The sequence below is a fragment of the Bos javanicus genome, chromosome 2 (genome assembly GCF_032452875.1).
Source record: "Bos javanicus breed banteng chromosome 2, ARS-OSU_banteng_1.0, whole genome shotgun sequence".
In the NCBI taxonomy this organism is placed as follows: Eukaryota; Metazoa; Chordata; class Mammalia; order Artiodactyla; family Bovidae; genus Bos; species Bos javanicus.
This window is the reverse complement of record NC_083869.1, coordinates 29,879,640-30,001,535: the sequence shown is the minus strand read 5'-3', so window position 1 is coordinate 30,001,535 and position 121,896 is coordinate 29,879,640. Positions and strand designations below refer to the sequence as shown.

The window sequence follows — 121,896 nt, the reverse complement described above, 5'->3', positions numbered from 1 at the left end:
CATCTGGAGGTTGACCAGAAGTAACTAACCTAGACTGACCTAGATTGGCTTCAGCTGGGACACTTTGGACAACTCAGTTTTGCAGAATAGATCTTTCATCATCTGCAGGCTCACTGAGGCAGGTTTCATGTTATCAGGCACATGACACAGAAGCAGAAACATGTAAGATCTCTTGCAGCCTGTGCTCAGAACTGGTGTGCAAAGGCCAAAGCAAATCACATGATAAAGCTCAGATTCAAGGATGGAGAAATGAGCATATCTCACTCTTTTGTGAGATAAACTGTAACACCACATAGTAAAGGGCATAGATATAGGGAAGAGTGAAAAATTGGGACCAGAAATACAATCTACAATATAAGTAATTTTGAAAGTTACCTTAACTCCCATTCTAGAACAGTATGGGTTACAAATCAACATCTATACAAATATAAGTTTTTCCTGATTTAAGAAAACCAAATAGACATTTCACTGTTTTTACTTAGAAGTGGTTAAGTGTAGTAGAGTCTGATTACATAGATTTGAATCATATCTCTAGCATATACCAGCCTAAGAGTCATCTGTAAAATGAGGACAAGAATAATTTCCATCCGCTGAAACTTTGTAAGAAGGTAATATGTATAAAATGCTCAGGATTGAGAGCTTGGCTTATTGTCACCATTCAACAAATGATTGCCACTATTATTAGTATTGTTATTCATCACCTTTGAGGGAAGGAGTGAAATTTATGGCATTATGCATAAAATGGCTTTTATGAATGCTATATTATTGTAAGCACTAAAATGTTCAGTACAAATATAGTTGAAACATTTTTTCTTATAATTTTTCTGTGGCTAATTTGGTTGGTAAAATTACACTAAAAAATCTGCTGTCTCTAGTATATCTCTCTTTTATATTATCTATATATCTATAGACTGAATAAAAGAAAGTCATAATCAGAATTAAGAGTAAGATCAGTATTTAATAAAGTGAGATATCCTGTGATTTATTAAAATTATACAAAAATTTACATTGATTTATAATGTTAATTATAAATGCTAATTTATAATATATAAAGCACTAATATTATGATAATCCCCTGATTGGTACTATTTTACTAAATATTATTTCATCTATTTTACTAGAATTCAATTTGGAATCCATCTCACTATCTGAGAAGAATTATTTCAAAGATATTCCTTCATTAGGATATATCTGATGGCTCAGCCAAAGAATATTGACTACTTATGAGGATAAGGTATTCCTGAAATTATAATGTAAGCCAGAAGTGTGTGAGAAGTCACTAGACAGAACATTGTTTTCCAATATCTTGGCTGAGGCTTCTCTTTCCATTATGGGATTAAGTTACATAAATAAGTAAGAAAGAAAGAAGGGAGGAAGGAAGGAAGAAACAGGGAGAGCAGGAGAAACTGAGGAAGGCTAGAATGTGAAAAATAAAGTGGTGAGGGCAGAAGAACAAGGAGGGAGAAAGGAAAGAAGAAAAGTGTTGCTGTTTTTTATATCTGGAAAGATGATGGCACTACTTATTCATTCTTTTTTTTTTTCATAACTGTCTTCACCATGCTTGGACAACTTCTCTTCCACATTAATTTTGTAATCAGCTTGCCAAATTCCAACAAGAACAGTAATATGAAGAAAAAACATTAATTTGAATTATATTAGCTTTAGGAGAGTTTGCATTTTTTTTTAATATTGAGGCTTTCCATCAACATACTTATTCATTTATTCTTTTTTGAAAAATGACTTAATAGTTCTTAGAAATTTCTCTAATATGTTCTTGTTCATTATTTGTTACCAATTTCAATTTTGTAAATGATCATGTTTTTGAAAAGATTGTATATTTTTTATTTTTTATGTGCAGGTTAGATCAATTCATTAATAGTGATCTTCAAGTCTTCTAAATTATTACTAGTTTTTTTGCATAATATATTTCTCGAAGAAGTGATAAAGTATGTCCTTGTATGAATATATAACTCTTTTTTATAATTCTATTACTTTTTGCACCTCTAATTTGAATCCCACTTTATTAGGTTTATGCTTTTTTATTTTAAATTTATTTATTTTTTAATTGAAGGATAATTGCTTTACAGAATTTTGTTGTTTTCTGTCAAACCTCAACCTGAATCAGTCATAGGTATACATATATCCCCTCCCTTTTGAACCTCCCTCCCATCTCCCTCCCCATTCCACCCCTCTAGGTTGATAGAGAGCCCCTATTTGAGTTTCCTGAGCCATACAGCAAATTCCCATTGGCTATCTATTTTACATACGGTAATGTAAGTTTCCACGTTACTCTTTCCATACATCTCACCTTCTCCTCCCCTCTCCCCATGTCCATAAGTCTATTCTCTGTGTCTGTTTCTCCAATCAGATCAGATCAGATCAGATCAGTCGCTCAGTCGTGTCCAACTCTTTGCGACCCCTTGAACCACACCACGCCAGGCCTCCCTGTCCATCACCAACTCCCGGAGTTCACTCAGACTCACATCCATCGAGTCAGTGATGCCACCCAGGCACCTCATCCTCTGGTGTCCCCTTCTCCCCTTGCCCCCAATCCCTCCCAGCATCAGAGTCTTTTCCAATGAGTCAACTCTTCGCATGAGGTGGCCAAAGTACTGGAGTTTCAGCTTTAGCATCATTCCTTCCAAAGAAATCCCAGGGTTGATCTCCTTCAGAATGTATCTTCAGTCCCTTGGATCTCCTTGCAGTCCAAGGGACTCTCAAGAGTCTTCTCCAACACCACAGTTCAAAAGCATCAATTCTTTGGCGCTCAGCCTTCTTCACAGTCCAACTCTCACATCCATACATGACCACAGGAAAAACCATAGCCTTGACTAGACGAACCTTTGTTGGCAAAGTAATGTCTCTGCTTTTGAATATGCTATCTAGGTTGGTCATAACTTTCCTTCCAAGGAGTAAGTGTCTTTTAATTTCATGGCTGCAGTCACCATCTGCAGTAATTTTGGAACCCAGAAAAATAAAGTCTGACACTGTTTCCACTGTTTCCCCATCTATTTCCCATGAAGTGATGGGACTGGATGCCATGCTCTTCATTTTCTGAATGTTTCTCCTGCAAATAAATTCTTCACTACCATTTTTCTAGATTCTATATATATGCGTTAGTATACAAATTTATCTTTCTCTTTGACTTACTTTACTCAGTATAATAGGCTCTAGGTTCATCTACCTTGTAGAACTGACTCAAATGCTTTCCTTTTTATGGCTGAGTAATATTCCATGGTGTGTATGTACCACAACTTCTTTATCAATTCATTTGTCAGTGAACATCTAGGTTGCTTTCATATTCTAGCTATTGTAAATAGTGCTGCAATGAATATTGGGATACATGTGCCTTTTTCAGTTTTGGTTTCCTCAGGGTATGGGAATCCTAGGAGTGGGATTGCTCAGTCGTATGGTGGTTTTATTCCTAGATTTTTGCATGTCTGTTTTTTTTTTTTTTTTAATCATTTAAGTAGCATCCTTGTTCATCTCTATTAAAGCTTTTTATCATATATTTTTTATTGTCTAATGTTAATATTGCTAACCTTCCTTTTTATTAGCATTTGTTTGTGTGTATGTTTTGCTGTTTCAACCTAGCTCTAATATTTTCTTTATCTGTACATCTCTGAGGATATACATTGGAGAAGGCAATGGCAACCCACTCCAGTACTCTTGCCTTGAAAATCCCATGGACAGAGGAGCCTAGTAGGCTCTAGTCCATGGGGTCCCTACGAGCCAGGCATGACTGAGCGACTTCACTTTCACTTTTCACTTTCATGCATTGGAGAAGGCAATGGCAACCCACTCCAGTACTCTTGCCTGCAGAATCCCAGAGAGAGAGGAGCCTAGTGGGCTGCTGTCTATGGGGTTGTTCAGAGTCGGATACGACTGAAGCAACTTAGCAGCAGCAGAGGATATATATCTAGTATTTGTTTCTTTTTTATATATAGTCTTAAAATTATTTTTAAGAGCAAATTTTATGGAGTTATTTTTGTTTTTATATATGTTTTGTGGTTTTTATTTACTTTAAAATTAGATTTGTTTTTACTCTGTTCTTTTACTTTTATCTTTAGAGCTAAATACTTAATACAGTAATTTGTCTTAGATTCATATATACATAAATTTATAATATATTTTAAATTAAAAAATATATTTTTATATTTTAAAATCTTCTGAACAATTTTAGATTTATAGGAAAAAAATGAGAAGTTTCCATATATCTCACCCTGTCCCTCTAATTACTAGTTTCTTAATTTAACATGCTATTTGTTATAATTATTGAACTAATATTGAGAGATAATCATTAACTAAAGTCCATATTTTATTCAGACTTCCTTAGTTTTTACCTGATGTTCATTTTCAGTTCCAAAATCCCATCCAGGATAACACACTGCATATACCTGTCATGTCTTCTGTGATAGTCTCCCAGACTTCCACTGTTTTTGATGACCTGCACAATTTTGAATAGTACTAGGCAGCAATTCTGCCAGATGCCCCTCAGTTGGAATTTGTTTTTGTTTCTCCAATGATTGAACAAGGATTATAGGATTTGAACAAGGGTTATAGGATTTGAAGAGGAAGATCACAGAGGTAATGTACATTTTTTGCTGCATCATATCAAGTGTATGTGTTTCCCTGGTGGCTCAGTGGTTAAGAATCCACCTGCCAATGTAGGAGATGCTGTTTGATCCCTGGGTTGGGAAGATCCCCTGGAGTAGGAAATGGCAACGTACTCCAGTATTCTTTCCTGGAAAATCCCTATCCGTGGGGTTGCAAAAGAGTCAGACATGACTGGACGACTAAACAGCAGTTATTGATATTTACATCAATCATCTTGCTATCCACTATTTGCTTTCTATTTATTTCATCTGTTATTTTTTGGTTCGTTTTCAAGTGTTCCTTCTTTTAAAAATTATTTTAGTACTTTAAAGTTTCCATTATATTCCTCTCTTTGGCTTATTAACTTTCTGTTTTTTTTTAAAATATTTTTAAATGGCTATTCTACAATTTTGAATGTGTTTCTTGAACTTATTATGGTCTAATTTCAAATAACATACCATTTCATGTATACGGTATAAAACCTATTCCAGTGTACAACTGTGTTGTTATGCTTTTTTATACATGTATTACAAACAAATTATAAACAATATGCATTACCTTTGCTTTATACAGCCAACTTAAAAACTATTAAAGATGAGAAATATGTCTTCCATATTTATCCACGTTTACAATTTCTAGTGCTCTTCACGACATTGTTTAAATCCACGTTTCAATCTAATATTTGCTTTCCACCTGAAGAACTTCCTTTGACCTTGTAGTACAGCACTACTGGTGTTTGTCTTAAGAGGGGGCTTAAATGGTGGGCTTGGACTTGGTGGGCTTCTTGGGCTTCCCTGCTGTCTCAATGGTGATGAGTCAGCCTGCCAATGCAGGGACATGAGTTCTATCCTTGGTCTGGGAAGACCCTGCATGCCATGGGGCAACTAAGCCCATGCACCACAACTATTGAGCCTGTGCTCTAGGGCCTGGGAACTGCAACTACTGAGCCACATGCCACAACTACTGAAGCCCTTGCATCCACAGCTGTGCCCCACACAAGAGAAGCCACCTTAATGAGAATCCTGCACACTCCAGCAAAGAGAGGCCCCTGCTTGCTGCAACTAGAGAAAAGTCTGCACAGTAACGAAGACTCAGCACAGGAAAAAAGTAAAATGATTAAAAAAGTGTTCATCTTTATTTTGGCAAGATTATACACATATAAGATTGCTAGTTATTGGCCCATAGGTCACTAAATCTCTGTAATTTTTTTTCTTTCTGTTAAATTTGCATAGTTTTTATTCCACATTTTCAAGTTCACTGATCTCTTTTGCAATTTCTAATCTGCAGTTGAATCCATCTGGTTTATTTTTCATTTCAGATGATTTTTATTTATCCCTAGGACTTTACTTGTATAATTTTTACACTTTCAATTTCTCTCCTTATTAATTCATGTGTTCCTTTATAACCTTGTCCATAGCTATGATATTCAAAATACCTACTTTAACATCCTGGTCTCTTATTTCATAATTAATATCAAAACTGAACCTGCTTCTCTTTACTTCTGCTTAAGGGCCACATTTTCCTGCTTCTTCCATTATCTGAAAGTTTTGGATATTGGACATTGTGAATTATACATTACTGAGTGCCATATTTTATTGTATTGCTTACGTATGGCAATACTTAAATTCCTTTCGGACTTGTTTAGTCTTTTTTGAGGCTTGCATTGAAGTGTATTTAAGTCAGGTCTAGACCAGCCTTTAATAAAGGTTGGAGATCCTGAAACTTAATTGTCCCAGGACCCATTCTCTCAGATTTCATAATATTGTGCTCACTATGATTGATGTCTACAAATATTTGTTTCACACATTTTCTCATGTTTTCTAGTTATTTACAGTGAGATGGCAATTCCCACATCAATCTTTTGTAAATGTAAACAGAAGATCCTGACTTTAATTTTAAATAATCTTAAATAAATTCCTCTCCCCCACCCCCAATGATTGCATCTCACATTAGTAACAGCTTAGAATTTGATTTTTTTCTCTTCCACATTAGCATATTCAATTTTCATGCATTAAACCAACACAGATAAGTAGAAGTAACTAAGATATGGAGAACATAACCATGACGGAATAATGATATAACCAAAGCTCTACCACAGCCAACAATATAGAATCTCCAGATCACCTAGCTGAATTACTCTATAATTTCAGAGGAAATTAGTCAGATGCAAGTAATATTCTATAGGACTTATTGATAACATAAGAACCACTGAGATAAAGCAATATAAAACAAATAAAAACATACGGAGATTATTTTAGTTCTGTCTTACAAATACCTATAAAGGCTTACTATAATAATCATTTACAGTCTAGTTAGGATAGTGTATCACATTTCCATCTTCTTGTTAAAGAAGATTTGTGTACAGAGTTGAGAGGTTTATGCCTGTAATATATGACTTGGCCTTGAGGGTCGTCCTTCTAGAGCAGCAATCAATTGTGTTAATAATTCTGGCAGATTGAGGTGAATGTACAAAGGCTGTTATATTGTAGGTTTAGCATAAGTCTGTTATCAGGCAAAAATAAAAAGTGCTCACTATTTTTTTTCATCTAAAATAAAAAAAAGGTAATGTGATCGTATTGGAGATTAATGATGGCTGTTCCAGGAAGGTGCTTAGAGCCTCCTGACATTTCTTGTCATTGGTGTTAAGAAAATGGAATAGAGTGGACTCATATCCTACAAGTTGTTCCATTGGCGCTCCATCAGCACTCAACACCGCCTCGTGAGCACTTGTCTAATTATAAGGTGGCCTCGTGATAAGCTGTCTTTGCTTCTGAACATACTCTACAGTGAATGAATTGTTCTGGATTTACATACTCACTGTTTTAAAACATTTTATATTTCTGTTTAGCACTACAATTCTGATTATTGCTATGATTTGTGTGGAGTTTCAGTAGATAATAATGCAGGCCAATTCAAGCTAATGCACATGCAATCGATGTCTTACAAGCTTTTAATCATACTTTCTTCCTGTACAGATCAATCGTGAATGAAGGTATCCAATTACTTTCTTTGGAGTGTGTTTGGGAATAGCATTAAGTGAAGAGATCTTGATATGGCCACCTGTTTATAACTGTGTATTATTCATGAGACCTTTCCTGTGTATATCAAATGCTGCAGCAGCAGAGATCCCCAGCAGACCTTGGCTGGTTTTGCTTGCATTGCACTGCAGTAGAATCTTTGTGCTCACTGGAAGGATGCAGTATTTTCTTCTGCAGAAAGCTATGTGAGGACAGGGAAATATGTTTAATAATTTAAGGTTCAGGAGAACAACAGACATCTTACAGATGATTCTTAGTCACTGTGATGTAAAGAGCAAATAAATCAACACATCTTCTTTAATCAAACTGATGCTACTACTTCAGTCTTACATGTCCTAAATATGTCAGTGCTTCTCCTTGATCTGAAAGCTTCACCCAGTCAAGAAAACAAATACTTTCCTTCACCAAAACTGTGAAGCATGACTGATAAACCATCAGAAAGAAATAATTGTTGTTGTTCAGTCACTCAGTTGTGTCCAACTGTTTGCAACCCCATGGCCAGCAGCATGCCAGGTTTCCCTGTCCTCCATTATCTCCTGGAGCCTGTCCAAGCTCATGTCCATTGAGTCAGTGATGCAGAAATAATTATGCAACAAAAAAACATAGCTCTTTCATGTACTGAAACAGTATGATGCACCCAATGATCAAAAAGGCATTTCTACTTCACATTGCATTATTTTATAGGTTTAGGATAGTTTCCTTCCAGTTCAGTTTTTGGGTTTTTTGAAGAGTGTTAGTCACTCAGTCATGTCCAACTCTTTGCGACTCCATGAGCTGTAGCCCACTAGGCTCCTCTCTCCATGGGATTCTCCAGGCAAGAATACTGGAGTGAGTAGCCATTCCCTTCTCCTAGAATCGCTGAATCATCCCAGGGGATCTTCCCAGCCCAGGGATTGAACCTGGGTCTCCTTACCAGCAGACTCTTTACCATCTGAACCACCAGTGAAGTTCATACTAAGTAAAAAGTAAAAGTCAATATATGGTTGGAAACTACTTTCTGTAACACCCATATGGCTAATGAAGAGCAAATTAAAATAGGATTTTATATTAGAGTGATACGCTCTCTACTGCATAATAATTTTTCTGGTTTGAACTCTAAAGAATATGGTGTGAATTTTTTAAAAAAAGATTTGAACCTTTGCAAATTTTAAAAAGAGATTTGGGTCATACTTCAGGGGTTCTTATTTTTCTTCATATTTAGGAAAAGAAGATACAATGTGATCTGACAGTTGCCTGCTTTAATCATGAAATATGATTATAGTTTTATCATTGAATATGATTACCTAAACCAGGCTCTTCTATCTTATTGCTTATCATTCACTGATTTTTGACCTTCCTTGTTTCATAACAGATGGCCTGCCTCTTCATCCAGGTCCAGTCAGTGGAAAGAAAGTTAAAAAGGACAGAATTTGGTTACATGGCCAGCCTGAACCGAAAAAAAAAAAAAAAAAAAGATTATACAGTATTTATTCCAGAAGGCCATGTATCTAGCTAAGAATCAGGAATGTTATTACCATATAAGAATGGGAGAATATGTTTGAGGAGCTAATAGTCACTTGTAATATACTCAGAGTCTACTTAATGAAGAGATCTAGTTATAAAGTAAACTTTTATCTAAAGCTTTCACTTAGTAAAAGGAATTTGTTGAACAGTATTTACTCTTGTGCCTTGAATTTTCTGCAGTTTTGCTCTTCAGCATAACAGAGTATAGTGCCCATTTGGAAAGGAGTCTGCTATCTCTGTTTCCACTGGAAGGACTGTAAGCTTTGAGAAAGTTAGATTCAGTATGCTTGATGATGGATTTTCAAGTGCTCAGGCTGGGTTTTGGCAGCAAAGTTGAGATTTTCTGAACAGAAGAACTTCAAGTAATTGGGAGTTGAAGCAAGAGAGGAAGAATTGGGCTGAAACATGTGAAAATATTTTTTTTTTCCTAATTGCGTGCATACTGCTAGTGTGTGGTCAAAGGCCAGATCAAGTCCTATGGTGATCATTAATTCAGTAGCTGTGGTACATTTACTTCCATTAATACTCTGAGCTGTCACATATACCAACTTTTAGATATCATTTTATTAATGGTCTGTTCTCCCACCTAAATGACAAGTTCTTGGTCAGAGAGTCTGTATTTTAACTTGGTTTTTGTACCTAAATACACTACTTGGGTCACTCAACTAGAGTCAGACATCTTGGAGTGCAAAGTCAAGTAGGCCTTAGGAAACATCAATATAAAGAGCAGTGTTCTTGCCTGGAGAATCCCAGGGACAAGGGAGGCTGGTGGGCTGCCGTCTATGGGGTCACACAGAGTCAGACACGACTGAAGTGACTTAGCAGCAGCAGTGGAGGTGATAGAATTCCAGCTGAGCTATTTCAAATCCTAAAAGATGATGCTGTTAAAGTGCTGCACTTAATACGCCAGCATATTTGGAAAACTTAGCAGTGGCCACAGGACTGGAAAGGGTCACTTTTCATTCCCATCCCAAAGAAAAGCAATGCCAAAGAATGTTCAACCTACCACATGATTGCACTCATCTCACATGCTAGCAAAGTAATGCTCAAAATTCTCCAAGCTAGGCTTCAACAGTACATGAACAGAGAACTTCCAGATGTTCAAGCTGTATTTAGAAAATGCAGAGAAACCAGAGATCAATTGTCCAACATCCACTGGATTATAGTAAAAGCAAGAGAATTCTAGAAGAACATCTACTTCTGCTTCATTGACTGCACTAAAACCTTTGACTCTGTGGATCACAACAAACTGTGGAAAATTCTGAAAGAGATGGGAATACCAGACTACCTTATCTGCCTCCTGAGAAATCTGTATGCAGGTCAAGAAGCAACAGTTAGAACCAGAAATGGACCAACGAACTGGTTCCAAATTGGGAAAGGAGTACATCAAGGCTGTATATTGTCACCCCGCTTATTTAACTTATATGCAGAGTACATCATGCAAGGTGCCAGGCTGGATGAAACACAAGCTGGAATCAAGACTGCCAAGAGAAATATCAATAACCCCAGATATGCAGATGACATCATCCTTATGGCAGAAAATGAAGAGGAACTAAAAAGCCTCTTGATGAAAGTGAAGGAGGAAAGTGAAAAAGCTGACTTAAAACTCAACATTCAAACAACTAAGATCATGGCATACGGTACCATCACTTCATGGGAAATAGTTGGGGAAACAATGGAAACAGTGACAGACTTTATTTTCTTGGACTCCAAAATCACTGCAATTGGTGACTGCAGCCATGAAATTAAGATGCTTGCTCCTTGGAAGAAAATTATGACCAACTTAGACAGCATATTAAAAAGAAGAGACATTACTTTACTGGCAAAGGGCTGACTAATCAAAGCTATGGTTTTTCCACTAGTCATGTATGGAGGTGAGATTTGGACCATAAAGAAAGCTGAGTACCAAAGAATTAATGCTTTTGAACTATGGTGTTGGAGAAGATTCTTAAGAGTCCCTTGGACTGCAGTGAGATCAAACTAGTCAATCCTAAAGGAAATCAGTCCTGAATATTTATTGGAAGGACTGATGTTGAAGCTGAAGCTCCAATACTTAGGCCATTTGATGTGAAGAACTGACTCACTGAAAAAGACCCTGATGCTGGGAAAGATTGAAGGCAGGAAGAGAAGGGAATGGCAGAGAATGAGATGGTTGGATGGCATCACTGACTCGATAGACATGAGTTTGAGCAAGCTCCAGGAGTTGATGATGGATAGGGAAGCCTGGCATGCTTCAGTCCATGGGATTGCAAAGAGTCAGACATGACTTAGCAACGGAACTGAACTGAATGCTACTTGGAAGGGTTTCCCAGGTAGAGCTAATGATAAAACACCCATGTGCCAATGTAGGAGACATAAAAGACATGGGTAAGATCCCTGGGTTGGGAAGATCCCCTGGAGAAGGGCATGGCAACCCACTCCAGTACTCTTGCCTGGAGAATCCCAAGGACAGAGGAACCTGGCACAGGGTTGCACAGAGTATGACACGACTTAGCATGTATGAATGCACATTATTGGAAACGTGAACAGACTGGTTTGATGGTATATATGAGACAGTCTATGCTATCAGAATTTTAGCACAAAAAGAAAATGAGATCCTATTTTCCATATTTTCAGGTAAAGTCTAAGTGAATAAGATTTAATTTACAGCTCATCTTAAACAGTTCTTATTGTACAAAGTGCCAAACTAATTTACCAAAGAAAAAGAACCAAAGCTTACATAGTTAACAAGTAGTATTTACTGTTTCTTTAATATCTAAAAAGTACAATATTGTAAGATTTGCTAAAAATAATTCTTTACATAGTTTTTGGAAGGTTGGTGGCAAACATGATTTATAATTAAAAGACATAACTTTCAAACCAAAATCAGTTCATAGTCTTTATGGATTTTACAGAAGCAAGTTAAGATTCAGTTTAAGTACCTGAAGCAGTTTCCACAATAAAGCTTTTCCAAGAAATAGAAAACTGAAAAGCTTAAACAAAGCACCATCTGTTACCATGTCACCAAATTAACACTGACTCCTCACTGGTCCCCATCACATGATGGAGAATGGGAGGAGAGAGGAAAGGAACACTTATAGTAAGAAACAGAACCCTGAAATTACATTTGCTTAGGGAATCCCCCAAAGGCATCTTGGTCAGGTTAATACATTTCTGAGGAGCAGAAATAGATTATAATAGTTAAGGCTCAATCAAGATCATGCACTCATAGTAAAATATAATTACCGATATTTAAGTAATATTGAATGCCATACAACATATTTAAAACTTGTCATTAAGCCAACAGTGTACATATTTTCTTTTTGAATCCTTTAGCACTTTGTAGGCACAAAGAAATCAGTCTTAAGACAATGGAGTAAACAACAGAATCCCAAACTATAGAGATGCCTGTGACTAAATTTTATTACATGAAAACAACTATTTGTGCCTATCTTTAAAATTAATTTTACTAGTGAAAATTAATGCTTAGTATTTTAAAGTTTTTCAAACAGAAAGTATTTTACAGAGTATTATGTATGTGATGAAATAAAAGTAAGACAAAAAATTTGGAAAAATAAATGAGAAAGGAAAACTTAACTTGCATACACTAATGTTATAAAACACTACCACTAACAAACTCACATTTTGATCTCCTAGTTCAGAGTCCACACGGTTTTAGTGATTCATTTCTTTCTTAAAGTTATATATAAAGAAAATGAAGTGCCGTGAAAAGTAGTTAAAGTGATTACTATTTTCTAAGGAGAAATGAGAAAAATTTGAAAATGTAAGCCATAAATTTAGTTCCCTTTATGTTCTAGGAACCTGTTCTCTTAAAAGAGCTGGTCCTTAACTGAAACTGGCCAAAGAGATGAGAAACTGGGAACCCAAGAGCAATGAAATAACTAACTCCCAGACCAAATGTAAAATAAAAACAAAACAATCAAAAACAAAATCTGGGCTCTAATCAATATTTTTCCAAAATGGTTTGGATCAGCAGCCCAAGAGTCTCTCTGATTGATCTCAAAGGCACTTCTAAGAACTGCAATTTCCTTTCCCCTGACTGGTATCTGTCTAGGCTAGTTTATGATTCAGTGGCCTGTAGCACTGTATTATTTTTTAAAACACCACTTTAAGAAAGTACTTGTTTATTTGTAATTAAGTCCTATTAGTGGTGACTTTAATCTCATCAAGTTAAAGTAGACATAAAACATATAAAGAAGTTCCTTTTCCTACTAATTTCTGCCATTATTTCCTTCTTGTTCAAGAAGAAGTACATACCATATAAGCCATATAGAGAAACCAAGTATTGGAATATTAAACAACAATTTTAACCTAATTAACTCTGCAGTAATATTAAGGGGTTGTCTTGGTTAGATTGAATATTTAGGGGTAAATGTAAGTTGGACATGGGATCTTGTGAGCACAAGCTAATCTTTCATGGGTTATAAACCAGTTGATTATTAAGTGAAATCTTTACTTTCTTAAACTTTTAACATTTGGGGGACATGTAAAAAAGGTGAAAAGGAAGTAGGAGGGATTATATCTGGCTTTGAAGTATTGACACTCCCTCAGCTTTATCAATATAGGAATCTTCTTTGATAGCTTGAACTTCCCTGTCACCATCTATCATATGAGTATCTGAAGTATTTTTGTCATTCTGCCTCAAACGGTAGCTTTTGTAAGCACGCTGAATGATGGTTGCTGAGACTACCTCTTGTTTTCGTTTCAGAGTAGTTGTAATTGGCTCATATGTGATCTTAAAAGTGTTAGCTAATGTCAATCCTGATTCCATCTCTGAAAGAACTTTCTCCATGCTCAGATCTTTACCCAAAACTCTCTTTGTTAAAGCAAGTAAGACGTCAAGGCAATGAATTCTGTCTCCAACAGCCATGGGAAGGTCCATGGCAACAAGCTGGCCCTTGTTGGGTTTTGCCATGAAAAGAGGAGGATCAAGAGCAGCTGCAAAGTCTGAAAGCTTGCTAGAGTCTATGTACTGGGTTCTCTCAGGATCGAACCTCTTCCATACCTGAAAGAATTTCCTAAAATCTTCCTCACTCAATGTCTTGGCTTTTTTTTTAGAAGCAATATTTAAAAACTCCATGACAACAACAATGTACATGTTTACAATGATCAGCCTAGTTAAGAGGATGTAACTGACAAAATAAATAATCCCAAGAAAGGGATTGCCACAATCTCCTCTAACCTGAGTCCCAGGGTTAATTTTATTAGGATCACAGTCAGACCATTTACTATTGAAAACTGCATTGAGCATCCCATCCCAACCAGCAAATATTGTAACTCGGAAAAGACAGAGCATACTGCTGCTAAAGGTTTCAAAGTTGGACATATCGTCAATTCCAGCTTCCTTTTTAACATAGGCAAAATTGTACATTCCGAAGATGGCGTAGATAAACATAATCAGGAAGATGAGAAGACTGATGTTCAATAAGGCAGGGAGGGACAGCATCAAAGGAAGCAGCAGATTATGGAACAACTTTAGTCCTTTCTCAGGATGCAGAATGTGGATGATCCGTGAGAGAAGTATCAGTTGCACAAGGGAAGGAGATACAAGGTAATATCCTACCATCAGAGGCAGAAATAGTCCTTGGTGTAGGAAAAAATAAAGCAGGCAATACAATTATTTAGAGGAATATAAATTATTTTACATTTGTTTTTTTCTACATGTTCAGATAATTAATCCTTCCTCTATAACATTTGGCACACATTGAAAGTTTGGCTAAGCCAAATACTAATAGTGGCAATATTCAGCATCTAACAAATTTGGATGAGGATTTGGATGAGAATTATTTCTACCATAATTTCCAGGGTATTAGGGATCAGACACTTCTGGAGTCACAGATGGCATATATCCATAATGTAGGACAGTAGTCATATTTTTTTTTTCTGATTGCAGTTAGACCCAGCAATTTAGTTCAAATCAACTTTTACTGGATACCTAATAAAGGTACCATGAAAATATGCAAAGATAAATGACATGACTTCTATCCTCAAAGACCATATGATATACACAGTAGAGGTAGACATTTAAACTAATTATCATGCAAAGCAGAAAGACCAAGTTGATAAATATAATTGAAAAAATACTTTGCATTCAGATTCATAGATTATAATTTGGTTTATTAACTTGATAAATACCATATGGACCCTTAGGAACTTTAAATGTGAATAAACAAGTTTCGGTCTAGAATTTTTCTTTCCTGCTGTGGTGAAAAGAGAACTATGAGAGTGAGACATATAACTATAAAACAAGGTGAAATTATAATTACCATAAAAAAAAAACATAAGGAAAGTTCTCTGGAAGTACGGAGACAGTGTGGTTCATTTTGAGTTGAAAAGATGGAGAAGGGGAAAATCCTATGGAGCTTCTAAATGAGATGGTATATTTGCTGAATCTGGAAGGATTGTGTCTCACATTTCTGTTGATATGGTTATATCTTACATATATCCCCCTCTCCATTGTGCTTTAGTGAACCTTCTGCTGCTGCTGCTGCTAAGTCGCGTCAGTCGTGTCCAACTCTGTGCTACCCCATAGACGGCAGCCGAACAGGCTCCTCTGTCCCTGGGATTCTCCAGGCAAGAATACTGGAGTGGGTTGCCATTGACTTCTCCGAGTGAACCTTCTACTCTGACTCAAATGTTCATTTCTCTTCAATCTTCCAAACTCTTACATTATGCAGGAGGTTTCCCTCTTTAATTGTAAACACATCTTTACTCCTTGTTCACTAAGATTTTAGATAAGAAAGGAAGTGAAGAAAATTGTCTGTCTTGAGGACACTACTTCCCCTCAAGCACAGACAGCTCATTCTTTCCCACTCAACATTTCTCAGTGTAGAAAGATGGAACGAGCAAGCATCTTTCCTTCTTTCCAGTGTGATTTCCAGATACTTCTCTTTCACATTAATTTTATAAAGAAAAAAATTTTGACAGTTTGTGGATCATGCCATTCAACTATACCATCTCCTACCATTCCTTAGCTCTATGATCTGTTCATTCCCCCTCATTCATATTCATTACAGACTTTAGTACACGGCTCAGTGTTGTCCATTCCACCAGCACCCATCTTTCAGTCTTTGGCTTTGTTAACTTTAAGACTCTCCATCATTTTACTTTAGTTATACCTATCTATCAGTATGTTCTGAACCCAGGATAGCTGACCTTCTGAGATCTCAAATTTAAACATTTTGTCTCAGACTGCAATTTCCTCTCCTTCTATATGTCTGATTCAATTACTCACTCTCATTTCAAACCACATGGCTCCTTACTTTCATTTTCCTCTGTTTTCCTCCTTTCAGCTCTCTCCTGACTTCATGTACTTTTCTAGGAAGCTTCTTGCTACTGTCTATCAGTGTTGCCTGCACTGCCTCTATTACCTGCTGAACGAGTTAATTTTCTGGAGGTACAACTGGGCAGAAAGTTTATCCACATTTTCACTACTGACTGCACAGAATAGTACTTGACAGTAACACTGAGGTATTGTCCATACTCTTATGGAGATAACATTCTAGTATGTGTTTATGGGAGGCAGACAGTAAGCCTTTTCTGCCTAGAACACTTTTATCCTAGATTCTTGGCTACCTCCTTAACCAGTGGGTCTCCATTAGTTTTCTGCCTCTTCTGTGAAGCTTTCTCTGACCTCTACTTACTGATTATGTGCATCTCACTTTGTTGTGCTGCCGTGGCACCCTGTGCTTCTTCCCTTACCAATACCTTAATAGCACATTAAAATGTCCTATCTGTATCCTTTGATAGATTATAAACTATGTATATACAGGAATTATGCCTACCTCATTTGCTACTGAATTCTTTGCATATAGCATAATACCTATTCACAAAGAGGATAATCAAATATATCTGTTAAATAAAGGACTGAGATCTCCAGAGTAAGAGAAAACTTGTGACCATTTCATAAAAGCCTAAAACTCTAGTATTGTGAAAGTAGTAAATGATTTTAGAGATTAGAGGAAAGAAAACAATGAGTTCGAAAGGTTCTATCACACTAAAACATAAAGGTCCTGCTGGTGTCATCTTAAATAATGTATGTGATATACTGAAGGGATAATTAAGCATTTATCGGGTGGTCTGTGTAATAAAGTCTATATATTAACTCAGAAAGTATTTTTCAGTATGTTATATATCTTTCAGGCATGTGTACATATGTAAATGTAAAAATGTAAGGCGTTCCCTGGTGACTTAGACGGTAAAGAATCTGTCCGCAATGTGGGAGACCTGAGTTTGATCCCTGGGTCAGGAAGATTCCTTGGAGAAAGGAACGGCTACCCACTCCAGTATTCCTTGGGGGAAGTTGGGGCTCTCCTGGTGTCCCAGATGGACTAACACTTTCACTTTTTTCAAGGCATTCCTGCTGGAAATAAAGAGTCCTCCACCTCCTGTGTTTATTAAGAGACTATACCTCAGAAGATGATTACTATAAGAGGTTGACTGAATTAATATTATTACAAGTGAAAATCTGAGTAAACAAAATCTTACCTGTAATAGAGAAAACAACCACCATGAAGTCAAAAATGTTCCATCCACTGGTGAAATAGTTACAATGGAAAACGATGAGCTTTAGTACACATTCTCCAATATATAGCATAACATAAACCGAGTTAATCCAAAACAGAGCAGTGTCGATTTTTGGGCTCTGTTCTTCACTTTGTATCATAATGGTTATTGCTTGGAAACATATGAGAGTCATAATGATGATATTAAAAACTCGACTTGTTACCAAGTCAAAGATGAATCGTTGGAACTTGTTCTGTGTATAAAGGAAAAAGGTGTAATATTCTTATTAATAAGATATTTATACACATTGTCTTTAGATTTACAACTTCCCTCCCAGCATAAATAGTAGAATTCATGAAGACGAAGATGTTACCAAACTATAATTACAGCATATAGTCAAAGCAAATAAACAAAAAGACCACGAAAAGCTGCGTCAATGAACACTTTTAAAAAATTATGTCAAAGCATTTATTGTTAAGAATTTTAAAAACACATCTTCATTTGTAATACAGAACATATAAAGGAAACTTTTTCAGAAAGCTAAAAAAATCTAGATGTTTCCTTACTTCTGGGAGAGGTACTGGTTGTTGAGAGTCTTCATACATCAGCTTCTTCAGTGCACGATACTGTTTCTTCTGTTTCACTGTTATAAAGATATTTGAGCCTCCCTGGTAAAGCAATGAAAGAAAAAGATACTAAAATCATATTTAATCCACACTTCACCTTATATTAATATGCATTTTCTAAAGCTTGGCAATTATTGATTTAATCCTCTAAAGAATGCTTAACTGCAATGAACTATCTAATGTTTAAACATGTCTGACTTTCTGCACAAAAATCCATACAAAATACAGAGTATACACTGGAAAAGATGGATATTCAATTATATTTTGATGCATTTTGCTGTGGTAGTCAACCCTATTTTAACTTTTTAGTTACTGGGACCTACCTCTTGTTAGAGACAAAAGAGAAACAGCAGAGGATATCTGGAAAGGTTACTAAGAATAGTTAACCTCAAAAGCTGAACTTGATTTGTACCTTTCAGTAATCAAGAAAAAATAGAACTGGTCATATACTTGTTTTTATATGTTCACAGTTTACTTAATTTTCAAAATACTATCAGAAGATATCTTTTCATTATTATTCCAAAAGCACCTAGTACTTACAACCCTTGATAATACCTTCTAGGAATTATTCATTTTGTGTTTCTAGTGTTAATTTCAGTATCTTATATAGAAAAAGCAAAGTGAATAAGAGGTGAACATTTAATCTAGGAGTTAGGAATTGTTACTGCCCACGTCAGGACTGCTGCTGCTGCTGCTTCTAAGTCGCTTCAGTCGTGTCCAACTCTGTGCGACCCCATAGACGGCAGCCCTCCAGGCTCCCCTGTCCCTGGGATTCTCCAGGCAAGAACACTGGAGTGGGTTGCCATTTCCTTCTCCAATGCATTAAAGTGAAAAGTGAAAGTGAAGTCGGTCAATCATGTCCGACTCCTAGCGACCCCATGGACTGCAGCCCACCAGGCCCCTCCGTCCATGCGATTTGCCAGGCAAGAGTACTGGAGTGGGTTGCCATTGCCTTCTCCGATGTCAGGACTGGGTCACTTAAGTTGACGTGGTTCACCAATTTGAAGCCCCTGGGCAAATCCTAGAATGTTATTCCATTGGGCTGAAATCCTTAAGAAGCTGAAGTATACAGTCCAATGACCACTGATCCTTCTGCATGCATGCATGCTAACTAGCTTCAGTCCCTCTAAGCCCATCTAAGTACTCTAATCCCATCTAATTAGTGCAGACTCAGAATGGTTTGTTCACCAGATTCTACACCAGATTGATGACTTTGCTAAATACAAAAGTTCAAGATTAAACTATTCTTTTCTTTGATTCACTAGAAGGCATTTCTACACTTAATAGAAAGTAGATCCCTGAGGTTAAAATAAGTGGATTTATATGACATTTGAGGCATTTGTATTAACAGAAGCCCTGAAGGGAGTCTTCATGTGGAGATGATACTGAATATGGGTTTTTGAATTCTGCCTCTGAATTTTCTTATTTGTTTCAAGGAACTCCTATTTAGGTCACCTAATTAGGATTTATGACCCTCTACTTCTAGCAGAAAAAGCCATTTCAACTGACAAAGATGTCTCTGCTGGGTACAATTTTGAACCACTTTGAGTACATCAAAGAATAAAAAAGTGTGGTTTATTTTTCTTGAACATCTTCACATATTTGTGCAGATGCAAAACAATGCTATTTTTCAGCATGTCATGATTTACAAACACATACATGGAAACAGTTGTAATGTTTAATGTTTAAACTTGTCTGTGCTTATTTGAATATAGAAAATAATGTAAAGATAAACATTTTAGCAATATTCAATCTGCAGGAACATAAATAATTTTTAAAGATAAGTACCAGATAAAAATGCTATTAAGCTGAATCTAAAACCAATTATTTGAAGCAGGACATTTTTCCCCCCATGGGCACTGATTGAGAAAGAATATTTATACTTATCTTTATTTTATGCTTGTGGAAATTGGCAACAATATCACCAATCAACATACTCAGAGGAAGAAATAATCCAATGATAATAAAGTCAATAAAGTAACAATACATATAGATGTTGTTTTCAAAATTAGGTTGCATATCTACCTAAAAATTAAAAAAAAAAATAAGCAAAATAAGGCAGAGCACAGAGGATTTTTAGGTCAGTGAAATATTCTATGTGATACCCTTATAACTAAGGGTATATGTTATTACACATTTGTCCAAACCCATAGAATGCACAACACTGAGTGAATTTTGGGGATCATGGTGTGTTAGTGTAGGTTTATCTTTGGTAAAAAATATAGCATTGTGGTGAGTGATATCAATAGTGAGGAGGCTATGCATTTGTGAGAGTAAGGGTATATGGGAAATCTCTGTAACTCCCTCCCAATGTTGTAGATCTAAAACTGCTCTGAAAAAAAAAATACGTGAAAAAGTGAGAAAATAGCAAAATATTGACACTGACTTCTTAAAACGTAAGATTTAGAAAACATTTTAGGACAAGAAAATCCAACAGTGAGGCAGTATTTCCTCTTTGTTCTTTGGTAAAGAGTTATCACTGCTTTTATTTGAATTTTAAAGTTTACTGCATTGGTTTAATCATTGTTATGATAATCTTCAAATGTGCCTACTGGGCCTCAACCATTGTATATAATTCTGGAAGGAGTTCATTGTTCATGAAATAGTCAATCTGAATGAACTTTCTGTCTAGCACAAGCATTTGCTATTATCATGTTAATTACTCAATTATTGCTTGTGTCCTGTCCTTGAATTGCAAAAATGACTTTAGCCAACCTTAAGGATGGTTCTAGGATTGTACTGTACTTACATCAGTAGAATCAACTGCTGAATTCATAATAGTGATCCATCCATTAAATGTTGCCTGTAAAAATGGCATGTATTTAATTCTTATGGAAATCTTATGCTTTGAGGCAAATAAAAATTAAAAGCCAATGTTATTAATACAATAAAACATTTGATTAGTAAGGTTAATCACACTTCAAAATACTGTGTAACTGAGATCTTTACCACTTTCATTATTACATTTATATTGTCTATTAAAAACTATTTAAAGCTATGAAGTTTATTTGTAGTAACTTAAAATATTTTAAAACAGTATAAATAAAAAGACAGAGCTGGTTAGATAGATGGATAAATGGTAAATAATTACATGCTGCCTAAGTGTCATGCTGCTGCTGCTGCTAAGTCACTTCAGTCGTATCCAACTCTGTGCGACCCCATAGACGGCAGCCCACCAGGCTCCCCTGTCCCTGGGATTCTCCAGGCAAGAACACTGGAGTGGGTTGCCATTTCCTTCTCCAATGCATGAAAGTGAAAAGTGAAAGTGAAGTCGCTCAGTTGTGTCCGACTCTTCGAGACCCCATGGACTGTAGCCTACCAGGCTCCTCTGTCCATGGGATTTTCCAGGCAAGAGTACTGGAGTGGGGTGCCATTGCCTTCTCCGCCTAAGGTAATTGCTACATGTGTGCTTTACTATGAGGGAGGTAAGACAGGAAGGATGCTAGATGTTGGGGGACTGAAGAGTCATTCCTCAAATCACTGAGTTAGAAACACAACAGCAGTAACCTGAGCCGGATCTGAAATTGTGTACATATTGTCTGATCAGTGGTGGAGGTAATAGGTTTGGTCAATATTTGTCATTTCTTCTGTTCACCTACTTCTATCTTTATCTCCACTTCCTTTTTCCAACAGAGCAAGGACTATATTTCACTTTTGTCTTTCTAAATGAGCTTAGTATACTATGTCCCATAACCTGTATCTACTAACAATTGCTAAGATAATTTAAAACTAACTTTATTAAGCATCCACATTTTGTCCTTTATGTTCACCTACAATTTGAATAAACATATTTCAAAAATTCAAACAGGTACTTACTACTTGAAGCAGTGAAAGAAAACTGATTCCAACATTATCAAAATTTAGTTTTGCATTCTCCCATGGCATGGATTCATTAAATACAAGGCTTTCACATTGACTTCTGTTCATGACTTCAGATAGAGGAAACCTTTCTCCACTTGTTGGGTCAATGCACTCATAGAATTTGCCAGCAAATAAGTGTACTCCTATGATGCCAAAAGCCAGCCAGATCATAAGGCAGACCAGAAACACATTCAATGTGGGTAAAGTTGTTTTAATCAAAGCTCTCACTACCACCTGGCATATAAAAGACAAACATATAAACTTTCAGTAAGAAATGTGAAAGTATTTTAATCAAATTGGGAATATTTATTAATGTAATGTCATATTGAAATAACAACAAAAAGGCCATCTTTGAAGATGTAATAGGTCACTTGCTGGTATTTGAATAACCTAAATAACAATTTATATTTAAAATATATATTAAAAATTCATATATTCTCAAAAATTTTGCACTAAAATTATTAAAATACAATGGAGCTGATTAGTATAAATACTCAAATAAATAATTATTTCACTGATTTAACATGTTTATCCATCTCCTATATTGTACCAGAAATAAGCAAAACAAGTGAACCCGTATAAATGTATGAGATTATTTAGAAAGCACATAAAATGAGAGTGAAAAGAACCCAGGCCTAAGTCTTGGGGATTCTAACTTCAGGGATGATTAACCTACACAGTGGAGGGAAATTAAGAGGAAGACCAGAAGACTCTAGATCAGTGAAGCCAAGGCAAGTGACTATTTAAAGAAACACTGAGCGGGCACTGTGCTTCTCAAAAATCACTGACCTCTCTGAACCAGTGTCTCTGGAGAACCACTTCAGAGTAGGAAGTCTAGGAAATGAATCTACTGCCTACACTTAAAAAAGCAGCAATCTCCATTTTCTCAGGTTCCTTTATTCTTTATTCAGAATTTTATTCCTATCATTCCACTAAAGCTCTTATGAAAATGTAAACCAGCAGCTATACTCAATGCAGTATTATCCGTCTTTGCCTTCTCTGTATCTTTATCATTTACACTTGACTCCCTTTCCACAGCCTCTCTTCCTTCTCTCTTTTCCCCCCACCCTGAGGCACCATTCTCTTTCCTATCATTCTAATCTTTCCTTCTATCAGCCATTACTGAAAATGTAGCCATTTGTCTGTAGTTTCTTGTTTATATTCCTTAGATTTCTGTCCTTGAATTAATATTTTTACATTTAATTGTACTTCTAATTACATTTAGTTACATTTCTAAAACTAAGTCACAGATCCTTTGCTGACACTAGATATTTTGAAAGATCCGCTGATGCCTCTGATGAAAACAAGTCTATGTCTATTAGAAAGTATACACAAATGTTAAGAATAAAAGAAAGAGATATGGTTGAAACAAATATTTAAATAATAAGAAGACCTGAAGCTTATTAAATACATAAAACTTTAATTTTGTAATCATGTACCTTCTGATATATCTTCAGAATTAATTCAACTACAGAACTTCCAGAGGATGAGATGAAGATTAAGATCTGGATCTGACTTTGACCTAAACATAATTATCTGATCTCAAATTATCCATGGCTACTATTTCATTGCCATTCTAATTAATGTATGGCATCACATAGTACAGGACTTGATTTCTGACAGAGGCGCTTTCCCTAGCAAATCATTTCCTAAAATTGCTTGTGTTTCTATAAATTGAGGGAAGACAATTTGCTGACTTTGAAACTCTCTTTTCCTCTCTGTGTATCTAAATTGATCAGGAAAAAAATCCACAGTATGTCGGAATGTTTTTAAAATTAAAAATGTTACTTTAGTTACATTTATTATCTAATTTGTGTGTGTTAGTATATATACGTATATGTATTTCACTTTCAGTTCAGTTCAGTCACTCAGTCGTGTCCCACTCTTTGCGACCCCATGGACTGCAGCATGCCAGGCGTCCCTGTCCATGACCAACTCCTGGAGTTCACTCAAACTCATGTCCATTGAGTTGGTGATGCCATCCAGCCGTCTCATCCTCTGTTGTCCCCTCATCCTCTTGCCTTCAATCTTTCTCAGCATCAGGGTCTTTTCAAACAAGTCAGCTCTTCCTGTCTGGTGGCCAAAGTATTGGAGTTTCAGCTTCAGCATCAGTTCTTCCAGTGAATATTCAGGACTGATTTCCTTTAGGATTGAGTGGTTTGATCTCCTTGCAGTCCAAGGGACTCTCGAGAGTCTTCTCCAACACCACAGTTCAAAAGCATCAATTCTTCGGTGCTCAGCTTTCTTTATAGTCCAACTCTCACATCCATACATGACTACCGGAAAAACCATAGCCTTGACTAGACAGACTGTCGTTGGCAAAGTAAAGTCTCTGCTTTTGAATATGCTATCTAGGTGGTCATAACTTTCCTTCCAAGGAGTAAGCATCTTTTAATTTCATGGCTATAATCACCATCTGCAGTGATTCCGGAGCCCTAAAAAATAAAGTCTGTTACTGTTTCCACTGTTTCCCGTCTATTTGCCATGAAGTGTTAGGACCGGATGCCATGATCTTAGTTTTCTGAATGTTGAGTTTTAAGCCAACCTTTTCACTCTCCTCTTTCACTTTCATCAAGAGGCTCTTTAGTTCTTCTTCACTTTCTGCCTAAGGGTGGTGTCATTTGCATATCTGAGGTTATCGATATTTCTCCTGGCAATCTTGATTCCAGCTTGTGCTTCATCTAGGCCAGCATTTCTCATGATGTACTCTGCATATAAGTTAAATAAGCAGGGTGACAATATACAGCATTTACATACTCCTTTTCTTATTTGGAACCAGTCTGTTGTTCCATGTCCAGTTCTAACTGTTGCTTCCTGACCGCATACAGGTTTCTCTAGAGGCAGGTCAGGTGGTCTAAACTAAAATAAAAAATGTTATTTTAGTTACATTTATTATCTAATTTGTGTGTGTTAGTATATATGTGTATATGTATTTCACTTTATTTAGGCATAATTGAGAAAAATTGTGTATGTTAAGGTGTACAAGATGATGTCCAAATATATGTATAAAATGTGAAATGATTCCCATAGTCACACTAATTAACACATCTATCACCTCACATAGTTACCTTTCGGGATAAATGGTGAAAAACATTTAAGTTGTACTCCCTTAGAACACTTCAAGTATATAATGTAGTATTACTAACTGTAGTCATGATACTATATACTAAATTCCCCAGACCTTATTCATTTTATATGTGAAAGTTTTGGATCCTTTGATCAACATCTCCCCATTTCCTTCACCCACAGCCCATGTTTTAATAGGCTATGTGTAGTTTATAGCCCTAGAATATTGTATGAAATCTTTCTATCACTAAACTGAATGTGCATTGGAAATTTGGCTTTTGTATTAATAAAGACACAAATGAGAAGACAACAAAGATTATGAGTTTATGGACATTTATTAATCTCAAATAAAAACCTGTAGTTTATATTAGAAACTTTTCTCTTACCTTCATTTTTTCAAATTGAGATAGAACTCTGAGTGCCCGAAGGAATTTAATGGAAACAAGCGGTTTTAGTTCTTCCCGAGATTTGCCTATTAAACTAAGACAGAACACCTGGATATATATAAATAAAAAATTGAATAGAATTTAATTTTAAATTTAATCAAAACAATCTGTAAATGAACATTTCTTACAGAAAATTACAGTTAAAGCCTATTAAAATTTTTACAAGTATTCTAAAGCTATTTAAAAAAGTGTTTTAAAAAATTCAAAAGTATTTTTTGGTATGAATAATAAACGTTATTGAGATTTAAAAAATTGTGTATTTGAGATTCTTTATGGTCAAAGATTAATATTTACATAATTTTTATTTTAAAATTAGACTAAGAATCAGTTTCATGATTATGTGCAATATAGTAATAGTACACAGTATATTCTTTAAAACAGAATTTAGAATATGTTTTCATATGAATCCAAATATATATATATATATATAATTAAGACAATATGCAAAATAGGGTTTCAGAGAAGAGGCATCAAGAAGGAAATGAATATTGTTAAGTTCAAATACTAATTACAAAAAAATAAGGATTCTAAGATGATTTTTTTAAAGTAAACATACATGCATAAATGATTCAATATTAATAAAAATGGTGGTATAGTTATGTTTAATTTTGTTGTACCTTCATTTTTCTATATTTTCAAGGTAATATAAATGAAAAAAATTATTCTCTTTTACCCTGTACTGAAGAGGCTCAAAGTGGGCTTCAAAGTAAGGATATCATTTATATACACATGGAAGAATGCAGATAAAACAGAACGATAACCAAGAAACAGGAAGGTGGGTTGCAGGTATAGTGTGGTATCATTGAAATAGAAGGTTTTTTCAAGAATTAATTTAGAAGACAAAGGTCAGATATTGTAAGTCATTATTTATTGACTGAGAAGCTTCGATCATTATTGATAGAATGGGGAGACATTTGTTCATCCAACAAAAATTAATGAGCACCTACTATGTGACATGAATGGTTCTAGGCATATAGGGTAAGGAGAGAACAAAATCGAGAAAATATTTTGGCTTAATGGAGCTTATTTTTCTTGTTATGTGGAGAACAGAATACATGTGTGCAGTGGTGGAACTACTGTAGCGATTCACATGTTCTGGTACCTTGGATCAGTGTGCTACTGGTGAAGTTTATGATGGAAAAGTGTTCAGATGCTCAGTTGTATCCAACTCTTTGCAATTCCATGGACTGTAGCCCGCCAGGCTCCTCTGTCCATGGGATTCTCCTGGCAAGAATACTGGAGTGCGTAGCCATTGCCTCCTCCAGGGGATAGTCTCAACCCAGGAATCAAACTCGTGTCTCTTAAGTTTCCTACATTCAGCAGGTGGATTCTTTACCACTAGGGCCATATGGGAAGCTTGAAGTTTATGTTAAGCAGTCTAATTTTAAATGTATGATTTAAAGGTAGAGCCAATAGAATTTGAATATTTTATAATGATGATATTTTCAAAATATTGTTTAATAAGCCTGTTCTCTTAGCAGCAGGTTTATAGGTAATGATTAGAAAAAACCAGGAGTTAAGTGCTGAACTGTTAAAATTTTAATATGGAAAAGATGGATGTTAAACATTACATATAAAGAAATATGGGATATTGGTGACTGAGAATGTATAGAGAAAGGTAAAAGAAAGATACACATAAATCAAAAAGAAAGTCAGAGTAAGAGTAAAGAAGGAAAAGTAAACAAATAGCCTTTAAAATTTTTCTTTAAAATACGTACAATAACAACCATGAAGTCTAGTTTGTACCAGCCATTAGTGAAATAGGCTTTAAAACCATATGCCATCCACTTTAGAAGCATTTCCAGAATAAAGATGTAGGTGAAGATCATGTCAGCATATTCTAATAAGATTTTAATAGTCTTTCTCTGATCAATATATATATCTTCAAAAGCCTGTGGATAAAATATTTAAAGATCAGTGTACATGTAATTTCTAAAATCTCTTCTGGCAAAGTGGGGAATGAGATCCCATCTCCAGATGGTGACCACTGTCATAGACTGCAGTCTCAAGGGCTTCTACACTTGATGTGAGTTTATTCACATAATCCATATCCATTTTCTGATCCATGCCTGTAGCAGACATCATTAATTGATTCCAGAACCTCTACTTATAGAGTCTGAACTTGACCTCATAATTGTTCTAAACAGTGAACTGAAAAGTCTCTCTCAAATCAGTTATTCAAACTTAGATGGAATCTTTAGTCATATCTGACCTGGTTCTTATCTCTTATAGCCATCTCATGCTATTGTGAATAAAGGAGTGAAAGTGAAAGTGAAGTCGCTCAGTTGTGTCTGACTCTTTGCGACCCCATGGACTGTAGCCTACCAGGTTCCTTTGTCCATGGGATTTTCTAGGCAAGAATACTGGAGTGGGTTGCCATTTCCTTCTCCAGGAGATCTTCCCAACCCAGGGACTGAACCCGGGTCTCCCGTATTGTAGTCAGATGCTTTACCGTCTGAGCCACTAGGGAAGTCTTGAATAAAGGAGTAGAGACAAGCAAACAAATAAAACCCCTAAACCTGTGTTTTCAGAAATCCATACAGCTATTACAAGAAAAGTCACAAAGCGTGTCAGATAAACCAGTGGAAATAAATGAATATGAAATAAGACTATAATGTTTTCCCAACATTTCTCAGTTTTAATAGATCAACCTCAGTTTTACTGTGGAGGAAGCAAAGTCTGATAATGTAATTCAAATTAATTTCATAGTAATTTTTTAGCATTGAAAAAAGGCAGTAAAGTATCAATAACCTCAGGCAGACTTGTTGCAAAGTGCAATGGAGGTCAAAGATTAAACATGAATGAAAATAATCATATGTAAACAAAGGTGTGATTCTTGAAAACCTATTGTTAAATAAAAGTATATATAAAATAATAGAATTAACTGGCTCAATTGAACCAATTATGGACTAAAGTATCCTTTAAAACAGATTATAAATACCATCCAAAGTTATTCTAAAGTACTATTTATTAAATGGATTTACCTACTGAAAAGGTACATAATGCAAACTAATATAAAAAGATATGCAGAAGCCTCTGTTTCAATTAAAACATTGAAAGAATAGGCAATCTCAGGACTTTGCAGGTGGCTCAGTGGTAGAGAATCTGCCTACCAATACAGGGACACAAGTTTGATCCCTGGTCCAGGAAGATCCCACATGCCACAGGAAAGCTAAGCCCATGTGCCACAACTACTGAGCCTGAGCTCTAGAGCCCAGGCTCCACAGCAAGAGAAGCTACCACAGTGCGGAGCCCGGGCACCTCAGCAAAGAGTAGACCTCACTCACAGCAACTGGAAAAGCCTTTGTGCAGCAGCAAAGAGCCAGTGCAGCCATAAATTAAATAAATAAATAAATCTTTTTAAAAGTAGGCAATGCCAATATATGGCAGTTGAAGCCCACATGCTGGCTACCCATGCGGAATGGGGAAGTAACCGTGAGAGGTCAGAGTGTGGTTCTGGAGCCCTGGTAGTGTTCTCCTTCACGAGGCAAGTGATGGTTACGTGGGTATATTCACTTGGTGAAAATCCTTTATGCTGTACACTTACGATCTATATGCTTTCCGGTATGTGTGCTAAATGTCAATACAAAGTTTACTTTAAAGATATATGCAGTACAAAGTCTGGTTCCCAACCATCTCACCATCTTCTCTGTTTCGTGTATCTCACAATTAACTATTTCTTGTGTATCAGTCTCTGATCTTCTTTAATCAGACGCAAGCAAATATCAATATACATTCTATTTTTCTTCCTTTCCTACATAAAATGCAGCATGCTGTATACTTAATTCTTTTTTTTCACTTGTTGCCATATCTTGGGGAATTGCAATATCAACATGCAGACAGGTCTTGCATTTTCTAGCTAACTGCATAGTATCCCACTGGATGACTATACCATAGTGTATTTAAACAGTCACCTAATATGTATTCTTTTTGCATTTCAATTTTTTGGTATTACAAAAAGTTCTTCAGTGCACAGCCTTGTAAATGCACTTAACACGTGTGAAGATTCTAAGATAATTTTCTAGAATTAAGATAGTTGTGTCAATGAGTAAATATATTTGTAGTTCAAAGGTTCTTAAAAATATATACAATATTTCTCTTTTCTTATGGAACAACTACCAAAGTACTAGCACAATGGGTGCACATTATTAAACTTTATTAAAATAATATGGTATTTATTAACATTCTTTTTCCTGCTATCATTCACATATTTTGAAATTATTTATTTAATACTGAATGAGGCATATACGGACCTTCTAAGAAATTGCAATGTATATATTCCAAAACTAAAATCATAGAATATAAAATTTGGTACTATAATAAGTATTCTGGGGAAAAATAATTTGGCTTGGTGACCTTATGAATTAATAGACAAATGATGCATTTTTCCTATAAAAATATCACATACGCTCACTTACCAGAGCACCTGTGCTAAGCAGAGTGACAAGGCCAATAAAACACTTAAAGCAATTGTTTTCTACTATTTTGCAGCAAGTTTTCCTTATGTTCTTCCAGATTTTTCCTTTTTTGGGGCCTCTACCGATTTGAGCAGATGAAGATCTTCGTTCATAAACTGTCAAGAATGAAACTATTAAGAACAAAAATCTAGAAATCGTTGAAAAGTTAAACATTTCAAATGTTTTAACAATCATTTATTTACAGTATCTAATATAGATGTTCTCTGACTTATAATCATTAGATTTATACCCCTACTGTAGTGACCACTGCAATTGCTAAGGAAAAAAAAGAAAAACTTGTGAGTTCCATAATAGTAAGGAAGAAAGGAAAAAAACCTTGATGTTGGGAAAGACTGAGGGCAGGAGAAGGGGGTGACAGAGGATGGCATTACCAACTCAATGGACATGAATTTGAACAAACTCTAGAAGATAGTGAAGGACAGGGAAACCTGTTATGCTGAAGTCCATGGGGTCACAAAGTGACCCACGGGCACAAATCAGCGACTGAACAAGTAAGTAAGTGTATGTTAATCGTGTCCAATTCTTTGTAATCCCATGGACAGTAGCCCATACCAGGCTCCTCTGACCTGGAATTTCCCAGGCAAGAATATTGGAGTGGTTTGCCATTTCCTGTTCCAGGAGATCTTCCCAACCAAGAGTTGAAACCCATATGTCTTGAGTCTCCTGCATTAGCAGGGGGATTCTTTACCACCGCACCACCTGGGGACCATAGCTGGAAAAAAGAAACTGTGAAAGGCGCAGATGACTTAGAACACCCTCTTACCCTATTAGACAGAACTGAGAATAGAAGCTACCCCCACTCCTACAAAACAAACACACCCACACACACCATCTTCTGACTATTAGATTTTTTTGGCATAATGCCTGAAAATTCATTCTTTGAAGATTCACATGGCATAACAAGCATTTTCATTTAAATATACAAATATTCATGACATAAGAGGTATAATATCAATTAAGTAAATTAAATTTATCCCAATTCTTCAGTGGCATGGGATAGAAATTTTGAATAAGACTATTTAAGGAGCTAAGCTTGGATTATGGAGTATTTTATGGGTAGGGTACAGGTGTAATTCTATCTTCTGGTCAAGAGAGTTAGCATAAGGAAAACCTGAGGCTTGAAAAGGGTGTGATTAACTGATAAGAGAATGAAGCATGGAGTGGGTAGAGTTTAAAGTCAATACATTTTAACATTTTCCCTAGAACCAATTTATACATTCTTGGTCAGAAATTTATAGGAAATGTTTTCTCCCTGGTCTTGTATCATACAAGTCCTAGAACTCAGGCTACTGAGAGCAGAGTCTTATTTCTGAGTATAGGAATTTGAACATTAGGAATTGCCATTTTGATGATTTCAGTGATTTTAAATATTTAGAACCTATGGTTATGTGTCAGTCTTGATAGACTAATACACTAATACACCTAATACAGACTAATGCACAGTGGCTCAGTCATCTCCGACTCTTTGCAGCCCCATGGACTGTAGCCCAACAGGTTCCTCTGCCCATGGAATTTTCCAGGCAAGGATACTAGAGCAGTTTCCCATTTCCTACTCCAGGGGATCTTCCCCACTCAGGGACTGAACCCATATCTCTTGTGTCTCCTGCACTGGCAGGTGGATTAGTTACCACTAGCGCCACCTGGGAAGCCCCTTTAGGAAACTAAATTATAAATTATAGAGAGGTGCATGTTACATGTTTAATAACTTAGTCAACTGACTGAAGCCCTATATATTTCTTAATATTCATGGAGCTTAATATTCAATAAATGACTTATACATTTGTTTTCCTATGAGTATTTTAAACATTGACCCCATTCTATGAGGTATAAGCATGCGCGCGCACACACACACACACACACACTAATTTAATCTTTCTATTAATCCCATGAAGTAAGTCTTATTCTTATCCTCATTTTATGTATTAGGAAATGAATCAGAGGAGGGTAAGTAAAAGCTAGCAAGTGGTGGGCTGGGATCTGAACTCAGTATGTCTGATTTCAGAACTAAAACTTTTAACTACTTCATGAGACCCCCTAGGAAGCAGCCCCTTTTCTCTGTTCCAAACATTGACTTTTTCTTTGACATTTATTGTAAGTTTCTATTAGGATATATATGAGCATGAGTGCATGTGCACACGCACAAACACATCTGCATGTGTATATTCCTTAGTCAAATTAATAAACTCTTTAAAATTAAAAGTGTATTTAATAGTATTATTTAGGTTAAGAGAAATTTAGCTTAATGTTAATATAATGATTAAAATAACTTATTTTTTCTTACCATTTCTAAGATGCTTTGGCTTTTCACATTCGTAGACCATTTCTTCTTCAGAGAGAACAATATCAACTGTACTACATTCAGATGAGCTCGACTGCTTTACTTTCTGAAAAGTAAGTCCCACCAAGAAAGTTGCCATTAAAGTTTCATTTACTCACTATAGCTAAAGTTTATGTCATTTTCAGGAAAAAGAAAAATTATGTACAGAAAAACTACTGTCAAAGTAAAAGACTTTATGCCAATTTCATGATTGATATTAAAATGCATACAGAGACTTCCCTGGTGGTTAAGACTCTGAGCTTCAAGGCAGGGTGCAGGGGTTCGATCCCTGGTCAGGGAATTAAGATCTCACGTGCCATGTGGCATGGACAAAAAGTAAAAACGAAATTAAAAATAAATTTTACATGTATACATATCTCTGGGAGTCGAAATGTTTAAAGATATTTAAAAAATTAATTTAAGATAAAATAATTTTCACATTAAAATGAATATATAGTGAATAACACTGTTCTAAAAGATGTATAGGCTATCCCAAATTTCTGAAAAATCTAGCTAGAATATATAAAAAACTACAAATATTTTGTTCTACCTCTGTCTTTTGCACAATAAATGTCAAAGAAATAAAATTAGCAAGTTTTGTTTGCTTTAAGCCATATATTGTCAATTTTAAGACATTATACTGCTCTATTAAAAACATAAAATAGTCAGCAGGATATTACTTTTAAACAAACAAACCTTTTAAAAGGTTATTTGATTTCCCTTTGTATTCTCTTTATTATTGATAAAATAAGGTATGGCAATGCATTGATTTGGGAGTAGATAATAAATTAATATTATGTAATATTCAAGCATACAATAATTGAAAATCATACACTATATATTTAAATGATTCATTAGAGTATTTAAAACCCTCACACATAAATTATTTGATATGATTTTCTCAAAATCCTGTATTTATTATTTTAAATTTATAAATAAATCAAAATTCAAAATTATAAACCATTTTAGTAAAAGATTACTTAGTGACCAATATATATGGCTACATTATGAAAAAAAGTGTTTCAAAATCTGGTTTAAGTTTGATGTTATTTTTATGAAATTTATATAATTATATATTTGTACTAAAAGATAAAAGTTCAAATACCAAAGAAACAAGAACATGAATCTCTGAATGATCATACCACTTGTAATTTTTATATTTTATTCTTTGCTTTTTTAGATCAACATCCTAAATACTCTTGGGCTACATAATCTGGAAAGTGATTAATTAAATATATAATGAAATATATAAATGATAAAATCTTCTTTGAGTAGTTAATCAATCAAAAGAACCAAATAATTATGCATCTTAAGTAATAACTTCTAAAACTTCATTTACAGTTATATTAAGTTCCATCTTTCCTATATATTTCATATCTCAGACTTTCTAATGAGACTGACAATAAGTTTTTCAGATTGACAAGAAGTTTATCGCAACATATAATGTGTTGCGATAAATAGCAATTTTACCCAGAAATGTATGGTAGCACATGCCTTATAATGTTGTTATAGTTTAAATAAAATCAGTGTGCAAAAGAAGAATGTTTTTCATTTCCTAATAATGCTATTAATTGAAGGAAAATGGACCTGACAAGATTAGGTATGATAAGGAGTGAAAATGTTTCTCTGAAACAAAGATGCCTTTACCAGAAACTAGAAGGGCTCTAGATAATTGAAACTTAATTCCTGTTAGAAGGGCAATTTGATAAGCTATTACAGAGAGCAGCTGATAAGCTGGAAGAGGTCTGGGAGATAAGATGGTGCCAGAGACTTTGAGGATCTGGAAAAAGACATTATCTTCCCTGCCCCATGCCAGTGAATGAAATAAAACAATTCTTTAGTGAAGTTCAATGGAAGTGGCTTACACTGCACATGATCCCTGTAGATTAAATGGCACCTCCTACTAAGACACTGTGCTACTTGCAAATGAAGACAGTAAGACTGGATTCACTAAGGTATACATTTTTAAAGCTAAGTGAAAGGCAGTATCTGCCCTTCTTTAAAGGTGATCCTTTTTTTTTTCCTTTGGGTTTCCTGGGGGCTCATTGTAGGCAGTAAAGAATCTGCCTACAATGCAGAAGATGTGGGTTCAATCCCTGAGTCAGGAAGATCCCCTGGAGAAGGAAATGGCAACCCACTCCAGGATTCTTGCCTGGAAAATCCCACAGACAGAGGAGACTGGTGTGTTACAATCCATGAGGCCACAAAGGAGTTTGACACGACTTAGTGTCTAAACAACAACAACAAATTGTTTACATTTACAACTGATGTTTCTTTTACCCTTTGGTCTTTAAGTCCAACTCAACTGCTGCTGCTGCTAAGTCACTTCAGTTGTGTCCGACTCTATGCGACCCCATAGATGGAAGCCCACCAAGCTCCAGTGTCCCTGGGATTCTCCAGGCAAGAACACTGGAGTGGGTTGCCATTTCCTTCTCCAATGCGTGAAAGTGAAAAGTGAAAGTGAAGTCACTCAGTCGTGTCCGACTCTTAGCGACCCCATGGACTGCAGCCCACCAGGCTCCTCCATCCATGGGATTTTCCAGGCAAGAGTACTGGAGTGGGGTGCTATTGCCTTCTCCCATGTTATAATATATGTTGCAGAAATAAACTGACAAGAATCTTAAAATATTAGCAAGTAGGAAAATATCTGTATCTTAGCACTCTTCTAGTCCCATCTTATATTTTAAAGATGATAAAGCCTAGGACAGTTTAGTGACTTCTCCAGTAGTATGCATTAATTATAAAAATCTAGGTTTCTTCAATATGCTTTTTATCACCCCATTAACTGAAGATATTACAATTATGTTATCTAATGTTTGCTAAGTGCTTCCATATTTTAGACATTATTCTATGCACTATTGAACTATTTTTCTTAATCATTCTATCTCTTCTGAGAAATAGATACAATTTTATCCTCATTCACAGATGAAGAAACTTAGGAAGTTTAAGAAACTGGATCAGGAGCAGAAAATCAGGAGAAGAAGTGCTACAGCTAGGACTGAATGGATAATAATCTAACTTTGGAACTTCAGCATTGCTTCACTTCCTTGTCAATGGTGCCATCAATCAACAGTACAAAACCATAATGTTAAAACAACTTACCTCTTTGCTGCTTCCATCACCTGACTTGCTCTGAATCTCCTTATTGTCTGGATTTTCTATATCAGATTCTTCTGAAGCAATGGGTACAGTTTCTGAGACACTGGGACTGGGGATTAGTGACTGACTCTCATTTTCGGTCATTGTGTTTTTCTCTGTGCCGCTGCTTCTTTCCTTATCCTTGAGGAAATCTTGGGTGTTGCTCAATTCAGAGAGAGTATGGTCAGAAATATTCTCTTTAACATAGACGTCACTTATATTGTCCATTGTTTCCTCTAGAACATTTTGTTTTTTGCATACTATTTTAGAAAGCAGATAATTTATTCCTTTTTTAATTCTTGCCATTGCACGCTGGAGATTTTTTGCTTCTTCAGAGAATTCTTCAGTTGTTGCAGGCTTGTATGAACTAAATGAGATGATCAATGCCAGAAACAGGTAAAGTATCTGAATGAGGAAGTAAATGAAGCTAAATGCATCTCATTTTTTGTTTTCTTTCAAACAACAACAACAACAAATATTTTTAAAAAGCTGGCCTGCAATCTGAAAACAGCATACACACTATGATGCTCTTTAGGCTATTCAGTTCTTCCTCATCTACAGAGGATCAGTTGCTGTGTTAGGAATTTGGATAGCCAGAAGGTTACAATGTTCTATGAAACATCATTTGTTTCTCCTTTACAGATGAAAACCACAAAGCTTACAGATGCCAAGTATCAAAGATCACAGAGTCTGAACTTAAGTCTGTCTTACTCCAGTTTGTTTTCTTTTCTACTAAGCCAGGCAGAGTCTCCCAAGGTGAGAAAATCAATTGCTACTCCAGGTGGCTGAATTCACGTCAACCTAACTCAGAAAGATATGAATGACATCTTCATGGGTACTGCAAATTCATGAGGACTCTCCTGGGGAGAGAGCTATCCCTAGTTGTGAAGTCCACATCTAATTTCCTTGTGATGTGCAAGCATAGGGTTTAGGTAGGTTAGTTGATTCTCTGTGGTAATAAATTTGGTCAAATAAGAAAGAGATGAGTAATGGAAGGATCACTCCTAATATATGCAAATTATTTTGAATTTGAAGATAGTGTGTATTTTAACCTTTACTATCACTGAGAAATAAGATCAAGCCACGTCCAATTTCCAGAGAATTAGATTTTAATTTTGTTTCTTTTTGTAGAGTATAAATTATAATTTTAGATTATAAGATTGAGATAATTAGAGATACACTGATTATTCTTTTAAAGTAATAATTTAGGCATTTTGTCCATTCTGGAAGTTTTCTCTCTTCTCTTCAAATATTTGAGCTTTTGGAAATTTAAATTACTTTATGCTTTACATATTATTTTTAAAGGGAAAATACAGTAGGAATTCTTACACTGACAATTTATGTGTACATAAAATAATTAAGTATATGGAGATCTGCAACATTCATTTGTTAAAATATCTTACAGAATTTTGGATCTATCTGAAGAGATGAATTCTCAAACACTCTGATAATTGCTGAGTTTCTCATGCCCATATACACCTAGAATATTATGAAGTACCCACCAAATTGTGTTCATTTCTAATGGATTACCTTTAAATCTCAATAACGAAATCTTTTTATCTCTTAGGAATATAGAAAGCTCAAATAAGACTCACTTGGGGAAAAATAAAAATACTTTTGCAGATAATAAAGTCATAAAATAATCTTAACTGCAACCATAGTTTGGTGTATAAAATAAAATGGAGGGTTTAACATTTGGCTCAGCATTGGAAATTTCTTACATGCAAGATCTCCGGAACACTAACATATATTTTCTATAACCTACAATGACAGAATCTCAATGGCTGAAAAACTGAAAACTGAAAACCAATGATTGAATTTCAGTATGGCATCACCAATGCAACGGACATGAACCAAGGCAAACTTCAGGAGATGGTGAGGGACAGGGAGGCCTGGCATGCGGCAATCCGTGAGGTTGCAAAGAGTCTGACACGACTGGGCGACTGAAAAACAACACCTACAGACTAGTTTGATTGTTCTCCCACTAGTGTCCCATTTTGCTATCAAGGTTTATTTACACAGAATCTGGGCAGGGGCTCCACGGGCCTTGTAGAAACTACCTTATAACATCTCTATCATTCTCAAAGGATGAAGAGCAAGAACAAGCATAATTTCAGGGTGGTAGGTGTTTTCCCTTTGTTTGGTTAAGTATTGTTCACAGTGAGAAAAAAGAAAAGGGTGTTAATTAAGAATTTCATGACTATAAGCTTCATATGAGTCGGAACCATTTTTTCTCTTCAGTAGATAACTAGCACAATGCAAAGCACTAAGTACATGATAAAGTATGAAATATTTGTTGAAAAATCAATTAATTATGGAACTAACGAAGGATTTCTATGTCAGAATTTGGAGAGGAAAAATTATAATACAACAATTGTATTTTTAAGAGCCTATGATCTAACATTTCTTATATCTTAGACATGTGTATACACACTCCCTATCACGCATATATACATATGCAATGAGTGTTAAAAGACTGAAAATTAAGTTGAAAATGCCGTGATGTAAAGAAAGAACTGTGTAACACTGTAAAATGCAACCACTTTCTGGGACATGTGATCCCTTCCTTCATGGAGGTTCTAGCTTAATAAGGAAGATAGACAAGTACAGGAACAATTAAACACAGTGTCAGTACGTACTTAGGACAGTAGATCCAGGGTAAATAAAAGCAATGAGAAATGCACTGATACAATGGATTTTACCCTGTGATTTTTTTGTTCCTGTCTTTTGGGAGATCCGCTTGATCTCTGTGACTTAGGAGTAAAAAGTAAATATTGAGTCTCTTTTTTTCCCAATAAGAACAAATATATCTTATAAGCCATTTTTTTTTCCTGAGAAGAATTATGAAAGTGAAAGTTGTTCAGTTGTGTCTGACTCTTTGCAACCTCACGGACTACACAGTCCATGGAATTCTCCAGGCCAGAATATTGGAGTGGGAGGCTTTCCCTTCTTCAGGGGATCTTCCCAACCCAGAGATCAAAGCCAGGTCTCCTGCATCGCAGGCAGATTCTTTATCAGCTGAGCCACAAGGGAAGCCCTAGAAGAAGTATAAGATACTTCAATTAATGTAATCACTCCAATTACTGGAAATTTAGGAGTGAAAGTGTTTCCTCTTGGTTAATGTATGATAGTTTCAAAGATCAGTGGGTTTCAAAATTTGCTGCACAATTTAATCAAATTGGATTTTTTTTTTAATCCTGATGACTAAGCTATATCCACATAACAATAAAATCGGAATCTCTGGGGATGAATCCAAGACATTAGTTTATTTTTATTAGTTCTCCAAGTAACTCCAATGTGCAGTCAAATTTGACAACCAGTGCTACATTTAAGTGCTTCTTAAAGTTTAATGTGTACACAAATCACTTAGGGATATTGTTAAAATGTAGATTCCACTTTCACAGTTCTGGGATGGGGTCTGAGAGTCTACATTAATGACTGTCTCCCACATAAAACCAAAGCTACTTTGAGTAGCAGGTTATAACCAACGAAAATATGATGAACATCATGTATGCAATTTTCCAGCAGCCACATTAAAAGTATAAGGAAAAACAGGTGAAATTAGCTTAACTAATCCATTTTATTCAACTAAATGTATAAAAATATTATAATTAAAATGTTTTCACTTCAGTCATGTCCAACTCCTGATGGCGCCATGGACTGTAGCTCACCAGACTCCTCTGTCCATGGGATTTTCCAGGCAAGAATATTGGAGTGGGGTGCCATTTCCTTCTCCAGGGGATCTTTCCAACCCAGGGATTGAACCTGCATCTCTTGTGTCTCCTGCACTGGCAAGTGGATTCTTTACCACTAGTGCCACCTAGGAAGCACTTTCAATATAAGAATTATAAATGAAATCATTTACATTCTTTTTGGGGGGAGGGCAGGAGGAGAGGGGCACAACAGAGGATGAGATGGTTGGATGGCATCACTGACACAATGGACATGGGTTTGGGTGAACCCCGGGAATTGGTGATGGACAGGGAGGCCTGGTGTGGTGTGGTTCATGGGGTCGCAAAGAGTTGGACACGACTGAGCAACTGAACTGAACTGAACTGAAGACTTCAAATTCAGTGGGTATTTTACACTTATGCTATGCTAAGTCACTTCAGTCGTGTCCGACTCTGTGTGACCCCATAGACGGCAGCCCACCAGGCTCCCGCGTCCCTGGGATTCTCTAGGCAAGAACGATGGAGTGGGTTGCCATTTCCTTCTCCAATGCATGAAAGTGAAAAGTGAAGGTGAAGTCGCTCAGTCGTGTCTGACTCTTAGCAACCCCATGGATTGCAGCCTAACAGGCTCCTCCGTCCATGGGATTTTCCTAGCAAGAGTACTGGAGTGGGGTGCCATTTACACTTTTAACATATCTCAAAGTGGACCGCTCATATTTTAACTGATTAATGGCCACATGTGGCTAAAGGCCTCCATATCAGACAGCACAGTTGTAGACCACTGGCTTCCACAAGTCTACATTATGAAAATGCCAGACTACAATACAAAAGTTTTTCAAGGAAAGTTTTAAAGCATGGATTACTTACCAATAATTTTCCAATTAAAATCACCATCATGTAAAAAGGAATACAACTGAATTGGCCTGCTACCTTAAAGCAATCCCATAAAGTTTCTATCCACTCTCCACAGAGAATCCGGAATACATTCAGGAAGGAATGGAAGAAATCATGCATGTGCCAGTGTGGAAGCTGACAGTCTTCATTTATGTTGCAGACATATTTTTTATATTTTGAACCATACAGGTTAAGGCCAACCACAGCAGAAAAGAATATAAAGGTGAACAACAGCAGGACCAAGTCTTTCAGGGCCACAATTGAGTTACAAAGAGTCAGCATCAGAATCTTAAATGTTGGCCAGTATCTTCCCAGTCTAAAAATTCGTAACTGATAGAGCAATGTAAAAACAACAAAAATAAGAAAAAAATAACAAAAACTCTAGTCACTATTAATTACACTGTACATTTACAATTTTTATTAGCATTATACACATAAACATGTGTAGTCTCTAATGTAATATTCACTCGTGAGCATTATTAATACTAAACACTGAAAATTCAGTTTATATACAATTTTTAATACACTTACATATTCTATAGTTTTTTACACTAAATTGAAGTATACTTTCTATTGATCTGTCAATTCCCTTTTTTTTTTCAATATTATACTATTAATAATTACTCCAGTTTTGTTTTAATATCTGGTAAAGCAAGTATCCATTCTTTATTTTCTTTTTCCAAAATATATTGAATATTTTCCCACATTTCAACATATAGATGATATTGGAAAAGTCTCAAGGGTCCGTTGAAGTCCCTTGATAGCTCTATTGTATGCATGAGTGCTAAGTTACCTCAGTTGTGTCTGACTGTGACCCCATAGAGTGTAACCTTGCCAGACTCCTCTGTCCATGGGATTTCCAGACAAGAATACTATTGTGTATTTACCTTTAAAATTAACATGAGAGACCAAATGAAACATTCTAGGTTTAGTCTAAATATTTCACTTAATCACTAGATTTAAAAATTTTTATTCACATGGCACAAAATCACTTTAATATTTGAGTCATTTAAAATCCACATATTGTTTTTGTATGTGCTATACCTTCCCCAACTTTTTCTGGTATGTAGTTGGCTTTTGGGACTCAAGGGTTAGGACTTAATACTTATCCATGTAAAACTTAATCATCTGAGGTTCAATCTGTTACTAGTCTCTCAGATATTTTGATACAATCTTTTATTATATTGTCTGTATTTCCCAGTCTTGCTTCATTTATAAATTCAATAAATACAACTTTTATATTTTCCTCTTACTCATTAGATAAGCCTATGGATAAAGACAGGGTTCTGAAGAATTATTTGGATAAGATTAAATCTACCTAATTGTTCTTATTTCTGCTACATTCCTTCAACTTGTTAACAGAATAAGACAGTAGATTATTTATCAAATACCCAACATTTCCATAAATATTATTCTAATAACATTATTTCTTTGCTTAGTTTTCTGATGTTTTTACTACCACCTACATTTTATGCATATATTGATTCTGACTTAATAACCTTCATAGCAACATTCTATTAGCCTGACAGTCCTTCTTTTATAAAATTTTCAAATTTACATTTAGATATACTCACCTGATTCTAATTCTTTAGTTACACATTGGCATTCAGCTTTTTGGACTCTGTATTACTCTGCTTCTCAAAACTGACCCAGTAATCCTGACCCTGCTTTATAGAACTATATCTCAAATTCACTGTATATATGGCTTGTTTCTTTTAATGCCTGGGCCAAACAGCATTAGAGACTACTTACTCTTTTCTGGGTTACTTTCTAAGCTTGTTATATATGAATTATTTCATTTAATAGTTCCAACATACCATCAGGATAGGTATTACTATTCTTCCCACTTTATGCCTGAGAAAACTGAAATGAATTTTTATAAAATAAAATTTAGGTCTTGTATTCTACTTACCACCCTGAATGATCGCAAAATAGCCAGTCCATGAAAATTTGTTAGATAAAGTTCTGCTAAACCATGGAACACAATTAGGCTATCATAAATGTTCCAGCCTACTTGGAAATATCCATATGGATACATGGCAATTATTTTAAAAATCATCTCTGCTGTGAAAATTCCAATAAACACCTAAATAAAACAAAACACAGGGATAAGAATATGATTCCAATAGCTCTATCAGAACCCTCATACACAGAATAAATTTTCACTGTTACTTTCTTCATATTTTCTCCATCAAAATATGATTAGTTTTGGAGTCTACATCACAAGGACAGGTTCATATATTTTGTTTGGCAATCTAATATCAAACATTGTATATAGAATCTTCAATTACTTTAATAAAAGCCATCTTGGAAGAAAACAAAAGAATATTTGAGAGTGAAAATCTTTTCATTTTGAATAGTTCCTTTGGGGATAAAGAGTACATATTCAGTTCAGTTCAGTTCAGTCGCTCAGTCGTGTCCGACTCTTTGTGACCCCATTAATCGAAGCATGCCAGGCCTCCCTGTCCATTACCAACTCCCGGAGTTCACTCAGACTCATGTCCGTCGAGTCAGTGATGCCATCCAGCCATCTCATCCTCTGTCGTCCCCTTCTCCTCCTGCCCCCAATCCCTCCCAGCATCAGAGTCTCTTCCAATGAGTCAACTCTTCGCATGAGGTGGCCCAAGTACTGGAGTTTCAGTTTTAGCATCATTCCTTCCAAAGAAATCCCAGGGCTGATCTCCTTCAGAATGGACTGGTTGGATCTCCTTGCAGTCCAAGGGACTCTCAAGAGTCTTCTCCAACACCACAGTTCAAAAGCATCAATTCTTCGGCGCTCGGCCTTCTTTACAGTCCAACTCTCACATCCATACATGACCACAGGAAAAACCATAGCCTTGACTAGACGAACCTTTGTTGGCAAAGTAATGTCTCTGCTTTTGAATATGCTATCTAGGTTGGTCATAATTTTCCTTCCAAGGAGTAGGCGTCTTTTAATTTCATGGCTGCAGTCACCATCTGTAGTGATTTTGGAGCCCCCAAAAATAAAGTCTGACACGGTTTCCACTGTTTCCCCATCTATTTCCCATTAAGTGATGGGACCGGATGCCATGATCTTCGTTTTCTGAATGTTGAGCTTTAAGCCAACTTTTTCACTCTCCACTTTCACTTTCATCAAGAGGCTTTTGAGTTCCTCTTCACTTTCTGCCATAAGGGTGGTGTAATCTGTGTATCTGAGGTTATTGATATTTCTCCCGGCAATCTTGATTCCAGCTTGTGTTTCTTCCAGTCCAGCGTTTCTCATGATGTACTCTGCACAGAAGTTAAATAAGCAGGGTGACAATATACAGCCTTGACGAACTCCTTTTCCTATTTGGAACCAGTCTGTTGTTCCATGTCCAGTTCTAACTGTTGCTTCCTGACCTGCATACAAATTTCTCAAGAGGCAGATCAGGTGGTCTGGTATTCCCATCTCTTTCAGAATTTTCCACAGTTTATTGTGATCCACACAGTCAAAGGTTTTGGCATAGTCAATAAAGCAGAAATAGATGTTTTTCTGGAACTCTCTTGCTTTTTCCATATTAAGATATTTAATTTTTAAAAATATAAAAGGAAAATTTAAAAATATAGATGATCTAAAAAAAGGTAAACTTATGAAAACTGTCATTTGAAAACTATACTGGTAGAAATAACTAAATTATTGTTTTGGTAGCAAATAAATATATAGTTCAAAATTCATAACAACTGACAGTATTAATATCAAGCAACTGTGCTGTGCTGTGTTTAGTCGCTCAGTCATGTCTGACTCTTTGCGATCCCGTAGACTGTAGCCCACCAGGCTCCTCTGTCCATAGGGATTCTCAAGGCAAAAGTACTGCAGTGGGTTGCCATGTCCTCTTCCAGGGGATCTAAACCCAGGTATCCAGCATTGCAGGAGGATTCTTTACCATCTGAGCCACCAGAAAAGCCTACTATTCCTGTTGTTTAATTACAAGCAACTAAACAACAGCAATAAAAGCAAACAAAATTGAACAATATAGATTGAACAAAATTGATTGAATAGGACTTGTTTTTAAACTCATGTAAATCTTTTTCTTTTGCCTTTTTTTACATGGAAAAAAAAAAAAAAGGTGAATTTCTAAAATACCTTGCCAGAAAGATAAGCTCCAGTCTAAGGCAGGTTCAGTTGTAACAGGATTCAAAATTCAAGTGGCAGTGAAGTGCTTTTTCACTGTTACTCACTCTTTTATTTCACCTCTGCCCTTGTGATCTAGGGGCTACCATATGAAGACAGCGGATATTTGAGATGGGAGAGGAAATAAATAATTTCTATTTAACTTGACTGCATTGCAGCTAGCTAGAAATCTTAAATTTAAATAGACTTTAGCTAGAAATCTCGGAGAAGGCAATGGCACCCACTCCAGTACTCTTGCCTGGAAAATCCCATGGACAGAGGAGCCTGGTAGGCTGCAGTCCATGGGGTCGATAAGAGTCAGACACGACTGAGCGACTTCCCTTTCACTTTTCACTTTCCTGCATTGGAGAAGGAAATGGCAACCCACTCCAGTGTTCTTGCCTGGAGAATCCCAGGGACCGGGAAGCCTGGTGGGCTGCCGTCTATGGGGTCGCATAGAGTCAGACACGACTGAAGCGACTTAGCAGCAGCAGCAGCAGCTAGAAATCTATTCAAAGATAAGAACATTTACAAAGGACGGCTTGGAGAGGTAAGGAAGCATGAAAACAATACTTCATTTAATACTCATACAATGTATTTGCAACATTTTGGAGTTATAAAGTAAAATAATGAGGATAACGGTGACTAAAGAAAAGCTGAAATTGCAGGAGAAAATAACTTACAATGAGAGCCTTACCACGTTTCCAATGCTGAGAATATTGCTGGTTTCCAGACTCATCGGATAGTGTTCCAAGGCCAAAAAATGTATGTTTAGAATAATGCATATGGTAAGGAAAAGATCGGTAAATGGGTCCATTATAATCCTGTGAACAAACTCTTTCAATTTTAACCAACAGGGAGAACAATCCCAGATCAAGAAAGTTTTAGCAAATTTATACCAACAAAATGGGCATCTCTGCCTGGATTTTTTAAGCTCTGAAACTGAAAGAACAGAAAATTATACATGAGTTAATTGTTTATTTAAGCATTAAGCATCTAATTAGTAGAAAATTTTGCATGCAAAGGGAGGTTTATAACCTAGACTTCTGATTTTGAAATAGCAAACAGAAATATTTTGAATTAATGAAAATCAGAGCAAAGTAAATTTCCTCTATTTTGCTGATGCTTGCTGAGTTAGACAAATGAAAATGAAAAAATTATGTACTAGAATTAAAATATAGGAGTACTTCTCAAGAAAAACTAATATGGAATATAACTGAGAGTACCATGTGTATAATGTTAGATTTATATGCTTTACAAAATAATGTCTTTCAATATTGTCTATAATAATGATTACTGGTTATATACATATTACAAGTAGAGACAAGTATAAAAAGAGCCTTAAGATGTTAATGTTATACACTCCAACCTGTATTTTTAGTTAAAATGCTCATGTCACTTTCAGTGTTAAAGAAAATTCCTTGGCAGTTTTTGGTGGCCTTTTCCAGTGTTTAAAACATTACGCTTATGAAATTTTAAACTGTTAACCCTAATAGTCTCAGGTTCTTCCTTAAATTTTAGTTATTATCAAGTAAAATTCTGAAGAAACTGGAGGGTTTCTTAAAAGTGAGTTATACGAATGATACCTTTCATCATGTCTAAATATTTTTTACTTTACCTTCTTTATGGCTGATAGTAGCATCATCCAACACATCCAAAGAAGTAATCATGGAAGTTGATGATCTTTTCTTCATTTCTATTTGTATGGTCTTGGTCTAAAAAGAAATTTGATGAGTCTAATTCTGGCTTCTCCCCTTTGTAGATTCAAGACTAGAGTTATAAGAAGGTTTATAACCTACTTAAAAATGCCAATTCTTACTTCCCCAAACCTTTCTGGGTTCCATAATTTGCCACTTTTTACACTATAGGTACTTTTTTTTTTTTTTGGCTGTGTGGATGAGAGATCTTAGTGCCCCAACCAGGGATCAAACCATCGCACTTGCAGCAGAAGCACGTATCCTAACCGCTAGACTCTCAGGGAAGTCCCACCATATGTACTATTAAACCGACTTAGGATTGTTTGGAAAATATATCTGCATTACTTGTAAGTCAACCAAATCACGTTATACTATGAGGTCAACTATAAAAGGAGTAAACTAGAGAATGTTAGTGCTATTACCCGTATTTGACAAAGAATTCAATGTCCAGTTTAGAATTATTGTGGAACATCCAGTTGGCAGATATGCTACTGAATATTAACACCTTACATTTCTCTAACACCTTATATTTTTAAGGTGTTGCTGCTGCTGCTGCTGCTCCTAAGTGACTTCAGTCGTGTCCAACTCTGTGTGACCCCCATAGACAGCAGCCCACCAGGCTCCCTCGTCCCTGGGAGTCTCCAGGCAAGAACACTGGAGTGGGTTGCCATTTCCTTCTCCAATGCATGAAAGTGAAAAGCGAAAGTGAAGTTGCTCAGTTGACTAAGTGTCAGACTCTTAGCGATCCCATGGACTGTAGCCTACCAAGCTCCTCTGTCCATGGATTTTCCAGGCAAGAGTACTGGAGTGGGGTGCCATTGCTTTCTCCGTTTTACGGTGTTACTTGAAGATATGTTAACTATGACTTCATAAACTCTCTTGATTAAATCAAATTATTTGGTGTTGAAATGATAAAATATGTCTCATGTAATATCGGGTAACAGAATGAATTTTAAAGGATGGGTCTGATTAGAATACACATAATAATCCCCAAAAGAAATCATTTCTTTCTGTCCCTCTTGTCTCTTGTATAATGGTTTTAAGACATCCTGTTTGGCTGATACAGTTACAAAGTTTAAAAGAACCCTTGCATTGGAAAGGCACTCAAAACTCTAAGGTTTTGATGTAGGTGTTACAAGCTCTACACATTCATGATTATCACAAGTATGGCCCCAGAGGTTTCTAGTGATCATGAGTAAATTTTGTTTTTGAATTTAAACTGTAAGTAACTGACAAGGGGTAGATGATATTGCACCACAGAACTCCCAAGGATTTTTACATTCGGCACACACAAAGAATAATAATATTTGTATGTTTGTTAATTTGGTAAATAGGTGAGCTTAATAGGTGAAATAGTGTGTGTTAGTCACGCAGGTGTGTCTGACTTTTTGTGACCCCAGAGACTGTAGCCCACCAGGCTCCTCTGTCCGTGGAATTATCCAGGCAGGAATACTGGAGTGGGAAGCCATTGCCTTCTCCAGGGGATCTTCCTGACCCAGGGATGAAACCTGGGTCTCCCTCATTGCAGGCAGATTTCTTTGCCATCTTAGTCACCAGTGAATAAACTTACATAAGTGAGGTACCTTTTGAATAAGGATAACTGGCACGGGCACTGAGGGAATTAATGGTTGAGGTTCACTGATAACCCAGAACACCCTGGCTGGCAGGCTCTGCTGTGGTCTATCTGAAGTCCCAGAAGAGAGATCAAGGAAATCATCAAATTCGTCTCACTCAGTACCAGTCAAGTTCCCCCTAATTTCAAAAATACTAGAACTCAAAGAGGTAAAAACCAACTCCACTACATACTGAGTTCCATCAGAAAAATGACAGGTTCTTTAAGTCTACAGATCTCTGTTGCCTCACTTTTTTTCTTAATTGAAAAAATAAGCAAAAGCTCAGGATGCAAAACTTATTTATCTGGGCTTCCTTGGTGGCTCAGACAGTAAAGTGTCTGCCTGCAAAGTGGGAGACCTGGGTTTGATCCCTGGGTCGGGAAGATCCCCTGGAGAAGGAAATGGCAATCCATTCCAGCACTTTTGCCTGGAAAATATCTAAACCATGCTCATTCCAGAAAGTATTTTCTTATCTGACTTACAAGGCTACATACAATATGTGATAGTTTATATAATTCCAAATTTCTATGAATTAAAATCCAACAGAACTATAATTTTTCTCTTATTAAAGTCCAAGAGGAATTTGCCAGGTGTTTCTTCATAAAGATACTCTGTCAAATCGTTAATAATATCCTCCAGTATAATCTTAATACTGAGGAATTATTTCTCAGAATAATTCTGCTTCTGATAGTGACAACGTTTGATGAATTTACATCAAAGAACAATCCAGTAAAGATAATCATCCGTAGTTGGAGGGGCAGTGGAGTGGGGAGGGTAATAATATTATTGTTGATACAGTCAAGGCTCAATTCTTTACTGATTTAGCTTGAACTGCCGTCTATGGCGGAGAAGGCAACCCACTCCAGTACTCTTGCCTGGAAAATCCCATCGACGGAGGAGCCTGGTAGGCTGCAGTCCATGGGTCGCTAAGAGTCAGACACGACTGAGCGACTTCACTTTCACTTTTCACTTTCATGCATTGGAGAAGGAAATGGCAACCCACTCCAGTGTGCTTGCCTGGAGAATCCCAGGGACGGGGGAGCCTGGTGGGCTGCCGTGTATGGGGTCGCACAGAGTCGGACACGACTGAAGCGACTTAGCAGCAGCGGCAGCAGTGGATACATTTGGGCTTCCCTGGTGCTGTGTGGTAAAGAACCCACCTGCCAATGCAGGAGACTTAAGAGACGTGGGGTTCGATCCCTAGGTCGGAAAGATTCCCTGGAGGAGAGCAAGGCAACCCACTCCAGTATTCTTGCCTGGGTAATCCCACGGACAGAGGAGCCTGGTGGGCTACAGCCCATATGGTCAAAAGAGTTGGAAATAACTGAAACGACTTAGCATGCACACATGCAAGGCTGTATTTTAGGATATAAAATGAACAAACTACATTATCAGTCTAGTAATATATTTACCTCAATTGAGCCTTTCAAAAATATTGAATAAGTGCCCAACTACTAAGTTGGCTAACTACTAAAGATATTGCTATTTTATAATGCAAATTGAGAGGACTATGATGGGAAAAAAATCTTTTTGAAAGTATAAGAGCTAATAAGGGCATATGCCTGAATTTTAGACAATCCAATGTTAAAATTAGACTGGAAGGGGCTAAGATTCTTCTCAGCACTGATTTCAATTTTCTCTGGAAGGGAGCTATTAATAAGGAAGAACTCAGTCATACTTCTGGTGTTAAGCAATGAACACCTGGAATGTTCTATCTTGGACTCAGGCTCTCTCTCCTTACCGAAACCACACTGGCCTATTTCATTCTCTAACTCATCCTGTTCCTGCCCATCAGAGAGCAAGGACTCATTCTTCAGATCTCAACTCAAGTGCGGGGACCTCATAAAAACCTTTTCTGACTCAGAGAAAACTTTATTAAAGGCTCTCAAACACTATGTTTCTCACTTTTATAGCAACTTCCACATTTTCATTTAATTTTCTTAGGGAAGAATAATATGCACCAGGTACCCAATAGGTTGCTTCAACCATTAATTACATTATACTTTCCGTTTTTCATGTATTACCCACCCTACTTTTTTCCTGAAGTATTGTAAAACAAATTTCACACATCATAAAATTTCAGGGTAAGCTCTTTTAAAAAATAATCACAACACCATTGCCAAAATCAAGGAAAATTAGTAATTCCTTAATATTATCCAATACCTAGATCATGCTCAATTTTCTTTCATTACTCAGAAACATTCTATTATAGTTAATTTGTTCCAATCAAAATACAAAAGGGGTAAAACTTTTTTTGGTTTGTAGTTCTGTTGGTTATCTTATATCATTTTATTTATCCTATATGATTTGTTAAAAATACTGAATCACTCATAGAATTTTCCACATTCTTAATTTGGCAGATTATATCTTTTTAGTGTAATTTAATGCATTCTTCTCTCCTATAGTCTCTAGAAAGAGATGGTTAGATTTAGAAGCTTATTAGACAGTGCAGATTTTGGCAAGAACATATTGTGGTATTTTATGTTTCCTATTTAAAAACATCAGGAAACATGATGCCTGGTGGTCCCAGTTACAGATATGCTATAATAATTTTATAGTTTATCTCCCCATTAGACCACTAGCTTCATGAAGATAGACAGTGCATTTGTATTCACTAATTTTTAAATCTCCAATGTTTAATACAATGCCTAATACATAAAATTGCCAATGATGTTTTATTTAATTATACAGGTGAATTCTAAGATTGTCATTTTAGATGGGCAAATATTTTTTAATACCTACATTCTACTGTTGTATGTATCTGACTCTTTTCTGAAGTTTTGCCAATAACTGAGAATTCATAGACAAATTTCACCTAGAAACTGTGTAATTGATGGAATAATAAGGTTTCAGTGTTGATTCTCTAGAACAATGATGAAAAATGTGCTCTTTCTCACTGTCGAGAAATCAAATACCTATAAATATAGATCGAATTTTGCAACTGGAACTCCTCAATAAGAATTAAATTGAGAATCTGTGAAGACACTATTTATGTGTCCGGCACATGATGTTGTTCAGTCGCTAGGTCATATCTGACTCTTTGTGACCACATGGACCACACCATGCCAGGCTTCCTTGTCCTTCACTATCTCCCCGAGTTTGCTCAAAGTCACGTCCATTGATCGGCGATGCTATCTAACCCTCTCATTCTCTGCCGCTCTCTTCTCCTGGCACATAGCTGACAATAAATATTATATACTATTATTATCATTATTATTATTTTAATTATCCCTAAAAGGGGGACACAGTCAAAGACTTGAGAATTTCATATTGATGAGTATTCTCCATATGGACTGCTGTGCCTTCTTGCAGTTGTCTTCCTGTGTTTCCTATAATTAATCAATACCATTTTTTCAGTTGCTTAGTATACTCTAAGCAGTGCTAAGTGCTTTATAAGCATCTATTTAATTTGAATCTCACAACTTATGACAGATATTATAATATACACCTTACAGATGAAGAAGCTGAGGTTTAGACCGGTTAACTTCAGATATGTAAATAATACACCCTAATGACAGAAAGTGAAGAGGAATTAAAGAGCCTCTTGATGAAGGTGAAAAAGGAGAGTTAAAAAGCTGGCTGAAAACTCAAAATTCAAAAAACAAAGATCACGGCATCCGGTCCCCTCATTTCATGGCAAATAGATGGGGAAAAAATGGAAACAGTGACAGGCTTTATTTTCCTGGGCCACAAAACCACTGTGGCTGCAGCCATGAAATTTAAATACACTTGCTTCTTAGAAGAAAAGCTTTGACAAACCTAGACAGCATATAAAAGGCAGAGATATTACTTTGCTGATAATGGTCCATATATTCAAAGTTATGGTTTTTCCAGTAGTCATATACAGATGTGAGAGTTGAACCATAAAGAAGGCTGAGTGCCAAAGAATTGATGCTTTCAAACTGTGGTGCTGGAGAAGACTTATGAGAGTTTCTTGGACTACAATGAGATCAAACCAGTCAATCCTAAAGGAAATCCACACTGATTATTCATTAGAAGGACTGATGGTAAAGCTGAAGTCTCAATACTTTAGCCACCTGATGTGGAGATCCAACTCATTGGAAAAGACCCTGATGTTGGGAAAGACTGAAGGCAGGAGGAGAAGGGGGTGACAGATGGCATCACCAACTCAATGGACATGAGTTTTACCAAACTCCAAGAGACAGTGAAGGATGGGGAAGCATGGCGTGCTGCAGTCCATTGGGTTGCAAACAGTTGGACCAGACTGAGTGACTGAGTAACAACAACAACAAAGAAAGGTTAACATACTTGGCAAATATCATAAATCTAGTAAGCAGCTAAAATGGACTGAAATCTATATTAATCTGACTGCAAAACTGTGATTTTAGCAAATATAATCTACTGTTTTCTTGTAATGTGAGAATATTAAACACATATGCAATTTCCCAGTAATTTCAACATAGGAATTAGAATTTGCTGAGTGTTACATCAGTCACCTAAAGAGTCCTCAGTATGTTCCATTTAAAATTCTTCATTCTCCAGCATTTTCTTATGTGTAAAAAAGGAAAAGAAAATATATCTTGTAAAAATGACTTTTACTCTCATTTTCCCAGAACACTTTTGCATGACAAAATGTTCTAGTACTCTTCCAGGAAAAGAAATCTTTCATAATTGAAAGACTTTATTTAAATCCAGAAAGGGTTTATGTGGTCCAGAATAGCTAAATGAATGGAGATATTGGGAAATTACAAAATACTCTAAGTTTTTCACAGGCAGAGTTAATAGGGCATCTCATCTGAAATAAGAGAAGAATTGTGCTCTTGGATATATCTGTGTGTAGCTCTTGTCATTTGAAACGCCACTTCAAATTATACATTCCACATATCATTTGGACTAAAATCATTCAATCTGTAGGATCTCAGACTCATTTCTACAGACAGAAAGCTTTGTAGTTCATCTGTGACTTCCTCATGAGTGATATAATGGCTATAGTCAAGAGCTTCTTTTGATTAATATACATCCTTTCTTCATACCATCTACAATTGCTTCTTCTTTCAGGGGTATGCACTGACCTCGTAGATATATGTATCTATCAATAACTTGTCATTTGCTATGATCCTACATTATGTCATTCAGGTCCTACTTTTTAGTGGAGTGACTTTTCTTGAGTTTCTTCACTGACCACAACTTAATGAGAGAGCTAGTTAATAGAGAGTTATCATTTTTCCCTTTTGGTCCAGCAGAGGCCTTTGGGATTAAAGAACTTCTTAGCCAGTCATACCACACATGCCAGAGTGAATCATGGCCCTTTTCCTCAATTTTTTTTTTAATCCTTTCTATATGAAGGATAAGCAAGATACAGATCTTTTCTATCCTTTGCTCCCTCAATCTGTCCTTTTTACATCTACTAGAAAATGTAGTTCAAATACTTATTCCCATGTAGACAATCTTCATTAACAAGTCAAGAGTGAAAATAGTAACAAACCCAGAGGGATGGAAGAGAAGGCAAGGCATGGCTCCCTTCCCGCAAGTGAGGGCCCTGTAACCAGGTCAGTGGGTGAGGGCACTGGACTTGGTTGTGACCACTCTGGGCCGAGCACCTTCCGAAGGACAAACTCTGAGGCAGTGGGGCACCTCACAACACCAGGGAAGACAGCAACACCTCAGAAGAGGCATGAGTGCCACCCCCTCAGGCTGCTCTGGCCCTTGCCCACCACATACCTGGACAGCTCTGGGGAGGGATACTAGGCAACTGAGCTAAGCCTAGGAAGAGGTGTGAGACAGCCAGGTCCTGTGGAATATAAGAAAGCTGCTTCTGGTTGCTTTCTGGGGGCCTGTTCTCCCTATTTGCACACTTACAGCAGAATTCAGATTTTTTTAAAGACAATTTTATGTAACTGTAGTATTACTTCTGCCAATACTTTTAGATTCATAGACCAGATCTTTTGCTCTGAAGCTAAACATCCAAAAGTACATTCAAACAGAACACCAGGGTAATTGAAAATTAGAGTAAAACTGCATTGTTTTACTTATCATGAACTTAATTACTGCACAGATAACATAACTTCTTATGCCAGGATGGACGGTGCATTTCCTCTTGAAAGAGCCAGAAAGTCATTATTTTTTTTCTCTTTTTACAACTTCCCTACTATACTTTGATCCATGGTTTTAGTACTTTCTAGCTTCTAAATTGTGGAAGGTGCTATCACTTCTGAGTTGAACACTGAAAATTTCCAAAGTCAATTCTAATGTGCTGTATGAAGTAAGTTTAAATTAATAAACTATGCCTGCATTATAAGAAAAAAAAGTGTACTGCATTATGAGAAGTTCAAATACATATATACATATATATACACACCCATAGTTTATTATATATATAATATAATATATATTGTATATATATATATACACACACACACACAGACAGACACACACACACACACACACACATATATATATATATATATATATATATATATATACACACCCGTAGTTTATTAGCAGTAGTAAAGGCAATGGCACCCCACTCCAGTACTCCTGCCTGGAAAATCCCATGGACAGAGGAGCCTGGTGGGCTGCAGTCCATGGGGTTGCTGAGGGTCGGACACGAATGAGTGACTTCACTTTCACTTTTTACTTTCATGCATTGGAGAAGGAAATGGCAACCCACTCCAGTGTTCTTGCCTGGAGACTCCCAGGGACAGGGGAGCCTGATGGGCTGCCGTCTATGGGGTCACACAGAGTCGGACACGACTGAAGTGACTTAGCAGCAGTAGCAGGAGCAATATGCATTTTGGAACAAAAATATTGTATATATTAAGTGACCAAAAAATGGTCACTCTTACCACACCACACTCAGAAAAGAATGTTATATAGTGAAAGTGAGCCCTTTTACTAAAATCACTTATGACCTTATCATGTACCATACATAGATACTGAACATCTATTAGAACACATATGCTCCAAGACTTCAGAAGATACATTCTGACTCTAAAAGAGCATTAAAAAAATCTATACCTCTGCTGTTATTTTTTCTTCTTGAAGTTCTGGCAAAGACTTCTGAAATTCCTGATCAATCGTAGCTTTTTCAGCAGCTGTCTGCTTTTCTTCTTCATAGGATATAGCAAGTAAGCCTAAGAACAAACTTGCCATATAAAAGGCAAACCAAAAACTTATCACAACAAAAAATATCATGTAGACCTTCCCAGAAGCATAAAGGATCTAAGGAGAGGTGGAAAAAAGACAGAGAGGAAATGTTATTTGTCTTACTGTGATCTCTTATTTTAAAATGAAGAAAAAAAAAAAGAAATTTTGTTAGAATTTAGTTACAAGTGGAATGCAATTACAAGGCAGTTAAAGTACTGGCTTTACCTGGATAAATAAGTGAAAAGCTCTTTAACTTTAGACATATTCGTAAGATACAAAATGGTACAAAACCAGGGAAGAATTTAGTAATTTAATTCAGGGTGAGCATTTGATGTTTTTGTCTTCATTAACAGATCAAACATAATGAAAGGAAAAAACTGTCATCTTTCAATAAAGAAAGCTGGATAGTCCAAATATGAATGATTGTTTTCTTTGCAATAGAATCTTTAAATATATGCTATGCTAAGTCACTTCAGTCGTGTCTGACTCTGTGTGACCCCATAGACGGCAGCCCCCCAGGCTCTGCCGTCCCTGGGATTCTCCAGGCAAGAACACTGGAGTGGATTGCCATTTTCTTATGAAGTGTAATAAAGTCAAAGAATGAATGTCTGGATATTACTTTCCTTGGATCATTACTTTATGGAAACATCACAACAAAGTACAAAATCATGTCTGTTCAAAGAGAGGAGGAACAGGAATATTTGATTATCTGTCAGGATACTTGCTTTCGTGAAGAACCTCTAAACAAATCACATAGGAAAGTCATATAATTCACATATATTAAGTCATTTATGGATGTACATGCATGCTTACCTGGTGGCCCAGACAGTAAAGAATCCACCTGCAATGCAGGAGGCATGGGTTCAATCCCTGGCTTGGGAAGGTACCCTGGAGGAGGGCATGGCAACCTACGCCTGTATTCTTGCCTGGAAAATCCTCATGGACAGAGGAATCTGTCAGGCTACAGCCCGTGGGGTCACAAAGGGTCAGACAAGACTGAGACACTAAGCACAGCACGTGTGCCAAGTTGCTTCAGTCGTGTCTGACTCTATGACCCTATGAACTGTATCCTGCCAGGATGCTCTGTCCTAGGGATTCTCCAGACAAGAATACTGGAGTAGGTTGCCATGTCCTTCTCCAGGGGATCTTCCCAAGCCAGGGATCGAACCTGCATGTCTTATGTCTCCTGCATTGGCAGGCAGGTTCTTAACTACTAGTACCACCTGGGAAACCCCATTTATGGATAGAAAAATACGAAGTAGTAGATTCCTAAACCGAGCATCAACTGGCTTTTATTTCAAAATAATTACCTAAGATATATCAGAAAATTTAAAAATTTGTAAGTAGATATTACAAATCCAAAATATAGTCTACTGATCTATCCTCACTGATTACAAGTAGATGAACAAATATCAGGAAAACATATGGATATGGAAATAGTTTTCATTTTTAAGCATTCATTTGAATCAATAGACAAGTATTACTTACAGAAAATATTGTGTTGATATGAGTTAAGAATGTTTACAAATTAACAGGAAGTTCTAACATTTAATCAGAAATAATTTCTTATTAATCTATAGTATGTTTTCCTTTAACAGTATTTTTAATAAACTCTATTATCCAAGTGAGTAAGCTATTTAGGATTTGGTTAAATATTTCCCCCACTAAATAACTGTTATCAACAATACATTCAGAAGTCAGTATTAGATATCATGAGTATTGTAGGATATACACATTAATAAATACTTTATGTTCATTATTTCCTTAATTCTAAATATTTTATGTTTATTATTTCCTTAATTCTATGCAAAATATTTACATTGTATTTACCATGTAAAAAGGAGATGAAATTAGATAAAGATCTCACAGCTGTGGGGAAATACCTGAATCCAAAATTTTTGCTCTTTCCACTAAATGAAGCTGATGGAGAATAAAAGTATACAATCTTGTAAGAATGAAAAAGGGTGCAAATTCAAGTTTTATTGTATTTTAGCAGAAAACAGGGGTTAATTATAGCCTGTTTACCATATATTTTTATGAAAATCAAATGAAACAATGTATGAGAAGATCTTAGATCATGGCAAGTATGTGATAAATGTCAACTATGGTTGAATATAACTCTACTCCATGAGGACTATGGAGAAGGCAATGGCACCCCACTCTAGTACTCTTGCCTGGAAAATCCCATGGAAGGAGGAGCCTGGTGGGCTGCAGTCCATGGGGTCGCTAGGAGTCGGACACGACTGAGCGACTTCACTTTCACTTTTCACTTTCATGCATTGGAGAAGGAAATGGCAACCCACTCCAGTGTTCTTGCCTGGAGAATCCCAGGGATAGTGGAGCCTGGTGGGCTGCCATCTATGGAGTCCCACAGAGTCGGACACGACTGAAGCGACTTAGCAGCAGCAGCAGCATGAGGACTGACAACCTGCTTTGTTCATTTCTGTACCAATGCTACATCAGAGTACTTGAATTAAATAATGCTTGTTTAATGAATGGGGAATGATATTCTCCAAAACACAAGCTGTACTCTTTGGGAATAACTATTGAATTTACCTAGTCATAGTCGGTTCAATAGAGCAGTGCTGAGTAAAAAATTCAGTCCAAATCAAAGCAAACCTTATCTATACTAGTCAATAAAATCCTAGAGTGCAATAATGATAAAAGTCTTGAAAGACTCCAGAATCAGGGCACTCCCAGACTGATTTCTCATTTCCCTGCTGTGTGATGATATTTCTTTTAAACCGTTGCTAACAAGTAAATTAACTTATACACTTTGAAAGCTGTAAATAAAAGGCAAGACATTCACTATTATATAAAGTAAACAATTCATAAATATTCCCTTAAATTTTTTGTTTATTAAAATTTTATTAAGCATTTCTATATGTTAGATGCTGAGAATACAAAAATTAAAATCAGACTTCTTAGGTCGTTTATCTCCTAGTGGGCAGAAATGCTGAACAAGCAAATATGAATGCAGAGACTATATCTTAAAGGGAGCTATGGACCATGCATTTGGACACTGAACTTCATCCTACAGACATTTGGAAATCACTGGAGGATTTTGAAGAGGATAACATGGTAAGATTATTTCAGAAATAAGAAGTTCCTAGTGTTGTGGAGGAGGCATGATATTTGTCAAAAAGTTTGACAAATAACAATATACTACTCTTTCAAAATTAGAAAAATATAGTTTGCATAAAGAAAACAATCACTTGTAATATTTTAAGTACTTCTACTAGAAATATAATTTTCCTACAAGCATGTTTGGTTTACTTGATTTTCATTTAATAATATATTATGAATCTTTGTGCTAAAAATATATTACATTATTCTTATCATTATTAATGGCCTGTAAACACACACATATGCACATACACACCATAATTTATCTATTCAATCATAAAAAGTACAGTACATGTGTGTTTAAAAAGAGTATTCTTCAACTGCACATACTTTTAAAATAAAGTAATTATTTTATCTAATATCTTTTGATATTAACTATGCTGCTGAAAAACACTGCATATTCCACTTTTATTTTCTTAAAAGAAAAGCTGAATCTACATTTTTAATGAGTATATATTATATCCTTCTGAGAAACTATGGCACACAAATCATCAGTTATGAAAGGAGACTCAGAATTTTTATTTAAAGTCTCATAACAGTAAGCTTTCTGTTACTATAACTGGAGCATGACTGACTATTAAAGGAGGATAAGAAGAAACAGAAGAATTAAAAAGTAATAGTACATTGTAGGCATGAATAATCTTTAGTTTCAGCATGTGAATTCTTGGTTGCAATACATGGGGTTCCTTGACCAGGGATCAAATTCACTCCCCCTGAATTGGGAGCTCAGAGTCTTAGCCACTGGACCATCAGGGAAGTCCCAACAATTTCTTAACAGATGGTAATATCATAGGTTCAAATTTTTTGTCTGGAGAATTAGCATCTAGAAATGCTCTCTGCTGCTGCTGCTGCTGCTAAGTCGCTTCAGTCGTGTCTGACTCTGTGTGACCCCATAGACGGCAGCCCACCAGGCTCCCCCGTCCCTGGGATTCTCCAGGCAAGAACACTGGAGTGGGTTGCCACTTCCTTCTCCAATTCATGAAAGTGAAAAATGAAAGTGAAGTCGCTCAGTTATGTCCGACTCTTCGAAACACCATGGACTGCCTACCAGGCTCCTCTGTCCATGGGATTTTCCAGGCAAGAGTACTGGAGTGGGGTGCCATTGCCTTCTCCGAATGCTCTCTAGTTAATGTCAAATATATAAGACCACAGAGTAGTACAGTGATCTCTGGTAGATACGTGTGTTTTAACTTTGGGGAAGTTATCTGCCTGCTTTGATCTTAGGGTCTTCATGTAAAAGCATATGCACATATTTATATCCTGACTTTGTAGGATTGTTTCAAAGATTAAATAAGATACCAATACATAAGAACACTGACGTGGGCTCAGTGTTTACAGACAGTTTGACATTGAATAATTCTATTTCCTTCTGGCCTCAAATTCTTCTCCACACAAAAATTTAATAAAGTACATTACATTTGATCATTATTTTAGAAAGGAGGAGCATGGCATCATCCTTACGTGCAGTGCAGATTCTGTGTTCTTACCTGGTGATAAAGTGCTTCAGGGTAATCCTGCGTCATTAACCGAAATAGAGCTAATAAGGCCCAGCCAAAGCTGTCAAAATTTGTGTAGCCATCATCAGGATTTACACCAGCTTTTACACACACATATCCTTCAGGACACTGACTAATTGAGATAAAGAAAAGAAAAACTGCTTACTCTTAGGTGACTTTCAGATCAAGGTTAAATCACAAATACAGAATATCTACCCATGAATAATAAAGGGCTCCCTCTTTCACGGGGCGTGGTTTTCTCCCAAACAATTTCCAGTGAAAAAAAGTTGCATATGAGTTAGATTTTCAGCTGATATAAGTGAACAGCATTAGTTAAGCTAAAAGACAACAGGGCCTCACAAATGGTTTTTGCCAAGTCTTTGTTAAAGATTTCTTTACGACCCAAAATCAAAGTGAAAGTATAACTGGTGGAAAATGACACTGATAAAAATAAAACTGCAGTAGTTGAGGGTTTAATTTTTAAATGATCTCACCTCAAACCCTTAGATACCATTATTTAAAGAGTGAGAAAACATTGTTCATCAATAATTTATAAGCAGCTAACGGCACTTTGGTAGAAAGATCAGATTAAATATTTATTGCATTTCCTTTCATGGAGTCTTCATAATTTTACCTACTGGGGTTTGGTTCTTGTTGTCCATTATGAAAGTAGTGGCCCAATAAATCATGCTTCCTCCCTCATCACCTCTCTGTAGTTCCCTCCCACATTATTGGAGCTTTGGCCATGTGACTTGCTTTACATATATGTTAATGGCTAACAAATGTGATACAAACAGAGGTTTAAAAAGTACTTGTGTGTTGAGACTTGCTAAATTGCTGACCTATAGAATCTGAACTGATGAATTTTTGTTCCTGTCTTAAAACACTAGTTTTTGGGATAGTTTATCATACGGCAAAGTATAATGGCTGCAGGTGAAACACTGACTTTCTCTTAAGGCCTTGATCTACTATATCATTGTCATTCTGACTATCCATGACTTGGTATCTTGAACATGCATGTCACGTCAAATCTAGTTTGGAATGTCCACAGAAAGGTTTAGCTCGAGTGGGATGGGGCAGATACAATGAGATGGATTCACAATCTGGGCTTGAAAATAGAATGGGAACCCAGCAGTAACGAGGTAAAAAGGTTGAATAAGCAATAAAATGTCCAAATCACCTTGTACGTGTTGTCGCTTCAGTTGTGTCCGACCATTTGTGACCCTATGGACTATAGCCTGCCAGGCTCCTCTCTCCATGGGATTCTCCAGGCAAGAATACTGGAGCAAGTTGCCATTTCCTACTCCAGTGGATCTTCCCGACCCAGGGATTGAACAGAGTTCTAATTGGCAGGCGAGCTCTTTACCACCAGTGCCACCTGAGAGGCTCCCCCGTGTGTGTGTGTGTGTGTGTGTGTGTGTGTGTGTGAGTCACTCAGTCGTGTCCCATCAAATGTAGCCTACCAACTTTTCTGTCCATCGGATTCTTTGGGCAAGAATACTGGAATGTATTGCCATGCTCTCCTCCAGGGATCGAACCCAGGGATCGAAATCCTGAAAGAGCGTCGGGTGGACTCTTTATCATCTCAGCCACAAGGAAAGCCTCTGGAAAGCCCCCTAAAGCACCTTAATGCAACTAAACTACATAACTCATTCTCCTGCCTCCATGTGCTTTTTCCCTATCTCGGGCCCAGAGTCTCTAAGAACTGAGTTTCAGATGGGTGCCAAGTCATTCCAGCTGAGGAAAGTAACACAAAGAATTAAGCCATTGTACCGCTGAGAAGCACTCTGTTTCAACTTTATCTCTTCATTCGAAATTATAAGAAAATAAGTTTTTTCAATAGTCATGTATGGATGTGAGAGTTGGACCATAGAGAAGGCTGAGCACCAGAGAATTGATGCTTTTGAACTGTGGTGTTGGAGAAGACTCTTGAGAGTCCCTTGGACTGCCAGGAAATCCAATCAATCCATCCTAAAGGAAATCAGTCCTGAATATTCATTGGGAGGACTCATGCTGAAGCTGAAACTCCAATACTTTGGCCACCTGATGTGAAGAACTGACTCATTAGAAAAGACCCTGATGCTGGGAAAGATTGAAGGCAGGGGGAAAGGGGGACAACAGATGATTGAATGGCATCACTGACTCGATGAACATGAGTTTGAAAAAGCTCCAGAAGTTGGTGATGGACAGGGAAGCCTGGCGTGCTGCAGTCCATGGGGTTGCAAAGAGTCAGATATGACTGAGCGACTGAACTGAACTGAACTGAAGACTTGAGAGTTCTGTCATCTCACTGAAGAATTATTTTAAGTCCTATTGTTGTTTAGTCACTAAGTCGTTTCTGACTCTTTTGAGACTCCATGTAGCCCACTAGGCTCCCCTGTTCATGGGATTTCCCAGGCAACAATACTGGAGAGGGTTGCCATTTCCTCCTTCCCGACCCAGGGATCAAGCCAGCATCTCCTGCACTGGCAAGTGGATTCTTTACCACTAAGCCACCAGGTTCCCATAAACTGTCATAATTCCAAGAATTGGTCTCAAGGAAATTGAAACCAACCAACCCTGGATCTGAAGATTAATCATACTTAAAACAATCAACATGATGCTGGTCAGACCATGGATGACCGACTTCAAGATGACTGTCAGAGCTGACTGTGCTGTTTCTGCATGTAGCTCCCTCCCTCTTGCCCCCTGATTGTCGGGGCAGATGGAGAGTCAGCCTTTGAACAAGAGTCTACCCTCCAGTCAGTTGCTAGCATCTAAAATAAAACAAACTTTCCTTTTCACTAAATGGCCTCTTATTGGCTTTTGAGCAGTTAAGGGCCCGACTCCACTCTCCATTACAATACAGATTTGATAGAAGAAAACATTAATACTACTTACCTAGCATCTGATCTGTTGCCACAAAGAAGAGCATATCTTTCTCCTTCCAAATAATAAAAGTTTTCTGTTTCTGGAAAAATAGGAAAGACATGAAATTTTGTATCTAGTTTTGAGTGAACAGCATATCTAAAACCCAATTACATCTGTACAGATGAACATCCTTCTCTACAGTAAGAAGGAAGGAGTTTGTAGCCTACCATTTTCTCTCAATCTAGGAGGCTTTGGTCATATTTATTTATTTTTGAAATGATAAAATTTGTGAGTTTTAGCAATTCCAAACTTAGGTTTCCCTGACATAACTGTCTGAAGACTTGGAACTTTATCATCCTGATAAAGGAAACCGATTCAAATTAGCACTTGGGCATAGTTAGGTATTTACATGAAGATTGTTCTGAAGTTGAATTTGTTCTGAAATTGAAGGTTCAACATTTCTGTGAAGAATGCTTTTTGATATAGATGGCAAGGGATTCTTACCTCGAATATAATATGGGTTTCCAGTTCTATTATTCAGCATGTCAGTTTCATTTTCTTGGGGCCATCGCAAACATTTATGCTTCAGATTGCCCATGAAGAGCCCCATCCCAATTAGAGAAAATACACTCAGAAAAAAGAGAGTTAGGATAATGACCACAGTGAGTTTCTTCAAACAATGGATGAGTATGGCTACAAAAGACTTCAGTCCTGAAAAGACAAAGGTTTGTTTTTGGTAAAATAAAATACCTTAGTAAAGCAGCATTAGCAAACTTCTCTCATGGCGAATGCAGATGCCATTGAAATTTATAGCTTTGTGTTTTATAATTTCATTTATCATTACCTAGATCTGATAAATAAAACAAATAACATGCTAAACTTTGAGATTTCTGTATTATTGCTAATCTATTACGTCTGGCAATAAGTCAGACATACTTTAGTACTCTTACTTATTTGTTTGTTTCTTTTTACTACATAAAGAACAGGCCTCCTCTCTTGGTTACTATTTTTCGTACTAATCACCATTATTTATAAGCACAGGTAAAGGCATTAAGTTACAAATCAATATCGGTTGCAAATGTTGTTGAAAAAAAGAAATAGTTTGAAATAGCAGTATTCTATACATTTTTATTATCTTTTGATGAACTCAATCTTTGAAGCTCATTAAATAAAACATTAAAAATTTTATGAATAGAAATGGAATAACATACAACTGTGATTATATATCACTGTATTTATACCAGAATACTTTTTAATTAAGAATTCAACTTCAATGTTAGTTTTATTTAAGGACACTCATTTTTTTAACCATTAAATAATACATGCTCAATTCTGAAAATATAGAAATCAAGAAAAAACAACAAACACCCTATAACTACACTTCATAGATAAAACTACCATAACTCTTCTTTCCTCCAATAATGGATGAAAATAAACCAACTCCATAATGTTGAGCAAGTTATCAACAGTTTAATGTTTCTGTTTAATTATTTTTAAGGGAGTTTAAATATACTTATTTCATACATCATTGTGAGAATTGAAAATCTATTTTTTAAAAAATGACACCCTCAAATGATTAGATTTCTTGAGTGTAACAGAAAAGTTATTAGAAAAGAGTGTCCTCAAATAAAACTAACTTTAAAATACTTGGGTGTGATCTCAAAAACAACAGAATTATCTCTATTTTGTTTCCAAGGCAAACCATTCAATATCACAGTAATCCAAGTCTATGCCACAACCACTAAAGTTGAAGAAGCTGAAGTTTAATGGTTTTATGATGACCTAGAAGACCATCTAGAACTAACACCAAAAAAAGATGTCCTTTTCATCATAGGGGGCTGGAAAGCAAAAGTAGGAAATCAAGAGAAACCTGGAGTAACAGGCAAGTTTGACCTTGGAGTACAAAACGAAGAAAGGCAAAGGCTAACAGAGTTTTGCCAAGAGAACACACTGGTCATAGCAAACACCCTCTTCCAACAACACATGAGACGACTCCACACATGGACATCACCGAAATCAGATTGATTATATTCTTCACGGCCGAAGATGGAGACTATACAGTCAGCTAACAGACTGGTTCCAAATTGGGAAAGGAGTACGTCCAGGCCGTATAGTGTCACCCTGCTTATATAACTTATATGCAGAGTACATCATGTAAAATGTTGGGCTGGATGAAGCACAAGCTGGAATCAAGATGGCTGAGAGAAATATCAATAACCTCTGATAGCAGCAGATAGCACCCTTACGGCAGAAAGTGAAAATAAACTAAAGAGTCTCTTCATAAAAGTGAAAGAGGAGAGTGGAAAAACTGGCTTAAAACCCAACACACAAAAAACTAAGATCATGGCATCTAGTCCCATCACTTCATAGCAAATAGATGAGGAAACAAGGGAAACAGTGACAGACTTTATTTTGGGGGGCTCCAAAATCACTGCAGATGCTGACTGTAGCCGTGAAATTAAAAGATGCTTGCTCCTTGGAAGAAAAGCTATGACCAACCTAGACAGCATATTAAAAAGCAGAGACGTTACTTAGCCCACAAAGGTTTGTCTAGTCAAAGCTATGCTTTTTCCAGTAGTTATGTATGGATATGAGAGTTGGACCATAAAGAAGGCTGAGAGTAGAAGAATTGATGCTTTTGAACTGTGGTGTTGGAGAAGACTCTTGAGAGTCCCTTGGACTGCAAGGAGATCAAACTAGTCAATCCTAAAGAAAATCAGTCCTGAATATTCATTGGAAGGACTGATGCTGAAGCTGAACCTTCAATACTTTGGACATGTGATGCAAATAACTGATTCACTGGAAAGGACCCTGATGCTGGGAAAGACTGAAGGCAGGAGGAGAAAGGGACAACAGAGGATGAGATGGTTGGATGGCATCACGGACTCGATGGACAGGAGTTTGAGCAAGCTCTGGGAGTAGGTAATGGCCAGCGAAGCCTGGCATATTACAGTCCATTGATCACAAAGAGTCAGACATGACTGAGTTACTGAACTGCCTGAAAGTTACTCCTGTGATTAAAGAAATGTGATATCTAGAATAAACGTATAATTTTAATTGCTATCATCCTGAAATACATATTTACAGCTACTTTTGCCACTTATTATAACAATTATACTATGAATTGTTTTGCTATATGCAAGTCTTTTAAAAGTATTACTTTAAAAATGGAATTTCTGTGTCATGGTATATGAGATATTTAAGTATTAATTCATATATTCATAATTTTAAAGAAATTTTGAACCAATGCATAAACCAAAGACTATAAATATATAGTCTTTATATATTGTATAAATATATATAAACCAAAGACTATAAATATATGCCTTTACTAAAGGTAGGACATTTTTAAAAATATCACTGCCAACTTATTAGAAGAAAAATGGGATATTTTAATTTGATATTATTGCCGTGATCACCATAAAAATCTTTTAAAATATGTGTATTTGAACTGTGTATTTTTTATTTGGTCACTGTCATGAGTCCTGTGTATATTTTGTACTGAAAAGAATTTTCACACTGTTTTATTGAAATTATCTTTAGGAATGGAAATTCTTAAATATAAGTAAGAAGGTATGTGTGCATATAAACATAAACTCATGCAAATATTTTATCTATAATAGTGATATTATAGAATATATATAAAGTAAAATATACTTATACATGTATAAATACAAAATATTGTTATTAATATTGCTATGACATAAATATATTCTATACAGAATATATAAAATCAAGCTTCTTATGGAGCTTTAATTTTAGTGTCAATATTTTAATCGATGATAAAAAGAAGTCACCATCACACTTTATAGACTCAAATTTATTAATAATTTTCATTGCTATCTTCCATTCACTGCTACCTACCATTCAAAGCTCTGAACCATATGTCAGTTTTGATTTTGATTTCCTGGTATAACTTTTTCCTTCTTTTTACTTTTAAACTTTCATTTTGTTTTAGTTTAGTGTATCTTTTGTGGATTCTAACTTATGTCTGGTTTAATTTTAAAGTCTATATGTTTCTTTCATTAATTAATGTTTAATTTGGCTCTGCTTGGTCTTTGTTTCTGCACACGGGTTTTCTCTAGTTATGGCGAGCAGGGGCTACTCTCCAGTTGCGGTGCATGGGCTTAGTTGCCCGGTGCCGTCTAGGAGCCTCCTGGGCCAGGGATGGAACCAGTGTCCCCTGCCTTGGCAGGCAGATTGTCAACCAGCACTTGGACCCCAAAGAAGCTCAAGTCTCTACATCTTGACAGACAATTTTAACTCAGTTATACTCACTTTACTCACTTTTATAAACTGGCTTACACTTTATGCCTTAGAGTACATTTTTAAGAGAAAAAGGATTATTTTCATTCTCTTGAATAGTGTGTTTTCCTTTCTTCCTTGTTTTCATACACATTTGTATAACCAGTATGTGCCTTGGTTGTTTTCTCCTTTGAAAAAAAAAGAGCAATTCATACCAGCCTGTATGCTCCCAATTCTAGTTACTATATTCTACTTGGATTTACCTGAATTCCTCTATAATCTTTACCTCTAATTCTAAGATGAAGATGAAGGAGATACAACTTACATTCCAGTAATTTGTGGAGAGTAGTAAAAGAACTAAGACTGGAAATTCCTGCAAGGACATTTCTCATTGCTGGTTTCTTCACTGTGCTTGGTGAAACTACCATGCCACAGACCATTTTTATCAAACAGGTTTATTGAGATATAATTTATAAACCATACAATTCACCTGTTTAATGTGTACTATTCAATGTTTCAGTATATCCACAACTGAAGTGAAGTCGCTCAGTCATGTCTGACTCTTTGCGACCCCATGGACTGTAGCCTACCAGGCTCCTCTGTCCATGTGATTTTCCAGGCAAGCATACTGGAGTGGGTTGCCATTTCCTTCTCCAGCCTATCTTTCCGACCCAGGGACTGAACCTGGGTCTCCCACATTGTAGGCAGACGCTTTACTGTCTGAGCCACCAGTGAAGTCATATCCACAAGGTTAGGCATCTATTATCACATTTCCCCAATGTTTTTGCTGTTTTGCCCAGCCTGGACTCCAAGTACAGAGTATGCATTTATCTGGCCTTCTTCATGATGTTCCAGTAGACGAACGTTCCTTGCAGATCTTATTTTTGGTGTTATCACACTACTTCGTGGGTTTATTCATTCAATTATTTGATAAAACCTCTGACTCAATAGCCAAAAAAAAAAAAAACTCTGAGTGAAGTTTCCTATCTTATTGTTTTTATTCATTCTGAACAACAAATCAGAAGGTATTAGTAGGCTTCCCTAAGACACATTCAGTAATGGGATGTGTAAATTACTCCTCTGCATCTTCCATCAATGTGGTCATGGCTGTACATTATTTAACAGAACCTTCTTGAATATTGTGGCATGTGGAATACGTCCTATCCAAGACTGAGAGTAAAAGGGTACTTATTTTATATAACTTTGTTCATTTCAACTGGCTTTTAGATTCAATGAGGAAAAGAAGAGGATGGATTAGATAACTGTCTGGACTGCTAATTCATTCAGAAGTCTAAGGACAATTTTAGTATTTCACATTTAAGACATAAAATTAAAGAAACAAGAAAAAATAAAGAAGTAACTTATTTTGATTGAGTTCTACATTTTGTTATCATAAGCATTGAAATCACTTCAAATAAGTAACAAATGTATTTTTTTCCTTTCCATTCCAGGAGTGACAAATAAATTTGATATTTGATCTTATATTCATTTATTTCAAAGATGAAATGTTGTTTAACAACATTTCTCCAAGCAATGGCAAGGCCGTTCAAACGAATACATGGAAGTACATGAAACAAAATGAAGACAGAGAACTTGATGCTTTTTCTTACCTTGGTTTAAAGGAATAATTTTCAAAATTCTCAAATTTCTCATAATTCTACATACTGAAATGAAATTTAGAGGTGAATATCTTGAAATATGCCTGTGGAATTAAATTAAAGTCGTTTATAAATCATATTGAGTTTATGTTACTGACATTTGGCTTTTTATAATATTTGAAGCTTGTTTCTAAAACCAGATATGCAAATATTCACTCGCTTTCATTACTGCATTTTGCAAATAGGTTTATTATTGATTGGAAGGCAAAGATTTTTACAGTGCAAGGTAATCAAGTAAACATTAATCTACAAATTATGAGAGTTTATAAAAGCTTGACACTTTAAGTGGTCAAAATTTCATCAAATACTCTATATTATGTTCATATTTTGCAATCTTATTGGTTTGAAAATATAGTTAAAATAAGAAAATACATAGCTTTTGAAAGGAATAAGATTTACTTTAAGTATTTAAACTCCTGGTGCTGATAATGATGGTGATGACGATGACAGTGGTGACAGTGATGGTCGCAGAAGTCAAATGTATGTTGGTTAAGGACACAGTCTCTAGAGCCAGACTGCTGGTAGAGAAATATAGACTCTACTATTTACTAGTTGTGTGATATGAAAAAATTACTTAACCTATTTTGCCTCAGTTTCCTCAAATGTAAAAAATCTAATTCTGAGGATTTGGGGGAGATTAAATTAGTTAATCAATGTATGCTGCTGCTGCTAAGTCGCATCAGTCGTGTCTGACTCTGTGCGACCCCACAGATGGCAGCCCACCAGGCTCCCCCGTCCCTGGGATTCTCCAGGCAAGAACACTGGAGTGGGTTGCCATTTCCTTCTCCAATGCATGAAAGGGAAAAGTGAAAGTGAAGTCGCTCAGTCGTGTCCGACTCCTAGCGACCCCATGGACTGCAGCCCACCAGGCTCCTCCGTCCATGGGATTTTCCAGGCAAGAGTACTGGAGTGGGGTGCCATTGCCTTCTCCTAATCAATGTATAGTTCATAGCAAAGCATCTTCACATACTGAGAGCCCTTAGTTGCGTTAGCCAAATTTTAGCTAATAGCAATGGCAAGAAGAGAAATAATACTAGTGACTTCAGAAGTACTGATAATAATTTCAATGATATTAGATACTATTTTTTGACTGCTCACTACATGGAAGAAACTAATCTGTTCATTATAAAGGTTATTTCTTTTTTAAAAAAATTGACACTAACTCTACAAATAGAGTATTACTTTAAATTATGTTTAACAGGAATTTGATGCCTGTGACAATTTCTTTAGCCATAAAATAGAGTACATTAAATAGAAGGATTGAAAAAAATTAATACATGTGTAAATTATTAGAATTTAATGTATCATTCTAGAAAAATGTGCATGTATATAAAATATCTTATTCTGATAATTAGAATATTTCCTGTTCTTAAGCAATATAGATTAACAGAATCAAATATTTTGGAATCCTCTCCTAAGTCTCCAGGATATTTTCTGGTCACCGAACATAATCACCTCAAGTGCAAAAAATTCAACCTCTATTGTTTTTGCTTCAGGTAGAAAACAGAGATTATTATTCCTTTAATTTATTCCTCTATTGTTTTTGCTTCAGGTAGAAAACAGAGATTCCCATTCCTTTAATTTTCAATGCATAGTCAGGATTAGTTCAGTTGGAGCTGCCTAAGAGAACTCACTATGTCTATGATTTATGAATCGTTCTGTACTCATAGAATTTTACAGGCAGAAAATTCTGTCAACCTCAATGTTTCTTTATGAAAAGCATTTTCTTAGCAAGCAAATATTATGATGTTTGCAACTTAAAAGGAGTACTCACTCAAATAAAGTTACACTGAAATCAAGCCAGTTCCATGAATCACCAAAGAAATAAAAGGGTCCTGCCCAAATGCCTCTTGCAATGAGTTTTACAAGTATTTCAAATGTATAAATTCCAAGCAAAGTATTCCTGCAGAAAAAATTTCACATAATTTTCATATGACTTTTCATATTAAAAATGAAACCAATATTTCATAATTCTGAAATATATGTCTATGATAATTATTTGGCAATCAATCAACCAACCAACTAGACAACCATAGGATAAGAATAAAAATAAAGCCTCACTTACATGAAGCCACAGACATAAACACATATATAGCTAAAGGCTCAAGCATCTCTATCTTGTGAACCTAACATGCTGGGAAATAGAAGCATTTAAAATCCAATCAAGAGTAATGATGGGAAGAAAAACATTAAAATTGATTAACAACATGTGTATACATTTTATTCAGAAAATTCATCAATTGTGGAATATGTGTATTATATTATGTACAATGTATATTACATGTAAATTATAAATATTAATTTGTACCATGCCATAATATGTAGTATATAATGTACTATAACAATGTGTTAAATATAAAATACAATCATATATGCAATTATACACAATAAAATTATATAACTTACTGCAATGCTGGCCCCCATTTTGGCAAATCAGTCATGGACATATATATGCAGTCAGTCAGGATGCTAACCAAAATGAATAGTCGGAAAAAGGTAAGTTACAGTCAAGGAACAATAGTAATAAAAATAATGTTTAAAATACATTTCTATAATCTGTTTATATGTATGTACACACATGAGATCACACAGTTTCTTAAGTTTCAAAAATGTACTATGTATATTGAAAAGCAATGAGGATTAAGATTTGCTACCACTACTTGTGTGCACTAGAAAATATATTTAAAATGTATTTTCAAATATGGAACACACTGGATTTATAACCAAGATTTCAGTTTGACATAAAATGATATGTTAATTAAAAAGTTTACTGCAGCAATATTTGAATAGAATAGTTTCATTTGATGTTAGTACAGTTTAAAATCAACAGAAAAGGATATGGATGTACCAAAATCTTAATGGCTGCTCTTCTGATTGAATTGAAAGGAGACAATGTACACCAGGTGGCACTGAATCTGAATATTGTTCTCTTTTTATTTAATACTATGAAAGTCTATAAGAAGAAAAAATGAAAATCAAGTGAAATTAGAACTGAGAATTATGATCTTATCAATTATGCAACATTTTCCAATGACCATTTCAGTCATGAAGTCTAACATTTATACTTAAATTTTGATATCCATTCACAGATTAAATCAAATGGAAAGGTTTTTAAGCTAGTTTTATTCATATTTAGGCTTATCTACCACACATTTTTTGCCAGTGTTCTACCTAAGAAAACCATTTGCCACACACCAATCCTTATTTTTCCTGCAGAATTGATGTAACAGAAAGAAATCTATAGCTTGATGGCTCAAGAGTATCCACTTTAGCATACTAAAATTCAATAAATGTAAAATAAGTTAATTTTATTTTGAAGCAAATAAGGTATGAGACTGCAGTAGCAAAAGTGACCCACCCAATTCATGCAAACATTATCTTAGTCATCAGTAATTTTCTATGGTATGTAACCATGCTTGTATGTTATCATTGACATAAATATATTTAACACAAAAATTTATATCATGTAAAACTAATCTGCTGGTATACTGAAGTATTAACTGTCCAAAAAAAGAAAAATCAGAAATGTCTTAAAAAGCACTTATGTGTGTAAAATACAGATACACATAATATATGTGTGTATGTGTCTGCATATATAAACACACAGAATTGTATACACACACATATATGCACTTTTGTTATACATACATATCCATTTAGAAAATTCATTCATGTGTTGTATGCATAACCATATTATACATTGCTGTTGTTGTTTAGTCCCTAAATCCCATCCAACTCTTTTGCAACCCCATGGACTGTAGCCCCGCCAAGCTCCTTTGTCCATGGAATTTCCCAGGCTAGAATACTGGAGTTGGTTGCCATTTCCTTCTCCAAGGGATCTTCCTGACCCAGTGACTGAATCCATGCACCATCAGGGAAGCCCTCATATTACACATTGCATACATTATATAGACTACAATATAATAACATTATATAATGTATAGCATAAAAGGCATATAAGGATATTGGAATCTTTTTAATATATACACTTATACTGTAAAATGTCAACATGCTTCCACCATGCAAAGTATTTGAAAGAGTTGTGATTAACAGAATGATCTCTTTGCCTTCCATCCAGCATGCATGCTAAGTCCCTTCAGTCATGTCTGACTTTGAAACTCTATGGACTGTAACCTGCCAGGCTCCTCTGTCTTGGGATTCTCCAGGCAAGAATACTGGAGTGGAAGGTTGCCATGCCTTCCTCCTGGGGATCTTCCTTATCCAGGGATCGAACTCACATGTCTTACATCTCCTGCATTGACAGGTGGGGTCTTTACCACTTGTGCCACCTGGGACTGATTCATTTTCCTTTCACCCATTTGGTAAAAGTATTGAATGTACTACAATATCAAAGAATATCAAATTACATTTGTCCACAATGGGGTTAATTCTTACCTTCCCCAAGTTTGACCTTTTTTTATAATTACTTCATTTTTGTCAGAAGCTTTCAAGCTCAGAACCTTGGCATTATTCAGTTCAGTTTAGTTCAGTCGCTCAGTCGTGTCCGACTCTTTGTGACCCCAAGAATCGCAGCACGCCAGGCCCCCCAGTCCATCACCAACTCCTGGAGTTCACTCAGACTCACGTCCATTGAGTCAGTGATGCCATCCAGCCATCTCATCCTCTGTCGTCCCCTTCTCCTCCTGCCCCTAATCCCTCCCAGCATCAGAGTCTTTTCCAATGAGTCAACTCTTCGCATGAGGTAGCCAAAGTACTGGAGTTTCAGCTTTAGCATCATTCCTTCCAAAGAAATCCCAGGGCTGATCTCCTTCAGAATGGCCTGGTTGGACCTCCTTGCAGTCCAAGGGACTCTCAAGAGTCTTCTCCAACACCACAGTTCAAAAGCGTCAATTCTTTGGCGCTCAGCCTTCTTCACAGTCCAACTCTTACATCCATACATGACCACAGGAAAAACCATAGCCTTGACTAGACAGACCTTTGTTGGCAAAGTAATGTCTCTGCTTTTGAATATGCTATCTAGGTTGGTCATAACTTTCCTTCCAAGCAGTAACCGTCTTTTAATTTCATGGCTGCAGTCACCATCTGCAGTGATCTTGGAGCCCAAAAAGATAAAGTCTGACACCGTTTGCTCTGTTTCCCCATCTATTTCCCATGAAGTGATTAACCAGTCTTCAAATCCTGCTGTTTCGTCTCAAGTGTGTCACCTCTGTCTCCAAGGCACTCTTAGAATCCAGACTTCTTGACTTCAGGCCTGGATTAGTCTCTCCTATTTCATCTTTCTGACTCTATCATTACCATGAAATAGTCATGTAGAAGTCTCTAGATTAATCTTATTTAAACATTGCATTGATCACATCAGTACTTTGGCCATCACATTAAAGCCATGTTGTCATCTCCATTCTCTCATCTTATTTCCCACAATTTACAACAACTACAGGGTTCCAGTTCTATCATCAGCCCATCTCTTCCTTATTTCAGAATTAATCTCTGCTCTTGACTGTTCATAGAAGATTTTTGCCTTGTAAAAACTTAAGTGTTCCTGAAGCTGTAATTCAAGATTATTCCAGCTTTGTCAGTCCGCACAGATCTCTGTCTTTTCTAAGCATAATCGTTTTTATTTTCATCATTTTGTGCTTCTTGCTGAATTGTCAAATATTTAGTAATTTTCTCAAATCATTCTGGGAATAAGATAGGATGTGACTGTGTGAGTGAATAAAATTTATGAATGAAATATAGTTTGGTTTTATTTCCCTAACTACTGAGTAAGCACATCAAGTTGAACAGTTCAAACTGGTGTACATATAATTGAAATTTTATATTATAGTTATTTTAAAATCAATACCCTTAAATAGCCAACCATGATGCTCCCATAAAATGAAACATTAAGATATGCCAGTATAGCTTATTACATACAAAGTACAGTTATCCCAAACAAACTAATCTACCAGGCAAATAATCAGTTTTGACAAAAATCTCAAATATATGTGAAATGTTTTGTCCAGTTTTCTGTAACTTAAAATTACCTCTTCACTTATTCTTCTGTCTTTTTTCATTCTTTCTCAATTACAGTTGTTTGCATGTCTGGAAAATAAATAAAAATATAGCCACAGTAAACTTAATTAATCCTTACCCTTTTATTAGTGTAGTATGGGTCCACATCTTCCAATGGCTCTGACACCATTGCTTGAGGAAGATTTCCATAAACAAATGGAAGCTCTTTTCCAACTTCCAAGTCACAGTTCGGTTTTAAATCTTCTTTGTCTTCCTCACTGGGCTTTTTAGCACTATGCTGTTCCATAACTTCAAGAGACTCTCTGGTGAAAGGGACCAGGCTCTTAGGTTCTGGGGAAGCCATTTTCAATTTTGCCCCTGCAAGAAAAGTATTTTCTTCATTTCTATATAAGATTTGGATATAATAAAGGAAAAAATTAAAGTACAAAAGGCTAGGATATGAATGAAAGGGAATGGCAAACAACGCACTCCATGAAAATTCCTGCACTTAAGAGAAATCTGAGTTATTAATCTTGGTTTTGTTTCCCTTAATATTAGGATTTCCCTGGTGGCTCAGACAGTAAAGCGTCTTGCTTACAATGCGGGAGACCTGGGTTTGATCCCTGGGTCGGGAAGATCCTCTGGAGAAGGAAATGGCAGCCCACTCCAGTACTCTTGCCTGGAAAATCCCATGGACAGAGGAGCATGGTGGGCTACAGCCGACAGGGTTGCAAAGAGTCGGACACGACTGAGTTAAACTTGGTTTTGTTTCCCTTAATATTAGACTTAATTTGTAGTTTCATCAATAACTCATTCTATTTCATTTACTCATCCATTGAATCCTCTTTCATCTGCTGAAATCTGCCTTTCAGTTTCTCCCCTGTAATGAAAAAGTTCTAAAGTGGCTACAGATTGTTGGAAGACCAAACCCAATCATTTCACTCTCAGCTGTATTTAGTCATTGACTAGACTTTCCTTCTCTAAACTCAATTTTCATTGGCTCTGTGACCCACTCTTCTGTATCTCTTCCTACAGCTCTGATCACTTCCTTTGACTTAGTTTTTCCCCCAAAATTTCAACTTTGATATCCTTTAAAGTTTTGCTTTTCCCTCTTTTACCTCATCTTTTTGGTAAATATATAAGCAAACACAGAGTTTAACTACTATAAATAGGTATTCACCAAGTACATTTCCCAAAACACTCCCTTCCCTCAGTCATCTATGTGTCAACCCACCAATGACAGCAATTTAACAAGTAAAAACAAAATTTGTTTTTTCCCAAGACTAAAACTACTTTTTAACCTAACAGTCATTGTAAAATTACATATAAACTCATTACTTTGAAAATTACTCATAAAATGTTTTTCTTTGTCACTAATTCCTTAGAAAAAAATAATTTTCTTACAATAGTTTTCCATCAGTTATTTAAATATTATCCATTGTTCATACACCTACATCAAGGTAGCCATTTTTGTAATTCTATCTGTGGATTGCTCCAGTAGTCTTTACAGGTTTTTCTCAATTCTAGTCTTTATCTATTTCAAGTTATTCTATGGGCCACTTGAATTAGCCTTCATTAAATATAATTTCATGTATCAATTCTCCATTTATGAAACATTATTTCCTTTTACATAGAAATATGTTCTTTTGCTGATTTTTTCCAGCTCAATTTCTGTCAAAACCAACTCTTCAAGTGACTCTACTCAGTGATAACTGACTATTCTTTATACATTCTCTTTAACCCTCACTGCAATTCTACTACTGCAAGCAGTGATCAGAAATTTTGTACTTGATATTGCAGCATTTTCTGTATATATATTTTGTCTCTTATAGTGCCAACCTTAGGTAAATTTATCCTATTGATATGGTATGTCATAAGACAGAAATCACATACATATGTAACATACACACAGATACACTAATCCAGAATTTTCCTCTGTTGTGTAAAATTGAGTTTTTTAATAGTTGAATCCATTACTTGCTATTAGTGGAAAGTAAGGGAAAAAAATAACTTGGTTAACAATAATGGAGTATAAATCATTGTGAGAATCAAACTAGTAACAGCTTTAAATAAGTGGCTTGTAAGAGATATTTTAACTACACAAATGATAATCTCCAGACATCCAAGGAGAGGACACATAGTCCATTTCTTAATTCTGAAATGTAAAAATGCAAAATAATCACTGGGACAACTCCTTATACCTTTCATGACATCACAGTTTTCTTGGCTTTTCTTTTAATTCCTACTGCATTAGGTATCTAAAGAATGACTTTCTATGCTCACTTCTAAGAATGTATATAGAACAAAATACTACCCCTGCTTCAACTTTATTTGATTTTTCAATTTAAACTCCCACCTATAAATTCTATTTCCAAAAATGTAAATAAAAAGATACTCAGTCTATCCAATGGATTTATTTTCCCTTGGTTCAGTCATTTGTGACCACAGAGAGGGACATTTTCATAATAGCAATGTCTGCTTATGCCCAAGACTCTCAAAGAATATTGCAAGGATGGGGTGTTAAGCAATTTTAAAGAGAGAAATATGGAATAGAAATATTAACATATATCAACTTGGAACCCTCTTTGTAAATTAGTGAAAACTAATAACTGCACATCAAAAAATTTACCTATTTTTCAAATAACTTGCTTCAATCATGCACAAAATACTTATTAAAGGACCATTAATAATTGTTTATACACACCATATGCTCAAAATCCTTCAAGCTAGGCTTGAACAGTACATGAACAGTACATGAACCAAGAACTTCCAGATGTACAAGCTAGATTTAGAAAAGGCAGAGGAACAACAGATCAAATTGCTAACATGCACTGGATCATAGAAAAACTAAGGGAATTCCAGAAAAAACATCTACTTCTGCTTCACTGATTACACCAAAGCCTTTCACTGTGTGAATTACAACAAACTAGAAAATTGTTAAAGAGATGGGAATACCAGACCACCTTACCTGCCTTCTGAGAAACCTGTATGCAGGTCAAGAAGTAACAGTGAGAACCAGACATGGAAAGAGGAGAGTGAAAAAGCTGGCTTAAAACTCAACATTCAAAAAACAAAGATCATGGCATCTGGTCCCATCACTTCATGGCAAATAGGGAAAAAATGGAAATAGTGACAGACTTTATTTTCTTGGGCTCTAAAATCACTGCAGACAGTGACTGTAGCCATGAAATTAAAAGACATTTGCTCCTTGGAAGAGAAGCTATGATAAACCTAGACAGTGTATTAAAAAGCAGAGGCATCCCCTTGCCAACAAAGGTCCATATAGTCAAAGCTACGGTTTTTCCAGTAGTCATGTATGGATGTGAGAGTTGGACCATAAAGAAGGCTGAGTGTCAAAGAACTGATGCTTTCAAACTGTGGTGTTGAAGAAGACTCGTGAGAGTCCCTTGAAGAGCAAGGAGATCAAACCAGTTAATCCTAATGGAAATCAACTCTGAATATTCACTGGTAGGACTGATGGTGAAGCTGAAGCTTCAATACTTTGGCCACCTGATGCAAAGAGCCAACTCATTAGAAAAGACTCTGATGCTGGGAAAGATTGAGGGCAGGAGGAGAAAAGGGTGACAGAGTCGGGTAAGATGGTTGGATGTCATCACTAACTCAAAGGACATGAGTTTAAGCAAACTCCAGGAGATACTGAAGGACAAGGAAGCCTGGCATGCTGTCATTCATGGGGTGGCAGAGCCAGGCACGCATGAATGAATGAACAGCAATAACATAGTAATACCTCACATATCAAATTTTGTTGAGGGGAATCAAAATGCTTTGAATAAGTACAATTTATGAAGACACACTACAAACAACTGAAGTTTTCTCTTACTTACATAGAGAATCTTCCTTTAAAAAATTTAAAAGCTTTCAAAATTGTACTCCTTACATGGAGTTCCTTGAATTGTTCCTTAATGGCTCATGGTTATAGGCTAATATAAACAAAATCACAAACTTAGGAATTAGACTTACATTGAAATCCTAAATTCTGTTACTAATTCTGTTCTGTTCTTAGAGGTTTCAGTTAAATTACTTATATTCTTGAAACTGTCAGTCATAAAATTGGGATCCTATTCACGTTAAGTAAGGATAAAATCAAATAATGTGAATGAAATGCCTAGTACAGTGATTGGCACATAATAGGTTCAAAGTAAATACAAATTTTTAACTGTGATATAATGTCATATCTTAGAATGATTGGTCAAATTTATTAGAATAATAGTATAGTGGCAATATGCATCAGGTTTTGAAATTTGAACCAAAACATCCTGTCTGCACAAATGCAGTCAGTATATATTTGCAGCAGAGAAAACTGCCAAGGGGATTTACTTAATAGTAATTGCAATATAAATCAATGCTGATTTTGTCTACCAAGAAAGTTAATATAACCTTTATTTATACTGAAAGAAAATGGAGGAGGCAGTTACTCTCTCTTCTGCTGTATTCCATGACCACACCCAAAAGGCATGCATGTAAACTGGAAGGTCTTCAAATGGGATCAGAATGTTGATAAAATTCAAATCATTCCATCTATAGAAGAGTTATTCATTGACTGTGACCTTATAGTCTTAGAACTTTCCAATCCTAGAATCTTTGAATTGAATTTTCACAGAGTATCATATGACCTAAAAGTTTGGGCTAAATATTAGATAAACTAAACCTATGCAGCATTGAATGAACAAAATCAAAACATTTTACAAATATCATTTCATATTAAGTAAAAATGTTTCTTTTATATTTTTAGGGATATATTCTAACTACTAAGAAACATTATTAAGTTTATGTATATAAAAACTATTGTCCTTAAAAGTAGATACAAAGGGATGTCATAAACTTATTGCAAAGATGCCAGCATTAATGAAAATATTTTTGCCACAAGGCTTCCCTTGTGGCTCAGATAGTAAAGAATCTGACTTCAATGCAGGAGACCCAGGTTTGATGCCTGGGTGGAGAAGATCCCCTCAAGAAGGGAAAGGCTACCCACTCCAATATTCTTGCCTGGGAAATCCCATGGACAAAGGAGCCTGGCAGGCTATAGTCCATGGGGTTGAAAAAGAGTCAGACATGACTGAGTGACTAACATACACACACACATTCTATATGTATAGTCCAAATATAGTCTTCTTTTTCTTTCTGTTATCCCTTCACAGCACAACAATCTTTGATTCCTCAGTCTGCCACCTACTAGCTATGAGACTTTAATGGTAAACTTCGGAACCCCTCCTGTATCTCACAGGGTCATCAACATGAAACCAGACTATATATGTGAGCCTGCTCCACAGTACTGACTGCCACTGTTAATTCTCTCTCCCTACCCTGTCAGTGATACCAAAAGACTCCTTTAGTCATGATTTTGATGTTGAATGAGACTACATGGTTGTTGACTAGATGAATAAATAGATAGCGGACACTGGCTTCTATAGTATGACAAAGAAATGGAAGCACTTAATCAAATGAAACTGGCTTGCCTATAACTTTTAGACAGCTGAGTGCAGACTGTAAATTATTAATCATTAAATCATAATTCAGTAAAAGCATTTCTGTGGGGAATTTATGAAGTATGATCCAGGCACTGTGTTTTCTGGTGAGTGATCTTAATATAGCACAAATGCCTGGAAAATATAGAAAGATTAATAGTTAATCTGCCCATTAGACTGCTTTTCTAAAAAATTGAATTGCTAAAGTAAGATTTTGGCAAGAATTGTATCAAAGTCAACTCAAGTTTGGACTGTAACAAGTATAATTCAAAACATGCCACGTTTATAACCTGATGATTTAAAGTGGCACAGCTAGAAATATTTCTACATATGAGGACAACAGAAATATTTCTACATGTGAGGACTGACTGAAAGGCAGCTGTTAGGGCAGATCAAACATCTGATGAAAATAGCTACTGTATTTCCGTGTGTATATAAACTCTAGCTGCCAAAAACTGGTTCAGCCTTCACTCCACTTGCTGCATAACTAATATTCTTGGATTTTTCCTGTGTTGGAATATCTTTACTCCAGTATAGCTAACATTTTCTTTAATACAACTTTTTCTTGCCCCTGAGATTATTTCACCCTTTCCTGACTTAAATGATTTGATTTTTGGCTCTTGTCTTTATACTCTCTACAGTTGTGTTCTGCCCAGGGTTTAGCCAATTTTGGTTAATTCTCCTCATTGTGTGTGCCAACCCCTTCACAGATCACTGCCTTGTCATGGTGAAGGGGCTTGTATAACTCAATGAAGCTATAAGCCATGCTGTGTAGGGCCACCCAAAATGGACAGGTCATAGCAGAGAATTCTGACTAAATGTGATCCCCTGGAGGAGGGAATGGCTAAATGAAGCAGCGCAAAGGCTAACTGAATTCTTCCAAGATAATGCACTGGTCATAGCAAACACCCTTTTTCAACAACACAAGAGATGACTTTACACATGGACATCAAAAAATGGTCAATACCAAAATCAAATTGATTACATTCTTTGTAGCCAAAGATTGAGAAGCTGTATACAGTCAGCAAAAACAAGAGTAGGAGCTGACTGTGGCTCAGATCATCAGCTTCTCATAGCAAAATTCAGGCTTAAGCTAAAGAAAACCAGGAAAACCACTAGGCCAGCCAGGTATGACTTAAATCAAATCCCCTATGAATATGCAGTGGAGGTAATGAATAGATCCAAAGGATTAGATCTAGTTAACAGTGTGCCTGAAGAACTATGGACTGAGGTCCATAATATTGCACAGGAGGCAGTGAACAAACTATCCCAAAGAAAAAGAAAAGCATGAAGACAAAGTGGTTGTTGGAGGAGGCTTTACAAATAGCTGGAAAAAAGAAGAGAAGTGAAAAGCAAGGGAGAAAGTGAAAGGTACATACAACTAAATGCAGAGTTTCCAAGACTAGCAAGGAGAGACGAGAAGGCCTTCTTCAATGAACAGTGCATAAAACAGAAGAAAAGAACAGAAGGGGAAAGACTAGACTCTGTTTGGGAAAATTAGAAGTATCAAGGGAACACTTTGCCCAAAGATGGGCACAATAAGGACAGAAACAGCAGAGACCTAGTAGACAGTGAAGAGATCAAGAAGACATGGAAAGAATACACGTCTTTCCTCTGTACAAAAAAGATCTTAGTGAACCAGATTACTAAGATGGTGTGGTCAGTCACCCAGAGCCAGACATTCTGGAGTGTGAAGTCAACTGGGCCTTAGAAAGCACAGCTATTAATAAAGCTAGTGGATGTGATGGAATTCCAGGAGAGCTATTCAAAACCCTAAAGGATGATGTCACCAAAGTGTTGCATTCAGTATGCCAGCAAATCTGGAAGACCCACCAGTGGTCACAGGAGTGGAAAAGGTCAACTCTCATCCCAATTCCCAAGAAGAGTAGTATCAAAGAATGTGCTAATTATCCAACAACTGCACTCATCTCCCATGTGGGTAAGGTCATGTTTAAAATCTTTCATGCTAGGCTTTAGCATATGCAAACGAAGAACTTCCAGATGTCCAACCTGGGTTTAGAAAAGGCAGAGGAACCAGAGATCAAATTGCCAACGTTTGCTGGATCATAGAGAAAGCAAGGGAATTTCAGAAAAACACCTGTCTCTGTTTCAATGACTACACAAAAGGCTATGGATCATAAGAAACTGTGGAAAGCTCTTAAGAGTTGGGAATACCACACCATCTTACCTGTCTCCTAAGAAACCTGTATGCAGGTTAGGAAGCAGTAGTTAGAATCCTGTATAGAACAACTGATTGGTTCAAGATTGAGAAAGGAGTACGACAGGGCTGTCTGCCGTCATGCTGTTTAACCTATATGCTGAGCACATCATGAGAAGTGCTGGGCTGGATGAGTGACAAGCTGGAATCAAGATAGGCGGGAGAAACCTCAACAGCCTCAGGTGTGTGGATGATACCACTCTAATGGCAGAAAGTAAAGAACTAAAGAGTCTCTTGATGAGGGTGAAGAAGGACAGTGAAAGAATGGCTTAAAACTAAATATTAAAAAACCTAAGATCATGGCATCCAGCCCCATTACTTCATGCAAAGAGAAAGGGAAAAGATGGAAATAGTGACAGATTTCCTATTCTTGGGCTCTAAAATCACTGTGGATGGTGACTGGAGCCATGAAATCAGAAGACAACTGCTTCTTGGCAGGAATGCAATGACAAACCTAGACAGTGTGTTGAAAGGCAGAGACATTACTCTGCCAACAAGTGTCCATACAGTCAAGGTTATGGTTTTCCCAGTGGTCATGTATGCTTGTGAGAGCTGGACCATAAAGAAGGCAGAGTGCCGAAGAGTTGATGCCTTTGAATTGTGGTGCTGGAGAAGACTCCTGAAAGTCCCTTGGACAACAAAGAGATCAAACCGGTCAAGCTCAAGGGAAATCAACCCTGAATACTTGTTGGAAAGACTGATGCTGAAGTTGTAGGTCTAGTATTTTGGTCATCTGATGTGAACAGCTGATTCACTGGAAAAATCCCTGATGCTGGGAAAGATTGAGGGCAGAAGGAGAAGAGGGCGTCAGAGGATGAGATGGCTGGATGGCATCAATGATGCAATGGACATGAACTTGGGCAAACTTTGGGGGATGGTGAGAGGGAGGCCTGGTGTGCTGCAGTCTATGGTGTCACAAAGAGTTGGACATGATTGGCAGACTGAACAACAAAAACATGTGTGCTTAACTTAGCCTTGACCTACTTCAGGTCCCAGTTCTGGGCTTTTTGGTGGCTTCAGATTTCCTGATTGCTCAACTCTATCCTCCCTTAGTTTCTTTGTCCTAACCCATCTCAGACGCCTTGTTAACACATTATTGGAATATGTTATCTTGCAGAAGACTTCCCTGGTGGCTCAGATGGTAAAGAATCTGCCTGCAGTGTGGGAGACCTGGGTTCGATCCCTGGGTTGGGAAGATACGGCAACCCACTCCAGTATTCTTGCCTGGAGAATCTTCACAGACAGAGAAGCCTGGCTACAGTCCGTGCAGTTGCAAAGAGTTGGACACGACTGAGCGACTAAGCACAGCACATGTTGTAGAAAGTGGTTGCAAGCACTCTCAAAAATATCTCTCTCAAGTCTCTCAAAAATATCTCTACAATCATATATGTTTATAATTCTATATTTTAGCTTTTTGGTTTCAGCTATGTTTTTAAAAAGTGAGCTCTAATTTTCCTTTAAAGATTGTTACTGCAGTTTGACATGTCATATAGGGCAATAAGTTTAACCATGGTGTTTGCTTTTGATATTCATATATTTATCAGTCATTTGTGGAACATGTATTTATTAAGCGCCACTGAGCTAGGTATCAGTGCTGTAAATATTAATAAGTTATAGTTACTGAATTTAAGGGCAAAGGGAAACAGACTTGTAAACAAATAAGAATCAAGTTATCTTGGTTATCTCTGAAAAATATTATTTCAAAGCAAAAGAGATGCAAATTCAAATCATCTCCAACACTAGTGGGTCTGGATTCTACAGGGAGTTCATCAAATTTTCCAACAATGAGAATTAATATCTCTCTTCTTGAAGAAAGAAGTACAGTCAAGGACCTTAAACTTCAGAATGACACAGTCAATACACACAATAGGAAATCCCGGCCAGCGTCAGTTAACAGTCTATCTGCATCTGATTGCAAATTGTCTAAGAACAATGAACAGGAAGCTTAGTGGCAGCTGAAATGCCAAGTGGGGATGCAGATCACTGGGTATAGGATCCCAATGAGCGTCTCCAAGCTCAACAAAAAATACTATTCTGACAGTGATAAAGGCAACAGAAAGCCCAATTGCCAGGAACATAAAAGGTTAAGCTAATTCTACCCTAACTAGTCTTACTTGAATCTTCTAAGAAAACAACTGCTTTGGTTCCCTACCAGTGAGTCTAGGAAAGTGGTCTAACTCAATATTCTAAAGCACTCAATGTTCCCAATTTTTCTAGGTATTCTCAAAATTTCCACTGCTTTGTGAAAGTGGCCTCTGGGATTTCTGAATTACCCCTTGTTACACTGAAAAAATGAGCACATTGTAATGGAACTGGAATCTTCCTAGAATTGTACTTCTCACGAACCCAAAGATCTATTAGATCATTAACCAAAAATTCCTGGCCAGTAGCCATATTAGGAGTTAACAATACAAAATAAAAAATAGTACTCTTTGCCCTTCCCAAAGGAATTCAAAGGGGCTCTGTCATGCAACTGGATTCTATAAGCTGTCTTCAGTCCTAATGTCCTTGATGCAACTTGTTCCCCTGACGTATAAGATATGATCTCAATATTTTTTTTAAAAATACAGAACTAGAACTATACCTTGGCGCTCTTGGGATCGTTCACAACCAGTTGACCTCCTTAAGCATCCTCTCAATCTGAAGTGAAACTGTGGATTTTTTTTTTTTTTTTTGGCCCTTCATTTATGCTCAGCTTCTGACCAGTGGAACTAAGCTCATAGATCCACAAACAGTGCCCTAAATCTGCAAATCAGATGGAAGAGCTCTGGACCAGTTGTCATCTAAGGCCAACCATAAGCCTCCAGCACCTACTCTGGCTCTAGGTTAGCTTGAGATGGGCACAAAACTTTCAATAATGTGGTCCTGGGTGGTTGACTAGATGTGAGAGTGTCAAACATGCAGTTTATGAATCCTGAGGCCTCTGAGAAGAAGGGGAGAGGATGGTGGCCTTGGATCAACATCCCGATACTGAGTTGTAGGGAAAGAATACCTTCTTGTTGCACCTGATTTGAATTATATCAGCTCTTGACTGGATATTAGTGCTAATATTGAAAATGTAGGAGTCAGCAGCCCAACCCAGACAGACAATTTCAGAGTATCTTGGGCTAGGGCCCCTTGGGATGAACCTGATGCAGCCTGCTAGAGAGAAAGATTCCTTGGCTGATAGCCATGCTTCATCCAACCACTCTCATAAAGCAAGCAGAGACATCATTACATGTTGTTTTATGTTCTCTGATATCCCAAGTATGAGAGACAAACGAGGCTTATACCAGAATTTCTGAGGCAAATACTTGCTTTAGAAAATCACTTCTCCAAAGGATCACATGCTTTTCACCTCTCTGGACCCCTTATCTCCCTCAGCTCTAGAATTTTTCTGATTCTGTGGGTGCCTTGACCTTACCAGATGTTGCCATTCTACTACATATGTCCTGGTGCAAAACAGGTCTAAAGTTTGAAATAATATATGCAACCGGAACATCCACCTTATCCTGTTGCTCCCAGTTCCCCCCAAGATAATAAATCTAACTTTTCCCTTCCACCCTTTCCTTTTGTTTCTGACCCACTCAGTTTCATAGTTCAGTAGCATGACCAGGAATCACAGGGTTCTAGGGACAATTTGACTGTATTTTTGTTGTTGAGAACTAATTATTTATGTCATTCACTGTCCTTTTCAAAGGAAAGCCTCTGAGTTAGATGATGAACGACACAGTCACTCAACCAGTCGTCTCATGCTCGGCCCCTCTGCAGCTTATTTCCCAGGGAGGAGGCTGTGTGGATAAGCAGCATTCTCAGTCAGCAACTGCAGCTGCATCGTCTTAGAGATCATGAAGGCCAGGGAAGAAAGGGGCTACCGGAAGTCAGTGTTTTCTTCTCTCCCTCCATATCCCGTTACGCATTGCTTCCCTGTCCCTCAGTTTGATTCCCGGAGCACAGCCTACCAGTAATGCAGTCAAGCTGGGAAGACAGATATTGCACATGTAGGAGGTGACTGTCCAGAGCACTCACAGCCTCTTCACTTCCATTTTTCCCACCTGAGGGAATTAAAACTACTGCATCTAAGTAATCAACCCATATGCTTTCTGGGAAGGTAGACTTGATCCTAGGCATGAGAAACAGATGCTAGAGTAGCTTTGCCAAAGAGAATTATGAAATGTTTTACTCTGTAAGGGATAATATATATATATATATATATTAATTCTCTTAATACATTTACCAAAAGATTTAGCATAACCTACAAAGATGTAGACCTGTACAGCAAGATAATGCAAACTAAAAACAATGAAGCAAAAATTAGCACCACAGATCCATAGAGAAGTGATAACAGCAAATGTCAATTTCACTCTGACAGGAAATAGGAAATAAAGGGTAAAAAGACTTCTCACATGTTTTCCAAGCTATTTTGAGACAATTATGCTATTAGACGTGGATAATGCAGCAAGCCTCTTGTACCAATTACATTCAGATAATTGCAAAAAAATGTAATGATAGTAGTAACAAGGCTGTAAACATTTGGAGACTGGAATGTACTGCATACATAAGTGAGGGATACAGAGTTAATGTAATGATTAACTGGAATCTCTGGATTGTTGAGAATATAGGAACCACACCTGCTTTAGTGAAGTGAAGAATTTAGATCATATTTCTATTCATTGGAGCCTTTTGATTGTACTTCATAGATGTATTATGGCTTATATTTCATCTTTCCCAGTTTCTGTAATGACTCACAGCTAAATTCTCTGATGCAAAGCCCTTTCACCAAGAGTTCTCAATTGTATTTTCTTCCCCAGGGTTTAGAACTCAAATGATATTAGATGCATTGCTTTTTTCTCATGAAGGATACAAAAATATTTTAATTGTCTTTAAGGAAGCACCAGGAAAGATGAGTCACGGTATTTTGAAAGATATGGTAAGATTAAAACAATCAATAATTTTAGCAGTAAAACTCTAGAGACATACTTGAGATTCTTCCCAATGGATGCCATCTTTGGCAGGCTAGGATACAGAAGTAATGGGCCCTCTCATGGTTCAGTTGAGAGTGTAAACAACTGCATTTTTTTCTGAAAGACTGCTTGATAATACTCCCTAAAATAATGCTGAATGAACTCTTTCACCCAGCAGTTAAACTGCCCTATGAATATGTTGCTGAAGTTTAAGTTCATATGGAAAGATTCACCAAATAAATTATTTAGTGAAAAATACAGTGTTGAGAACAGCTTGCACTGCATTCAAAGAACATCTTTGACTAAGATGTTTTATGAGGATTAGTTACACAGTGGCATATATGCTTGCACATGCATGATGTTTTCCCTCTAAAACGAAGAAACTGCTACGTCTACGGAGAGGGACTGAAAAGGTGTCAAAGAGCTCTGTTGCTTTCTTGTTAGTATTTCTATACTCATGCGTGCTTGCTCAGTCACTCAGTCATGTCTGACTCTTTGTGACCCCACGAACTGTAACCCACCAGGCTCTCCTCTGTCCATGGGATTCTCCAGGCAAGAATACTGGAGAGGGTTGCCATTTCCTACTCCAGGGGATCTTCCTGACTCAGGGATTGAACCCGTGTCTCTTGCATCTCCTGCATTAGCAGGCAGATTCTTTACCACTGTGCCACCTGAAAAGTACTATCTGACCATAATTTATTGTGTACATGCATTATTAAAATCCAGAAATGTAAAGTTTACACACTGAAGGCTTAGGAATAAAGGAGATTGACCAGAATAATGCCAATCCACCTGGAATTTTATAGCTGTCTGTTCCCTGTGACTTCAGCCTATTTATTTTTCTGCTTTGGGATCATATTTTTCACTACAGTTGCTTAATTCCTGTTTAGCTTTGATTATCTGACTTCTACACTTGAACCTAGATTCTGCCTACAGCTGTGGTCATCCTGATTTGGCTTCAATACATACACTTAATTCTGGACTCAACTCCCTCACTGTGAAAATTTCAGCCAACACATTCCTCGAGTATGTTATTCTGCAGAAGAAAGTAATAAATAAGTAATTTTCTCAAAAATATAAGTATGTATTGCCACTTTGCTTTGATTTTATTTCTTAAGAATTTTTCATTCTGGGTACTTTTCTGAATTTAAAACTTAGGAAAGAAGTCTTGGAAATAAATAAGTACCAGCAAAAATCCAAAGGAATATGTTCCATCTTTCCCCCAAATTAAAAGTTATTCTTTGAGAACTGAAGTGAAAGGTGAAAGGGTTAGTTGCTCAGTCATATCCAACTCTTTGCAACCCATGGGCTTTAACCCACCTGGCAAGAATACTGGAGTGGAGTCATTCCCTTCTCCAGGGGAATCTACCCAACCTAGGGATCAAACTCAGGTCTCCTGCATTGCAGGTGGATTCTTTACTGTCTGAGCCACCTGAACTCTCCTCAAATCTAACAGACTCGAATTCTAGTGATGGTTCACTAATATAACCAAGAGATCAGGTCTTTGGAAAAGTCATCTTTCCAGAGAGAGGCAGTTCAGGAATTTAGATACCACACATTCACAGTGTTACGATTTATACTGAGGAGAAGAAATTCGGACAAGAGTGTCTTATGAGAGAGTCTTAGCACCCAGTCTCTTTTCACATCCACTTAAAAGAACAAGCTTAAGGAAAGGTCAATGGAAAGGTCAATGCATGCTTTGATAGGATGCAGGAGAGAAAGTGTCTATGGGAAATGAACTCCCACCAGGGTTAAGAGTTAGAACTGGCAGTGGAGGCAGAGAAGAGTTCCAGGAACATGAAGGAAAGTTGCCTGGGTTTTAAGTAGGCCCCCTTGAGCTTCTCTATGGCAACCTCATGGTTCACTAGCAGGGTCCCTTGTTTCCTTGTTTCTATGGATATGATAATAATTTATAGCTGTGCCTGTCCAGGCCACCAAAACAAGCACACTGGGGAAAAGCCAGAATCTTTCCAGAACTAGCTATTTTTATGACCCTAGTCAATCAGACCCTTGATCAGAAGAAATGGCCAGAGGCCACCTAAAGAGCTAAGGTCTCAAGAGGGAGGAAAGTATTCTTGCTCCTATGAAAATAATACAAAGGAGAGCTTGCTTTGTATGTAACTTCTAGACTCATTAGCAATCCTGAGACCCTCTGGCCTATGGTTTCAGGCTCCACCAAATCTGTGGAACACAAATTTTAAAATCATTCTAGAACTCGAATAGTCACTGGAACCCTAGAGGCTTCTTAGTATTGGCTCTTTACCTCTGCTCCTGGTCACTCTGAAACCATAGGTCTGCTTTTACGGGATCTACTTATACCACCCTGAAACTACTCTAGCTTTTCAAATGTAGAACCAAATACACAGACACTAATTCCTTCTCAAATTGGAAAGCAACTAGAGAGGAGCCATAAAACAGACTAGGGTGAGACCAGATATGGACCAGAACCAAAGCCTTATCAGGTGCTTAGACGATGCAGTCTCAGCAAAAACCCAAAGAATGAGAGGTTGGTGGATGGGGAGCCTCACTGTGTCATTTAAAGAAGGAGAGAAGGAATATTCCACTCAGCACCATATATTCAACCAGGGACTATGGCCCCCCAGTCAGCATCCTCTTATGTCCTGGTTTAAAACCAAGTGCCCTGGACGGAGTAATCTTTGATCTTTAAAATCAGAAATTTCCCTGAGGGGAGCTTCAACATTTTCATTAAGTTTCTCTTTGATGCTGATACAATCCAGCACCTGGCTGTCACCACAATCAAAACTGTCCACAGAGCTGGCTGTCCTCAGTCAGCAACAAACTGAGTCAATCCAATCAGAAATGCTGTGTACACAATAGAGATACGGTATCTAGACAAATGAGAGTTCCCCGTATCGGCATGGAGTACAACCTCAAAAATTTTCTCTAATATTAAAGGTTCCCTTTTTCAGTGTACACTGAAAAAGTGTACCTTTTTCAGAGGTAAGACCTAGTTTGCATGGCCTTGGTTAGCCCATATTAATAGAAGAAAAGGGGACCAACTCAGGGGAAAATGAGGTTTGTCCATTCAAGTTAGTGTCATATGATGGTGGGTGACAGCACATGGCGGATTGCTTGTCAGGGTGGAAAGAGTTTGTAGATGTCCTGTCACAGTGGACCAGGTGTGACAGGAGTTAGCTGAAATCATGGAACCAGACTCCCAGGAATAAAAGAATGTCTCTTTCAGGCTTATGCCTCCACCATAAGTTTTTAAGAGAAAGTCGTGGTGGTAGGTTGAGGGTTGACTATCTCAGTGGTGTTACAGATCCTGTCATAATGAGATCTAGGACTAGGGCATATTAGGATACTTCTTTCCTAAGTGCGACATTGAGTAAAATATGGTTGCTCCCATTTCCACTGTGCTTTAGGCCTGTATTCATCCTACCTGCACAAAGTTAGTGGGAATGTGTCAACTATCCTCCCAGAGCCTCTCCCACAGCAGAGGACCCAGTTTCTAGGTGCTTAGCTCCAGGGCTCCCTCTCCAGTGGTAACTGACATGGCAACACTGTATCCTGTCATCTGAAATCTGTTGGTTCCTTTTCCTGAGCCTGTCCTATTTCAGGTTTTTCTCCTATTGTTTTGAATACACTGGTAGTAAAAAGGAGCTCACAGTACCTCTCCTCTCAGTGCAGAATTTTAATAAATCCTAGCAGTCAGGAGAAGGCAATGGCACTCCACTCTTGTGGTACTCTTGTCTGGAAAATCCCATGGGCGGAGGAGCCTGGTGGGCTGCAGTCCATGGGGTCGATAAGAGTTGGACATGACTGAGTGACTTCACTTTCACGCTTCACTTTCATGCCCTGGAGAAGGAAATGGCAACCCACTCCAGTGTTCTTGCCTGGAGAATCCCAGGGATGGGGGAGCCTGGTGGGCTGCCGTCTATGGGGTCGAACAGAGTCGGACACGACTGAAGCGACTTAGCAGCAGCAGCAGCAGCAGCAGTCAGGAATAGTGTATTTACGCCTAAACTTTGACTTCCCCTGTGTTAATTAGTGGACCAAATAAATTCAGCAATATCCAAATATTTGATGGTTTCATTCCAAGGAAGTAAGAACATATACCCAAAACAAAATTTAAAACTAAAAAGAAAAAGATAATAAAGCATATTTTGAGAATATTCAAAAGTGTTTAAATATGAATTGTTATCCAAGGCACACAATTTTGTAAGGATGGAGGCTCACAGGTTGAATATACTTTAAATTGTACTGGTGGCAACAGTTCATGACTTGAATTTGAATTTTGCTTTCTCTGGTGCATTCTAGTGAGGCCTGTCAAAACTTATATTGAACTGGACTTTAATTGAGAGCCAGAGAGTGAAGTGGATGAAAATGAGGAACAATTCCTCATACAAGCAGTAGTTATACATGGTACTACCTTTACATAACCCTTCATGTAATCTCTGTCATTTGGTCCTTATCAGGATCTGTAATTTTTTTTTTATTATTTACAAATAAGAAACATAAAGTTTAATCAAAAGTTAAACTACTTCAATTTTACATAAACAAAAATAAAGTTCTGCCACATTAAATTCAAAGTTATTTGTCATATTAAATTCAAAGTTTTCTTCAATGATTCGCTCATCAGTGATTAACCCAAGTAAGCTCATCAAATTATTACTCATGGGTCTTGTCTTCTCTACTTGTAAAACTAGAGGTTGGGTTATAGAAACTTGAATTAGGCCTGGTCATAGCAGAGCCCAGCTTCCTTATATTTGCTACAGACTACATGATAGCTAGGAAGAAAAATATTCACAAAAAGCACCACCCAAACTCCTTCCCATTTCAAGAGATATTTCTGGCCAATATCCAAACTTGACTCTATGATTTCCATTAATGAAAGGAACCCATTAGTGTGTTATTCCGCATGAATTCATCATTTATCCTTCTTAGACCGATATCCTAAGTATTAGAAGCAACATATAACCAGAGTTGTCATGAACACATCATCATCACTTTCAAAAGAAAACCTTTAGAAGGTATGCATTTTACAGAGCCAAACAATGGAAAAATGGAAACAAAAACCTGTTGATCCAAACAGTACCAAAATGCCCAGCCATGAAAATTGGGCATGCCATTTCCTATCACATTTGTGCTGCTAATTTTATACTATTGATTCTTACAGGAAAAGCACCAACCTTGAAATCACTAAGTTACTTGGAGTAAGAGATAAGATTTGTTAGAAGTATACTTTATCCGGCATAAGCTTTTATTCCTTCTGTTCTATTATTGTACCATGTAACCAAAAAGTCATTACCATATAAGGTGTTTAGAAATTTTACACTACCAGAGCATCTTGCTTTTTCAGAAGCTTACCTGGTGAGATGAGAAAACTGACCACACACAACATGCAGTGCAGGGAAAACATTCAGACGGTGGCTGCTGTTGAAGCAGTTCTCTTAATCTGAGCCCAGAATTTCCTACTGGGGACCCTAAGGGTGTGTATGGGGTGGGGCAGGCAGGGTGGGTCGGAAAGGCTGGCAGCAGAGGACAGCTATCACCAACCCGGGACTGGGCACTCAGCAAGAAAAAGGTACTTACTTGCTGCCATGTGACAGGTTTCCACCAGCACCTAAGGGAACCCTGAGCAGCTGGGCTCCCTGGACCCCCTTTCTCCTCTTGGGTTCTCTTTCCTCCGGGATCTCTGGTTTCCTGAGTTCTGGTTGCTCAGGAGGTGGCGTCTGCCCTCACCAGCTGATGCCACCCAGATCACGACAGCTCAGCAGTCAACGGACCCCACCGAATTGCCGGCTAGAAAGTGTCTCTGGGGCGGCTGTCCAGTCAGTCACCCAAAGACCTCTCCAGCGCAGAGGCGCAGTGGAGTCCTGCCCGCCGCGGGGAAGCTGCTTTTGAGTCCTCCTCAGTCCTCCCGCCCCTCTCCCAGCCACGCCACGCTCGCCGACTCCCTCATCCCCAGGCCAGTGCGCGACCTCAGCCTCCGCACCGGGCGTGGGCGGGGTGATAATGACCCGGACGGTCCGCGGCGGCTGCTGCGGCTGGAACAGCAGCAGCTGTGGCGTCTCTTCTACCCGCTGCTCGGGAAGGGAGGGGGCGAGAGGAGCAGGTGGGGTGAAGAGGGGCAGCGGGGAGAGGACTGAATGGAGAATAGAGGAAGGGCAGGGATGCGGTTGGGGGTGGGCCAAGAGAGGCGAATAGGAGGGACAGGAGCGGGAGAGGAGGAAAAGGCAGCAAACTCAGGTCTTTACCTCTAGTTGCTTGCTCTCTCTCCTTGCCTAGCTGTCCCCTTAGAGCCTGCCAGGGGCAGTTGTGAGCCTGCAGCGTTCAAATCTGGACGTGGCTGTAGAGGTGTGCTCGCGCTCCTGTGTGGGTGGAGGGAGGGGAAACGGTGTGTGGATGTTCAGGAAAGAATGGGTTGGAGTCCCTACAACCTTCTCCCTGGAGATGAGATTTCGTTCCCATTCTGGTGACTTGAAACACAAGGACAGAGGAACAGTTATCCACATCTTGAAAAACTAGCGCACAATAGCGTACTTCAGGGTCGCGAAAGAAAATGTTGGACCCGCTTTCCCAGAGGGAGTTTGGAAAATTTTGCTGCATCACAGAACATTCATTTTATAACCCAATCTTGTTCAATAGTGAAGTTTCCTTAACAACAACAACAACAAAGAGTCCTAAAACATATATAATAAAAATAAGGAAAAGGTAAAAGAAATTATGTGTATTTATAAGAGGCTCAAATTTTATGTTCCAAGGCATCAGACAGAAAAATAAAGGAGAACTAAGCTAAGTTCTGTCCAAGCCATGTCAGAAACAGCATGCTTCATCCATGATTCATAGAAAAGGTTTTATTACTTCTATTTTGTTTGCTTGTTTAAATTATACATTTGCTATGGAAAGTTTCCAAATATATACAAAAATAGAAAGCGTAATAAACTCCTATGTACTCAGCCTCAACTATTGTCAATATGAAGTCAATTTTATTTTATCTATACCCACATTTTTACCTTGGATTAGTTTAAAAGTAGTACGGTTATTTCAATATTTTGGCCACCTGATATGAAGATCTGACTTATTTGATTCTGGGAAAGATTGAGGGCAGGAGGAGAAGGGGATGACAGAGGATGAGATGGTTGGATGGCATCACCGACTCAATGGACGTGGGTTTGGGTGGACTCCGGGAGTTGGTAATAGACAGGGAGGCCTGGCGTGTTGCAGTTCATGGGGTTGCAAAGAGTCAAACACGATTGAGCGACTGAACTGAATTGACAGTTATTTCGTTTTATCCAAAAAAAATCATCACATGTCTCTGAATGATAAGGGCTTCTAAAGAATAAAGCCCCCCCAGAAGACCAATACAATTATCATACCAACAACTAATAATCATTATTTTGGAGTCAAACATCCACTTGATTTATTTTTAATAGACAACATGTGAATTACCAGCCTCTCTTCCTCACACTTTGTGGTTACATTCCAAGTAGATTTTCTAATTCACTGAACTTTTCTTGAAGCAATTCAACTTACACATCCTCCTCACCCAGTAAAATTTGATGCATCTTTCTGTACATTCAATCATAGTACAAATGATAAAAATTTGATAAAATTTAAAATAAATAAATAATAAAAACATGATAAAAATTTAGCCAATATAAAATATCGAATACTTTAAAGTTTAAATAAGATGTCTGACATAAAATAAAGAGAAATACTGCTTTGTATAATGTGCAACTAAAATAAGCAACTAATCCCAAGAGGTTGTGCAAACCAGTAATAGAAACCAGAGGCAAACAGAAAGGAAACCGATGATACTAGATTTACCTTCTGAGTTGAGCAACCAATTTTTGTTGTTATTCTGGAGCAAATATTTTCTTTCTACTATAGATAATATTGCTATGCTAATCTGACAAATTTTTAGCAATTATTATGCTCCTAATAATAATAATTATAGCTGATAATCACATTTTGGGTTGCTGTGCCGGGGCAAATGTTTGGTGGGAGGGGTTATTTGCAGTTTGTTTTCCAGGCTTCTGCCTTAAGAATCTTATATATTCCAACCTGTGCATCCAGAATATGTACTCAGAAGGTAGACTCTCTAGACCCACTTGCCCTTACTGCTCATCAGGAGAAACCTTTTCTATCACACTACACTTGAACCAGATAAATCCCTGGGGGAATTATTTCCCTCAAAGCCTGCTTCAGTGGAGGCTGTTTATTCTAACCTCAAAGATGTTAGTCTTGGGAGTGTGAATGGGCCTGATGTTTTGATTCTCACTCCACATCACCACATCTAGAGTTGGTAAAACCTTAAACAATTGCCCCAAAATACAAACAAATCAAAACATATCTTCCTTTGAAAGTATGTCTTTTAGGTGTATCATCCTTTTCTTTTTTCGGTCGAGCATTTATCTTTGGCTTCCCTTGTGGCTCAGCTGGTAAAGAATCTGCCCGCAATGTGGGAGACCTGGGTTCGATCCCTGGGTTGGGAAGATCTCCTGGAGAAGGGAAATGCTACCCACTACATTAATCTGGCCTGGAGAATTCCATGGACTATAGTCCATGGGATCACAAAGAGTTGGACACAACTGAGCAACTTTTACTTTTCTGACTTTATAATATTTTTATTAATTAAGGATTTATTTTCTGGTTGGCAGTTTCCCGTGCTGTCTGGACTCAACAAATTTCTCATCCATTTGGATGCTGATAACCATTTTAATAGCCTAGTTTCGAATTTCCTTCCTAATAGGTGATTTTTCTCTAGTCTGTTTTGGCTATTAAATCCCACACTCACACTTTGAATCTTGTCATAGCTAGCAACTTCTTGTTTTTCTCTGTAACATTTATCTGACATGCTAAATATCAGTTCCTGATATCTTTTTTCTGTTTTTTTCCCACCAGAATCCATGCTGCATGACAAAGGGGAATTGTTTATTCCCTGTTGTAAGATGCTTAGAACAGAGGGTGTAATACAGTAGGTACTCAGTAAATCTGCTAAAAGAATGAACCCCAAGCATACTCTCAGTTAACTGAGTGCTTCTTGGAAAAATGTGGTGATTCACCACAGTGATAAGTCATAGGCCACATTTAATATGAAGAATGTGAAAATTGTTTGTTGATCTGCTTTCATTCTGCTGAATTTGTGATACTAATGTACTTTAATGCTTCTGTGATACTCAAGTGTGAATATTTCCCCTGGCTGCAGAATCTTGATGCAAAGCAGAGAACTGTCTAAAGAGAAGTGATAGAAATAAGAAAGTCCAATTTTGTCTGTGGGGAATGCCAAGACACTCGGAGACATAAAGCACTCAGCATCAAAGTGAAGTGAAAGTGAAGACACTCAGTCTTGTCCGACTCTTTGCGACCCCATGGACTGTAGCCTACTGATGGGATTTTCCAGGCAATAGTACTGGAGTGGATTGCCATTTCCTTCTCCAAAACAAAACCCTTATTCTAACCTACTAAGGAACAGACATTGGTTTGGGATTGTTGTCAAAATCCAGGCCTAGATATTTTTAAGAATGAATATAAAATAAACTATATTGTAGAAACATGTCTCTGAATAACTCAAATTTTATGATTGTTAAGAGTTCATATTTTCTTTTGCAAATACTAGTTAACTTCCCACGTCATGTGTAATATCACAAGCAAATGCCTATGATCCTTTTTGTCTTAGTCAGTTAGAGCTGATATAAAATATATCACAAACTTGGTGGTTTATAAATAACAGAAAATCATTTCTCACAATTTTGGAGGCTAGAAAGTGCCTGTGGAGTGAGGTTCTGTGTTGCAGACTGCAGGTTTGTCATTGTATCCTCCTATGATGAACTGAGAGAAGACAAAAGCTCTCTCATGATTCTTACAAAGGGATTAAATCCACTGACAAGGGCTCAACCTCTATGACTCCATCTAATCCTAATCACTTCTCAAGGACCCTGTCTCCTAATGCTGTCACACTGGGGAGTAGGGTTTCAACATGTGAATTTTTTTGGAGGAGTACACAAAGATACTATCTGTAATAACCTTCCTTTCAGTTTTTATCATCGTAACCTACCTACATCGTCAGTGCTGCAAAACTAAAATCTGTTCCTTATGATTATTTTTCTTTGTATATTCTACTTATGATTCTGACTATAGTTGAACTCCTTAGAACTGTCCCAAGAAAACCTTGCCATAGTTTTCAATTCTGTCCCAAGTTCCAGAACTATAAGAATTTGGAAAGTGAACATAACTGTAAAAAGTTGCTTAAACAGTTACAGAGAAACAAAATAAATGTTTTGATTCTTAAGGACTCTCAGAATTGAAAGAGCAGACCGTAGATGGTGAGAGTCAACTGGAGTCCCGGTACAAAAAATGTGGGCAAAAATCCTTTTAGAGCTTTAATTATCAGTTGATAAATTACTAAACTGGTTCTAGTTTCTCAGATTGCCTGTAATATATAGTATATGTATATGTAAACAATGTCCCATTTTGGACTCTTTCCCAAAATGTTCCAAATAGTCAACAGAGACTATCAGTGAAAAGCAAAATTAAATATTGGAAATCAGCAGGGAAAAATACATCAAATATTTCATTTGGAAAACACATTCATATAGTATAAGGTGGACCATTCTGTGTCTGTATTCATCTCATAGTTTTCTATGGTGCCAAGAATCAGATTGGACAAATCACAGACACACCTGGAGTCTGTGTTCAAAATGTTCCTGATCACTATGAGCACTGACGTTTCAGTGGTATAATCCTCACCTGCCAAAGGTTATTGATCACAGTGCATTCCATCTTGTAATTTTGTATTTAAGATTCATCTACTAAGTAATTTCTAACCAGTCTTGGCAGAAACTCAAAATACTTTCTAGTGAAATAATAAAACACAAAACAAAGATAATTACAAAATCACAATTTGTTGTTATCTGAATGTTCTATTCTAATTTTTGTGTCCATATGTGAAATAGTTGAATATATGCATGTAGTATATAAAAGTAGTATTTGACTACAGTAACAAAAACCTAAAAAACTGTGGCTTAAATATGGTATAATTTATTCCTCTCAAACTTAATAATCTATATAGAGGGGAGTTCAGGACTATAAAATATCACCAAATCAGGCTCTTTCAGTTTTGTTGATCTGTCATCTCTACTATATTATGCAATTATTTGAAGGATTCAGGATTGTTCATCAACATTTGTATTACAGTAGGAAAAGGGAGTAAAGAAAATGTAATTCACACCCATTTCATGAAAGATAGCACTTCAAAAGATAGCACATTCTTGAGCTCATATTATGTTGGCCAGAACTTAAACCCATAGATACAAACTAGTGAATGTCATGTGTATTCTGATGTCTATTTGGTGAGCCAAAAGTTGAGGCTTCTACTAATGTAGACAAAGGTAAGAATAAATATTGGGGATGACCAGTAACTTCTGTCATGCCATGTCTGCATCTGCAGTTAGCATTCTGATTGGATTGAATGGCCTCACCACACAGTAAATTAGAGGGAAAATGTGGACTCCTAAAGATTTAAGAACTTATCAAAGTATAACTAAATTTACCAATAAACATTTCTTCCACCTAAATTAGAATTATCAGGAAAGAAATTCAGATTGAAAAACAATCATTTGAACAGTTACAATATTGGATGCTAGTTTGTTTCCTCAAATGCATTAGGTTTCTTACCCATCAAGAGTGATACTGGTGGGGTTCCCTGGTGGCTCAGTGGTGAAGAATCCACCTGCCAGCACAGAAGACATGGGTTCGATCCCTGATATGGGAAGATCCCACATGCTGTGAAGCAAATAAGCCCCTGCACCACAACTATTGAGCCTCTGCTCTAAAGTCCAGGAGCTGCAACTTCTCAAGCCTGTGTACCCTAGAGCCTACGCTCTACAAGAGAAGCCACTGCAGTGAGAAGCCTGCATACCACAACTAAAGAGTAACCCCTGCTCTCCACAAGTAGAGAAAAGCCCATGCAGCAACCAAGACTCAGCACAGCCATAAATAAATAAATAATAAATAATAAAAAACACGAATACTGTGAATGCCCAGATAATCATCTCTGCAGACAGCTAGAAAATCTCAGGAATTAGGGAGAGAAGGGAAACTTGCACCTGGGCTAAATTGGGTGCTGAAAATAGGGAGTTGTTTGAAAATCTGTAGGCCATCAGAGGTCCAACTCTAGCCTATCCCACTAGCTGCTCTCTTTCTCAACTCAAGGTAGGAAGTATATTCTCTAGAAAATTTGGATTATAAAGACCTGAAATCTCAAATATTAAACAGAGAGAAGAATAGAGAGAAGAGCTGGACTGAAAGGAAGAACACTAATAAAAATTTTTATTCTAGCAACTTAGATACCCATCAACAGATGAATGAATAAAGAGCTTGTAGGACATATATACAATGGAATATTACTTAGGCATAAAAAGTAATGAATTTGAGTTAGTTGCAGTGATGTGGATGAAACTAGAGTCTGTTATATAGAGTGAAGTAAGCCAGAAAGAGAAAAACATATATAGTATATTAACACATACATATGGAATCTAGAAAAATGGTACTGATGAATCTATTTGCAGGGCAGGAACAGAGATGCAGATGTAGAGAAGGGACATGTGGTCACAGTGTGGGGAGGAGAGGGTGGGACAAATTGAAAGAGTAGGATTGACATATATACACTATTGTGTGTAAAATAGATAAGCTAGTGGGAAGCTGCTATACAGCACAGGGAGCTCAGCTTGGTGCTCTGTGAGGACCTAGAGGGGTGAGATGTGGGGGTGGGAGGGAGGCTCAAAAGGGAGGACATATATGTAGTTATAGCTGACTCATACTGTCGTACAGCAAAAACCAACAAGACATTGTAAAGCAATTATCCTCTATTTTTTTTTAATTTGCATTCTAGATGATGAGACTCTCCGCTGTGCTCCAGGTAATTTCCCTTAATTAGAATCAATATTCTGGTAATCACATTTTATATTTCAGAAAGAAGATTCTAGGATCTCCTCCTGCAAAATTTGGCATATCCCATAGGATAGACTCATTGCTACTGGTACTTTGATACCTTCAACAACAATTAACTGATTACTGGATCATCCTAGAATAAAGTCTTCTAGTCCGCAAGATTTACTTCATCAATCCTCAGACCTATGCATAAATATACAGTGTATCTGATTAGTTACTTAGTGATCACTAAACAAGAATCACTTGACATTTGAGGAATGACTTCATCATGGCAGAGAAGAACTCAATCAAATCTACTGAACAAAATAACTTTTTGAAGGTAAAGACAGAGTAAGGCACAGAAGAAAATTCAAAGAAAATATAATTAACATGAGAAATGAGTTATATGTCCATGGAACAAAGATAGGATGTACTATTTTGAAGGATCAGTATATGAAATAGCTCTTGAAATCTTAATCTATGATTGATGGTGATGATGCTGATAATGATGGAAGAGTTTGATAATAATATTGTGGAAATGATCAAGTATGTACAAATAAAGAGACTGCTGCTGCTGCTGCTGCTAAGTCACTTCAGTCATGTCCGACTCTGTGTGACCTTAGAGATGGCAGCCCACCAGGCTCCCCCGTCCCTGGGATTCTCCAGGCAAGAATACTGGAGTGGGTTGCCATTTCCCTCTCCACTGCATGAAAGTGAAAAGTGAAAGTGAAGAGACAACAGTATATTAAAGATAAAATAAGAGACAAAATTCAAAGGCTCAATCTTCAGCTTCCAGAAGGAAAATATGGTGAATAAGTGAGAATAAATAATAAAACAAACAACACAAAGAAATTTCTTAGAATTGAAGGACCCAAGTCTCCCAACTGAATGGGCCCAGAGATAGCCAATCCATTTAAGTGGAAATAATTTCTCAACACGGAAAATAACCATGAAATACTAGAATTTTTAGATAAAGATATTAAAGTTCCCAGACAGAAAAAGCTGGATTAAAACTCAACATTCAAAAAACAAAGGTCATGGCATCCAGTTCCATCACTTAAGCAAATAGATGGGGAAACAATGGAAACACTGACAGATTTTATTTTCTTGGGCTCCAAAATCACTGCAGATTGTGACTACAGACATGAAAATAAAAGATGCTTGCTCCTTGGAAGAAAAGCTATGACAAACCTAGACAGCATATTAAAAGGTATAGACATCAGTTTGCTGACAAAGGTCCTTATAGTCAAAGCTATGGTTGTGAGAGTTGGGCCATAAAGAAGGCTGAGCACTGAAGAATTGACGCTTTTGAACCATGGTGTTGGAGAAGACTCTTAAGAGTCCCTTGAACTGCAAGGAGATCAAACCAGTCAATCATAAAGGAAATCAACACTGAATATTCACTGGAAGGACTAATGCTGAAGCTGAAGCTCCAATACTTTGGCCACTTGATGTGAGAGTCAACTCATTACAAAAGACTCTGCTGCTGGGAAAGATTGAAGGCAGGAGGAGAAGGGGATGACAGAGGACAAGATGGTTGGATGGAATCACTGACTCAATGGACATGAGTTTGAGGAAGCTCCAGAGTTGGTGAAGGACAGGGAAGCCTGGTGTGCTGCAGTTCATGGGGTCCCAAAGAGTTGGACATGACTGAGTGCCTGAACAACAATAACAGACAGAAAAATAAATGAGTTACATATCTTTCTCCCAAATCTCGGGTGTAATATCATTCTCCAACAAAATCAAGCAGATTCCTTTGAGAGAGGGCTGATTGTAGGACTGGGACATGTAATATATAAGATGAGTCTGGAGCATCTTGCTTTTCTAGAAAATAAAAGCTCAAAAAACTTCACAGTAAATAGGGCATATCAAAACAAAGAGACATGAGAGCCAACTGAAAGCTACTAATGACCAAAGCTAGAACAAATTGAGCAATGAAATAAGTAAAGTAGTGTTGGATTATAACCCAAAGTATAAAATATCCATGAGTTCATGCTGATATAAATAAATGATTGAATATGATAATAAATGTGGGAGAAGAGACAAATCTTCCATGCAGAGGAATTCTAAATAATTTATATAGATTCTCCACACTGAAGGAGAGGGAGCATAACTCCTTACCCCTTAAGTCTGGGTTTCACATAGATACTTCTGTCCTAAGTGTACAGTATTGAAATGGGGGGAAAGAGTAACCTTAAAATGCAGAAACCTGACAATCCTACCTCAGCCAGGTGATCAACATCAACAGTCATAAACCTGTTAATAGTATACAGTCTTATGAAATGACTTGATGGAAATAGCACTTTACCTCTGTGATCTTCTTCCCAAAATTTGTATCTGCAAACACAAAGAAAAATATCAGACAAATCCCAATAGAGGAACAACTTCCAACTTATCTGACTGGTACTCTTCAAAACTGTTTATGACATTAACGCAAGGAAAAGTCTCAGAAACTGTCATATCCAAAAGAAGCCTAAGGATACAACTGAATATAAAGATGATAAGCTGGATGGGATCCTGGAACAGCAAAAAGGACATGAGGTTAAAAACTATGGATTCCAGTTAATAATTTTATCAACATTGGTTCATTAATTGTGACAAATGTATCATACCAATAAAAAATGTAAACAGTAAGGGAAACTCGTGTGTGTGTGTGTGTGTGTGTGTGTGTGTGTGTGTGTGTTGGAAGGGGTGGGGAGAATGTATATAGAACTGTTTGTATTATGTTTTCAAAAAATTTTTTATAAATCTAAAACTACTGTATAAGAAATGCAGTATTATTAGGACAAAATAAAAGAGAAACAGATATTTCCATATTCTCAAAGAATCTAGTCACAAAATAGACATTGATTACAAAGGAAAAAATAGTAACTTCACAGTGGAGTTTCTTTATGTTGGCCTCTGTCAGGCCAACATAAAGAAATAATCAAAATGAGGCAGCCTGGATGGGAGGGGAGTTTGGGGGGAAAATGGATAATGTATATGTATGGCTGAGTCCCTGTGCTATTCACCTGAAACTACCACAATATTATTTGACAATTGGCTATACCCCAAGACAAAACATTGAAAAAATTAACGTCACCAGTAATAAGACATGTAATATTTTGTCAGAATATTCACAAATTCAATTTAATCAGGAGAGCACACAAAGCAAACTCAAATGGAGAGATAAACTAAAAAATAACTGGTCCATGTACATCAAAGGTGTCCAAGTCACTCAAGGCAAAGACAGACCAAGAGGCCGTGAGAGATTGTAGAGACCAAGGAGGCTCGACAAGTACAGATAATGCGGAATTCTGGACTTTATCCTGAGTTATTAATACAACATTGGTGGAAAAACTAGTGAAATTCTAGCAAAATCTGTAGATTAAAACCACAACACAAAGAATTGTGCTATAGGAATCCAGAAGGCAATGGGGTGCCAAGTTCAAATATCCAGAGAAGAATTCAATCTAGTATTTTAGACACAGCTAAACAATCAGTTTAGCTTATTGCCAAATTCAGACTTAAATTGAAGAAAGTAGGGAAAACCACTAGACTATTCAGGTGTGACCTAAATCAAATCCCTTATGACTATCCAGTGGAAGTGACAAATAGATTCAAGGAATTGGATCTGATAGACAGAGTGCCTCATGAACTATGGATGGAGGTTCCTGACATTTTACAGGCAGCAGTGATCAAAACCACCCCCAAGAAAAAGAAATGCAAAAAGGCAAAATGGCTGTCTGAGGAGGCCTATGAAAAAACAGCTATGAAAAGAAGAGATGTGAAAGGCAAAGGAGAAAAGGAAAGATATACCCATCTGAATGCAGAGTTCCAAAGAATAGCAAGGAGAGATAAGAAAGCCTTCCTCACTGATCAACGCAAAGAAATAGAGGAAAATAATAGAATGGGAAAGACTAGAGGTCTCTTCAAGAAAATTAGAGATACCAAGGGAACATTTCATGCAAAGATGGGCTCGATAAAGGACAGGAATGGTATGGACCTAACAGAAGCAGAAGATATTAAGAAGAGTTGGCAAGAATACACAAAACTATACAAAAAAGATCTTCATGACCTAGATAATCACAATGGTGTGATCACTCACCTAGAGCCAGACATCCTGGAAGGCGAAATCAAGTGGGCCTTAGGAAGCCTCACTATGCACAAAGCTAGTGGAGGTGATGGAATTCCAGTTGAGCTATTTCAAATCCTGAAAGATGATGCTGTGAAAATGCTGCACTCAATATGCCAGAAAATTTGGAAAACTCAGCAGTGGCCATAGGACTTCTGGAAAAAGTCAGCTTTCATTTTAATCCCAAAGAGAGGCAATGCCAAAGAATGTTCAAACTACAGCACAATTCCAGTCATCTCACATGCTAGGAAAGTAATGCTCAAAATTCTCCAAGCCAGGCTTCAATAGTACATGAACCATGAACTTCCAGATGTTCAAGCTGGATTTAGAAAAGGCAGAGGAAACAGAGGTCAAATTGCCAACATCCCTTGGATCGCCGAAAAAGCAAGAGAGTTCCAGAAAAACATATCCTTCTTTATTGAATATGCCAAAGCCTTTGACTGTGTGTATGACAACAAACTGGAAAATTCTTCAAGAGATGGGAATTCCAGACAACCTTACCTGCTTCCTGAGAAATCTGTATGCAGGTCAAGAAGCAACAGTTAGAACTGGACATGGAACAACAGACTGGTTCCAAATAGGAAAAGGAGTATGTCAAGACTGTATATTGTCTTCCTGCTTATTTAACTTCAATGCAGAGTACATCATGAGAAACGCTGGGCTAGAAGAAGCGCAAGCTGGAATCAAGATTGCCGGGAGAAATAACAATAACCTCAGATATGCAGCTAACACCACCCTTATGGCAGAAAGTGAAGAACAACTAAAGAAACTCTTGATGAAAGTGAAAGAGGAGAGCGAAAAAGTTGGCTTGAAACTCAACATTCAGAAAAATAAGATCATGGCATCTGGTCCCATCACTTCATGGCAAATAGATGGAGAAACAGTGGAAACCGTGGCTGACTTTATTTTTTTGGGCTCCAAAATCACAGCAGATGGTGACTGCAGCCATGAAATTAAAAGATGCTTGCTCCTTGGAAGAAAAGCTATGACCAACCTAGACAGCTTATTAAAAGCAGAGACATTACTTTGCCAACAAAGGCCTATCTAGTCAAAGCTATGGTTTTTCTAGTAGTCATGTATGGATGTGAGAGTTGGACTGTGAAGAAAGCTGAGCGCTGAAGAATTGATGCTTTTGAACTGTGGTGTTGGAGAAGACTCTTGAGAGTCCCTTGGACTGCAAGGAGATCCAACCAGTCCATTCTAAAGGAGATCAGTCCTGAATATTCATTGGAAGGATTGATGCTGAAGCTGAATCTCCAATACTTTGGCCACCTGACACGAGGACCTGACTTATTTGAAAAGACCCTGATGCTCAGAAATATTGAAGGTGGGAGGAGAAGGGACAACAGAGGATGAGATGGCTGGATGACATTACCGAGTCAATGGACATGAGTTTGAGTAAACTCCGAGAGTTGGTGATGGACAGGGAGGCCTGGCATACAGCAGTCCATGGTGTCACAAAGAGTCGGACATGACTGAGTGACTGAACTGAAGTGAGCTGAAACCATCATTAACATAAGAGAATGATATAAGTAATTTTCAGACATGGGAATTCTCAAAACTTTATTTTCCATGTTTTTATGAAATTATTAAAAAATGTGATTTATCCAGAAAGAATAATACAAAAATATTCCTGGGATCTGATAAATAGGGTTTCAAAACAGAACAAATGTGCCAGAATGAGAGATACACTGCAGACTACAAGAGATCCAGTTCAGACTGGATGTAGAAGTAAATGAGGTATTTTACAGAAATTTTGAAGAGTGTGAGAATATTTGGTGGATTCATGTTGATATATGGCAAAACCAACACAATATTGTAAAGTTAAAAAAAAAAGAAAAAATATAAAAATAAAAGAGGTAAAACCTGAAAAAAAACCCAACAATTTAAAAAAATCAGGAAATTTAAAAGTGATTTGAGTATTAACCCTAGCAAAACAAAATCTCTCTCTCACACACACACACACACACACACACACACACACAAGGAAATATGTTTATGGTACTCTCCTTGACTTAGCAGAATGTTATTATCAAAGCAACCAATGTGGATTTAATCTGTGTCATATGGCAATGTGATTAGGATGTTTGCATGGGCAAGGGGTGAAAGAGGGGGGAAACACTAATTTTCCATAGTAGAAATCTGATAAATAATATTTTAAATTGATGAGTCAAAAAACAACATTGTCCACATATTATTTGTAAATTTGGAAGAAGATTATAGATGAAAGCTAAAATAATTTAAAGGGTTGCCTGCCTAAAGTCAAGAAAATGAATTTTTATACATGTCTTTGAGGACTATTTAACATTTTAATCAATGTTTATGTTTTACTTTAGTAAAACACAAAATTAATTGAAAATAATGTTGATATATAATTTCCCATCAAGTTACAATATCAACATCAGGATATAAATATTGTCCCACCTCTCCTCTTGACTGATGCTTTAACTCTTTATCCCATCTGAAGAAAAGACAAACTTGAGTGAGAGATTTCACAAAAGAAGTATTCAAGAGATGATTCTCTGAAGAGATGCTGGCATCCCCAATTTGTCACATCATCAGAAATGAAAGAAATTTCCAGAGTCACCCCATATTCAATTGGCTCTTCTCTTGTTAAGTGAATATTGCATTGATAGCCATAGCCTGAGAAATTCACCTACACATTCTTCCAGACTCCACTCTCACATTCAAGAAAGTCTACTTGTAAGTGCCATCTTGTAACTCCCTGCAAACAAAGAAAAACAAGGTGTGTTGTTCACAATCAGGTTCTACAAGGATACGTTGTTAGACACAGCAAGTCTCTGACCAACAACCATGAGAGGAATTCAGGATGAAAAATAGCATGGGACACCCTGTGCTCTGGGTAAACAGGTCCCATAGATAGATGTGTATATCTCAGGAAGAATTTATTTTAGTGGACCCAGATTCTCACATCTTTCTAAATAATCAAAAAAGCAGTAAAATCATTAACCTGAGATATCTGTTATTTGTAACTAGAAGTAGCCTTTTACCAAGATGTATGCTTGACTGCATACATAGCCAAAAATCATATATAAACTGGCTTCTCCTCTACTTCTTGGGAGCAATTTCCTCAGAGCTACTGAGCAATTGTCTTTCGGCTATCGTCTTCTCTAAGGTCCCTGAATAAAACTTAAACTCACAGCTCTTAAGTTGTGTGTTTTTCTTTAAGTCAACATTCCCACTGGAAACTGTTCCAGAAGCAACTACATCTCTTTGGAAACAAAAAGCAACTGCCTTTTAGGACCCCCACCTCCCCATGCCCCAATATTCCAGCTGATGGAGGGAGCAAATCTTTTTTTTTTTTTCTAATTGGAGGCTAATTACAACATTGTAGTGGTTTGTGCCATACATTGACATGAATCAGCCATGGGTGTACGTGTGTTCCCATCCTGAACCCCTTTCCCACCTCCCTCCCCATCCCATCCCTCAGGGTCATCCCAGTGCACAAGTCCTGAGCACCCTGTCTGATGCATTGAACCTGGACTGGCGATCTGTTTCACATATGATAATATGCATGTTTCAATGTTATTTTCTCAGATCATCTCACCCTCGCCTTCCCCCACGGAGTCCAACAGTCTGTTCTATTCATCTGTGTCTCTTTTGCTCTCTTGCATATAGGGTTATCGTTAACCATCTTTCTAAACTCCATATATATGCGTTAGTATACTGTATTGGTGTTTTTCCTTCTGGCTTACTTCACTCTGTATAATAGGCTCCAGTTTCATCCACCTCATTAGAACTGATTCAAATGTATTCTTTTTAATGGCTGAGTAATACTCCATTGTGTATATGTACCACAGTTTTCTTATCCATTCGTCTGCCGATGGACATCTAGGTTGCTTCCATGTCCTGGCTATTATAAACAGTGCTGCAATGAACATTGGGGTACACGTGTGTCTTGCAATTCTGATTTCCTTGGAGGGAGCAAATCTTGAATGAAACAGTAGTCCAGCAGGGTTCATATCTTGCCAACACCATCTTTTCTGATGCACAACAGACATCAGCTAATGTGAATAGATAATCATCTAAATCCAGAATTCTGAAGTTTTATGAAGGGAAATAAGTCAGGTATTTTCCCTTCACCATGTTATAAAAAACAAAAAGAATTATTATTTCATTCTTCTTTCTGGATCTGCTTCTTCTACATTGGTCAAGCCATTTTGCCTCTTGTTTTATCTTCCCTTCAATAGTTTATCCTTCATTTTAAAAATCCTTAGGAAACCCTTTGCTGTCTCCTACCAGATCAAATTAATTATCCCAGCTATGGGCTTTCACATTACTTATTGTAATTTAGTTATTCATTGTGCCACTCTCTTTTTGATTTTTATCTTCTTCTCAGAATGTAACATCCAAGGGGTCAGTGACTGTGTCGTCCTTACCATTGTGTCTCAGTATGAGCTCTGCAGATTCAAGAATTTTTGTATAGTTTATCTATAAAACAAAATAATAATGTACCAGAGTCTAAAGTCATTGGGATGGTTAAATAATGCAATCTATATAAGGCTCATTAATTTACAGTAATTACTTAATAAATGTTATATTTTATTGCAATTAAATTTTTTATTATAGATTATTAAGGAACAATCACAACAACAACAGAACAACAATGCAATTTCCAAACACCTACTTTAGAATAAACTAGAAGGGTCAAAAAAAATAGTATCACATTGTAATTAGACAAGCTTCCTAAGAACTGTGGCTACATAATGTAAAGTATAATGAGGATTTTGGCCACACTAGAGAAGGCAGAAAATAAATTATGCATGATGAATAGGAAAGAAAAGTAAGATTCCCAAGTGTACTAAACATAAAATTATTAAAGTCATATTGAACAAGGCTTTTCTTTGCACAGTTCTGGCCTTGGTACTAGGAAACATATGTAAGAATATTAAAACATAGTACCAAGTGTAATCAGCTTATATTAAGTGCTTAATTAATATTTATTGATAAAATAGTTTATAACTAGTGGTTTTACATATTTCCCACAAAATGTAACATATCGTTTAACAGAAACATTTCTCTTCTTAGAGGAGGTCTAGTGAAATAAGAGATTTAAAGCTCTGTAAATAGTTTTGCACTCTTATGGCAGAAAGTGAATAGGAACTAAAAAGCCTCTTGATAAAGTGAAAGTGGAGAGTGAGAAAGTTGGCTTAAAGCTCAACATTCAGAAAACGAAGATCATGGCACCCGGTCCCATCACTTCATGGGAAATAGATGGGGAAACAGTGGAAACAGTGTCAGACTTTATTTTTGGGGGCTCCAAAATCACTCCAGATGGTGACTGCAGCCATGAAATTAAAAGACGCTTACTCCTTGGAAGGAAAGTTATGATCAACCTAGACAGCATATTCAAAAGCAGAGATATTACCTTGCCATTGAAGGTCCATCTAGTCAGAGCTATGGTTTTTCCTGTGGTCATGTATGGATGTGAGAGTTGGACTGTGAAGAAGGCTGAGCGCCGAAGAACTGACGCTTTTGAACTGTGGTGTTGGAGAAGACTCTTGAGAGTCCCTTGGACTGCAAGGAGATCCAACCAGTCCATTCTGAAGGAGATCAGCCCTGGGATTTCTTTGGAAGGAATGATGCTAAAGCTGAAACTCCAGTACTTTGGCCACCTCATGCGAAGAGTTGACTCATTGGAAAAGACTCTGATGCTGGGAGGGATTGGGGGCAGGAGAAGAAGGGGACGACAGAGGATGAGATGGCTGGATGGCATCACTGACTCGATGGACGTGAGTCTGAGTGAACTCCGGGAGTTGGTGATAGACAGGGAGGCCTGGCATGCTGCGATTCATGGGGTCACAAAGAGTCGGACACGACTGAGCGACTGAACTGAACTGAACTGAACTGAAATAGTTTTGCAGGACTTCTCAATGTGATTATTCAAGTCTGTCTCCACATATACAGCCTTTCTTCCCTAAGATGACCAAAACTGAGGCTTTTTTACTTTTCCCTAAGATTTACATATCCCCTCTCTTCCTGATCTTCCCCCCTCCCCCACCCCCCTTTTTTTTTAAAAAAAAAAAAAAAAGCTTTTTTTTTAAAACTTTCTTCCTTTGGGACCTTGCTCAGTTTTCTGCTTTTTCTTTATCTTTGAATTTTCCCATTAGGCTATAGACTGTAGATGCACTACACACTCCATCCACAGAAAAAGGCACATAGACACAAGCCTAGAACGTTTTGCACTTAGTTTCATAAGATTCATGAGCCAGAGAGTCATTTATGAATCTTAAAGCAGACAGCGTTTCTGCAGAGCACCGCTCTCTTTCCTTTCTCTATCATAGTAAAGGAACAGCTTGTACTTGATATTTTGCTTCCTCCCCATTCATTCCTTCATTCTGTTCTGGAATTTGGCTTTAGGCTCTTCCTGTTGAAATGCTCCTGCCAATCACTAGCGTATCTTACATAAATAAAATCCCATGCAATGGACATGGTGTCTCCATAAGAGCTATAGTGTTCACTCTTCTTTCAGTTTATATTTTCACAAACTTTTTGCAAAGTTTACACTACGAAAATTACAATTGTACATGTTTCAATGCTGATTAACTGAAATTGTATAGTACCATACGTTATAATTCAGTAATCTCATTCTGTTACAATGGTTTTCCCTCTCTGGGAAATCATATTATGTTAGGATTCTGGGAAGTGAGCAGGCACTGTATTAAAGCTGTAAAAAATGATTTGCTATATGTCAGAATCAACAGACACTTTTCAGTTTCCATCTGCCTAACACCTCTGTTGCATCATTATTTCCTTCTTGAAGCTATATTTTTCTTTGTGTTTGCTGATCCTACACTTTTCTAATCCAATTTCTCTGGCCCATTTTCTCAAGAGACCTGGTTTTATTCCAGTTCTTTCTCTAGTCCAGGGCCTTCCAAAATAATTCTCTTTGCAATGACGGAAATGTTCCATAGCTGCCTAATACAATAGTCATTCACCCTGTGGAGCTATTGAGCACTTGAAATATAGCTAGTGAAATTGAGGAACTGCACTATAAATTTTTATTCTCTTGAAACTGATTTAAATTCAAATAATGACATGTGGCCAGCTGCTACCTCATTAGGCAGTATAGCACTAGGAAGTAGTGTGATTTTGGAGAAGATATATTTTTTTTCTCAGTTGCTTTAGTTGCAAAAAAGGGGGAGGGGCATCAGAACAGCTGGCTGCAAAGATTTTTTCTGCGTCCAGGTTTACATTCTGAAAATAAAATAACATGTCATGAAGAATGACATAAAAATATGTCATTTTCACATAAAAATTTCATGATTTCCTGAAAACATAAACCCCAAAGATTTTTTCCCTTCTGTGATATGAAGCAGTTCAAATACTAGAGAAGACAATTACTACTCAGTTAGTTATTGGAATTTATTCAGAGCATTTGCACAGAGGATGTAGGATGCCACTCAAGAAATCATAGTGTGCTAAGAGAGTAGGTCTTAAAGGTTTTCAAAAAGGAAAAAAAAATGTAACTGTGTGTGATGATGGATGTTAACTAGTTTTTTGTGGTGACTATTTCATGATATATACATATATTGAATCATTGCTATACACTGAAATCAATATAATGCTAAATGTCAGTGACAAAAACAAAATTATAGCTTGCTATTACAAGAAGCATATATATTGGCTACTTATATCTTAATTGAATTAGAAAGCATTGGCTTAAGTTAGATATGTGAACTTAAGTTCTATGTGAACTGATTTTGGATTTAATAATTATTCCATTTTAAATGTTTATGAACTGTGTACATTATTTAAGGAATTTCCTCACATATTTTTTCAAGTGTTTGCACATAGTGGGTGTTGAGTAAATGTGACTTATTGAAGAAATGCATTATTTTATTTGGGGCTTCCAAGGTGGTCAGTGGTAAAGAATCCACTTGTAAATGCAGGAAAGTCAAGAGACACAGGTTCAGTCCCTGGGTTGGGAAGATCCCTGGAAAAGGAAGTTGCAACCCACTCCAGTATTCTTGCCTGGATAATTCCATGGACAAAAGAGCCTGCTGGGCTACAGTGTATGAGGTCACAAAGAAGAGGACACGAATGAAGGACTGAGCATGCATACATGCACTTTTTAAATTTATTTTTATTGGAGTATAGTTGCTTTCCAATGCCGTACACTTATGTTGTTGCTGTTGTTTAGTCTGACACCACTGCTGTTGTAAGTGGTGTCTGACTCTTTTGCAACCCCATAGACTGTTGCAACAGCAACCCACTCCAGTATTCTTGCCTGAATCCAGTATTCTTGCCTGAAGAATCCCGTGGACAAAAGAGCCTGGGGAGCTATGGTCCACGGGGTCACTAAGAGTCGGATACGACTACAGCAACTTAGCATGCAGACTGTAACCTGCCAGGCTCCTCTGTCCATGGGATTTCCCAGGCAAGAATACTGGAATGGGTTGCCATTTCCATCTTTGGGTAAATCGTCCCAATTCAGAGATGAAACCCAGGTTGCTTACTTGGCAGGAAGATTCTTTACCACTGAGCGACATGGGGAGTCCATATGTGTACTTTTATCCCCTCTTTTTGTATTTCCTTCCCATTTAGGTCATCACAGAGGATTGAGTAGATTTCCTTACGCTATACAATAGGTTCTTATTAGTTATCTATCTTATATATAGTAGTGTGTATATGTCAACCCCAATCTCCCAATTCATTCTATCTGCTTTCCTCCTTTGTATCCATACATTCATTTTCTGCATCTGTGTCTCCATTTTGAAGAACAATTTTAAATTAAGTTTTTTCTTTAAACACATCACATTTTAAATAAGAAAATACCCTATTGCCCCCTGGTGGTCAAATTAAGTTTTATATTCTACACAGTTTACCCCCTGCCCTACATTCCCAGTGTTTCATTCAAGCTTTTTCTTATCAAAGGCAGAGTTTTGGTGCATAGTTATTTTCATTTCAGCTGTGACTTTTTATAATTAATAACTATACCTGACATGTCTGAGCTGATTCAACCGCTGTATCTAACGTCATGCCTGCCTCAAATCTACATTTCTCAGTCTCTATCTGTTCTCCCTTTACCTCTCTTTCCTTCCCTTGCTCCCTTTATCCTCCCTCCTCTCATGACAACACATTCATCCACATTTGCAAGTATGCACATAAATTTAGCTTCCCTTCTGCACTTCCTGTTCAAATTAACTTGGAAGGATAGCAAAATGAAATTATTAGACAGCCAAAGCTGACAATGATCTCTATTTCAAATCTCTCATGGAAGAAGCTAAGATGTATTTCACAAGAGGCATTTAAGATAACAGTGTTAATAATAAGATATTAGATATCCTGCCCACCACTCAGGCCTTTCCCTTCTGTATTCCTTCTTAGTTTCCTTCTTAATTTCCTGCTCAATTGCCTTAAAGTCAGGGATTTTTCATTGTTAATTTTATACACAAATATTCTTACATTTTGTGCCACATATAGTTAGATACAAGGCAGACAATTTTTCCCTTATGAAAATTATAGCCTAATAGAGGATACAGATAAACAGGATTTACAGTACGATGTCATAGTGCATTAAAAGGACAAATAGAAGTTACTCTGGAGAATCAAGACAAAATTGTTCTGAATCAGGATGCCAAGGATCAAACAAAAGCATTTCTCATCAGAAGCAGTGGCTAAGTTTTGGCCAATGTTGCAATTCCAATAACCCCATAGTAGTCAATTTGGTGGTAGCGATAAGAAATTTGTCCGTGTGGTATAAAAGCGAAGCAACTTATCTTTCTATGGGCCAAGTTTGTTTAGTAATAGGGATTGATTTATAAAGAGAAAACAAAAACAAACTCAGAACTCAGTCTGCTCCAGATTAAATACCTGAGCATCCTCTAACCCAGGCATAGAGAAATGTGAGGAAAGAAGAGAGAGAAACAAGTAAGCTGGCAGGAAGATCATTACATTTTACAATCAATTGAGTAAAAAATAATAGCACTAATGTGCTTCAGAAAAAAACCACTTATGAAATTCTAGGCAGATAATAGGGAGTTTTTATAAAATAAGTGCTCAGACTTTATTTCAATAAGATAATTTTTTTAAGAGCTCAAAATGTATGGAAATTTTTGCTACATTTTGGGGGAGGGTAGTTGCAAAAAAGTGATCATTTACATTGGAATTTAGGAAAAAAGAACAATATTTTGAGAGTCAGAATTAGTTACAAGTTTCAGATTTTGTTTTAGAAAACAAAATGGTTTTATGAAATTATATTTTAATTTTAATGATAATGGAGAATTTGTCTTTTGAGACATATACAATTAAGGATTTTAAAGTTTACACAAATACCATAATTGTGACTAAAAGGACTTTTTGTGTAGAATTTATTGCAATTGCTTTTTGGCTTCCACTCTAGTAGTCATTAAGAATAAATGTCAGTATTTGTAAAGGCACAAAACTTCGTCTTGCTGCAATGGTAATGATTTTCAATAGTCCAAGAACAGGGAAGGAAAACAAAATGCATTTAGAGAGTGAAGATAATTTAAGAAATATATTACTGCTCAGGAAATTCTTAGAGTCTTGAGGACCTTGAGACTAAGAATACTATGACTGAGAACTGACATTTGTATCTGAAACACAATGGTTTTATTTTATTTTAAATCAGCTAACATTATTTAGAGTTAAAAATTTTATCGAGGACATTATATACAATACATTCTTCAGCTCAAGCTGAAACTTATGGTAGGTATTCATTTTATGGAGGATTAATTATTTATTGAAGTCAGAGACATAATGGAGTATGTGAATAATGCAGTGTATTGTACTCTCCAATAATTTGTTTGCTTGAAAATAGCCCAGATTCTCTTTTCAGTAGGATTCCTCACTCTTCACTCAGTTTCCTTCCAGCTAAGATATTCTACACTTGTTTTTAAACTCCAGAGAATTCTGAATTGCTCACTGGGTCCCAATTATTTCAGTTATTTGGGGATAACTCAGCCTGCTATCCTCTGACATTTATTGAGGTGAACAATGATGCTTCTACTTTACATAATTCTACGCTTCCGCATGTGTAGAGAAGTAACGAGACCATGGTAAACAGGCCCTTGACTCCAGAAAAATGCAAAACATCATTTTTTTTCAATTAAAAACCTCCCCAATTGAAATGCAATTAAAATGATCATTCGGGGTGTTATTAAAGGGGAAATGAACTTATTAAAAGGCAGCACACAAAGAGCAAAGGCAGTGACAGCATGGAACTATGCTTTGACAACTGTCATTAGAGCCCACATCGTCCTGCACATATTATATGTGGAGTTAAAGGCTCATAAGGAAAGTACAATTACCGTCTCAACACACTTAATGAGTCCAGGTAGAGCTAATTCAGGGTCCATGTTCTTAACCCCTAGTGGATAACCTCTTAACCTCTATATTCCAAGCCAATTTACAGTCTCCAAACTTTAGTTTGCTTTAAAATTAGTTTAAACAAATTATTGCAAATTTAATAAATATGGAGTGAGGTCCAGGGATCAATGTTTTAACTGCAGCCCAGATACAAGTGTAGACAGACCAAAGTTCTGGGATATCCTGGCTTGGCAGGAATCATGAATACAACAATGGAGTTATACCTGCGAGCATCAGGTATTTGGTTTGTGCAAGTTGGAGGAGCCAGCTTCTTTACTCAATACCCTTCACTCATCATCAGCAGCCTGCATGCATCACTTGCCGAGCACCAGGCAAGTTCCCTTCTAGGGATTCTCTGTTTAGCTAAGCAAAGTGGCACTGCCTTCTTTCAAACATTTACTCTTCCTAATGTAACTGCTTTGGCTAAGCATTGGCATCTTCTTAGAATATTATGCCAAGAAGAACATAATACTCTTCCCAGGTCCTCTGGGACTGCTGAGTGGGGAACATCGAAAAGCAATTCTTTCCAAGCTTTACTAAGAGCCATCAGTGACAAGTTAAATTCTAATCCATCTTCTAAACACAATTAATGGATATGCTAAAAGGAATGGACTCAGAAGTAGCCACCTCTTATGTAATAACACAATTTCCAGTTTCATTGTAATTTGTCTATAAAAGTGTTAAACAGCATATAAGCCAGTTAGCATATTGATCTTTTTTTTTTATTACTTCTAATCACCCAGTCTTCAATTTCACTCTTCTCTAAATTTATTTCATTTTGTACTCAGTTGCTCAGTCATATCCAATGTTTTGAGGGCCCGTGGACTGCAGCCCTCCAGGCACCTCTGCTCATCGAATTTTCCAGGCAAGAATACTGGAGTGAGGTGCCATTTCCCACTCCAGGGGATCTTCCATACCCGAGGATCAAACCCATGTCTCTAGCATTTCCTGCATTGGCAGGTGGATTTTTTACCTGCTGTCTATGGGGTCGCAAAGAGTTGGACATGACTGATGTGACTTAGGAGCAGCAGCACCATTTGGGAAGCCCATTTCATTTTACAGATGCTATTATTTATAACCATATAAACTTGATTCAGTTTTAGTTATCATACCAAGTTTTACAATGTCTGAGAAGTACATGGGGCACACTTGCTAAAGATAGTTTAGTACAACTAATGAGTCTACTCTAAGAAGTGCTATAAAATATGAAACAAAAATGTGTTTGGGTAGAATTACTGATTTTGAGAAATCTTGCTATTAGCATTAGTATTATTAATGCATAATTAATTATATTAATATATAATTAATAAATTCATTAATATAATGAATTTCAACATGTGATATATTTTTTGAATGATAAATTAGTTGGAGATACTAACTTGAGGGTGCTCTGCTAGGACTAGGTCCCAGATTTTTAAAATGTAGTAGCATGGAATATGCAAAAAATCAGACAGTCAATCTAATGGTGTTCTTGAGTGTCAAATTATATACCACTAAAAATTTTTGTTCATTAAAAGGTTAACACTGGAAGTATGGACTGATTTCTGGAGCTTAAAAGGCTGAGTTGGGGTTCATGAGAATACTGGATACCACTGATTGCCACCACAGATCTAAAGCTCACCCATATTTCCTAAGCCAATTATGTTGTCCAAGTTACTGCAAATCCACTGATTTTATGTGGACCGTGTTCAAATTACTACAGAACAATCTAAAGCTAAATTTTGTGATGTTTGCTCACCCCACCACTTTTGACAAAAAAAAAGTTCCACGCAGCAGATGGAGGAATTTGGCTTTCTGATGAGAGTCGAGACAATCAGGTGAGACACCTGTAAATGAAGGCCAGATTAATCCCCCATGGGGACAACTTTGACCAATGAGGGATGAGAATCCAGAGGGAACCAGGATAAATTCCCTCTCAACATCCTCCTGGTTTGGACTATTTGAGATGCAGTAGTTCCACACTGCTTCTAGGAAAACGCCCACTAAGCTAAAGCAAAAACTTACCCTTGTTACAGAGCTGTGGCTGCCTCACTCCTGTATATCTGTACAATCCCTTTTATAACTGAGAAATCAGAACCTGAAGCAAAATCTATTTGCTTATGCTTTATTGGTACTGTGGTCCCTCAGACCTCAGTTCCCATGGTATTGCTATCACCAATAAAAAGCAAGCATATAAACTTTTACTTCAGATTCTATTTTCTGTGTAATCCTATCAAAGAAAATACAGCTGACTAGGCAGTGTTTATAACATCATTTCAGCCCTAATGCAAGTTTCTAAAGGTTTAAGAATTTGTTCAGCTCCCATAGGAGGGAATACAGGAAGCCATACAGAAAAATACTTCACAGAGCAGGCTGAGTTAGGGAACTCAGAAATTGCTCCAATAGGGAGAGTTTTATGCCTGAAACGGTTTACTCAAGGCTACCCAAGCTTTGCTAAAAGGAGATTTTGAATTGAAGTTAGTAGGACAATTACAGACTTAAATAAGATTAAGATTTCTGAAAGTCAAGGGAAAGGAAACAGGATAATACAAAAAATTAACTTGGAAAAGTCAAGAAACAAAAGAGGCAAATCATTTAGAATTCAGCTGAGAAGGAAATGTGGCTTAGGAAAGGGCATCTAAAATAAACTGCTTTACTAATGTCCCACCAGCTTTCCATTCTTGAAAGTAGATCAATATAATAATGGCGTATTATTCTTTTTATTTATTTTTTGGATTTGATATGCTAATATTTTGTTAGGGTTTTTGCATTTATGATTATGAGAGACAGTAGTACACAATTTGACTTTCTTAAAATTTTCTTGTCAAATATCGGACACATGTTTATGCTGACTTCATACTAGAATTCAAGTCTTTTTTCTATTTTCTGAAAGAGCTTTTGTATATGTCTAGAAAGTTTACTGTTCATGGGGTTCTCAAGGCAAGAATACTGAAGTTTGGCAGCACTGACTCGATGCACATGGGTTTGGATGGACTCCAGGAGTTGGTGATGGACAGGGAGGCCTGGCATGCTGTGATTCATGGGGTCGCAAAGAGTCAGACACGACTGAGCGACTGAAATGAACTGAACTGAGAAACCTTACATGTGAAACCATGGCTTTAATTCCTTATTCAATTTCTTATGTAAGACTACTCACAGACTACTCACATTTTATATTTCTTCTCAAGCCAATTTGAAAAAATACATTTTTAAGAAATCTGTCCATTAAATGTTTAACTTCTAGAAATAGACCTGTCCATTATATTTTGTCTTTGCTTAGTATACTAGAATATGTAATGATTTTCTGTTTAAAAAATCTTGATTTGGTAATTTCCTTCCTTCTTAATCAGTTTTGCTATTTTTAAAAAATAGCTTAGTATTTTTAAAGAACTAATTTTGGTTCTATTGGGTCCTCTGTTGCTGCTAAGTCACTTCAGTTGTGTCCAACTCTGTGCGACCCCATGGACTGCAGCCTACCAGGCCCCTCCATCCATGGGATTTTCCAGGCAAGAGTACTGGCATGGATTGCCATTGCCTTCTCCAATTGGGTCCTCTATTGTTCATTTATTTTCTATTTTATTGCTTGTGCATTTTGTCTTTATTATTTATTTTCTTCTCTTGTATTTTCCTTTGGTTTGCTGTTATTCTCTAGCTTCTTTAGATGGACTCTTCAATTATTAATGCTTAGGCTTTCTTCTTTCCCCAATATGCGTCTCAGTCTATAAATTTCACATAGCACCACTTCAGCTACATACCATGAGTTTGTTTGTTTTCTTTTTATTTTCATTTAGCTTAAAATATTTTCCGATTTCCTTGACAATTTGTAGAATAGGTTATTTAGAATTGTGTTATTTACTCACTATAGTGTTAGATATTTATTTGGGATGGTGTTGTTATTGTTTGCTATTTGTTACTTGCTTAATTTCATTGTGGTCAGATAAATATTCTGTATGATTTTTAAACCTTAGGGGCTTTATGGTTCAAGACATGGTCTTTTTTGTTAAATGTTTCATGTGCCCTTGGCGGAAAAAGCGTATTCTGTTGTTCATGGGTAGAATGTTCTGTATGTCAGTAATTTTCATTAATGGTGTTGTTCAAATACATTATGTGCTTCCTCATTTTTGTGCCCTTCTGTTAAGAGTAACTGAAAGAGGTATGGCAAAATATCCTACTATGATTGTGAATATGAGTACTTACATGTATTTTTGCCAATATTTGTTCTCTACATTTTAAAGCTATATTTTGGATATCAAAAGATATTGACTATAATATCATGATATCTCCTCAGTATGTTCAACCTTTTATCATTATGAAATATCATCTTTAAATGATGCAATTTGTTTTAAAGTATTTTTGTGTGACTTTAGTAAAACTAAACATTCTTTTGGTTTATATTGCACAGCATAATTTTTTACATCATTTTACTTTCAATCTTTCTTTAAGTGTTTATTATAATCAGAAAATAGTTAGATCTATTTTCATCCAGAATGAACATCTTTATCTTTTAATAGTATCACTGGTATATTTGGATCTAGATCTATCAGCTTACTGCTTTTTCGCTTTTTCTCATTTCCTTCTTCTTCTTTCTTGACTTATTATGAATTAATCAAATGCATTTTTAATATTTCTATTTTCTCTTTCTTAACTATGTGTTGGAGAAGACTCTTGAGAGTCCCTTGGACTGCAAGGAGATCCAACTAGTCCATCCTAAAGGAGATCAGTCCTGGGTGTTCACTGGATGGACTGATGTTGAAGCTGAAACTCCAATACTTTGGCCACCTGATGAGAAGACCCTGATGCTGGGAAAGATAGAGAGCAGGAGGAGAAGGGGACGACAGAGGATGAAATGGTTGGATGGCATCAGTGACTCAATGGACATGGGTTTGGGTAGACTCTGGGAGTTGGTGATGGACAGAAAGGCCTGGCATGCTGCGGTTCATGGAGTCAGACACAACTGAGCGACTGAACTGAACTCAACTATACTATATGTGCTCAGTTGCTCAGTTGTGTCCGACTTTTTGCAAGCCTGTAGACTGTAGACTTCCAGGCTCCTCTGATCGTTGGATTTTACAGGCAAGAATCCTGGAGTAGATTGCCATTTCCTTCTCCAAGGGATCTTTCTGACCCAGGAATTGAACCCACTTCTGCATCTCCTGCATTGTCAGGCAGATTCTTTATCACTGTACCCTTATTAACTATATATTGTATTATTATTTGGGCTCCCCTGGTGGCTCAAATGGTAAAGAGTCTGCCTGCAATACTGGAGACCCGGGTCAATCTCTTGGTTGGGAAGATTCCCTGGAGAAGGAAAAAGCAGTCCACTCCAGTGTTCTTGCCTGGAGAATCCCATGGACAGAGGAGCCTGGTGGGTTACAGTACATGGGATCACAAAAAGCAGGAGAGATTGATTTCCTAGAGATTACAAAGTGAATCCTTGATTTATTGAGTCTACTTTAAATTAATACTCTATCAATGTAGTACACATAGATACATATTATAGTATATTCAAATTGCTGCTGTATACAGCAATTTGGATAAATCTCTAAATCATAATATTAAGATATATACAAAAATACATACTTTAGGATATTATTTATATAAGATACTACTATATGTCAAACTAATTATGGTTATATAAGTCAAGATAATGATTTCTTTGGGGGGAAATTGGCAGAGATGGGGCACAGAGGGAATTTCTCGCATCCTGGAATTTTCTATGTTTTTATCTGTGTGTTGATCGCATAGTTGTACTATATCCCATGGACAAAAGAGCCAGGAGGGTTACAGTCCACAGAGTTGCAAAGAGCTGGACACGAGTGAAATGACTTAGCATGCACACATACACTATGCCCATTTTAACGAAAATTCACTGAGGTATGCACTTCCATTAGCCTTCCCAGGTGGCACTAGTGGTAAAGAACCCGCTTGCCAATGCAGGAGATCTAAGAGATGCAGGTTCCATCCCTGAGTTGGGAGGATCCCCTGGAGGAGGGTATGGCCACCCAATCCAGTATTCTTGCCTTGAGAATCCCATAGACAGAGGAGCCTGGTGGGCTACAGTCCACAGAGTCACACAGAGTCAGACACAAATAAAGCAACTTAACACACATACACTTATATCTGTACTCTTTCATAGATATATTGATATTTGTGATAAATTAATATATATTAACCTTTAATAAATGTAAATAATCTAGTTTTAAAAACACTCCTTCTAACTTCTGTAAGTTGTCCAGACAGGGTGAATCCACCCTTCTGTGCTCATAACACAGTGCTCATATGTTTTTGAGTACTCATATAGCTACCACATTGAAATGTGCAACCATATTCAGCAGATGAATTATAGCCATTCAGTTTTCAAGGAGGGTTCTGGGAAATGTAAGGCCGTAGGTCTTTAAGCAGTCATAGTAATCCATTTTGTAATCAACCTTGATTTCAGAAAAAAAAAATCTTGTAAATCATATTCTCTTCAGCTCTGCATTAGGCTTGCTCTGGTGATCCTAGAGATCATGGGGTCCAACTCTTTGAGACCCCATAGACTATACAGTCCATGGAATTCTCCAGGCCAGAATACTGGAGTGGGTAGCCTTTCCCTTTTCCAGCGGATCTTCCCAACCGAGGGATCGAACCCAGCATTGGAGATGGATTCTTTACTAGCTTAGCCACAAGAGAAGCCCAAGAATACTGGAGTGGGTAGCCTATCCCTTCTCCAGCAGATCTTCCCAAACCAGGGTGTCCTGCATTGCAAGCGGATTCTTTACCAACTGAGCTATTAGGGAAGCCCTAATCCTAGAGACAGAGATTGGAAAAACAGCCTGTGAGAGTCTTGGGGAGTCTTTTTTCAAGAATCTGAGGCTTATCTGCATGACATCTATTTCCTCAAATCTGCCTGTTTCTTTTTTCTAAGTCC

General features: G+C 37.0%; 1 protein-coding gene across 1 annotated transcript; it reads right to left on the bottom strand.

Annotated features, from left to right (window-relative positions):
* Window positions 1-11,852: 11,852 nt before the first annotated feature.
* SCN7A (sodium voltage-gated channel alpha subunit 7) lies at window positions 11,853-92,556 on the bottom strand. Its single transcript, XM_061436276.1, has 25 exons — window positions 92,201-92,556; window positions 74,137-74,375; window positions 70,886-70,998; window positions 70,452-70,541; window positions 69,820-69,948; window positions 67,998-68,089; window positions 62,647-62,853; window positions 62,173-62,242; window positions 59,284-59,425; window positions 54,542-54,745; window positions 45,872-45,968; window positions 44,951-45,195; window positions 42,052-42,225; window positions 40,113-40,469; window positions 35,539-35,979; window positions 32,401-32,503; window positions 30,060-30,214; window positions 27,360-27,533; window positions 25,582-25,689; window positions 22,085-22,363; window positions 21,018-21,071; window positions 20,156-20,293; window positions 18,209-18,313; window positions 17,625-17,895; window positions 11,853-14,720 (listed from the first exon to the last, which is right to left on the bottom strand). The coding sequence occupies exons 1-25, from the start codon at window positions 92,208-92,210 to the stop codon at window positions 13,654-13,656; spliced, it is 5,064 nt and encodes a 1,687-aa protein (XP_061292260.1). The 5' UTR covers window positions 92,211-92,556; the 3' UTR covers window positions 11,853-13,653.
* Window positions 92,557-121,896: the final 29,340 nt, after the last annotated feature.

Coding starts and splice junctions, on each gene's coding strand:
- SCN7A (XM_061436276.1), bottom strand. Junction 45,969..54,541: donor AAGAAAAAATAACAGCAGAG/GTATAGATTTTT, acceptor ATTTCTTTTTAG/ACCAAGACCATACAAATAGA. Junction 45,196..45,871: donor TACTATCAGCCATAAAGAAG/GTAAAGTAAAAA, acceptor CTGTTCTTTCAG/TTTCAGAGCTTAAAAAATCC.